Raw genomic sequence first — 142888 nt, forward strand, 5'->3', positions numbered from 1 at the left:
GTGAGGAAGGTTGCAGTGGGGGGCAAGGAAGGCACTGCCACCCCTGAAGGCTTGCTGCTTAGGACATTTGACCCCCTTAACCCTCCTTAGGTTCGCCAGTGATCCTCACCCCCCAAAAAGAAGCACCTTGGTAATACCCATGTAGAGTACTTTGCAAACAAGACTTAAAAGTCATAGGTTTTCCCTCTTTTTATGTATAGGTGCTACCACTTTCAATTTCTCATGACAACTGCCCTCCAGGTTACAGAAGAAAAAAGAAGGAGGGGGAGTCATTTGGTGCTACGATTGTGCTCCATGTCCAGATGGCAAAATTTCAGACTGGAAGGGTAGGAAACCTAATTTGCAGTTTTGATACACTGTATTCTATTTTATGGAGAGTGCTCTACCACCAATTCATTTCCACCAGTTCTATTCAAACAGAAGAGAGATGATGATAACCCAGTCTAATGATGAGGATGATCTCTCTGCCCCTGCCAGCTTAGGTCTGGAAAAGACGGAGTTAAAGCCCAGTCCTATCCAATTTTCCAGTGCTGGTGCAGCAGTGCCAATGTGGTGTGCACTGCATCCTGTGGTGGGGAGGCAATCACAGAGGCCTCCTCAAGGTATGGGAACATTTGTTCCCAGAAGGTCTAAAAACGCAACTTCCAGTTTTCAGCTAAAACACCAGATGCGTCCAGTGGGGGGTGGAGCAGCATGAGGGCCGTCACTTTGTGGTCCTGGCCCCAGGGAACGCAGGGGCCAGAACTGCAATTGGGACAGAGTGATTCTTTTAGAAGTCATTGAGACTGTTAGACAAAGTTACACCACCTAAAACTGTAAAGAGAGTCATTCAGGATTCTTGGTTTCAAAAAAAGTGTCTGTATACAGCTCGCCTACATCTTAGATCAGGGTTACATTCCAGAGTCAGCACCTAAAGATATGCATTTAGTTAGTAGGATGGTGAGTGGAATCATGTGCACTATTTAAATTGCTGTTTTTCTCTGCTTTTGTTTTTGTTTAGGATGGCCCACATTAGTCATTAGGGTTTCTCTCTTCCATGCCAAATTCCTTCCAGATTCTCCTCCCCTCCCCCATCTTTCATGGATACAGCTTAAATCTATGTTAGGTGGAGGAATACTTAAGGAAGGGATGTAATAACATTTTCTTACCAAAAATGAAAGCCTAAGCCCTGCCCCCTCAAGATGTGCATTGGCCTTGGACACTGATCTGAACACAGGTACAGATGTGGATTCCTGTGTTCCTGAATGCATCAGCATAAAAACAAGAGGCCATCAGGCATCAGACCCACTGAGAAGAGGCAAGGAAAATGCCTCAGTGCAGATGTTGTATGGGTTCAATAAGGGTGAAGTTTAGGTTAAGGAAATCTTTCTGCAACTGAGCTCTTCTCTTAAAAGTGAGAAGATTGGGAGGTTTCCGAGAGGAAAGGAGATTTAAACCCCTTACCCCCTGGAAGCCTCCTGCTCTGCAAAGAGTCTCCTTGGACACTGGGTGGATCCTGCAGCAATGGTATGCACCAGATCCTATCCCCTCCTTCAGCAGCCTCCATGACCCCTTCCTGGATTTGCACCAGCTACAGAGCACAGGTCCAAAGAGACTCATCGCACCACGACCCACCTTGTGCTCTGCAGTCAATCGCAGCCCAACGCTCCCTGCTGCAGGCCCGAGAATGCCTGCCAAAGAATACATGGATGCCAACCGGAAGTTGTTCTGGTCACTTCCTTAAGGCATTCTGGGGCCCACAGAAGCCAATGGAGTGGGTTAGTTGGACCTATTTATCTGTGGGGGATTTGTTCCCTGACCCCTCATGGATACCAAAACCTGTGAATAAGCCAATAGGACCTCTCGACAATACTGGGGATGTTTTATGGTCATGTTTGGAACTGATCTGGGGCCCAAAGAGGCTTTTTCATGATCACTGATCTTTATCCACCATTGGCTGCAGCACATGCTCCGTCAACATGGCTGCATCATTGTCAGTGGTAGGGGATAGGTTTGGACTGTTAGTCATGACTAACTTTTTTTTATATATAGGCCATCCTTTGTGAGAGGATGACAGGAAATGAAGCATCACATACAGATTAATTATTGGTGTTCTTGACTGCAGCTCTGAATACAAGCTTTAACATGAGAAAACACCCAAATGCAGAGGAAACTGTGGTTGTTGTTTTTCTACTGCATTTGATCAATGCTGCCTTAATTCTCCTGTCTCTGTCCATTATTCCCTGTTGCTATGGTTTGACTGGAAGGTGTAAGACAGGGCACTTGTGTCCAAGGAATTGAAGGGGGCGTCTCACTACCTGAAGAACATTCTCACCTAATAATCAACTACTTGGTAATGTTTTTTTTTTTAAGTTAGATTTTGAACCTGATGCCATCTGTAAATTGTACTTCCTGGATCTGGGGCAATTGTATCTAATTGCAGGGCCTGGGCTTGGTGTATACTTGGTGTATACTTGGGGGGATCTCCCCTTGAGAGTGTGCCATAAAGGGCTAGAAGGTAAACACAGGTTATGGCCAAAGACACTCAGTAAGTCATGGTCTGCTGACGCAATGATGTAAAGTTTATTTGACATATTCCATCCCAGATCATTGCCTCTTCTGGTCCTGTAGGGACACAACTATTATTGGAATTAGGTAGGGGAATAGTTACTTTGTGCTTCAAGGAAGTAAACCCAAAGACTGAATTATATGATCTAAACAAATTGGACAAACCAAGGAAATTGACACTTCCAGACACTATCAGAGGGGCAAATTGTGTTTGGGGGAAGGGTTCCTGGAGCTTGAGACAGTCAATCTCTGGAGGTAACGTTTGGCTGTTCCTGGTAGCAGCTGTTTCCAAGCATTTGGCTTGCAAGAACACACTGCTTTAGTAAATGTTTACTGCTGTTTTAAAAGGGAAATGCTGCCTGTCCCGAGATCATGTTAAGGTCTCCATCTGAGGGGGAAAAAAATTGTTTCTAGTACTTCAGACAAATGCAAAAAAACAAACAAACAAACAAACAAACATTCCCCTTACCCCAGGTAACATTGCAGCAGCCCCAAGGGGGCTACTCTGATCTGTGCCACCTACTCCGATCTGCACAAAACTGCACCGGGTCAGCCAGGAGTGGGGTCAGAATGTGGACTAAGTGCCGGAACCTGGCCCCACCCCCGTTCTTCCCCAGCCTACCCATGGGCCGGCCCACCACCTGCCTTCCCCCCACCCTAGAATGCCTCCATCCCACCCTCCCCAAGCCCCTACTCTCTGAGCCACCAACAAAATTAATTTTATTTATTGTTCAGCTGCCCATCCTCTAGGGAGCTCAGGGTGGGGTATATATCAAGTTCTTTCTCTTTTTTGTTATCACAACAAACCTCTGAGGTTGGGTGAGGCCGAGAGATAGTGACTGGCCCAAAGTCACCCAAGAATTTTCATGGCTGAGTGGGGATTTGAACCTGGATCTTCCAGGTCTAAGTCCAACTACCAAACTACTACAGCATCTTGTTTCTCAAAAGAGTGACTCAGGTGACTGGCTTAGGACAACCTGTATTTCCTGCGGACTGGGAATTATATAACATAGCTTTGATGATGTCATCAGTGGATTGGAAGAGTGAAACCCACCTGGTCACTTCGTTCCACCCCCCTGGCCAAGATTGACAAGCTTAGCAGTCCAATTGCTAACTGCATGCCAATCCTGGAAGGAGGCTAGGCATTCCAGACAGGGATGCAACAACCAAAAACCCTTCATGAGGTGAGCATAAGACAGCCAAAGAACAAGGCAGTGGAGGAATCAGGACTGAATTGTTTCAGAAGTTTTATTGATATCTAAGCATGGGGCTTTTTCTGTTTCTGGTAGTGCTTTTTAAACATAAGTACAGTTGTTACTCAGTATCAATGGGAGGGTCTGTTCCTGAACCCCATGCAGATACCAGAACCCACGGATAACTGAATCCATGGGTCAGGGCCATCAGAGGACCTTTGGATGAGACTGGAATCTATAGCTAATATTCATACTCTTAGGAGTGCTCAGGAAAGTATTTAGAAGGAGGAAAGATTAAAAGAGAGGAGAGAAGGACGTCTTAGAGGAGAAAGTGGCTGATGAAAGAGGAGGAAAGTGTGAGAGAAGGGACATAGGGAGATTAGTAGCTTAGTACTAACTAAGGGTGCAACCCAAATGAAGCCTTGGGCCGACACAAGTCCCTTAGGGTCTGCGCCTCCTTGAGAGGAAGCTGGGCCGGTGCTCTGAGAAGCACCGGCCTACGGAGGCTGATGCAAGCTTCGCACCGGCTTCCTCTCTTGAACGTGCGTCAGCCTGGCTGGGCCGATGCAAGAGGAAAAGGTAGGCGGTGGGAGGCATTCCTGGGTGGGGGGGGGAAGGGTGAAGGGTGGGAAGCCCCAGGGGCAAGAGGGTGGGTGGGCGGGCAAGAGCGAGAGGTGAGGCTGGAATCCCCACCGGATCCCAATGCCGGATCCCAACCCCCGTTCCCAGGGAGAATGGAGCAGCTTCAAGCCACACCACTCTCCTCGGACTTGTACAACCTCAGGAGGTGGTGCAGGCCCGAGGAGACCCATAGCGGTCAGTGGCCCTGACCCGGGGTAAGGGGAAAAGTTTCCCATTGCCTCTTGCTGAGCTGCTTCTGACCCCTGTCCTGTGCTGGATACTACGCAAGCCTCTTGGCTTGCATGTTCTAGCGCAGGATAGGATTGTGCCCTAAATTCCTGTGTGGTTATGCAGTGCCACTGGTGTGAGTTCTGCTGCATCCAGCAGAGGGATTTTGGTTGCAGAAGGTCTCCTCATGGTGAGCAGACACTTGTCCCCTTGCCCTGGGATAAGTCTTTGCAGCCATAATGGGTCATCCCTGGTACAAGTCTGAGTGGGTCTGTCTTGGCAAATCAGGCCCCAGAAGGGCGATAAAATATGTTGTGCCACTGATCCCACCCCTTCCCAGGCCCAACCCGCCTAACCCCCTGCCCATTGCAGCCCTCCCTCATTGTGTTACACCCCATCAAAGCCCTCCCCCACCCTTCCCCCATCTGCACAGCACTTCCCTGCTGTGGTGGACATTGATCCCTGTATCAGTGCCACCAGGAAGACTCTGGCCTTCCTGCTGGTGCATACATGTGAAGGAGCTGGTCCTTCACATAATCCAAAAGCGCTTTATGACACTTTTGTGGCAGTCTGACATGCCTCCTGAATAGGATTGAAGCCTTAGATCTGCAATAAAGTGTCCACGGAAATAAAAATCAATAGCATTTTTAAAAAAATTACTTCTGGCATGGAAGAGTCAGGAAGAGTCAGAAGAGACTTCGACCTCACTGACGCTATCAAAGGTGTGTGTTTCATTGATTCCATGAGCAAAGGCCTCAGCATAAAATAAGATGCTGTGCATGCTGTATAGCAAATGTTACAGGATGGGAAAGTCCTAGCAAGTTCTTATGCTGATGCTGCCCCTGCATTGCAAAGACTGGCTCTGGAGAGGAATGGACTGTAAGTGCTCTGTTTATTAGAATAATGGAACAAAATGCAACAATAATGGAAAAATAATGGATGAATTTATGTCTTTTCCAAATGAGATGAACCAAACGGTTTCAAAAAGTGGGGAAAAAAGGCACTCTAGATTTTAGAGTTCGCAATAGTGTCTTTGATCTATTTAGAAGTCCACGGGAATGTGTGTAAAAGCAGAACAGAGAGGCAAACATATATAATTTTATTTTCTTATTATTAACTGTTCCTTGTTGTTGAGTTCAGGCTTCAGGATAATGATGTAGCATTTAGGAGAAAAGATGCAACCTAGTAACCCAGCACTGGAGGCCAAGATGGAGAAAATCTCCACAGCCACCATGTACTTGCCTTGGGTGCTTAGATATGTTGGAACAAAGGACAGCCAGACACTGCAAAAGACCAACATGCTGAAGGTGATAAATTTGGCTTCATTGAAACTGTCCGGCAACTTCCGTGCTAGGAAAGCCACAATGAAGCTGACCACGGCCAGGAAGCCCATATAACCCAAGATACAGTAAAACATGGCAACTGAGCCCTCATCACACTGCACTATGATCTCCCCATTTAGTGAGTGCATGTCCGTATCTGGGAATGGAGGGGAAGTGCTTAACCAAAGCAAAGAAATGCCTGCTTGAATAGAGGAGCATGAAAGGACCATGGAATTTGCCAGTCTTTTCCCCACCCATTTCCTCATCCCAGATCCTGGTTTGGTAGCCATGAAAGCCAAAACCACAGTGATGGTCTTTGCCAAGACACTGGAAAGGGCCACAGAGAAGGCAATGCCAAAGGCAGTTTGTCGGAGAAGGCAGGCCACCCTTCCAGGTCTTCCAATGAAGAGCAAGGAGCAGAGAAAGCACAGGAGCAGGGAGACAAGGAGGATATAAGTGAGGCTGCGGTTGTTGGCTCTGACGATGGGAGTGTCCCGATGCTTCATGAAGATTCCAATAACGAAAGCTGTGATGAGGGATAAGGAAATAGCCAACACAGCCAAAAGGGTTCCTAATGGTTCATTGTAAGTAAGGTAGCTTAGACCTTTGAGAATGCATTGATTTTGATACCTGGTGGGAAAGTGATCTTCTGGACATTTGACGCAGGCCTCCATGTCTGAAAAACAAAAGCGCAGTTCAATTATTTCAAGACTTTGACCAAGGTTTAGAAAGAAGTCCATTATGTCAAATATTTAACACTTCAGTCCCATCCCCCACAACATGCATAACATGCAGCACAAAAATAAATAAATAAATAAATAAATAAATAAATAAATAAATAAAAACTTTTTTTGCTTTCCTGCCTGTAACCTACTGGCCTTCCATGGTGTCTCCTCAGACCTACCCCAGCTCTTTGACTAGTGCACATCTGAGGATAACCTGGGGGGTGCTGTAGGACCATGACATGGAGCAAACTAAATCGTTAAGAGAAAGTTTAATAAGTTTCAATGTAGATATGAAGGCAAAATAACAGGGAAATGACTGTAATGACAGGGAAAACATGCTTAAAATACTGCTACTACTGCTACTGCTACTGCTACTACTACTACTACTACTACTACTACTACTACTAGTAGTAGTAGTAGTAGTAGTAGTAGTAGTAGTAATGACGAATCCTAGGAAAAGACAACACAAAATCTAGAAATTTCCACACCTGCAGTTCTTTCATATCAGTCTCACATGGAGGGGCCGTAGCCTATCCCCTTTTTTTGACCCAGTCCCTCTCATTTTAATTCCTTGGATTGACATCAATTACATTGCTGACATGTGTCCTAGGGAACCCATAGGCCATCAGGAGACATACAGAGTGCTAAGTATCTCTCCCAGGTCTCCTGATTGTCTGCTCCCCCCCCAACTATTGAATGCAGGGCACACGTCCTTTGTGTGCCTGCATCATCACCAATGGGGGAGGATAGATGGGACTCTTAGATCATTATTCCATCAAGCTCAGCATTGTCTCCTCTGACTACTTGTGGCTCTCCAGAACTTCAGACAGGGTTCTGTCCTGGATGTGCCTAAAGATGTCAGGATACTGGGACTGTCTTCATATACAAAGCATGAGCTCTGTCATTTATTTTAGACCTGCCTCCCTAGGCTTACCCATCAGAAAGCTTTAAAGTGTGGAGTTCAGGCCATCATGGATCTTATCTGCACAATTACTCAACCTATTGTACATAATTTCTCCTACCCTTTTGTTCAGAGATCATCCCTTCTGGACATGGATCACAATCATAGCAGCAAAATTTCTCTCCCTCTCTCTTTTTCCTGCTGTAGCCAGGAGAGCATTTGTCATTGCACACAGAAAGGGGCATCACCTGTTCATAAGCAGAAAGGAAGATTAATAATATTATTGGGAAAGGTTATTCAAAGAAAGTGATTTAAGAATGACTGGTATGTAGACCGTGAGTTACTCACATGGACTGATAACATCATAGACCTAACAGGCATTATAAAAGGGGTTTAAATTTACACATGGAGGGAAGAGATGGAAATATAATGATCTGTTAATGTGTTATGTTTTTATCTGTTTGATAAATCATGTTTTAACCGTTGTAAGCCGCCCTGGGTCCCTCTGGGGAGAAGGGAGGGGTATACATAAAGTTGTTGTTGTTGTTGTTGTTGTTGTTGTTGTTGTTGTTGTTGTTGTTGTTATTAAAGTGGTATCAAATAGACCCACTCATCCAATGAGCTCCTTAAGTTCATTTTCATAGGAACTTTATATGCCCATTAAAATACATTTCAATCTGCCCATGCACAATGTGGAGTTCTTTAGTTAGCCAACAAAGGGGCTCTGGAGATCCAAGGGGGGGCTCTTTGTTTTTTTGAAATCAGTTCATGAACAAGCTCTACAAGCCGACACAGTGTTTTGCCAAATTTCAGTTCCAAACTTCATCTATCAATCTTATACTCTCTTTGAGCTAATTAGCTCCCCTTCTTTCCCCATCAATGGCCCTAGTTCTGCACTGCAGCACTGCTGGACCCCACCACTAGAGTGGCATGCCTGTTCAACCTGCAGAGGTCCTCCTTACTCCCCTCTCCCGCCAGTAGCCTCTCTGGTCACCACAGCAGCACCTAGGTTCTCAGCACCTCTTGGGCATGGCAGCCACACATCAGTTGCCAGCAGTCTCTGTTCCAGCAATCCTTAGTAATCTCTGTTTGGTCCATTCATCAGTCAGTCCATCTATCAGCCAGCCAGTCCATCCACCCATCCATCTTCTTTCCTCCAAGCTCCTTCCTTCTACACCCAAACTCTTTCCTTCCTCCAGGTGCTGCTTTTATCCCTGAGGGCCTTGTTGCCTTCAAGTGGCGGCAATTGTGCAGCACACTTACTGCAGTCTAAACCCCATGCTTCCCAGATCTGTCAGAACAAGGGGCCGCTGTTGACAACACACCCTGTCTCCTCCTGTGTGTTCCATTACAAACAGTTTCTCTGCATTAGCAAAATTCATAGAAGAAAGAATGCAATTTGAAGGAATTTAAATAATAATAATAAAAAGTTTCTTGAGCTTGATGTTGGGAATGTATACAGAAAAAGTCAATATTAGTTTCTTGCTTTCGTATAAGAAGCAATTGAACAATTACTCATTTAGGGTATATAATTTACAGTATGCTACCCAGCACAATTTGACCAGGAAAGGTCATGCCACACACAAAGGTGGCTAAAATCAAATTTTGCTCACTCCTTCTATTAATCACATCATCTGCAGCTCTCTTTCACCTGGTTAAAGCTTCTGTGCCACACAATCTGATCATCATAAATGGTTAAGACAGTGTCTCTAGGAGGCAGAATGTCCAGTCTTCCAACTTTAACCCTGACAAAAGATCCATTTGGGAATGTGACCCAGTTTGTAACATCAAAACCTGCCACAAATTCTCCTGCTGCATCAAAAAGCACTGTGTCCCCAGCGCTGGTGTTGAAGGTGATGCTCCTCAGAAATGGATGAAGCTAGAATGATAGAGAAAAGGAGGGAAATGGATAAAGGGAATTCACATCATTCCACTGAGTTCAAGTTTACACTAATCTGGATAATGCTTCTGCCAAATTGTAACTAGGGTGATCTTCTTTTGCTTGGTGACTCCTCTATTTTGCTCATATGAAACAAGTCACAGGAAAGTAAAAAATTATTTCAAAAAATATTCATTTCTTAGAAATGCACTGGCATTGAAGAATTTAAGAATGAATTTAAAAAGAAAAGTAACCATGAATTGTGTGGAATTTTTAAATGTATATTTAGAAAGCAGAGTTCTAGCCATCTCTAGATGATATGCTAAAATTGTTTCAAACTGTAATATTGGACAATTACCTGCCATGGATGCACTTTCCCCAAATCCAGTTTCCCTCCTAATAGCTCTCTGGATCTAGATGAGAACAGAGCATGCAAAGCATGTGCCACAGCATAGGCAGCACTGTAGACATTGTAGCTGTGGCCTGTCATGTCCATTTCAAAGAAGGTGCTCAGAAGGCTCTCCAGCTTCTCCTCCCCAGTGCAGGATGTCTTGCTCTCCGCATTCCGACTTGAAGTTTCCAATGAACAGTCAAAGGCTTGTTCCCAGAAATTCTGGATAAAGCCATCTCCTTCTGCCCAGGAGGGCTTTACGGTCTGAACAAAGTTTTGGAATCCAGGTGGCTGATTGGAGTGAACCGTGAATGATATGGCCCCATGGAAGCCCTGTATATCCCATATCCTTTGAAGGTAAACTGAACTGAAATCCCATTGTGATGTAACAATCCAGACTTTTCCCACAGGTGGCAATGTAAAGACGGATGCATAAAACAGCAACATTCTCAAAACTTGGAGGGATGGCTTTTCTCCATATACCAAACATACATTGACTTTTCTATCCATAAGAACTGGATATTTTTCCATCAATTCTAAAACCATGCCTACCAAGTGATCTATAAAAGTCCTTTTTGGTGTTCTGAGAACGAAGGCATCACAGATGCCATTTTGGGAAAGCATTGGGACCATAATCTGCAAAAACCTGTCTCCATTGTCATCATCTACAGCCAGAAGACCAACCCACGTCCATTGGAAATGTTGAAATAACTGGATAACCCCCTGGAATTGATGGGCTTCATTTGGCACCATCTGATATAAAGATGGGAGAAACATCTTGTCATCATGAGCTGGGGAAAAGGATCCATAAGTGAGCTGAAAGAAAACATACAGGGTGTTCTTGAAAAGGAAGTACTTCTGTATTTGAAATATCTGTCTTCGCATGCAAACAACCTACCTGTGGAAGCTTGTAGATGGACGTTATGGTGGCTGCATTGGCGGTGGTTTCGGTCACCAGTCCCGCAATGACAGCAATTAACTTGTTCTGGGTGTTGCACTTGAAATTGGGGACAAACGTAAGCTGGGTGGAAGGCAGGCTCAGGGTGGCCTTGTAAGTCGTCCTTGCAACGTAGTAGCAGTTGAGGATGCGGAACCCCAAAGTGATGTTTGGTAAGATGTTGGGATCCTCATTGATCTCTTTGATAGCAAATGCCAAGGCCAGGACATCCTGGTAGTTCTTTGGTACCGAACTGCAACAGAAAGTTTCCAGGTCTTTCGCCAAACTGCTGAAGGGGCATTTGGATCCTCCACTATCCTACTGCTACATGCGTTCTAGTTGTAGTTTATCTTCAATGCTTGCAAAACACCAAGTGTGGGAGTAGCAGAAGACATTGTGTCTGAATTTTCTTTCCAAGAGCAAGTTATACAAAAGTTCTAGTGTATGTGTTCTAGCGTATTCTCCTGACAAATAGCCGTTACTCCCCACTCTTGTGGGTGACAGTGGACAATGTTGCCAATCATCCTATTGGCATGTTGCCATCACATGTTGCCAATCATCCTATTGCTTAATCATCTAGTCTCAATTACTGTATTATAATCTGAATACGGTAAGAAAGAAGTTAAGAAAACAAATATCTTACACAGGTTCTCCAATCAACGTCTGTGTGGGCTGTACCATGAAGGAAGGATAGTCATGCAGAACGAAAACCTGGGAAATGATCTCACCAATGATCACATCTCCTGGCTGATAGAAATTGTGAGGGATGGGAAGGGGATCGTTGCATATGGTACAGTTGACCGCGTGAGCCTTTTGTATGATGTAAGACAGCAGTGCAAGTGGCAATATCAGTACTTGCACCATCCTGTTGACCTGATGTGCTTTGGTGGGCTTCTTGACGTCCGGCACATGAAGAAAGGCTCTGGCCCTTCTACCAGCATGCCAGCAGCTTCTGCTGCTGCAAAGCACATTATGGTTTCTTTGCAGCAGTCTTCTCCACTGGAACAAGCATTCTGAAAGCACCACTAATTGATTGGACTGAGCCATAATTATTATACCCTGCCCTGGTCAAAACCAGGGTGCTCTGCAACAAATATAAGATCCTGGAGACTGAACAACTGGATACCTGTGGGGTGAATACTTAAACAGGTGCGCTCCGGTGGTGATAATTAACAAGATGTGGAGGAGAGTTTGTCTTTAAAAAGTGATTAGGGCCCTATGCTAACCAACTTTCCAGCATCACTGCAGGCACAAGGCAGCCCTGAGCTAACGGAGCATTCCCTTAACTTGGTCACATTCCCTTACCTTGAGGATTCTTCCATGATTACACCCATTCTTCCATGATTACACCCCCTCTAGGATGCAGCACACCCCCCATTGCTGCATTAGCACAGGGAATTTGGATAGAACTGGACCCTTCTACATATCTTTGAAGACTTCTCCGTAAAGCACTTTCTTTAACACACAAAAGTGTTGCCTGAGAAGCTTTTCTATATACCATTATCTCTTATCATTTTTGTCTGTTATCTACCACCAGCTACAGTGTGTGCTCCGTCAACACGGCTGCAGCATCATCAATGGTGGGGGCTAGAACTGGGCTGCTACTGGTGGCGAACTTCTGTGCATACAGCCTACTGCCTACTGTAGCCTGTTCCTATGGTTTGACTGGGATGTTTAAGACAGAGCAGTTGTGTCCAGGGAATTGAAGAGGTGGTCTCTCTACCTGAAGCACATTCTCAATTTCTTATAATCAACTTCTTAGCAATGCTTTTTTCAAGTTTGTTTGTGAGCCTTGCGCCAGCTCTAATTGTACTTCCTCAATAGGGAAGACTTGTGTCTAATTGCAGGGCCTTGGCTTGGTTTATGCTCTCAGGGATCTCCCCCTGAGATTGTGCAATTAAGGGCCAGAAGACTGATCAGGTAAACACAGGTTATGGCCAAAAACACTCAATCAGCCAGGCCACAGTCTTGGTCTGCTGACACAATGCGGATTAGAAAGTTTATTTGATGTAAGATATAAACTTGGCTGAAGGGACAAGTTCTAGCCTGGGCTTCACTCTGACACTGAGTCTTCTACTTGCAGGAATAGTGATTTTGTTGGTTCATTTTGCAGTGAGACACATTTGGCCATGCAAGGCTCCTTCTGCAGCCTGAAATGGTAAAGCCCAGGCACTGGTTTATCTGCTCAGTGAGAACGAGGCTTCAAAGGCAGGAGGCCTAGCTGGAGAAAGAAACTGAAGCCTAGTTTCCCCACTTGGAACTGCAGAGGGAACAGCAGACTTAGGGCTCAGTTCTATACCTTTGCAGCGCTAGTGCTGAGCTCCAGTAGTGGTGCTGGGTGCCGCAAATGTGTCATAAGGCACATCTGCAGCACCCAGAGAGGAAGGGCCACTGTCACGAAGGGTCGAGCGGTGCTCCAGCAGCACTGGCTGGCTGTAACTAGGGGGGAGATGGGGAGTGGGGGGAATGGTTGCTTCTGGGGGCCGCATCTGGCCCAAAGGCCTTATATTTGACACTCCGGTACTAGACACTCTGGTGGCAGGAACTGTAGTAATCAGGAAGTGCAGTTTCCTTTGGAGTTCTCTGACTTTGCCGAGCATCACTTGAACCATCTTTCAGAGAGGGAATAGACCAGGCACCGAAGGAATCACAGCGCCTGAGGCAGCTGAGGAGTCATTTAAGAATCTTTATTGATATCACAGCACGGGCCTTTCTTTGGTTACTGGAAGTGGTTTTTAAAACACAAGTAACTTATTCATGTGGGGGTAAAACAAACACGTTCAGGGACCAGTTGCACTCCCCAGAGCAGCATGCTGAAGGAGTGCCAGCAGGAAGGCTAGAGCCTCCCTGCACACATCAGAGGTAGCCAAGATGTTGTGGAGGTGGGAGGGATGGGGGAGGCAGAGAAGGGCTGGAAGGGGGCTAAACTGGGGTGGAACAGGGGGTCGCGAGGCTGCAGGAGGGAGTGGATCCAGCATTGATTTAAATCCCCTTCCCCCTCCAAATCCTCCCAGTCCTCCTCCACCATTCGATACAGCATGCCCATTTTTGGTGTGGCTGCCTCAGCGGCGGGTGGGGGGGGGTGTAAGGAAGCCTAGGATTGGACTGTAACTTATACAAGCACTCCACAATACACCTTTACAGTCTAATGAATTTACCATGCGTGATGGCTGATCGCTACCATCGTAGTTCCATGCCCAGCCATATTACTAATCTGACTTCATTCTTGATGGGAGGTTAAGAACAGAAGAAGAGCCCTGCTGGATCAAGTCCAGGGCCCATCTAGACTAGCTTCCTATATCTCACAGCGGCTCACCAGATGCTTCAGAGTGCACGCAAGGCAACAGACACAACCCGTGTCCTGGTGCCCTCCCCTGCATCTGGCATTCTATTTAAATCACACACCCCAAGGAAGACACCAGACTGCACTTGGGTTTAACTTGGTCTACTTTATTAAACATGTGACCACTGGTCACATGATTTCCCCTACCCATTTCCCTATGCTGACCTTTTCCCTATCCAGTTTCTGATCTTGGATCCTGGCTTAGTGGCCATTAAAGCTGGAATCATACTGATTTTTTTTTTCCCCCAAGTCACAAGAAATAGCCAGGATCTGAAAAGATTGTGGCAAAAGCCATTTGGTTGTATAGAGCAGATGAGCGATTCAGGAAGCCAATGAATAGTAAGGTGCAAAAAAAGCAGAGCAAGGGGAAGATGGATTAAGAGTCTGATTGTTGACTTTGACAATGAGAGTGTCCTGGTTATTCACAATGATTGCTGGCATCAAAGATGTTGCTAGCAAAGGGGATAGCTCAAAAACTTTATTAAACAGGAATTCTAAACCTTGAGGAAGCCATGTCTACTTGGAAGTAAGTTCCACTCTGTTCAGTGATGCTTATTTACAGATATGCATAGCCTACACAGTATAGGATTGCAACCTTTAAAAATGCAACCAAATTAAATGAAACTAACCAACCCATATAGGAACATGCATAGAGGCTTTCATGGAGAGAAAGAGAAGGAAACTGATGTGGGGGAATGGATGGAATGTCAGGGAAAATGAAAGCTCTGTCAGAAGTGAATAAGGTTATTTGTAAAAAGCAGAATGAGATAAATGGGTGAAAAAGTAACATACCATGCCATATGAGTCTCAATTGGGCAATCAAGGCACAGGATTGACTGCTCCTTGCAGGATGGGAACCTCCCTACTCAGGGGTGATGCTGACCCTTTAACCCCAGGGCTGGTCCAAGTGCAGCTGAGGGTGGGGATGGGAGAGAGACATCCTAGGAAAGTGAGGGCCCAGGGCTTCATAAGGCACTCAGGGCCGGTGATGAGAGGTCTCTGGACAGGCTACCAGAAGGTTGTTGTATGGTTTCTCCATTGGGACCAGGGCAAGCCCAGGGAAGCAGCCAGGAAAGAAATGAATGAGGGAGAAGAAGGGTGAAGCAACCCCCTCTCCACTGCTGAACTCTGAGGTCTGGGGGGTGGGTCCTGGTTGGTGGGCCAGCAACCTCCCCTCTGTTTCTACTCCTCTTTCCCTGGGCCCAAGAAGTACACAGACACCAAGCAGAGCACATCCCTCTTGCTGTATCCCTGCTGAGGGCAGAGCATGGAGAAACTTACAAAGCTGAACAATGACTCACTGAAGCATCATGATGCACAACAGTGCTTGATGGGAAGTACACTGTGTGGATTTATTAGATTGAAATCTGTGGGGTGTGTGTGTGTAGATATTAGTTTTAAAACATGCGCATATTCAATTTCTGCCAACACATTTACTAACATACCGCTATGGAAAGGACAACAGTTTATCACAGGGGTGTCAAGCATAAGGCCCATGGGCTGCATCTGGCCACAGACACCTGCCACAAACTCTTTATACAGCCCTTGGGCTCTCCCAGCACTACCATCTGAGGTGCCACTGCTGAAAGGGCAGCCCCTGTGATAATTGGGCTTTCCCACATATTGAATTTATCAAGATTTGCATGTTTTCTCCACTGACATTTGCAGCTACTGAGTTCCTAAGTGAGAAAAAAAGTGCTAATTTTGCTCAATGGCATAAGTTCCTGCTTCATGACATCACTTCCAGCCCTCAGCAGGCATCGTAAATGTGATTCAGTTGGCTGTATGAAACAAGTGTGACAACACTGGTATGTCCTTTACTGGAGTGCCTGGCTCAGGTGTGCAGGCTGTATGAATTACCTGCAGAAGAGGGACAATGTAACTTTTCTGACATTTATGACACCATGAAATCATGGGGTTCAAATCCCTATGAGGAATAAATTTGGTGGGGAGGTGCTCCATGGCTGCAAAATATAAAGATTGGTTGCCAGTTGCCAAAAGGGGGGCCAGTTGAAGCTGCAAAACTCCTCAAAGTTCAGTCCCAGGCAGGCTTTGGGTCTGAACTTTGAGGAGTTTTGCAGCCTTAACTGGCCCCCCTTTTGGCAACTGGCAACCAACCTTTTTATTTTGCAGCCATGGAGCACCTCCCCACCTAATAAAAGAAAAGAAAAAAAAAAATATTCCTCATAGGGATTTGAACCCCTAGCCTCTGGTTCCACAGACCAGCACTTTAGCAATTGAGCCATAAGAGCTCTTAGGCTCAAAGTGTTTGGAACTAATGCTTGAGGCGCTGATGGCCACCAGCTGGGCTCAAGACCTTATATATTAGTTCTGAACACTTTATAGACTTTCCTATAGCCTAATGGAGAGAGTGCTGGGCTGTGGAGCACAAGGTTGGAGGTTTGAATCCCTCCCTAGCCAGCAGTGTGCGGTGGGGGCGGTACAGGGAGGAAAAAAAGGTGGGGGCGGGGAGGAGGGGAAAAAAAAGGTGCCGGAACACTGTTCCGGTGTGTTCCCTTACAAAAAAAGCCCTGGGGAGGAGTTAGGTAGTATTGGGCTGTTGTTTATGATGTGATTTTGTTGCTGTTTTTGCTAGGTGTAAGAGAGTAATCACAGGTTTTCTGGAGGAAAATTCCACGGAACAGTTAAAAAAAAAATCAACTCATGCTGTGGCCCTAGTTCAAATCAGAATTGCTTTAGATACGTTGCTTTAGTTATGAAGGATAAAAAAACAAAGAAACATGGGAGACACAGACATAAATCTCCCACCAATTCATCTCCTTTGTCTCTAAAACAAAACTTAGTAATAGGATAGGATTAAAACTTATAGGAATTAAAAGCATACACTTTTGTAAATGGGTATATTTTATTGGATTGAAAAGCCAAAGGAAAGTGTGGATGCAAGGAGCATTTGTGAGTGTACATCTACTATTTTAAAATAAAAGGTGTGCATAACCCCCCCAGACACGGGACAAGGATTTTGAACTACAAATAGACCTCAAATTTATTTCAATTCAGATAATGTGCAACAGGTTCTGTTTGCCCTGCAAACCACCCCCTTCTTGTTTGGTCTCATTTCCTGGAGACAGCCAGCTACCTCCAATTGGTGGTTCATCAGCGTCAATCTATTCTGTCTGCATCAATTCCTGGAAATGGGGATCAAGGACATTCTGGATTGCAATGTCCGGCCTTGACTGATCCGCTTATATCAGGATGCACACCATGAAGGGATCCATAGGAGACTGATTGCTGTTGAAAAGTTCAAGTTCAATTTCTCTTGAACTTGAGGGGAGAGAGAGAGAGAGAGAGAGAGAGAGAGAGAGAGAGAGAGAGAGAGAGAGAGAGAGAGATTCATCTACTCTTACAGCCCAATCCTATCCTGGATTAAGTGTGCCATTTTACATAAGGTTCCCATCACACTCAATGGGCCAGGTAAAGCAGCAACAGTAGAGGATGGGCAAGGAGCAGGGGAGGGGTAAAACTAGGTCGGGAGGGGGGTGGATCTGATGACAATAGTGCATGCCAGATCTTATCTCCTCTTTTTTCAACCTCCCTGCCCTTGGATGTGTGGCAGCTCACATGTGCCAGACCAGTCGGGTGAGTGAAAGGCTTATGGAGGCGTAGGGGGAAATAATTTCCCTTTCTCCCTCTGAAGCCTTTCAGTCCCTCCCTGCTGGATACAATGTATGCATTTTTCTCATGGCTGCATTGGAGAGGGGGGAGGATAGGATTTAGCTCTTAGGTTCCTACTTCTTTGTCCTTATTAGCTGTTTCTTGTTATTCAGTTCAGGCCTCAGCAGAATTATATAACATTTGGGGGCAAAAATACAACCAAGTACTCCAGCGCCAGATGCCAAGATGGAGAAAATCTCAACGGCCACCATAATTTTTCCTTTAGTGCTCAGGTAAGTTGGAACAAAGGATACCCAGACACTGCAAAACACCAACATGCTGAAAGTGATAAACTTGGCTTCATTAAAAGTGCTGGGCAAGTGCCTAGCAAAGAAAGCCACAATAAAGCTCACTAGTGCCATTAATCCTAAATATCCCAAAACACAATAAAACATGACAACTGATCCTTTATTACACTCTATCACCGTTTCTTCAGCCAGGGAGATCATGTCCATATCTGGAAATGGAGGAGCAGTACAGAGCCAGGCAAGACAAATAATCACTTGAATAAGGGAACCGGAAAGAACAACAGAGCTTGCAAATCTTTTCCCAAACAATTTCTTCATCCTGGATCCTGGCTTGGTGGCCATAAAAGCCAGTACCACTGTGATTGTTTTTGCCAGGACAGAAGAAACAGCCACTGAGAAGGTGATGGCAAAAGCCATTTGCCTGAGAGGGCAGATCACTGTCCCAGGCCAGCCAATGAAGAGCAATGGGGAGAGGAAGCAGAGCAGGAGGGAAATGAGGAGAATATAAGTCAGATCCTGATTGTTGGCTTTGACCATGGGAGTTTTCCGATGCTTAATGAAGATCCCAAGCACCACAGCTGTTATCAGGGCAGAGGAACAACCCAAGCAAGCTAAACAGATTCCCAACATTTGATCATACGAAAGGAAGTTTAAGCTCCTTGGAAGACATTGATCTCTGTCCTTGTTTGGATATTGATCTTCTGGGCAGTTGACACAGACATCCATATCTGAAAAACAGTACAGGTGCCATTTATGTGTGGTGTCTCATTATGTATCGAATGTATCGAACAACTCAGCTTTCAGTTGTTCCTGTCTCACAGATGATCCTGTGTCTAATAAAATGAATAAGCAAAAGCACAGTATTTCTATAGGCCTTTATCTGTGGCAGAAATGTAATTATAAACATAAGAACATAAGAGGAGCCCCGCTAGATCAGATCAAAGGCCCATCAGCTTCCTGTATCGCACAGTGGCCCGCCAAACGCAATGACCCACCAAATGCACATACACGCACCCACATATATTCTGTAACTGCAAAAACAAAAAGTCTGCTACTATGCATTCAGACGAGTAAAAACAAGAGGCTCAGAAGCATCTTTGGAGATTTGAGTTCTAACTATTCAGAAGACAAACGCTGTCAGTGTTTTGCTACAGCACTTTCTAGTTCTTGCTTGTCAGAATGAGGATCTCTGAAGACACTCCAGAGCTCCACGTTTTTACTAATGGAAACCAGATCTGACAGATTTCACATTTTTACTGCAACTAACACACACACAGGCATCTCCAGACATGACCACTTCTTTAAATATGCAGACAGCCCAATCTAATTAAACCTGCTCCACTGTTGCAGCTGCACCACTGTTCCCTTACCCCAGGGTACGCCTCCTCCTTCCTGATAGGTGCAATAATCAGACATGCACCATCAATTTGGCTGGTGCAACCCTGAGTGGACTTGAGGTTGATCAAGGCTGGGAAGGGGGATAGGATATTGGCAGATCCCCTACTGCTGATAACCTCTCCTTCCGACCCTTGACACACAGTAGCCACCCATTCTTCCTGACCCTGCCCAGTTTCTCCCACCCACAGTCCATCCCCACTCCAACGTATGGGGATTGGTGCATCCTGGAAAGCCATTGTGGCATGACTGTTCCTGCTTGCTATTTCTGGCAGTGGTCTGGCTGCATGTGACAGTACATCACATTTGGTGATGTCAGAAAGGCCATGGTGCAATCAGAGTATGAGTTCCAATGCTGCAGTGGCCTGTTAAGATTGGGCCCTAAATTGATATTGGCACTTCCAATTTACGTTGTTTTTCCCCTTTATTGGTGGATAATAAATATATCTGTTGCCTTGCTTTATTATTGTACCCAATTTACATTATTTCAACAGTAATGGAACAAGTCCAAATCTAAGTTATTTGAGGCATGATCAAGTGCTTGAATAAGTCCCCTACCTACAGAAGCTTTTCCCATCTCTAGTTAGGTTTCTTATCATCCTCCGCCTTACCTTATGCACAGTATCCCTTACTTGTGTAAGTCACTAGATTAGTGGTTCTCAAACTTTTAGCACCAGAAACCACTTTTTAGAATGAAAATCTGTCAAGACCCACCGGGAGTGATGTCTTGACCAGAAGTGACATCATCAAGCAGGAAAATTTTTAACAATCCTAGGCTGCAATCCTGCACACTCTTAGTAAGCCCCATTTGCTATCATTGTTAAAAGCATATACATAGTAGCCTGTTAAAAGTACAGATGTGTAACATTTCCCCAAATGTAGTCACACAGCATGGTAGCATCAAGTCTAATAGATTAAAAATAAAATATTGAAATGAATGGGGACTCACCTGAAATTGGCTCACGACCCACCTGGTGGGTCCCAACCCACAGCTTGAGAAACACTGCACTAGATAAATCTTGCCTATGTTATGTTCACAACATGATAAGACAGGTAGACATAATCTTCCCTACCTTCCTGGTCTGCAATTTTTCCATTTGGACATGGAGAACAATCATGACAACAAAATGGCTCCCCTTCCTTCATTTTTCTGTTGTATCCTCTATGACATTTCTCATTACACACAGATGACGGTGGTACCTGTTCATAAAAATGAGTGATAGGCAGGGACTGTTTAGTCCATAATTAGTAATTAATCTTTTAACTAACTTGTCTAAATGAGAGCTCAAACTAAATTCCTTTCCCTCTGAATTCTGGGAGGAACATCAGTTGTGGACATTGTGTCAAACTTTCCCAATTGGTTCCATAACTAAGAAACTAGCATCAGATCTCACCTGGGTAAACCAACTGTGCCATGTGATGGCATCTTTATTAATAGTCAGTTTTTTGCCTGGTAAAGCCTTGGGATTTATCCTTCCAACTTTCTTTCTTAGGAAGGTTTGGTTGGGAAAAGTCATCCAGTTTATAATATCAAGTCCAGCTGCTAAGTCACCATTTTCATCAAAAGATACCTCCTCTCCAGCACTGTTGTTAAACAAGGTTCTCCTCAGGAAATGATGAAGCTACAATTATGAAGGAAGATTTTGAACATGATGGAAAGGGACAACTGATTGTCTCTGGTTCTAACAAAATTTGTCAGTGTTTCCCTTGGAACAAAGCAATACTTTAGGTCAGGGGTGTCCAAACCCTGGCCCGGGGACCTAGTCTGGCCCTCAGGAGAATTTTATCTGGTCCCTGAGATTTCCCAGCTTCTCAGGGCTAAAAATAACTCAAAAGACACACTTCCAGTACTGAATGGAATAATTTCTTTCCATTACATTGCATTACATTACATTACATTTGATACCTCTAGTGGCTGAATGAGATATATACCGTTGCTGAGAGACCTAGAATATAAATTTTCTGGCCCTTGACACCATGTCAGATACACAATGCGGCCCTAGTGCAGAAAATTTTGGAGACCCCTACTTTAGGACATGAGGACACTTTCTAAACATCATTGCCATGCATCACTCCATTTTGGAGAGTTAAAGGAGCAGAGACTGCCATCTCATCAGGCTACAGAGGTAATATTTGACATGCAACTCAGGTATCAGGAGGTCTCGGGCCAACCCTGGTTTGTGCACAGGAAATGTCATTTGGGAAAAAGGGTATTCCCTGATTCTTTCCAGGTCCAGGCTGAGGTTTAAAGCCAAACACCTTGAAACAACCTCATATAACCACACTTGACTTCATGCCAATAAATAAATAAATAAATAAATAAATAAATAAATAAATAAATAAAACTATACTTGACCAACGGAGTGCCTTCAGTATAGATTTTCCATATATCCTGTGGCTGGTTTTCACCAGTGGCTGAGTCCTCACATTTTGTATTATTTGCAATTTATAAAGCCCCATCTACAGCATGTTATTACTAATCAAGTGCACAAGTAACTGGTGCATGAATGGTGCATGAAGTCATTACCTGCCAAGGCTGCACGTGCAGAAGCTCCAACCTGTCTTCATTCGCTGTTCTCCTTCTGCGTTTCTGTGTGGTTGAGAGCACAGCATGTAATGCATGGGCCACAGTAAAGACAGCATTGAAGATACTGTAGCTTTGGCTAGTCATGCTCATCTCAAATAAAGGTCCTGAAAGTCTCTCCAGCTTTTCTTCCCCAGTACAATTTATCTCATTCTTCTCATATAGGTTGGAATCTGGAACTATACAGTTGAATGCCTGCTCCCAGAAGACCTTGATAAAGTCATCTTCTTTTGGCCACTGAGAACCTAGGCTCTTGAGGAAACTTTGGAACCCTGGTACCAAGGGGTCAGTATGAACTGCAAACGAGAAGGCACCATGGAAGATCTGTATATCGAAAGCCCTGTGGAATGTCTGTGATGAGAAAGTCCACTGCGCTGTCATGATCCACACCTTACCAATGATGGGTGTGTCTATCACGGCTTTTAAACTAGCCATGAAGAATAGCATTTTCAAACCTGACATGGTGTGAGTGTCTGCGCGTACAATAGTCACATTGACTTTAGAGTTGGTGAGAAACTCAGGTATGTCCCTAGATGATTCCAACAGTTCAGAAAAGTCAGAGAAAAAATCCCCGGTCATTATTTTCGCAGTATAGGCAGGACAAATACTATGTTGTGAAAGTACTGCTACTAAAGTCTGCATGAACTTCTCCCCATTCTCATCATCCAACGTGACGATTGCAACCCACGTCCATTGGAAATGCAGAAGCAGTTGGACAATACCATTGTATTGAATGGCTTCATTTGGAACCATACGGAACAGGAAAGGAAATTCTTTTTTGTAATTTATCTTTGGAGCAAATGCACAATAGGCAATCTAAGCAGAAGAAGAGACATTTAAGTTTAATGGTACTTACTCCCAGGTAAGCATGGGAGTAAGCATTGAGATTCAATCATGTGGTGCACTCCGATGCATGTTTAATCAGAAGGAAGTCTTACTGTTCAATGGGGCTTACTTCCAGTACTTGTAAGCCTAATGGCCCAGTCCTATCCCCCACGATGCAGCTGTGCTGATGGGAGCATGCACTGCATCCAATTGTGGGGATTGATCAGGAGGCCTGACGTATTTTCTTCTGACCTTGGCATAGGCCTCCTGGTCTCCTACTGGTCTCCTCAGACCTATACCAACTATATAGGTGGTGTGAGTCTAGGGAGAAAAAGGGGTGGTCTACCTACTTCCAGGATCCACCACTTCCTGCCCCCAAGCTCCCCTTCCCCCCATGACATTCTCATAGCCAAACTTACCAGAGTCAGCGGAGCCAGGCTCCACGGTGGCTGGTGTGCAAATCTGCCATCACTCTGTCTGCACCATCTCTGGGCCTTTTATGACAGTGGAATGCTTGGTCCATAGGATTGGCCTAATCTAATCAGTTAGAGTCTCTAATTCATTATTCCATGACAGCAGCAAGGGTGTTGCTTCTGTTCAGCTCTCCGTTCAGTGTCTATTTGAAGGCAGACCCTGATTAGCTGCCTTGTAATGTGGAAAGAGCAAACTTTCTACAAACAGAAAAAGAGCTCTGTTTGATCAGACCAAGGCCTGCCTAATCCAGCATTCTGTTTCTCTTTGTCATCAGTCAGGTGTGTCCAGGCACCTACCAATTATATATGAAAGAATACTCTTTTTTCCTTGTTGATCCCCATAATTCTATTTTTTTTTCTCTTCTCTCCATCTCTAATCACTTGGAAATATTAGGAGAGGATCAATGATTTCACACTGTGAAACCGTCTCACCCTTTACATCTAGCATACCTGTGGAATCTTGTATGTCCTTAAAATGGTTGCTATGTTGAGAGAGGTCTCTGAGTCAAGTCCTCCAATGACAGCTATCAGCTTATTCTGGATGTGGCAGCTGAAGTTGGGGAGAGTTCTTTCTTGCGCAAAGAGAAGGCTGAGAGTATTCTGATATGTGATCTTTGCATTGAAATAGTTGTCATAGATATGGAACCCCAGGCTTACATTTTCTAGGAAGTTAGGATTCTCTTTGATTTCCTTCACCGCAAATTCCAAGGCCAGGACATGCTGGTAGTTCTTCAACACTGAGCTAAAACAATGATTAGACGGTCTCTTTTTATTTTCAATGATGCATTAGATATACACCAGTTTAGGAACTAGGCATTCATTCATAATAAGCATTTGTTGAAAGCACATCACATATGTTACCTTTTTATAATCCCTCCAGTAATCCTGAAGGATAGGCAAGTGTCATTATCCCCACATTATGAATGGGGAGTGGAGGTTGAGAAGGCCTTTAATTGTTCAGACTTTGAACTACTGTATTACAGCTCAGTGAATCCTACTATGTACAGCCTAAGAGTTGCTTATATTTTCAGATTTTGGGAAGTATAGTCCATTGACAGAATTCTCCAGTAGATACTTGTGGACTATGATGGAACAGAAATATGCATTTGATCCATATTCATATGCTAAATTAATACTATGGCTTAATCCAGAATTGTAGATTTGGGAAGGAATCTTTTTTTTCTGGAAGACATGGTGAGTTTTAAAGGGTGAGTTTTACTTTGAACCAATTAATCACCCAAAATCAAGAGTTGCTTATTTTTGTTTTATTCATGAGGCTGAAGGCCAAATATGAATTGACATTATGGACTGAATGACAATATTTATAATTAAGACATTTGTAAGAGTTTAGGTTTGGTCCAGCAGCATTATCTGCTTCTGAATTTCCTCCACTCTTAGAAATATCTGTACTCACTAATAAAAGGGGGGGGGAAGCTCTGGGATGAAGCACTTTCAACACCTTAAAGAGGTATGAACTAGTTTGTATCTACGTGCTAATAACTTGATGTCTAGCAGATAAATGTGTGCCCCGTCAATGAGAAGTATTGCATTTTTATCTGAGCTCTTAGATCTCAGTTATCCCATTCAAACATGCAAGCAACACAGTGTTACTGCAACATCAAAAGAAAATGAAAAACCAGCTTCAGGAAGAGGAAAAGCTTTTCAACACAGATTTAGGCTGCGGAATGGTGACGGTGGTGGTGGAGAAGGTGGCATGGCAGAGGACGATTACATGAAGCCATCCTTTCTCAATGGTCCATCTAGCCCATAACTGTATACATTGGCTGGAAGTGGTTCTCCAAGGATTCAGGTGCCGGTTTTTTCAGCCCTACCTGAGAGACACCAGGGATTGAGCCTGGTTTTAATAGATCTGTATCACATCTGTTTGTGTAGAAAGTAGGCTCCCTGTTGTGAACTGTAGCCCAACCCCTGTGAGCTGGCAAGTTCCAAGATCAAAATGTATCTCGCCTACATGCATACTAGGTGACCTCAGGCAGAACATCAATCTCTAAGCCTCATTTTGCCAGTACTGAGTTATCTGACAGATCTAAGGATTCCAGAAAGGAGATACTGAATAGCACTTTCAAATGTGGAGATGCACTATACACATGGCTAAATATTATTATCCATGGCTAACTGAGAGCAGGAGAAAGTTCTGTCAGTTTGAGATAGTGTGTTTGTGTGAGATAGTGTGTGTGTGTGCTGGATAGAATACAAGAAAGGAAGATCTTAAGAACTATAGAGGATAAAACTTGTGGGGCTGTATATGTAACTAACTAGTCAAAAGTTCCATTCATTTTAATGAGATTTATTCATGATTAACTTCCTTTGATACAACCCATGTTTTTATTGGAAAGCTGAATTCAAATCCAGAAAGGATAGCATAGGAAAGCAGGATGAGGAATGCAGGGTGAAGGAGGAAGAAGAAGAAGACATGGACATTCATTACATGCCATATAAATTGTTAGACTACGCATTCAAGGAGGGCAAAGATATGGTTACCCGAGAAGGAACTGTATATAAAGCATCTTATAAGTCCAAAGGCATCCTGATTCAACGTGCTCCAGATATAAATACAAGCAGATTGATTTCTGAAATTGAATTAGTCAGAAATAGAATTCATGACATCGCATTTGTCAGGATAGTTTTTGTGAAACCTCTGGAGTAAGAGGACGTTAATCGCTATATGTTGGAAAAAAGTTTGCAGCATGCACTATATGGATCACTTTCGCCTCACATTTCCCCACTTGTGAGTCATTGTTTCGAACCCAGCGTCTGAGTATATGGACCTTGGTCTGATTCAGAAGACAATTCTTATGTTCTTGGATGGTGCTATGGGGGGAAGAAAAATGTCCTTACATAGTTTCATCGATAAACTTCATTTCAGGGTGTTCTTTAAAGGATGCTGGGTAAAAAATGGTGAAAAACTGAGAGATAATCCCGCCAATGATCAGATCTCCTGGCAAATAAGACTCATATGGGATCTGGAAGGAATCTTTAGTGTTGCATATACCAGCATGATCCTTGCATTTTGTTTGAAGCAGAAACAGTAACATAAATAACACAGTCCTACTGGTCCTTCTCATGATAACAGATTCCTGTTGTTATTCTTTTTTTGGTTCCCCCTACTTAGCTCATTAAAATTCAGTGTCACAAAATGCCTTGCCGTCACTTCTTTCAATTTTTTGGAAAACAGATCTGATACTGTCCTGTTAAAATTAAATAGAAAGTCCCAACATATCAGACTGATGCAACCTTCATGTTTCAAGGCCATCAGGAACTGGGGCATTTTATGTAAGCTTTAAGAGATGTGACTTAATTATGCTGGTGGCCACTGACAATCCACATGGGTTTGGGCAAGGATGAATCACAATTATCTGAGATAATGACAGAGTTCACAATCACTTACCAAAAGTATTGTGTCCTTTGAGGCATCATACACAGGTGATTCGCTGTGGAAAACATATTTATTGCATTGGATTAGAACACTTCCCTGTAGCCAGGGAATAATTTTGATGAAATGATGGAGATCAATGGTTAGATCTTTGGTTTGTTAATTTTGATATCAGCTGGAGGGACATTGTAGGCAACTTACCTGAGCACCAAAGGAAAATGCATGGTGGCTGTGGAGATCTTCTCCATCTTCGCCTCCTGCACTGGTTTACTGGGTTGCATTACTTCCCCTAAATATTGCTTCATTCTTCTGAGACCTGAGCTGAAGAATAGGGATCAGCTCACATGGAAAAAAGAATGCAAAGGTTTCTCTTTGCATTTTCTCTCTTTTGATTGCTATGATACGCATATTTCCTTCAGAGCATTGCTGGAGCACTGTGGGTTTGTTCTTCTTTGGATTTGTTTTGGATCTGGTCATGTGGCTATGTTCATATTCTGTGAAATAAAACTCTGACTCTCAGCATTGCTGACTCTCATTCCCTAACCACAATTCAGAATATTGATCTTTGCTCAACGTATCCAGAGGAGGGAAAGCATACAGGAATTGTGGCACATGTACTAAGAAAATTAGAATAATGACATCATTTCTTAATAATGGACGACATATGGAACATTCCATGCGACTTTTTCATTTTATTTTTATTTTCTACACTATTCATATATAGAATAGTATATACATATTATACTATTCAATCTGCCTCACCTAATTCTGTAAAACTATTTATCGCACCCAGTATTGCTACTGTTAAGACTGAGGACCAATTTGAACTGAATGATCCTCATGTTCTATTTTCAGGGCTTTGGCATTTGGGAAGGGGATAAGTGCCCTGATAAGTGACATTTCCAGGAACTAGAGGATGTTGTTGGCACTGGAGACATACACTGCTTTTGCAATATATGTTTAAGGATGTGTAAGCAAAGCATTATACCTAATGTAGTCAACCCATTCATTAAGCCTGCATGACATCAAAATAATCATGCATCACATGTGAACTCCAGCCAGTGGCATCGCAGGGGAGTGCAGGCCGCACCAGGTGACGCGCACAGGGGGGTGATGCGCACTGGGGGGTGATGTGCTAAAATCACCGTGGTTAGGAGTAACCCCATCATATTATATACCGTTGGATGTGGAATTTCAAGTGGAAAGCAGTGCAAAAAACCAGAGTGAAATATCTCCTTTCCTTCAAAAGTTATGGCCAAAAAAAATGGAAACAAAAAAAACGCATGGTGCCTTATGGAAAGTGAAACTGAGCCTTATCACGCATTTATTCGCGAGTAGGCGTACTTGCCATAGTCAGTCAGAAAGGGCAACTGAGAGGAATCCAACAACACCATAATGTTCCTGATCCAATGAATGCAGCCCCCAAAAACACCTGAGAAGGAAGTCCATCCCTCCAAGCAGAAGAATGTATTGAGCCCTATGGAAAGTGAAACTAAGCCTCACGGTCGTGTATACTTGTGAGTAAGCAAACATGCCTTGGCTGGTTGTCAGGCCAGGCAAAGGGGAATGTGCAGCCACCAGAATGGTCCTGATCTGATGGAACAGGAGCTAAACAAGTGCTCCAGAAGGCAGCCTCCCCCCCCCCCCTAAAAAGGATCAAAACAGAGGCTTCAGCTGATAAGGTGAAACTTGCAAAGCCAGATGGATCCTGACAGTGATCTGGTTAAATTGAACTGGGCACTGGGTAGGGCTGAAGACTTACTGATTTTGGAGGGGGTGTTATTGCAGGCAGGCTACAGAGGAAATTCACTTGGTAGAACAGGGCTGGCTTCTGCTTATTTAATTATTTGTTTTACTTTAATTATTTATACTGATTTATTTTAATTTGCCTGATGATGTCACTTCCACCATGACATCACTTCTAGTTGGTCTTGGACAGATTGTCATTTTAAAAAGTGGGTCCCAGTGCTAAAAGTTTGAGAACTGCTGCAGTAAGTTGACACCCTTGGGGGTTGTGTGACACCACTAGTGACCAAAATCACTAAAATCAGTTTGGAGGAATAATACCAGCATATTATATATCAGGGGTGCTCAAAGTTTTTGGCAGGAGGGCCACAACATCTCTTTGATACTGTGTTGGGAAAAAAAAGAATTAATTTACATTTCAAATTTGAATAAATTTACATAAATGAATTTACATAAATGAATTCATTTACATAAATGAATATATTAGAGATGGGAAATGAATGAATGAATTCAATCCAGTTTATGATTCCATTCACCCTAATAAGGGGGGGTGTTCTTCCACACTTTCACACACATACAACTGCCTGCTCGCTTGCCCCCTCACCCTCCCTCCTTCCCTCCCTCCATTGCTTGGGTGGTATGTGCTCCTGCCTGGTCGGCTGGCCGGCCAGCCAACCAACCAGCCCTCCCTCCCTCGGAGACATATGCTTCGAGCTGGGCTGGGCTCCCCCCCCTCGCATGTGATCTCTCTCTCTCTCTCTCTCTCTCTCTCTCTCTCTCTCTCTCTCTCCTGCACTCCCCTGCTCAGGTTGCAGGAGGGGAGGAGAGCGGAACCCAGCCCAGCCCAGCCCATGGGCAAGGCAGGAAGAGACCAGCCAGCATGAGCGCAGGGCCTTTTATAGTGGGAAGTAATGTGAGACCTGCAAGCCTCATGTTACCTTCCCACTATAAAAGGCCCTGCGCACACGCTGGGCTTGTCTTTCCTTCGCTGCCATTGAGCTCAATGGCAGAGAGGGAAAGCAAGGTGCGGAGCTCCCATGGCAGGCCAGCGCAGGCTGGGGTGAAGGCCATGTGCCCATAGAAGATGGGGGAACCCCCTGGGGGCTGGATGGGGACACACAGCAGGCCGCAAGTGGCCCGCAGGCCGGGGTTTGGGCACCCTTGTTATCTATCAATCAATGCGTAATTTCATGCAGAATGTGTTCTATCTTTGTTCTATCAAAAGGTACAGTCAAAAAACCAATGAGGGGCGGAGTGATGGTATATTACCACGCCCACCACCTGGGGTGTTGCCCTGCCCACTGCATGGGGGGTGATGCGCTGGCATCCTGTATTGGGTGACGCAAACTCTAGTGACGCCACTGATTGGGGGTGTAGAGAGCAAGACATCTTGCAGTGGGAAGGAGAAGTTACATGATCTTCCTACTCCTTTCTTTGAAATGAGCATGACTGGCCACAGCTACAATGTCTATAATGCTGTCTATGCTGTGGCATATACTTTGCATGCTAGTTACGTATCTACATCCGGATTTAGAAATCTAAGTGGAAGACTTGAGTTTCAGAACATTTGCCAATGGCAGGTAATTCTCTCTCTCTCTCTCTCACACACACACACACAGACACACACACACAAACGAAGCAGGATGACATATCACTCAGGCATGGAGGGAATTCTTTTTTTTTTTTTTTAACTCTGCATTGTACAATTTGATGGAAATTGCAGTGATTTCGGGTCTACCTTAAAGACCAATAGCGTTCTGATCTCCAGTGCTGGAGCTGGGTGTCATAAATGTGCTGTAAAGCATGTTTATGACATGCTCGGAGAAACAAGTGAGAACGCTGGGCAGCGTCAGTCAGCACTGGACCATGCACCAGAGAAACTCCGCCCGGGAGAAGGTAAGAGCTCCAGGCGGCAGTGCAGGCTTGTGGGGTGGGAGGGGCTGTTCAAGGGAATGGGGAAGGCAGGGTTGTGGGAAGAACTAACCTGGGGGTGTGTGTGGTACCATCTGAGCTATCCTCTGTGTCAGGCTGAAAAACCCAACACAGATGTTCTCTTATCTGCACCATCAAATTATCCAGCGCAAACTTGAGAAGCCCCAAATTTTAGCTACTACGTGACATGCATACACACACACACACACTTAAAGGGACTGTCTATTAATGTGACAGGTTAATGAACATCAAAGATCTTTGAAACTGATAATATGTAACCTAATAATTGATTAAATATTGGACTCTCAGTTTCAACATCTTCATTTCACCTTCTTTTCTTCCTTTCTTCCAGTCAAGCACCATCCCTTTCTAAGAACTGTCACCTTCAACAACAGTGCTAGAGAGACTGTGCGCTTTGACCAAAATGGAGAACTAGTAGCTGGTTTTGACATCACAAACTGGGTCACTTTCCCAAATGGTTCTTTTCTCAGAGTAAAAGTTGGAAGGCTGGATCCTTGGGCTTCACCAGGCCAAGAGTTAACCATATGTGATGGCCAAATTGTATGGCAAAGAAGCTTTAACCTGGTGTGAGTTAGCTGCAAATGGTACAACCTAGAAAGTAAGGGAGCAAAAATTCATTTTGACCATTTCTAAGTTCTAGCCTGAGGTGGCCCAGGTGGTGGGTGGGACTATACCCTTCACTTTGGGCAGTGGGTGGGGGAAAGCAGGCTTCCAGCTTCGCTGCCTTGAAGTCAAGCAAATAATCAACCAGCCTCGCACGGGCCCCTTAATGCACGGGTCCCGATTTGGGGAAATCGGGGAAATCGCCCAAAGGCCAACCCCTCTAAGGGAAAAACATATAAGAGGAGAATACACAGAGTTTTTTCTTTTTTTCTTTTTCTCCTTCTCATTCATTTTTTCCTCCTCAACTGCTACTTCCTGTTTAGGGAAGGTCTCAGTACAATTATATAGCATTTGGGGAAAAAGATACAACCCAATAACCCAATAAGGCACTGGCCTTCCCACTGGTGTCTTCCGTCTTGTAGCCACCACAACATAGCTTACAGCTCCTTTGCGATGGCCGTTGCCGTGGCTGATAGCAGCACTGCCGAGCACTTGGATCAGGCAGCCATTCTCCTCTTTGGCAATCATCTCCCTTTGGCAATCTTCAGCTGCTCCATCACTTCTTATGAAGTGATCAATGGAAAGGATGTTCAAAGCAGAGAGATGCTTCTTCCTGTCAAGAGACTCTACATAAAGAAGCAGCTGAGCTGGAACAAGTCTCAGTCTCTCTCTTTCTCTCTGAGTGCTGGCACCGATGGTGTTTACACAGTAGCCCTCTTCAGATATTCACTTTCCCATGCAAAGAGTTGGTGCCACTCTTTGTGAACAACCCACAGAGCAGTCGTTCTCCACACAGATTTGATTGATAGTACTCCTATGTTTGTGGACAGGTAGTTCCTCCTTTGATGTGCAATGACAACTGCTATTCTGGATCTGGCAGGAAAAAGAAGGAAGAGAAGCCATTTTGCTGCTATGAATGTGTCCCCTGTCCAGAAGGGATGATCTCTGACCAGAAGGGTAGGAGAAAGAGAAAACAAGAGCTTGTTCAATGGGAGGAAATTATGGTGCTTGACCTTCACTTTTGCCTATATTATTATATTTCTCTACCCAGTGTGTAATTAGTCTGTGGAACTGCTTGCCACAGGAAGCTGTGATGGCATCTTGCCTAGATGCCTTTAAGAGGGAATTAGACAAATTTCTGGAGGAAAATTCCATCACGAGTTACAAGTCATGATACATTTGTGCAAGCTCCTGATTTTAGAAGTAGGCTACCTCAGAATGACAGATGCAGAGGAGGGCAACAGAACACAGGTTGTGTCTTGTTGTCTTGTGCGTCCCCTGAAGCATTTGATGCCACAGGAAGCTGGACTAGATGGGCCTTTGGCCTGTTCCAGTTGGGCTCTTCTAATGTTCTATAATATTCCCGGCATATAAAATCACTTAGCAAGAAAGAACATTTCTAAACTGGGCATTTGAAGCTTAAGAAACAGGCACCAGTGCACTACCCTTGAGAGAGCTCCCCATAAACAAGGGTAGGAGTTGTTTTAACATGGTTTTAACATAAACATTACCCAGTTCAAGCCAAGTGGGAGCACACAGAAAGGGGCCTCTAGAGATGGGAACTAGGGTCAGGTGACTTGAGCCTGAGTCACAATAAAGTGCGTTTTTTGCTGACTTGTGTACATTCACGTCACTTGCATGAAAGACTCAGGGAAAATGAGTCAAGGAGCCCTTGGCTCGAAACTCATCTTCATGCATGCAGACTCAAGTCTATCTGGGTATACTTGCTTACTGTGGAGCCATCATTCAGACCGAGCAAGCAGTAGGGAAGTTCCAGCTAGGAGGCAGGAAAGGGTTAATGCTTTCATTTTGCATGGAGTGAGAGGGGGGAGGAGGGAGTGGGCTCTCTTGCCCATCTCTGAAAGAGCCAATGATCATTGGACGAAGGATCGGCGGTCTGATATTTCCTTTGGATGAGGGAGGGCAGAAAGAAACAAGAGTTTCTTTTGGCTGTTTTCTTGTATTGTTTTAATGTGTCTTAGGGTGCAATCCCAATGTGCCCTTGGCCTGGCACAAGTCCATTTCGCCAGCCTGCAGGTGTCGCAAAAGCGCCGTAAGGTGCTTTCACACCACCACAAGAGTTGGGAGGCCAGCACACAGACATGCATCAACCTCTGGAGGCTGAATCAGGTCCTGCTTTCCCAGTGTGAGTCATGCCGGCGCAAGGGTTCGGGGAGGACAGGGGAGGGGTGGAACGGGGGTGTTCTGGGGTTGGGGGAAGGCAGTGGACAGGCCCATGAAGGCCCGGGAGGAGGAGCCAACTCTTTAGAGGTGCAGTTCTGAGTGGCGCCATTGGGGCTGCTGCTGCGTTATCAGGGCTAAGGGGAATAAATTCCCCTTGCCCCGGGCTGAGCTGCAGGCAGGCCCAGCCTTGCACTGAAGATGGACTAGACCATCTAGTCTGCCTGTTCCAGTGCAGGTTAGGAGTGGGCTTGTGAAAGAACTCCTTCCCAAAGCCTGGAAAGTAACCTACCTGTCAGTATCGACAATACTGTGTTGGATCAGTTGTTGGCAATAATATCACCAGAAGGCAGTTTTCTGTTTCTCGCTTTGATCAGATTATGCTCCTCTAAATAAGGTCTGATAATTAAAAAAAAATGGCTCTTGAGCAACACCGTAAAACAGGGAGGAATACAGTGGAAATCCTGCACCTTTTCATTGTTAGCAATAAGCATTTTGCTCAAGTTCCGTGGAGCTAATGCACAATGTTTCTCTGCTACTGAACTTTGCAAAGGGTTACACAGTCACTTCTTGGCTTATTATGGTCTTTTCATTTTAAACATACAATACATAACCTGAGTCTGCTCACTAAGAAGTGGCAGCTCAGAAGTTCAGGCCACAGGCTGATTCTTCATGCCTTCCTTCAGAGGTGAAAATAACAGGATTGCACAAATAAAACCCAAACTCTGAGCTCTATTCCCATTCATGGTGCTACAGCAAAGGACAAGACCTTGAGGGTGTGATTATTTGGTCCATCATTGTCAACATGACAGTGCTTTTCTCCCTGCTACCCAAAGGATTTCCAGGAGCTACCAATTAGATCAAGAATAACAGCACCTGAAAGATGCTATATAGACCTCCTATATTGTTCAGAACAGTATCGAAGGATAGGCAGGGCTCTGTTACCCTTTTGTATGAATACTACGTCTTTTTAATTAGGTATATTTCCTTTCCTGCACAATTGGGGGGAAAAATCCACTATGTACCTCTGCACATAATAATTTCATTTCCAATTTGTCTTAGCTCAATGAAAACAAGAGGGGAGAGAGAGAGAGAGAGAGAGAGAGAGAGAGAGAGAGATTGTATTTATACATCACATATTTTAAAATTCCCATTCTTGGGGGGACAACCAGGCTAAAACACAGATATTTTGAGCTACACAGTATCTCCGTTGACTTATTAAAGACACGAACTGCAGGATGCTGACCAGATGATGTTCTAGATGGAATTCTAGAACGCCACATTTGTGCTGGATCTGATTGCATCAAGATGGTGATGACAGTGCTACTGCTGCTACTTGTACTACAGTTTCATACAGTTTGCAAGTCTCATTCAATCAACTGCACCATCCATGATGATCCCCTTCCTATAACACACAAATCCTATCAGCCAGGCAACCTTCTTGTCGGTGCTCCAGTCGCTCAGATCTTTGTGTTTCACAACAGCCCCTCTTTCATGGAACACCCTTCACAGATGCCGATGGGTGAACCTCTGTAAGTAATTTTTGACTTGATTCTACAATATAACTAGATCACATAAAAAGAAGTAATATTTAAGCAACAGAGTGCTTAAGAAACAAACCTTTTCAGTTTCCATAAAATAGGCTGGCACCCAAAAATAACTCATTGGATTGACCCCCTTGCTTTTCAGCACTAGTCCTTTTCTTTCAATGTTCCATTGCTTCATCTCTGTCTTCTCAAATTCCCCTCATCCCTTCTGTTTCTAAAAAACTAACTCCCCACCATATACATATTATACTTTGTTCATCTTATCTCTCTTCTGACATGTGTTTTTTCTCCATTTGACTCAATTTTTTTTAAAATCTCCCAAGCAATCATATCTTGTAGGGTGTCACAGCCAATTCTCCTTTCAAAAAGGTAGCCAAGTTACAGTCCTAATTAGGATTGGGACCACTTTAACCTCAGCAGAACATGGTTCCGGTGTCATAAAATGGCCTCTGGAGGAGTGTGCGGAGCATTACCAGTGGTCATTTTAGAAGCACCCCCACAAATGGCATCAGATGCTCATCACTCACAGTAAGTGAGTGGGATGAGAAGAACAGAGCAGGGATCAGGACCCTAGGGTGGCATGGTGGGGACAGGAGGAAGGCAGTTATTGGGAGCAATGGCTCCATAGATATGTGCCACTGATCCCTGGCAGCCCACAGGATGCAGCAGAGACTTGCTGGCACAACAGCACCCTATGGAAGAACTTTAGTTTGGACTGGGTCCTTAGTCACTTTCAGCAAAAGCGGAATCCCTTAAACCATGTCCTAATGCCCAGTGTTGTTCCAAATTCTACCATTCCATCGCATATCTCATGAGCATAGTTATTCATAGTGGTCTGTTCATCCTGGCCTTTCAGTTGGCTCCATACTTCTTGTCTGAATCCACCTAGTGGTGCTGAGAATCTCACAGATAAGCCTACATGGTAGCAAAAAGCAACAATATGGACTGAAAGAGATTCTGAACTGTGCACTTCCTGCCTTCTCCAAGCTTGATATCTCAGAAAAGCAGCGTTTCCTACAAAGAATGTAACCCCATGACTGCTGAATTGATTGTGAATTAAATAACTTTCTAAAACCATCAATATAGTGTTTCTTCTCTTATTTTTTTGGATGACTAATAATGAAATCATAAAACACTTATATAAGTAAAAGTTAAACATATATACATGACTGTAACCAGTAGAATTAAGTAATTTGATTTAAAATATTTAAAAACCATCTACAAATATATATCACTAACAGTACAGTATAGACACATAATTCTTTCAAAGGCTTCAAAGTGTAGAAAGGTAGTATTGACTAAATCCAATGGAAATGAATCCAATGGAAGTTGAGTCATAAAAAACGTTTGCAGTGGTGCATATTCAGGATTGACATTCAGTGCAGTCCTACAGAAGCCTACCAAGAAGAAAGCTCCAATGCGTCTAATGGAACTTACTCCTGGGTGCTATGCTGTACTAGTCCAGTTAACCAACTTCCTCTTTTCACTTGTTACAAATAGAATTGCTGACAGCTTATCTCAAACAACAATTCTAATAAACTAGAGTTTTACACTCTGATTGACTCTCGAAATTACACAAAACTATATTCTTGAAACTTAACATTGCATTAGCCCCCCTTTCTTAACCGTTAGGATCAACATTACATCACTTGCATTTCAGTTCAATGCCAAAGTACTACCAGCACATCTTGGCCTTGGCATTTGCTATAAGAAATATCAATGAGGATCCCCATATCCTACCCAACATCACATTGGGTTTCAACATCCTCAACTGCTACCACACTGCAAAGATGACCTACAAAGCCACTTTGAGTCTGCCTTCAGCACAGCACAGATTTATCCCCAACTACAGATGTGGCTTTCAGAACAATTTAACTGCTGTCATTGGAGGACTCTTGTTTGAAACCTCTGCCAATGCGGCCACCATCCTAGCCATCTACAAGATCCCACAGGTAGGCCAAATGCACAGACGTGTAGACATTTTGCAATGATGCTACCTAATTTAGGATGCAATCCTAACCCCTTATGTCAGTGCTTTCCAGCATGTCCCATTGGCACCGCTATGCCAGTGCTGAAAAGCACTGACATAAGGGGTTAGGATTGGGCCCTTAATTTGTTTATAATGCATCTGAAATGATAATTCATTTTCTTGCAGCTCACTTTTGGAACATTTTCCCCAGCAGAGAGTGACAACATGCTGTTCCCTTCCCTGTACCAGATGGTCCCAAAGGAAGTCTATCAGTACGTGGGGGTTGTCCGCCTACTTCACCATTTCCAGTGGACGTGGATTGGGCTCATTGCTGTGGATGATGACAAGGGGGACCGGTTTCTGCATACAGTGGTGCCTCTGCTTGCTCAGAATGGCATTTGTTATGCCTTCATACTGAGAACAACAAAGGTTAGTTATGCGGAAGAGGAAGTAGACTCACTTTTAAAACTAGTTCAAGGTTATCCTGTTCTCATGGATAATAAAGTGAATGCCTGTTTTGTACATGGAGAACAACCTTCCATGCTTGTTTTATCTATATTGTTGTTTTCTGCACCTTTTCTTTCATTGCCACCTGTCTGGAAAGTATGGATAGTTACATCTCAATGGGATTTTGAATCCATAAATGTTCAAAGGCTTTGGGATGTGCAGGGATTCCATGGGGCCTTATCCTTCACAGTTCACACAAAGGAACCACCAGGATTCCAGTCATTTGTTGAGACTATAAACCCTTGGGCAAAAGAAGATGGCTTCATCCAAAATTTCTGGGAGCAAGCATTTGACTGTTCCTTGAGCATTGACATTGGGAGTGCAGAGAGCATGACGTCTTGCAGTGGGGAAGAGAAGTTGCATAACCTTCCTACTCCCTTCTTTGAAATGAGCATGACTGGCCACAGCTACAATGTCTATAATGCTGTCTATGCTGTTGCACATGCTTTGCATGCCATTTACGTATCCAGATCCACACTTAGGAGATCAAGTGGAAGGCAAGAGTTTCAGAATATGCACCCATGGCAGGTAATTCTCTCTCTCTCTCTCTCTCTCTCTCTCTCTCTCTCTCTCTCTCTCTCTCTCTCTCTCTCTCTCTCGCAAGCGCAAACACACACACACAAACACACACACAGAGCAGGATGGCATATCACCCAGGAATGGAGGGAACTCTTCCCTTAACTCTGCGTTATAAAATTTGATGGAAATTGCAGTGATTTGGGGCCCAATCCTAAAGGCAGATAGCACTGGCTCTGAGCTCCAGCTCCAGAGTTGGGTGTCGTAAGTGTGCTGTAAAGCATGTACACGGCACACTTGGAGGAACAAGTTCCGGCGCTGATTGGCCAGCTCCAATCAGCACTAGAAGCCGCACCAGATGGTTGTCACCGGGAGGATGGTAAGAGCTCCAGGCAGCAATGCAGGTTTGTGGGGCAGGGGGAAAGAGTTCCAGGGAATGACGACAGCGTGGTGGTGGGAGGAACCAGTCTGGGGTGTGGGACCAGCTGAGTTCTCCTCTTTGTAGAGCTGAAAAGTCCAGCGCGGAGGTTCTCTTGTCTGCTCCAGCAAAATAGCTGACACAGACTTGAGAAGCTCCATCGTGGAGGCTGTCGCTTTCTTCATGGGAAGGGGCAAAAGTCCCTTGATCCAAGGAGACCTCTGACATTTCCTGCTGGGGCACAGTGATCACCATTTTGGCACAGCTGTTCCTCCAGGCACTGGGAAGGATAGGATTGGGCTGACCCTATTTTAAAGATAAATATTTAGTAGAACTTGCTACCAAATAATTGATTAAATATTTCCTCCTCAGTTACAACACCTTCATTTCACCTTTTTTTATTCTCTTGCAAACAAGATCCATCCCTTTTTGAGGAGTGTCTTCTTCAACAACAGTGCTGGAGAGACTGTGCGCTTTGACCAAAATGGAGAATTAGTAGCTGGTTTTGATGTCACAAACTGGGTCACTTTCTCAAATGGTTCTTTCCTTAGAGTAAAAGTTGGAAGGCTGGATCCTCGGGCTTCACCAGGCCAAGAGTTAACCATCAATGATGACCAAATTGTATGGCAAAGAACTTTTAACCAGGTGCGCACTTGGCTGCAGATGGTGCAATCTTGAAACTAAGGGAGCAAACATGAATTTTGATCATTTCCAAGTTCTACCCTGAGATATCCCAGCCCTGAAGCCAACTGTACCCCTCGCTTTGGGCAGTGGATTAGGGAAAGCAGCTAGCTGGTGTGAGGGTGCACCACAATCTATACCTGCCCACAACTTACAGTCGTTGCTCTATCCTGTGGAGCAAGTTGGGCAGCTGGAGGTGTCTTTGAGGAAAGAGAACCTCTCCTTCGCTGGCTCCAGGTTGGCCTCCAACAGGTGTGGAGACCCAACACTTACTGGCACTGACCTCCCCAGTATCACCTTCCATCTCCCAGTCACAATGTAACCTACAGCACCGTTTTGATGGCCATTGCTGGGGCTGAGACTGGCACTGCCTGGCACTTGGATCAGGCCACCATTCTCGTCTTTGGCAATCATCTCCCTGTTTCAGCTGCTCCACCACTTCTTATGAGGTGATCAATGGATAGTATGATGAGAGCAGTGTGATGCTTCTTCTACATAAAGGAGTAACTGACCTGGAACAAGTCTCAAGCCCAATCCTGAAATGCCCGTTCCACCAGGACAGCTGTGGTGCCAAAATGGCTGCCGTGGCAATTTATTTGCAACAGAGCATCCACCGCCAGCTCCTCAGGGGATGGGAAGTAGCCCCACAATGGGGCTAATTGATTCTGTGGCAGCCATTGGGCTGCTGTGGAATCCAGAACCTCCATGTCGGTTCGCTAGTATGACACAGAGCTAAGAACCAGTTGAGCTGAGCTCCGCCGGTCCCACCTCCCTCCTGTCCCTCTTCCTCCACTGGACGCCTCCACCCCACCCTCTCCCTGCTGTCTCCCTGTCCCCACCTGCCCTGGAAAGCTCTCTCCTCGCCTCTCCCATGCACCCACATAATTCTTTGCCGCCCAGCAGGTCAGGTGACCACAGAGTGGCGGAGCATCAGCATTCCACCGGCGCTAGCCCCGTGCCAACTGGCGCTGGGTTAGCTTTGGTGCTAGTTGGTCACAAATGTGCTTTACAGCACTTGCAGCAGTACGTGCTGGCGGTAAGCTGGTGCACACTGTTTCAGATTGGGCCCTCTTTTTCTCTCTGAGTGCTGGCACAGGTGGTGTCTACACGTTAGCCCTCTTCAGACATTCACTCTCCCTTGCAAGAGATGGTGTCACTCTTCATGAACAACCCACAGAGCAGTCGTTCTCCACACAGATTTGATAGATACTACTCCTCTTCTGCGTTTGTTGACAGGTGGTTCCTCTTTCAGTGTGCAATGACAACTGCTATTCTGGCTCCAGCAGGAAAAAGAAGGAAGGGAGGCCATTTTGCTGCTATGACTGTGTCCCCTGTCCAGAAGGGATGATCTCTGACCAGGAGGGTAGGAGATACAGAGAACAACATCTTGTCCAATGGGAGGAAATTATGGAGCTTGACCTTCACTTCTGCTCTCTACACCCAGAAATAAATTTTCATTTTTTCATGGAATGGAGATAGATGCTGTCACTTTCCCATGGCTGTTGCCCAAACCTGCATTGATCTACAACAAATCTAAAGCAAATTGCAAAAATTTCTTATAATAGGGAAGGGGAGGGTTCCCAAACATTACCCTGAGCTCTTTGGACTAAGTGAATAATAGAAATGTTGAAAAAAATATGATGAATGAGGCATCGGTTCAGAACCCCTGAAGTAGATCAAACTCATCGCAGGGAGAAGGAATCTCAACCCCTGGCCTCTGCCACAGCTCCAGTCTCCATTGTTCCCCCCCCCCACCAGCACCTTGCCAGCTGTTTCAGAAGGGGAAATACTAATGTTTGTGCCATTTGGAACATATTTTCCTCTTCAATTTTTAGGTGGGAGAGGAAAGAGCCAGAGTGGGTCTGCAGTAAGGACAAAGGGTGATGGACCCTTAATCAATCTTGATGTGACCCACAGCCACTGAGATTCTTGAAAGCAGAACTCCAGGTGCTGGAACCTTGTTACTTTGAAGGTCCAGGCAGCTGTTTGACATGATGCACAGAATTCACAATATTATTTAATTAATTTGCAACATTAATAATGATCCCTTTTGTTGCTTCTTTTCCCACTCTTACACACTCGAGTCCTTTTGAGTCACCAAAACGCTTCGGGTGACTCGGAAAATGCCTCCATTAGGACATTTTGAGTTGAGTCCCTGAGGCAGAGACTCGTGACTTAGTTCAAGACAAACCATGTTTTATTGCCCATGGTTGGGAGCCTCTAAAGAACAACTCAGTCAGGTAACTCTGAGTGTTGGTGCTTTAGTAATGACTGTTTCAAAGAATAGGATTCCTTTCTCCAGATACAGGTCAACATATTAAAATATTTAAAGAGCTTTTCATTTTTTTCAGATATGGATTCCTGTGTTCAATGTCCAGAAGATCAATATCCCAACAAACAGCACAGTCAGTGCATTCCCAAGGCCATCAGCTACCTCACAGCCAAAGAAGCTTTAGGTCTCATATTCATATTATTGGCTATTTCTTTCTCTTTGATCACAGCTTTGGTGCTTGGAACCTTCGTGAAGCACCAGGACACTCCCATAGTCAAGGCCAACAACCGCAGCCTCACCTACACCCTCCTCATCTCCCTCCTCCTTTGCTTCCTCTGCTCCTTGCTCTTCATTGGAAGTCCTGGAAGGGTGACCTGCCTTCTCCGACAAACTGCTTTTGGCATCGTCTTCTCTGTGGCCCTTTCCAGTGTCTTGGCCAAAACCCTCACTGTGGTTCTGGCTTTCATGGCTACCAAACCAGGATCCAGGATGAGGAAGTGGCTGGGGACAAGACTGGCAAGTTCTATCATCCTTTCCTGCTCCTTGATTCAAGTTGGCATTTGTACAGTGTGGCTAAATACATCCCCTCCATTCCCAGAGATGGACACGCACTCACTGAAGCAAGAAATCATCTTGAAATGTAATGAGGGCTCAGCCTCCCTGTTTTACTGTGTCTTGGGCTACATGGGCTTCTTGGCCGTTGTCAGCTTTGCTGTGGCCTTCCAAGCCAGGAAGTTGCCAGACACTTTCAATGAGGCCAAGTTTATCACTTTCAGCATGTTGGTCTTCTGCAGTGTTTGGCTGTCCTTTGTTCCAACCTACCTGAGCTCTAAAGGAAAATACATGGTGGCCGTGGAGATCTTCTCTATCTTGTCTTCCAGTGCTGGGTTATTAGGTTGTATCTTTTTCCCCAAATGCTATATAATTGTACTGAGACCTTCCCTAAACAGGAAGGAGCAGTTGATGAGGAAAAGATGAATGAGAAGGAGAAAAAAACAACTTTGTGTATTCTCCTCTTATATGTTTTCCCTTAGAGGGGTTGGCCTTTGGGCGATTTCCCCAAATTGGGACCCACACATTAAGGGGCCCCGTGTGAAGCTGGTTGATCATTTGCTTGACTTCAAGGCAGCGAGGCTGGAAGCCAGCTGCCTGGAGTGAGCAATCCCTGGAGGGAATCCAAAGACAGCCGAGATGGCATGCCTGGCCCCACAGCCTGCCCCTCCAGCCTCACTCAGGCAGGCAGGCAGGCAGAGCTTTTGCAGCACAAGGCTTGCAAGCTGCACTCCAGTTGGAAAAAACCTTGAGGCTGCAGCAGCCCTTCCTCCTTCGTTCGGGATGGTGGAGCTTGGCACAATTTACTGTCTGATCCTGTTCTGGGGGGGGGGTCACAGCTGCCCCCACCACTTCCAGCTTCACTCCCTCCTCATCAGAGCCCAGTCAGGCAGCTCCACACTCTTGTCACTGGGAGGGAGGGAGTACAGTGGAGAGGACGGGAGGAGAGCTGATGAGTTTCACCCCAGAGGGCAGTGACACCTCTTGGTCACCTTCTCACTTCTACAGTTCTGCTATGAGAAGGGGAGGAAGGGAGGATTTCCCCAAAACCCAACCACATCCTTCCTGCTGCCCGGTAGTGCATCATATGGAACGCAACTCTCCCCTCCCTCTTGCACTGTTTTGCCCTCCAGCCCTTCTCCCCACTGTTTCCTGCAGATTCTCTCTCTCCTGCTTTGCTTGCCTGCCCCATACTTTTCTCTCACTCACTGAGGGGGCTGGGACCTCAAGCCTATGCCTGTCTACTCAGAAGCAGGCCCCATTATAGCCAGTGGGGCTTACTCCTGGGAAATGTAACCTGAGAGTATTGTAGCCTGAGAGCCCAAGCTTATCTACTCAGAAGTAAGCCTCACTATAGTCAGTGACGCTTACTCCCAGGAAAGTGTGGATAGGATGGTTTCCTGGGGCTGCCTGGCCTGTTGCCATGACAACTTGTTCACTCCAGGTCCAATTATCCCCCTCTCTCCTTTCACTGGAAGGGGAAAAGAATTCAGCTGGTTTCTTCTGGGGGGGGGGTGGATGAGGGTTTCCTACCTCTTCCTGGAAACTAGAGAGTGGTGCGTGAAGATGGTGTTGCTTCTCCCTGTGACTTGGAAGTGAGGGGACTTCAGCACTTCTCCTCACGCTGCAGTGTGCAGAACTGCATTTCCTTCAAGGTAGCATGCAATCCATTTCCCATTCAAGGCAATGGCAGGACTCTTTCTTTCTGCTGTCAATGGAGCTGGGTTGCAGGATGATGAAGGTGGATCAGGTTGAGGAGGAGCTTTGCCCACACTCCAGGATTATTCATTACTCCCCAACTACTGTCACCACATCATGGAAGGGAACCACAGTGAGCAGCCATTGCATTGTTGTGGGGGGGGGGGTAAGAAAAGGAGGCTGCTTGCTCCATATAACATGGGGTCACTGGGAGATCCCTTTGCAGACCCACTGCAAAAAGCCCAGCCACAGAAATGAGCCTGATTCCTTGTGGCCACTATGTGTCAATTAGGATGCACACCTAGATCAATCTTGGCTTACATTCAACTCAACTACGCAATCACCCAGTGACTGAGAGCCCAATGCTATGTATGTTACTCAGAAGTACGTCCCATTATAGTCAATAGTGCTTTCTCCAGGAAAATGTGAATAGGATGGCAGCCTCGGTCTTGGGCCGAAAGTGCAAAACCAAAATGCAAGCTGCACCTCTAGGCATGGGCAGAGTATCTTTTTGCCTCACCACTGGTACCTCTGACCCTCCCTCCCTCTACATTAGAATGCTTCCACTACAGAGATTAGATATTTCTCTGAGAAATCACAGTGCCTTGTGAACAAGCATCCACCACCTTCTTCCTTGCCTGCCAGCGGGAGCTGGGTGAACTTTCTAAGCCCTTTGCAAGAGCCCTTTCTAAGCCAGAGCAGGATCCACCTCAGCACAAGTTTTGCAACCTTCTCTTCTGAAGTAAAGGAACCCTATAGAGACTCTTAGTGGGAGGGCAGCCAGGGGCTTCTTGCTGTTGCCTGGCAAAACGTCCCTCCTTCTCCAAAAAGTGGGGTTCATGGGGAGAGAAGAAAACAGCATTTATTAATGGTTTTAAAAATAATTAAACTGTTTATAATATTTGTGATTGTTATCTGGAAACCTGGAGGGGGGCCCCCACAGAAACCTTTTCAATTGGGCCCCACAGCTCCTAAGGCCAGCCCTGATCCTTTCTGTGTTGGTACAATTATGTATTCAGTAGCTAACAGCCCTACAGCATCACCTTTTCCTTTGCTGAATTTTGTTTCATTGATGTTGTAAACTCCTTTAGGAATGCTGTGAAAAGCAGGATAGAAATGTGGAAATAACTCAGTAAAAACAAAATTCATGACAGTGGGTAGCCTCGTGGCATTTCACTTGGTCTGCTGGTAAGAGGCCTTGAGAAGGTACCAGCCTTTGTTCATCAGAACAATCACCACCACCCTCCACTGTAGGAAGCAGGTTGGGACAAAATTGACCTTGCTTTCGCTTCTTGGAAAATTCCACTATAATGCATTGCTTTTTAGTTTTTGTTGCTGTTGTTGTTCCCTCTTCCTATTCTTATTCCGACAATAGAAGTTCTTTGCGGTGGCACCTTTTACTTTGTCTTCTTCCATTGAGCTGTTTCAGGGTCCGATCCTGGTTACCGTTTCCCCGAAGGGAAAGCAGTAAAGGCGACTGCAAAATGTCTGCCATGAAGAACAAAGGTAGAAGCAGCAAAGGCCACAAATGGACAAAAAAAAACACTAATTAAAAGAGAAGGGGGGAAGTGCGTAGGAGAAAGGACACCAAGGTGGGGGGAGGGAGTGTGAACACCCACAGCAGGCAGCTAAAGACGGGAGCAAGAAAGCTCCTTAAAGAACCCAGCACCCACAGACATCCCCCGAAGAGCTCCAGAGGTAAAGAAAAGAAAAACATGACTAACTAACCCAAGAGCAAACACTTGAAAGGAAAGCCCTGAAGCCTGGGAGACGTGAAGGACTCTGGTCTACAGGCAGAGTGGATCACCGAAGCAGATCACCGATGCAGCTGAAAAGGCATGAACTGAAGCTGGGGAGAACTTGCTGGCCGCAGCAACAGCCATGCCTCGGCCCAATTGATCCAGCCCCCACATCCCTGGGTAACTGAAACTGTAAATACAGGATATGGCATACCCCCTGTACTGCCCTTAGAGTCCAAATGTGGCCTATGAAAACCTCAGTTCAAATCTTGCCCAAGCTGCATAAAAGGTCTCAAAGTCTCACACCCAGTGAAGGCTGTGCCTTTTTTCATTCTGAGCAAGAAACACAATTACTCGTCACTCGTCATCAAAACTCGTCACTTCAGCTCAGAGCAGTTGGTCTCCATACTATATGCAGCCCTCTGGCACCCCCAATCTGGCCATGGGGAGTCCCCAGTCTCCAATGAGCCTCTGGTCCTCTAGAGCAGGGGTCTCCAGCCCAGGGGCCAGATGCGGCCCACGGCAAGCCTCTATCCGGCCCACAGCCAGCCTCTTGTCCCCTGAAAGCCTCTAACCCACTTGGCTGAACATGACTAGAACTATGTGCTGGTTGCATCTGGAGGGTGTTCGAAGGGCCAGAGAGGTTGAATGAATGAGCCCATTCATTCATTTAATCACTCATTTAAGTTTCATCTCTAATTTATTTATATCAATTTATGTTAAAAAAAAAATTTTCCGGCCCCCAGCACCATGTCAGATATTTTATGCGGCCCTCTGGCCAAAAAGTTTGGAGATCCCTGCTCTAGAGTCTTGCTCAGCCTGTGCTAGCTTGATGTGACTGTTCTCAGTGGGAGGGCCAACTGTTCGACCTCTCATGTTGGTTGAGGGCTCCCTCCACTGCTTTCTTTTTCATGTCTGTGAAGCAGCAGCGACAGCAAAGGAAAGGCCTGCCTTGCTTTGTGCACGGTGCAAAGGGCTTGAGATCTTCATTCATTCATCCCTAATGTATTAATTTACGTAAATGTATTCAAATTTTAAATGCAAATTAATTCTTTAATCCTGGCCCTAAACAGTGTCAGAGAGATGATGTGGCCCTCCTGCCAAATAGTTTGGATACCCCGGTCTAGGATATGTGCCACTAACAGAGATGCACCTGCTTTGCAAACATAAGCGAAAATGTTTTTCCTTTGAAACCTTTTTACCGCCCCTGCTCCCGTTTTATTCTTGGAAGCAACCCAGCAAGAGTCAAAGGGGAGCAATTGTATAAAGGGTCTTCTGCAACAAGACACTGCAGAATTGACACCCATGGACCCCACAGAGAAGAGTTTGTGAGACAGTGTTTATCTCACAGCAAAACCTGCAGCAAAACAATACTGTGTTGGATCAGTTGTTGGCACTAATATCAAAAGAAGGCAGTTTTCTGTTTCTCACCTTGATCAGCTTATGCTCCTCTAAATAAGGTCTGATCATAAAAAAAAATGTATCTTGAGCAACACCATAAAACAGGGAGGCATACAGTGGAACTCCTGCACCTTTTCATTATTAGCAATAGACATTTTGCTCAAGTTCCGTGGAGCTAATGCACAATGTTTCTCTGCTACTGAACTTTGCAAAGGGTTACACAGTCACTTCTTGGTTTATTATGATCTTTTCATTTTAAACATACAATACATGACCTGAGTCTGCTCACTAAGAAGTGGCAGCTCAGAAGTTCAGGCCAGATGCCGATTCTTCATGCACTCCTTCAGAGGTGAAAATAACAGGATTGCACAAATAAAACCCAAACTCTGAGCTCTATTCCCATTCATGGTGCTACAGCAAAGGACAAGACCTTGAGGGTGTGATTATTTTGTCCATCATTGTCAACATGACAGTGCTTTTCTCCCTGCTACCCAAAGGATTTCCAGGAGCTACCAATTAGATCAAGAATAACAGCATCTGAAAGATGCTATAAAGGCCTCCTATATTGTTCAGAACAGTATCTAAGGATAGGCAGGGCTCTGTCATCCTTTTGTATGAATACTACATCTTTTTAATTAGGTATATTTCCTTTCCTGCACAACTGGGGAAAAAAATCCACTATGTACCTCTGCACATAATAATTTCATTTCCAGTTTTCTTAGCTCAGTGAAAACAAGGGGGGGGGGGGAAGAGAAAGAGAGAGAGAGAGAGAGAGAGAGAGAGAGAGAGAGAGAGAGAGAGAGATTGTATTTATACATCACATATTTTAAAATTCCCATTCTTGGGGGGACAACCAGGCTAAAAAACAGATATTTTGAGCTACACAGTAGCTCTGTCGACGTTTTAAAGGCACAAACTGCAGGATGCTGTCCAGATGATGCTCTAGATGGAATCATGGAGCACCACATTTGGGCTGGATCTGATTGCATTAAGATGGTGATAGTGCTGCTGCTTGCACTACAGTTTCAAACAGTTTGCAAGTCTCATTCAATCAACTGCACCACCCATGACGATCCCCTTCCTATAACGCACAAATCCTATCAGCCAGGTAACCTTCTCGTCGGTGCTCTAGCAACTCAGATCTTTGTGTGTCACAACAGCCCCTCTTTCATGGAACACCCTTCACAGATGCCAATGGGTGAACCTGTGTAAGTAATTTTTGACTTGATTCTGCAATATAATTAGATCACATAAAAAGAAGTAATATTTAAGCAACAGAGTGCTTAAGAAACAAACCTTTTCAGTTTCCATAATGTAGGCTGGCACCCAAAAATAACTCACTGGATTGACCCCCTTGCTTTTCAGCACTAGTCCTTTTCTTTCAACGTTTCATTGCTTCAGCTCTGTCTTTTCAAATTCCCCTCATCCCTTCTGTTTCTAAAAAACTAACTTCCCACCATATACCTATTACACTGTGTCCATCTTATCTTCTGTGTTCATCTTCTGCCATGTATTTTTTCTCCATTTGATCCATTTTTAAAAAAAATTCTCCCAAGTAACCATACCTTGTAGGGGGTCACAGCTAATCCTCCTTTCAAAAAGGTAGCCAAGTAACAGTCCTAATTTGAATTGGGACCACTTTAACGTCAGCAAAACATGGTTCTGGTGTCACAAAATGACCTCTGGAGGAGTATGCGGAGCACTTCCAGTGGTCATTTTAGAAGCACCCCCACAAATGGCATCAGATGCTCATCACCAACAGTAAGTCAGTGGGATGGGAAGAACAGAGCAGGGATCAGGACCCTAGGGTGGCATGGTGGGGACAGGAGGAAGGCAGTTATTGGGAGCAATGGCTCCATAGATATCTGCCACTCTGTTTTGGCCTCAGCCCACCTCCTTGCCTCTACTCAGACTTGTGCCCGCAAAGAGCTGGTGAGGTTCAAGTAGACCAAATAAATGACCTGTTTACTTACCTCTCCACCTCACATGATCTCTGACAGCCCACAGGATGCAGCAGAGACTTGCTGGCACCACAGCACCCTATGGAAAAACTTTAGTTTGGACTGGGTCCTTAGTCTCTTTCAGCAAAAACTGAATCCCTTAAACCACGTCCCAATGCCCAGTGTTGTTCCAAAGTCTACCATTTCATCGCATATCTCATGAGTATAGATATTCATAATGGTCTGTTCATCCTGGCCTTTCAGTTGGCTCCATACTTCTTGTCTGAATCCACCTAGTGGTGCTGAGAATCTCACAGATAAGCCTACATGGTAGTAAAAAGCAACAACAAAGACGGAAAGAGATTTTGAACTGTGTACTTCCTGCCTTCTCCAAGCTTGATATATCAGAAAAGCAGTGTTTCCTACAAAGAATGTAACCCACGACTGCTGAATTGATTGTGAATTAAATAACTGGCTAAAACCATCGAAATGTAGTGTTCTTTTATTTTTTTGGATGAGTGATAATGAAATCATAAAACTAATGGAATCATAAAATAATGAAATCTTATATCACTAACAGTACAGTATAGACACATAATTCTTTCAAAGGCTTCAAAGTGTAGAAAGGTAGTATTGACTAAATCCAATGGAAATGAATCCAATGGAAGTTGAGTCATAAAAAACGTTTGCAGTGGTGCATATTCAGGATTGACATTCAGTGCAGTCCTACAGAAGCCTACCAAGAAGAAAGCTCCAATGTGTCTAATGGAACTTACTCCTGGGTGCTATGCTGTACTAGTCCAATTAACAAACTTCCTCTTTTCACTTGTTACAAATAGAATTGCTGACAGCTTATCTCAAACAACAATTCCAAACTAGAGTTTTACACTCTGATTGACTCTCGAAATTATACAAAACTATATTCTTGAAACTTAACATTGCTTTAACCCCCCCCCCCTTTTTTAACTGTTGGGATCCACATTACATCACTTGCATTTCAGTTCAATGCCAAAGTACTACCAGCACATCTTGGCCTTGGCATTTGCTATAAGAAATATCAATGAGGGCCCCCATATCCTACCCAACATCACTTTGGGTTTCAACATCCTCAACTGCTACGGCACTGCAAGGATGACCTACAAAGCCACCTTGAGTCTGTCTTCACCACAGCACAGATTTATCCCCAACTACAGATGTGGCTCTCAGAACAATTTAACTGCTGTCATTGGAGGGCTCTTGTTTGAAACCTCTGCCAATGCGGCCACCATCCTAGCCATCTACAAGATCCCACAGGTAGGTCAAATGCACAGACGTGTAGAAATTTTGCAGTGATGATTCCTAATTTAATTTGTTTGTAATGCATCTGAAAAGACAATTCATTTTCTTGCAGCTCACTTTTGGAACATTTTCCCCAGCACAGAGTGACAAAATGCTGTACCCTTCCCTGTACCAGATGGTCCCAAATGAAGTCTATCAGTATGTGGGGGTTGTCCGCCTACTTCACCATTTCCAGTGGACTTGGATTGGGCTCATTGCTGTGGATGATGACAATGGGGACCGGTTTCTGCGTACAGTGGTGCCTCTGCTTTCTCAGAATGGCATTTGTTATGCCTTCATTCTGAGAACAACACAACTGACTTATGCGGCAGAGACAGCAGACTCACTTTTAAAACAAGTTCAAAGTTATCCAGTTCTCATGGATAATGCAGTGAATGCCTGTTTTGTACATGGAGAACATCCTTCCATGAGTGCTTTATCTGCCTTATTGTTTTCTGCACCTCTTTTTTCATTGCCACCTGTCTGGAAAGTATGGATAGTTACATCCCAATGGAATTTTCAATCTATAAATATTCAAAGGCTTTGGGATGTGCAAGACTTCCATGGGGCCTTATCCTTCACAGTTCACACAAAGGAGCCACCAGGATTCCAGACGTTTGTTGAGACATTAGACCCCTCCTGGGCAAAAGGAGATGGCTTCATCCAAAATTTCTGGGAGCAAGCATTTGACTGTTCCTTGAACACTGACATTGGGAGTGCAGAGAGCATGACGTCTTGCAGTGGGGAAGAGAAGTTGCATAACCTTCCTACTCCCTTCTTTGAAATGAGCATGACTGGCCACAGCTACAATGTCTATAATGCTGTCTATGCTGTTGCACATGCTTTGCATGCCATTTACGTATCCAGATCCACAGTTAGGAGATCAAGTGGAAGGCAAGAGTTTCAGAATATGCACCCATGGCAGGTAATTCTCTCTCTCTCTCTCTCTCTCTCTCTCTCTCTCTCTCTCTCTCACACACACACACACACACACACACACACACACACACACACACACACACACACACACAGCAGGATGATATACCACCCAGCAAAATAGCTGACACAGACTTGAGAAGTCCCATCGTGGAGTATGGGGCTTTCTTCATGGGAAGGGGCAAAAGTCCACTTGATCCAAGGAGACATCTGATGGTTCCCGCTGGGACACAGCGATCACCATTTTGGCACAGCTGTCCCTCCAGGCACAGGGAACGATAGGATTGGACTGACTCTATTTCAAAGACAGGTATTTGACTGACCCTATTTCAAAGACAGCCCTACAGGTAGACCACAGCTGCGATACAAGGACATCTGCAAGAGGGATCTGAAGGCCTTAGGGATGGACCTCAACAAGTGGGAAACCCTGGCCTCTGAGCGGCCCGCTTGGAGGCAGGCTGTGCAGCATGGCCTTTCCCAGTTTGAAGAGACACTTGGCCAACAGTCTGAGGCTAAGAGGCAAAGAAGGAAGGCCCATAGCCAGGGAGACAGACCAGGGACAGACTGCACTTGCTCCCAGTGTGGAAGGGATTGTCACTCCCGGATTGGCCTTTTCAGCCACACTAGACGCTGTGCCAGAACCACCTTTCAGAGCACGATACCATAGTCTTTCGAGACTGAAGGTTGCCAATACGCATTTCAAAGATATTTTATTTGGTAGTAGTTGCTACCAAATAATTGATTAAATATTTCTTCCTCAGTTACAATTCACCTTCTTTTATTCTTCTCTTGCAAACAAGATCCATCCCTTTCTGAGGAGCGTCACCTTCAACAACAGTGCTGGAGAGACTGTGCGCTTTGACCAAAATGGAGAATTAGTAGCTGGTTTTGATGTCACAAACTGGGTCACTTTCTCAAATGGTTCTTTCCTCAGAGTAAAAGTTGGAAGGCTGGATCCTCGGGCTTCACCAGGCCAAGAGTTAACCATCAATGATGACCAAATTGTATTGCAAAGAACTTTTAACCAGGTGCGCATTTAGCTGCAGATGGTACTATCTAGAAAGGAAGTGAGCAAACACTAATTTTGATCACTTCCAAGTTCTACCCTGAGGTGGCCCAGCCCTGAGGCCAGCTGCACCCATCACTTTGGGCAGTGGATTGGGGAAAGCAGCAAGCTGGTGTGAGGGTGCACCACAATCTATACCTGCCCACAACTTACAGTCGTTGTATCCTGTGGAGCAAGTGAGGCAGCTGGAGGTGTCCTTGAGGAAAGAGAACCTCTCCTTCGCTGGCTCCAGACTGGACTCCAACAGGTGTGGAGACCCAACACTTACTGGCACTGGCCTCCCCAGTATCACCTTCCATCTCCCAGTCACAATGTAATCTACAGCACCTTTTTGATGGCCATTGCTGGGGCCGAGACTGGCACTGCCTGGCACTTGGATCAGGCCACCATTCTCGTCTTTGGCAATCATCTGCCTGTTTCAGCTGCTCCACCACTTCTTATGAGGTGATCAATGGATAGTATGATGAGAGCAGTGTGATGCTTCTTCTACATAAAGGAGTAACTGAGCAGGTACAAGTCTCACAGCCCCATCCTGAGCTACCCTTTCCACCGGGATTGCCGTGGTGCCAAAATGGGTGCCATGGCAACCTATGTGCAAAAGGGCAGCTGCCGCCGGCTCCTCAGGGGATGGGAAGACACCCCACAGTAAGGCTATTCAATTCTGTGGCAGCCATTGGGCTGCTGTCAAATCCAGAACCTCTGTGCTTGTTCGGCAGCCTGACACGGAGCTCAGGATCCAGTTGAGTTGAGTTCCACCGGTTCCATCTCCCTCCCCTAGCACACCTCCACCCCTCCCTCTCCCTGCTGTCTCCCTGTCCCCCCCTGCCCTGGAAAGCCCTCTCCTCGCCTCCCCCATTCACCCACCTAATTCTCCGCCACCCAGCAGGTCAGGTGACTAGCTTCAGTGCTCCATTGGCACTAGTTGGTCACAAATGTGCTTTACAGCACGTTTGCAGCAGTACATGCTGGCGGCAAGCTGGTGCGCACTGTTTAGGATTGGGCCCTCAGTCTGACTTTCTCTCTCTGAGTGCTGGCACCAGTGGTGTCTACACGTTAGCCCTCTTCAGACATTCACTCTCCCGTGCAAAGAGTTGGTGTCACTCTTTGTGAACAACCCACAGAGCAGTCATTCTCCACACACATTTGATTGATACAACTCCTCTTCTGTGTTTGTGCACAGGTGGTTCCTCTTTCAGTGTGTAATGACAACTGCTATTCTGGCTCCAGCAGGAAAAAGAAGGAAGGGAAGCCATTTTGCTGCTATGAATGTGTCCCCTGCCCAGAAGGGATGATCTCTGACCAGGAGGGTAGGAGAAACAGACTACAAAATCTCTTCCAGTAGGAGGAAATTAGAGAGCTCCACCTTCACTTCTGCCCTTTACATCCAGAAATAAAATATCATTTTTTCATGGAATGCAGAGATGCTGTCACTTTCCCATGGCTGCTGCCCAAGCCTGCATCAATCTACAACAAATCTAAAGCAAATTGCATAAATTTCTTATAGGCCAATGACCTCTCTCTCTCTCTCTCTCTCTCTCTCTCTCTCTCTCTCTCCCTCTCTCTCTCCCCCCCCCTAACAAACAGGGCTCTTGAGGGAATAATAAGGAAGCGGAAGGGTTCATGAACATGACCCTGAGCTCTTTGGACTGAGTGAATAATAGAAATGTTGAAAAAAAAATATGATGAATGAGGCATCAGTTCAGAACCCCTGAAGTAGATCAAACTCATGGCAGGAAGCAGGAATCTTAAACCCTGGCCTCTGCCACAACTTCTGTCTCCATCGTTCCCCCCCTCCCCAGCAGCTGTTTCAGAAGGGGAATGCTAACGTTTGTGCCATTTGGAACATATTTTCCTCATCAATTTTTAGGTGGGAGAGGAGAGAGCCAGAGTGGGTCTGCAGTAAGGACAAAGGGTGATGGACCCATAATCTATCTTGATGTGACCCCAGCCACTGAGATTCTTGAAAGCAAAGGTCCAGGTGCCAGAACCTTGTTAATTTGAAGGTCCAGGCAGCTGTTTGACACGATGTGCGGAATTTACAACATTATTTAAGTAATTCGCAACATTAATAATGATTCCTTTTGTTGTTTCCCTTCCTGCTCTCACACACTTTTTGAGTAACCAAAATGCTTTGGGTGACTCAGAAAATGCCCCCATTAGGACTTGTTTTTGAGTCAAGACACCGGGGCAGAGACTCAAGTCAAACCATATTTTAATTGCCCATGTTTGGGAGCCTCTAAAGAAGAACTCAGTCAGGTAACTGTGGGTGCTGGTGCTTTAGTAATGACTGTTACAAAGAACAGGAATCCTTTCTCCAGATACAGGTCAACATATTAAAATATTTAAAGAGCTTTTCATTTTTTCCAGATGCGGATGCCTGTGTCCAATGTCCAGAAGATCAATACCCCAACAAACAGCACAGCCAATGCATTCCCAAGACCATCAGCTACCTCACAGCCAAAGAAGCTTTAGGTCTCATATTCATATTATTGGCTATTTCTTTCTCTTTGATCACAGCTTCGGTGCTTGGAACCTTCATGAAGCACCAGGACACTCCCATAGTCAAGGCCAACAACCGCAGCCTCACCTACACCCTCCTCATCTCCCTCCTCCTTTGCTTCCTCTGCTCCTTGCTCTTCATTGGGAGGCCTGGAAGGGTGACCTGCCTTCTCCGACAAACCGCTTTTGGCATCGTCTTCTCTGTGGCCCTTTCCAGTGTCTTGGCCAAAACCATCACTGTGGTTCTGGCTTTCATGGCTACCAAACCAGGATCCAGGATGAGGAAGTGGCTGGGGACGAGACTAGCAAGTTCTATCATCCTTTCCTGCTCCTTGATTCAAATTGGTATTTGTACAGTGTGGCTAAATATGTCCCCTCCATTCCCAGAGATGGATATGCACTCGCTGAACCAAGAAATCATCCTGAAATGTAATGAGGGCTCAGCCTCCCTGTTTTACTGTGTCTTGGGCTACATGGGCTTCCTGGCTATTGTCAGCTTTGCTGTGGCCTTCCAAGCCAGGAAGTTGCCGGACACTTTCAATGAGGCCAAGTTTATCACTTTCAGCATGTTGGTCTTCTGCAGTGTTTGGCTGTCCTTTGTTCCAACCTACCTGAGCACTAAAGGAAAATACATGGTGGCCGTGGAGATCTTCTCTATCTTGTCTTCCAGTGCTGGGTTATTGGGTTGTATCTTTTTCCCCAAATGCTATATAATAGTTTTGAGGCCTTCCCTAAACAGCAAGGAGCAGTTGAGGAGGAAAAAATGAGAGAGAAAAAAATCTCAGTATTCTCCTCTTACATGTTTCCCCTTAGACCAGCAGTTCTCAAAGGTTGAGGGAGCTTTACTCCCTCAGTAAGTTCTTGCTGGAGAGGGGCTAGGGAGGCAACACGATCCCTGGATCGTGTCGCTAAGGGGGGCAAGGAGGGTTGCTTTGCACTCACGTTATGTAGGCAAGGCTGCAGCAGGTTGCAGGAGGTGCAGGGAATCCTGTGCAGCCCTGGACAGCGCTCCCCGAGGCTTGGAACATTCACTAAAAGTGGGCGCAAAGCACGTCCTGCAAAACGGAAGTGCTTTGTGCCCGCTTTTAGTGAATGTTCCAAGCCTCGGGGAGCTCTGTGCAGGGCTGTACAGGGCTCCGCGCACCTCCTGCAGCTTCACAAGCACCCCCCTCACTCCCCCTTAGCAATGCGATCTTGGGGATCGCATCGCTGCCTCCTTCCCCTTCCCCCGCCCCTTAAAGGGATGGGGGAAACGTTAAACGAACTGGTGGGTCGTGACTCACCGGATTGAGAACCACTGCCTTAGACACATCATTGCATTGTTGTCACAATTATGTATTCAGTATGGTACCATCCCTACAACATCCCCTTTTCCTTTGCTAAATTTTGTTTCATTGATGTTGTAAACTCCTTTCGGAACACTGTGAAAAGCAGGATAGAAATGTGGAAATAGCTCAGTAAAAATAAAATGCATGAACAGTGGGTAGCCTCGTGGCATTTCAGTTGGTCTGCTGGTAAGAGGCCTTGAGAAGGTTCCAACCTGTTTCAGGGTCCGATCCTGGCTACCGTTTCCCCGAAGGGAAAGCAATAAAGGCGACTGCAAAATGTCTGCCACGAAGAACAAAGGCAGAAGCAGCAAAGGCCACAAATAGGCAAAAAAACACAGCCACTAATTAAAAGAGAAGGGGGGATGTGCCTAGAAGAAAGGACATCAAGGCAGGGGGAGGGAGTGAGAACACCCACAGCAGGCAGCTAAAGATGGGAGCAAGAAAGCTCCTTAAAGAACCCAGCACCCACAGACATTCCCCTAAGAGCTCCAGTGATAAAGTAAAGAAAATGGTGACTAACTATCTCAGGAGCAAACACTTGAAAGGAAAGCCCTGAAGCCTAGGAGACGTGAAGGACTCTGGTCTGCAGGAAGAGCAGATCACCAAAGCAGATCACTGAAGCAGCTGAAAAGGCATGAACTGAAGCTGGGGAGACCTTGCTGGCCGCAGCAACAGCAATGCCTCACCCCAATTGATCCAGCCCCCACATCCCTGGGTAACTGAAACTGTAAATACAGGATATGGCATACCCCCTGTACTGCCCTTAGTGTCCAAATGTGACCTATGAAAACCTCAGTTCAAATCTTGCCCAAGCTGCATAAAAGGTCTCAAAGCCTCACACCCAATGAAGGCTGTGCCTTTTTTCATTCTGAGCAAGAAACACAATTACTCGTCACTCGTCATCAAAAACCCATCACTTCAGCTCAGAGCAGTTGGTCTCCATACTATATGCAGCCCTCTGGCACCCCCAATCTGGCCATGGGGAGTCCCCAGTCTCCAATGAGCCTCTGGTCCTCTAGGGCAGGGGTCTCCAAACTCCAGCCCAGGGGCCAGATGCGGTCCACGGCAAGCCTCTATCCAGCTCACAGCCAGGCTCTTGTCCCCTGAAAGCCTCTAGCCCACTTGGCTGAATATGACTAGAACTATGTGCTGGCTGCATCTGGAGGGTGTTCTAAGGGCCAGAGAAGTTGAATGAATGAGCCCATTGAAGTAAACAATCAGGAAAATACTGGACCTTACCCTTTGCTGATATGGCAGAACTGGCAAGCACACTTGTCCCCTCGCTCAGAGCACAATTTGAGCAGGCCCTGTTCACGAGCTGACAGCATGACGTTCGGTAAACAAAATTGTTTCAGCACAATGGAAATCCCCTAAGGAGCTTGCAATGTTTACACAACTGACCTTTGTACTGGGCTAAAGTGGAGGTTAATAAATGAAGGAATGCAGGCTGGGAAAAGTGGCTTGCTCCTTCCTGAACCCTGAAATGTGATTCTGTGTCTTCATTTGCTTCATCTGGCACCCAAACAGGGACATCCCGAGAACCAGCTTACCACGCCCGGCAAGGATTACAGATGCTTCCTCGCATCCTCAGATCCCGGTAAGTATGGGGGCATGTCTGTCAGCAGCTCAAGTCCATCATCGCAATGATTTGCAATTCCTTCTTCACAAAGCTCAGCACCCTGTTCCCTCCCAGAAGGTTACAGCATTAGTTCATACCATTGGGGAGCTGTGCCATGGTATCCCGAGGGAGGCACTTTGAGGATAAAAGACTGGGACCAAATTGGACACACGTTACATGAAGAACCATGAGCCCCCATTCAGGTCCTTCATACATGGCATCTCTGTCTTGGTGCCATTAGATGCTGCACTCCGCAGCCAGTGTTATAGGAACAAAAGGAAAAAAATAAGCAATCCTCCTCCCAAAGAACATCTCCCCCATCCAGCTTATGTTCCTCCCCCCTCCACACCAACTCCTCTAGAAAAAAAAGAGCAGCCAGAAACTACCCCTCACAGGCAGGCTTCAGTCATGGAAAACATGGCCAGAGAGGCCATGAAATCAGGGGATTTAACAGCAGATGAATATTCGGAGCTTTCAATGATCTGCCTGGTAGTGGCAGGCCAGAATACACAGGGACAAGCCATCCAAGTATGGCAAAGTCTCCCTTATTCACACCTGAAAGAACAATTAGCAGGGGAAGGACAGTTTAGCACCACAGAGATGCAAATACAACTAGGAGGTCAGTATCTGAATGAGACAGCTAATTGTGCCCTACGGGCTTTGCATAAGATTCTGGCAACCAGGAAGCCTGGGAAATCTTTTGCAACAGTCTGGCAGGGAGCTGCAGAACCCTATGTGGATTTTGTAAACTGCCTCCAGAAGGCAATTACTAAAGCCAGAAAACAGTGCTTTAAATATAGAAAAAACGGTCATTTTCAAAGAGAGTAGAGGCCAAAGAAGAAAACACAGGTCATGGTTCAGGATGTGGACTCACCTCCCTGCATTACAATCTCTGAGCATGAACTGGAGGTTGTCCATGATTTTGTGTACCTTGGCTCAACGATCTCCGACACTCATTCTCTCGATACCGAGCTAAACAAGCGCATCGGTAAAGCAGCTACCACGTTTTCCAGACTCACAAAGAGAGTCTGGTCCAACAAGAAGCTGACGGAACATACCAAGATCCAGGTCTACAGAGCTTGCGTCCTGAGTACACTTCTGTACTGCAGCGAGTCATGGACTCTTCGCTCACAACAGGAGAGGAAACTGAGCGCTTTCCACATGCGCTGCCTCCGACGCATCCTCGGCATCACCTGGCAGGACAAAGTTCCAAACAACACAGTCCTGGAACGTGCTGGAATCCCTAGCATGTATTCACTGCTGAAACAGAGATGCCTGCGTTGGCTTGGTCATGTCGTGAGAATGGATGATGGCCGGATCCCAAAGGATCTCCTCTATGGAGAACTCGTGCAAGGAAAGCGCCCTACAGGTAGACCACAGCTGCGATACAAGGACATCCGCAAGAGGGATCTGAAGGCCTTAGGGATGGACCTCAACAAGTGGGAAACCCTGGCCTCTGAGCGGCCCGCTTGGAGGCAGGCTGTGCAGCATGGCCTTTCCCAGTTTGAAGAGACACTTTGCCAACAGTCTGAGGCAAAGAGGCAAAGAAGGACAGCCCATAGCCAGGGAGACAGACCAGGGACAGACTGCACTTGCTCCCGGTGTGGAAGGGATTGTCACTCCCGGATTGGCCTTTTCAGCCACACTAGACGCTGTGCCAGAACCACCTTTCAGAGCGCGATACCATAGTCTTTCGAGACTGAAGGTTGCCAGTACAAGAGGCCAAAGACATTGTTCCCTCCACCAGCCCATGGAACTCCCTGCCACTGTAGCCAGCAGCAGAAGTTTGAATTAACATTTTTGTTTCTTTGATGCTAAAAGTCAATAGATCATACTAGCAAATGGAGCACCTATTTTACTAGCCCCCAAACCTCTGCCCAAAGAGCTGAATTAGCTGCTGTTATTATGGCTTTCAAGTTCATGAGTTATCAGCCATTTAATTCAATAGTGGACACCCAGTATGTATACAATATTTTAGAACATCTACCCCTAGCTTGCATTACATTCCAACTTGATCACAATTTATTAAGCCTGTTTCTTACCTTGCAGAAATTGCTTCAAAACCAGACCCAACCTTATTTTGCTGGCCACATTCGTAGTCATACCCCCCCTTCCAGGGTTCTTACCTGAAGGAAATGACAGAGCTGATCAGGCTCTTAGGGGCCTCTCTATCTCATTTTCAATTCCTTTATCACAAACACAAACAGTTGTCCATGCTTGTCCTCATGGCTTTTGAGCCCCCGCTTTGTTCCCGCATGCCATAAACCCCCGCGGGACTCAGGCTAACCAATTATGGAAGATGGATGTTACTCATGTTCCTGAATTCAAACCATATTCATATTTACATGTGTGTACTGATACCTATTCTGGCTATGTTTGGGCTTCTGCCTTTAAAAAGGAAACCATCAAACATGTGATTGCCCACCTTTTACATGCAATTGCGGTAATGGGGAAACCAGCTACACTAAAAACAGACAACGCTCCAGTTTATACTTCAAAGGAACTTCTGTCCTTTTGCACAACCTGGAATATTATTCTTAAACACAGCATCCCCTATAACTCTACAGGACAAGCTATTGTAGAGTGCGCCAACTGATTTATTAAAGCCCTTTTATTTAAACAATTAAAAACGGGGGATATGAGACATTGTTTACTTGGGCCGATACATATTTTGGAAACACTCTATACTTTATTATATACTTTAAATTTTTTAACATTAAATGCAGAAGGGTTTACTCCTCATGAAAGACGTGAAGGAGTCAAGAACCATTACCCCGACCCATGGTTTATTATAGACAACTGCCAGACCCTAAATGGAAAGGCCCAGCCCCATTGATAACTTGGGGGCAAGGTTATGCTGCTGTGCTTACTCCCACAGGAACGCTTTGGGTGCCAGCATGGTGTGTGTGGCCAGCTAAGGATGTCGTGGCACCAGGGCCTGGAGAATCTGATGCCCAACTTCCAGATGACGCTGGGACTACAGGAGCAACCCAGGAACAGACGGCCAGCCAAAAGACCCTGACAGGAGGCTCATCCCATAATCTGGAGAGATCTGAAGTTGCTGACAGCTAAGGCCCAAAGGCAGCTGATGACATCCGGTGAACCAGAAACCTCTGAAAAACTGCTTCTAGCCATGATGGCCAAGGTTACAAAAAACTCAGTGGTGTTACTAATGTGTTTTATACTATTGTTATTGATCTCGCTGGGGGCTGGTCAACAAGTGCCCCCATTAAAGGAGCATATAAAATATAATTTATGGGAGCGCCTTGCTCAGACTGTTAACACTTCAAATTTCTGTTTGCCCACTGAGTTTGCTGCAGGAGATCTATTGGGGACATGCCTGATTCCTGTGTGCTGCCAACCAGGTGATTTAAATAATGATACCTGGCTATTACAAAATCTTACTAATGCCAATTTAACAAGCCAGGGGTATGAAGGATACCTCCAGTGGGGGAAATCAATTAAAGAACTGCCTCTGGGTGCATTGTCCCTACATACAGCGAATGTGGCTGCTTTCAATGCTACCTGTGCTCGGTTTGTTAATTGTTCTGAACACTGCTATCAACCCCCAGGCCCACAACTCAACTGCTCCAATTTTCAGAATGTCTCCTTTGTGTACAAACATACCATGTTGCCCAAGGGATGGTTTTTTACAGGTGGAAGCAGAACCTTTAACTTCATTCCAGCCAACCTAACCAATGGCGCAAAGTGCTGCCTTAGTCGTTTTGTAATAATGTTACCTCCTAAGACAATTGCTCGAGCCAAACGCGCTCTAACACTCAACAATGATAGTGATTCAAATGTAAAATTGTTAAGTAAAGCTGAATATATTTCATTGGCAACCTCCCTAATGGGACTCCCAGGACTAGTGGTGGGCAACGCTAAACAATTAAGCAAATTAGTTTGTGATGCTCTAAAGGCCATTAATGCCACATCTCAAGCAATAGCTTTATTAAATTCAGAACAACATCGAGCTGCCATTGACTTCTTGTTATTTAAACATCATCATGGATGTTCAACATTTAAAAATATGTGTTGCTTTGACTGATAATAGCCACAGTATAGAGGGATGACTTGAGGAGCTAAAAAAAATCTTACTGAACAAGTACAGCAAGATGTAGGCTTAGCGGGTTTTGGGATTGGCTTATGGGATGGCTACCGAACTTTGCATGGTTTAGACAGAACTTTGGATATGGGATCTCTGGAATAGCTCTTCTAATCATAAGCTGTTGCTTTGTTCAATGCATTCCCTCATTGTGTCAGACAATGCACTTACTGACCCTACATCACCGGCCGGGGACTCTTTTACTTAACCGACAAGGTTTAGACTTGCTACACAAGCGCCTGCAAAGGTATTGCCCTCCCCCTGAAAAATAAAATTTAAAAAAGGGGGAGATGAAGGAAACAATCAGGGAAATACCGGACCTTACCCTTTGCTGATGTGGCAGGACTGGCAAGCACACTTTGAGCTGGCCCTGTTCATGAGCTGACAGCGTGACGTTCGGTAAACAAACCTGATTCAGCACAATGGATAATCCCCTAAGTAGCTTGCAATGTTTACACAACTGACCTTTGTACTGGGCTAAAGTGGAGGTTAATAAATGAAGGAATGCAGGCACGGAAAAGCGGCTTGCTCCTTCCTGAACCCTGAAATGTGACTCCGTGTCTTCATTTGCTTCACCCCTTCATTCATTTAATCACTCATTTAAGATTCTCTAATTTATTTATATCAATTTATGTTTAAATTTTTTTTTCCGGCACCCAACACCGTGCCAGATATTTGATGCGGTCCTCTGGCCAAAAAGTTTGGAGATCCCTGCTCTAGAGTCTTGCTGGAGCCTGTCCTAGCTTGATGTGACTGTTCTTAGTGGGAGGGCCTACTGTTTGACCTCCAATGTGAGTTGAGGGCTCCCTCCACTGCTTTCTTTTTCAGGCCTGTGAAGCAGCAGCGACAGCAAAGGAAAGGCCTGCCTTGCTTTGTGCACGGTGCAAAGGGCTTGAGATCTTCATTCATTCATCTCTAATGTATTAATTTATGTAAAATTTATTCAAATTTTAAATGTCAATTAATTCTTTAATCCTGACCCTAAAGAGTGTCAGAGAGATGATGTGGCCCTCTTGCCAAATAGTTGGGACATTCCGGTCTAGGATATGTGCAACTAACAGAGATGCACCTGCTTTTAAAACATAAGCAAAAATGTTTTTTTTTTGAAACCTTTCTACCACCTCTGCTCCCGTTTTATTCTTAGAAGCAACCTAGCAAGGATCAAAGGGGAGCAATTGTATAAAGGTTCTTCTGCAACAGGACACTGCATAATTTACACCCATGGACCCCACAGAAAAGAGTTTGTGAGACAGTGTTTATCTCACAGCAAAACTGGAGTCATTTGCCACCCAAGGAAGACTGTGACAAAAGCGATGCTGCCCAGACAACACTCTAAGTAGAAACATAGAACTCTACCTTTGGAGGGGCAGCCTGGGCATTAAAATAGAGGCGACAGGGGCTGCTGGTTTCTTGCTGGACCTGTGCAGGGATACAAGGGTTCTTTAAGTTTGACAGCATTTTTCATTAGGATCTGTCTAGTTGAACATAAGAACACCCAGTCACAAGAGTTTCTATTGGCTGTTTTCTTGTATTGTTTTAATGGGTCTTAGGGCGCAAACCAAATGTGCCCTTGGCCTGGCGCAAGTACATTTTGCAAGCCTGCAGGTGTCGCAAAAGCACCTTAAGGTGCTTTCACACCACCACAAGAGTTGGGAGGCCAACACACAGACATGCGCCAACCTCTGGAGGCTGAATCAGGTCCTGCTTTCCCAGTGTGAGTCAGGCCGGTGCAAGGGTTTGGGGAGGATGGGTGACGGGTGGAAAGGGGGTGTTCTGGGGTTGGGGGAAGGCACTGGGCAGGCCTGTGATGGCCCGGGAGGAGGAGCCAACTCTTTAGGGGTGCAGATCTGAGTGGCGCCATTGGGGCTACTGCTGCGTTATCAGGGGTAAGGGAAATAAATTCCCCTTGCTCCAGGCTGAGCCACAGGCAGACCCAGCATTGCACTGAATATGGACTAGACCAGCTAGTCTGCCTGTTCCAGTGCAGGTTAGGAGTGGGCTTGTGAAAGAACTCCTCCCAAAAGCCTGGAAAGTAACCTACCTGTCAGTATTGACAATACTGTGTTGGATCAGTTGTTGGCACTAATATCAACAGAAGGCAGATTTCTGTTTACCGGCGCACCCCCCCCCCCAAATAAATGCACCAGACTGCGGCTTGGGTTTAAAACTCTCCCCACTTTATTGATAATTAAATTACAGCAGGGTGACTGGGGTAGTTAACTAAACACCCAGTCCAAAGCTGTGCAGGGTCATTAATAGGGCAAAATGAACCTAGCTGTCTACCGCCCCCAAGGTCAAAGGGCGAAACTGTCTGACTCGAGGCTGTCACCAGACCTGCGGCCTAGGACAACCTGTCAACGTCGCCCAAATGGTAAAAACAGCAGGACTGGTGGCCCGCAGGTCAAGCTTGCCAGGTGTGAAAGTCCAGTCAATGGGGCTTGCCAACCAGCCTCTTTGAGCTGGGAAAGCATCATGTGAGTGGTACTGGCTAACCCCTTGACCTTGCTGTTTTAGACGGACACCGGGGTGTGTCTACCTACCCTAACACCACACACTCCACGCTAAAGCAACCAAATTCAGTGCAACCATGGGAAAACCTTAGCCACAACAGTCCTGGGTAGGCAAAAAAACTGACAGCCAAAGCCAATCAGGATGTCAGCAAAAAATTCCTACCCACCCCAACGACAGCCAGCTAATCTCAGACTGGCAAACGGCCGGGAGGGCAGGGTCACCACTTGCTCCCGGACTGAGCTGGGTTGGGCAGCCACTACACAGCAGGCGGGCCAATGGGAACAAGCCACCCCAGCCTGTCTGCATTAGGGTGGGGGCAGGGTAACCACCATTAGCGCTGACAGCGCTAACAGTCATTTCTCACTTTGACCAGCTTATGCTCCTCTAAATTAAAAAAAAAAAATGGCTCTTGAGCAACACCGTAAAACAGGGAGGAATACAGTGGAAATCCTGCACCTTTTCATTGTTAGCAATAAGCATTTTGCTCAAGTTCCGTGGAGCTAATGCAGGATGTTTCTCTGCTACTGAACTTTGCAAAGGGTTACACAGTCACTTCTTGGCTTATTATGGCCTTTTCATTTTAAACATACAATACATGACCTGAGTCTGCTCACTAAGAAGTGGCAGCTCAGAAGTTCAAGCCAGATGCCGATTCTTCATGCACTCCTTCAGAGGTGAAAATAACAGGATTACACAAATAAAACCCAAACTCTGAGCTCTATTCCCATTCATGGTGCCACAGCAAAGGACAAGACCTTGAGGGTGTGATTATTTTGTCCATCATTGTCAACATGACAGTGCTTTTCTCCCTGCTGCCCAAAGGATTTCCAGGAGCTACCAATTAGATCAAGAATAACAGCACCTGAAAGATGCTATATAGGCCTCCTATATTGTTCAGAACAGTATCTAAGGATAGGCAGGGCTCTGTTACCCTTTTGCATGAATAGTACATCTTTTTAATTAGGTATATTTCCTTTCCTGCACAACTGGGGAAAAAAATCCACTATGTACCTCTGCACATAATAATTTCATTTCCAATTTGTCTTAGCTCAGTGAAAACAAGGGGGGGAGAGAGAGAGAGAAGAGAGAGAGAGAGAGAGAGAGAGAGAGAGAGAGAGAGAGAGAGAGAGAGAGAGAGATTATATTTATACATCATATATTTTAAAATTCCCATTCTTGGGGGGACAACCTGGCTAAAACAGATATTTTTAGTTACACAGTATCTCCGTTGACTTTTTAAAGACACAAACTGCAGGATGCTGACCACATGATGCTCTAGATTGAATCCTGGAACGCCACATTTGGGCTGGATCTGATTGCATCAAGATGGTGATGACAGTGCTACTGCTGCTACTTGTACTACAGTTTCATACAGTTTGCAAGTCTCATTCAATCAACTGCACCACCCATGACGATCCCCTTCCTATAACACACAAATCCTATCAGCCAGGTAACCTTCTTGTCGGTGCTCCAGTCGCTCAGATCTTTGTGTTTCACAACAGCCCCTCTTTCATGGAACACCCTTCACAGATGCCGATGGGTGAACCTCTGTAAGTAATTTTTGACTTGATTCTGCAATATAACTAGATCACATAAAAAGAAGTAATATTTAAGCAACAGAGTGCTTAAGAAACAAACCTTTTCAATTTCCATAAAATAGGCTGGCACCCAAAAATAACTCATTGGATTGACCCCCTTGCTTTTCAGCACTAGTCCTTTTCTTTCAATGTTCCATTGCTTCATCTCTGTCTTCTCAAATTCCCCTCATCCCTTCTGTTTCTAAAAAACTAACTCCCCACCATATACATATTATACTTTGTTCATCTTATCTCTCTTCTGACATGTGTTTTTTCTCCATTTGACTCAATTTTTTTTTTAAATCTCCCAAGCAATCATATCTTGTAGGGTGTCACAGCCAATCTTCCTTTCAAAAAGGTAGCCAAGTTACAGTCCTAATTAGGATTGGGACCACTTTAACCTCAGCAGAACATGGTTCCGGTGTCATAAAATGGCCTCCGGAGGAGTGTGCGGAGCATTACCAGTGGTCATTTTAGAAGCACCCCCACAAATGGCATCAGATGCTCATCACTCACAGTAAGTGAGTGGGATGAGAAGAACAGAGCAGGGATCAGGACCCTAGGGTGGCATGGTGGGGACAGGAGGAAGGCAGTTATTGGGAGCAATGGATCCATAGGTATGTGCCACTGATCCCTGGCAGCCCACAGGATGCAGCAGAAGCTTGCTGGCACCACAGCACCCTATGGAAAAACTTTAGTTCGGACTGGGTCCTTAGTCACTTTCAGCAAAAGCAGAATCCCTTAAACCATGTCCTAATGCCCAGTGTTGTTCCAAATTCTACCATTCCATCGCATATCTCATGAGCATAGTTATTCATAGTGGTCTGTTCATCCTGGCCTTTCAGTTGGCTCCATACTTCTTGTCTGAATCCACCTAGTGGTGCTGAGAATCTCACAGATAAGCCTACATGGTAGCAAAAAGCAACAATAAGGACTGAAAGAGATTCTGAACTGTGCACTTCCTGCCTTCTCCAAGCTTGATATCTCAGAAAAGCAGCGTTTCCTACAAAGAATGTAACCCATGACTGCTGAATTGATTGTGAATTAAATAACTTTCTTAAACCATCAATGTAGTGTTTCTTCTCTTATTTTTTTGGATGACTAATAATGAAATCATAAAACACTTATATAAGTAAAAGTTAAACATATATACGTGACTGTAACCAGTAGAATTAAGTAATTTGATTTAAAATATTTAAAAACCATCTACAAATATATATCACTAACAGTACAGTATAGACACATAATTCTTTCCAAGGCTTCAAAGTGTAGAAAGGTAGTATTGACTAAATCCAACTGAAATGAATCCAGTGGAAGTTGAGTCATAAAAAACGTTTGCAGTGGTGCATATTCAGGATTGACATTCAGTGCAGTCCTACAGAAGCCTACCAAGAAGAAAGCTCCAATGAGTCTAATAGAACTTACTCCTGGGTGCTATGCTGTACTAGTCCAATTAACCAACTTCCTCTTTTCACTTGTTACAAATAGAATTGCTGACAGCTTATCTCAAACAACAATTCTAATAAACTAGAGTTTTACACTCTGATTGACTCTCGAAATTACACAAAACTATATTCTTGAATCTTAATATTGCATTAGCCCCCCTTTCTTAACCGTTAGGATCAACATTACATCACTTGCATTTCAGTTCAATGCCAAAGTACTACCAGCACATCTTGGCCTTGGCGTTTGCTATAAGAAATATCAATGAGGATCCCCATATCCTACCCAACATCACTTTGGGTTTCAACATCCTCAACTGCTACCACACTGCAAAGATGACCTACAAAGCCACCTTGAGTCTGCCTTCAGCACAGCACAGATTTATCCCCAACTACAGATGTGGCTTTCAGAACAATTTAACTGCTGTCATTGGAGGACTCTTGTTTGAAACCTCTGCCAATGCGGCCACCATCCTAGCCATCTACAAGATCCCACAGGTAGGCCAAATGCACAGACGTGTAGACATTTTGCAATGATGCTACCTAATTTAGGATGCAATCCTAACCCCTTATGTCAGTGCTTTCCAGCACTAACATAAGGGCAATGCAGCTCTGAGGTTAGGGAAGAAACGTTCCCTTACTTTGAGGAGGCCTCCATAAGTTACCCCCAACTGCAGGATGCAGTACATGTCCCATTGGCACCGCTATGCCAGTGCTGAAAAGCACTGACATAATGGGTTAGGATTGGGCCCTTAATTTGTTTATAATGCATCTGAAATGATAATTCATTTTCTTGCAGCTCACTTTTGGAACATTTTCCCCAGCAGAGAGTGACAACATGCTGTTCCCTTCCCTGTACCAGATGGTCCCAAAGGAAGTCTATCAGTACGTGGGGGTTGTCCGCCTACTTCACCATTTCCAGTGGACGTGGATTGGGCTCATTGCTGTGGATGATGACAAGGGGGACCGGTTTCTGCATACAGTGGTGCCTCTGCTTGCTCAGAATGGCATTTGTTATGCCTTCATACTGAGAACAACAAAGGTTAGTTATGCGGAAGAGGAAGTAGACTCACTTTTAAAACTAGTTCAAGGTTATCCTGTTCTCATGGATAATAAAGTGAATGCCTGTTTTGTACATGGAGAACAACCTTCCATGCTTGTTTTATCTATATTGTTGTTTTATGCACCTTTTCATTCATTGCCACCTGTCTGGAAAGTATGGATAGTTACATCTCAATGGGATTTTGAATCCATAAATGTTCAAAGGCTTTGGGATGTGCAGGGATTCCATGGGGCCTTATCCTTCACAGTTCACACAAAGGAACCACCAGGATTCCAGTCATTTGTTGAGACTATAAACCCTTGGGCAAAAGAAGATGGCTTCATCCAAAATTTCTGGGAGCAAGCATTTGACTGTTCCTTGAGCATTGACATTGGGAGTGCAGAGAGCAAGACATCCTGCAGTGGGGAAGAGAAGTTGCATAACCTTCCTACTCCCTTCTTTGAAATGAGCATGACTGGCCACAGCTACAATGTCTATAATGCTGTCTATGCTGTTGCACATGCTTTGCATGCCATTTACGTATCCAGATCCACACTTAGGAGATCAAGTGGAAGGCAAGAGTTTCAGAATATGCACCCATGGCAGGTAATTCTCTCTCTCTCTCTCTCTCTCTCTCTCTCTCTCTCTCTCTCTCTCTCTCTCTCTCTCGCTCTCTCGCTCTCTCGCGAGCGCAAACACACACACACAAACACACACACAGAGCAGGATGGCATATCACCCAGGAATGGAGGGAACTCTTCCCTTAACTCTGCGTTATAAAATTTGATGGAAATTGCAGTGATTTGGGGCCCAATCCTAAAGGCAGTTAGCACTGGCTCTGAGCTCCAGCTCCAGAGTTGGGTGTCGTAAGTGTGCTGTAAAGCATGTTCACGGCACACTTGGAGGAACAAGTTCCGGCGCTGGGCCACCTCCAATCAGCACTGGTAGCCTCACCAGATGGTTGTCACCCGGAGGATGGTAAGAGCTCCGGGCAGCAATGCAGGCTTGTGGGGCAGGGGGGAAGAGTTCCAGGGAATGAGGACAGTGTGGTGGTGGGAGGAACCAGTCTGGGGTGTGGGACTAGCTGAGTTCTCCTCTTTGTAGAGCTGAAAAGTCCAGTGCGGAGGTTCTCTTGTCTACTCCAGCAAAATAGCTGACACAGACTTGAGAAGCTCCATCGTGGAGGCTGTCGCTTTCTTCATGGGAAGGGGCAAAAGTCCCTTGATCCAAGGAGAGCTCTGACATTTCCCACTGGGACACAGTGATCACCATTTTGGCACAGCTGTTCCTCCAGGCACAGGGAAGGATAGGATTGGGCTGACCCTATTTCAAAGATAAATATTTAGTAGAACTTGCTACCAAATAATTGATTAAATATTTCCTCCTCAGTTGCAACACCTTCATTTCACCTTCTTTTATTCTTGTCTTGCAAACAAGGTCCATCCCTTTTTGAGGAGTGTCTTCTTCAACAACAGTGCTGGAGAGACTGTGTGCTTTGACCAAAATGGAGAATTAGTAGCTGGTTTTGATGTCACAAACTGGGTCACTTTCTCAAATGGTTCTTTCCTTAGAGTAAAAGTTGGAAGGCTGGATCCTCGGGCTTCACCAGGCCAAGAGTTAACCATCAATGATGACCAAATTGTATGGCAAAGAACTTTTAACCAGGTGCGCACTTGGCTGCAGATGGTGCAATCTTGAAACTAAGGGAGCAAACATGAATTTTGATCATTTCCAAGTTCTACCCTGAGATATCCCAGCCCTGAAGCCAACTGTACCCCTCGCTTTGGGCAGTGGATTAGGGAAAGCAGCAAGCTGGTGTGAGGGTGCACCACAATCTATACCTGCCCACAACTTACAGTCGTTGCTCTATCCTGTGGAGCAAGTTGGGCAGCTGGAGGTGTCTTTGAGGAAAGAGAACCTCTCCTTTGCTGGCTCCAGGTTGGCCTCCAAGAGGTGTGGAGACCCAACACTTACTGGCACTGACCTCCCCAGTATCGCCTTCCATCTCCCAGTCACAATGTAACCTACAGCACCGTTTTGATGGCCATTGCTGGGGCTGAGACTGGCACTGCCTGGCACTTGGATCAGGCCACCATTCTCGTCTTTGGCAATCATCTCCCTGTTTCAGCTGCTCCACCACTTCTTATGAGGTGATCAATGGATAGTATGATGAGAGCAGTGTGATGCTTCTTCTACATAAAGGAGTAGCTGACCTGGAACAAGTCCCACAGCCCAATCCTGAACTGTCCGTTCCACCAGGACAGCTGTGGTGCCAAAATGGCTGCCGTGGCAATCTATGTGCAACAGAGCATCCACCGCCAGCTCCTCAGGGGATGGGAAGTAGCCCCACAATGGGGCTAATTGATTCTGTGGCAGCCATTGGGCTGCTGTGGAATCCAGAACCTCCATGTCGGTTCGCCAGTATGACACAGAGCTAAGAACCAGTTGAGCTGAGCTCCGCCGGTCCCACCTCCCTCCTGTCCCTCTCCCTCCACTGGCACGCCTCCACCCCACCCTCTCCCTGCTGTCTCCCTGTCCCCACCTGCCCTGGAAAGCTCTCTCCTCGCCTCTCCTATGCACCCACATAATTCTTTGCCGCCCAGCAGGTCAGGTGACCACGGAGTGGCGGAGCATCAGCATTCCACCGGCACTAGCCCCGTGGCAACTGGTGCTGGGTTAACTTCGGTGCTCCGTTGGTGCTAGTTGGTCACAAATGTGCTTTACAGCACTTGCAGCAGGACGTGCTGGTGGTAAGCTGGTGCACACTGTTTCGGATTGGGCCCTCAGTCCCTCTTTTTCTCTCTGAGTGCTGGCACAGGTGGTGTCTACACGTTAGCCCTCTTCAGACATTCACTCTCCCTTGCAAGAGATGGTGTCACTCTTCATGAACAACCCACAGAGCAGTTGTTCTCCACACAGATTTGATAGATACTACTCCTCTTCTGCGTTTGTTGACAGGTGGTTCCTCTTTCAGTGTGCAATGACAACTGCTATTCTGGCTCCAGCAGGAAAAAGAAGGAAGGGAGGCCATTTTGCTGCTATGACTGTGTCCCCTGTCCAGATGGGATGATCTCTGACCAGGAGGGTAGGAGAAACAGAGAACAACATCTTGTCCAATGGGAGGAAATTATGGCGCTTGACCTTCACTTCTGCTCTCTACACCCAGAAATAAATTTTCATTTTTTCATGGAATGGAGATAGATGCTGTCACTTTCCCATGGCTTTTGCCCAAACCTGCATTGAACTAAAACAAATCTAAAGCAAATTGCATAAATTTCTTATAGGTCAATAGCTTTTCTCTCTCTGATAATAAGGAAGGGGAGGGTTCCCGAACATGACCCTGAGTTCTTTGGACTAAGTGAATAATAGAAATGTTGAAAAAAATATGATGAATGAGGCATCAGTTCAGAACCCCTGAAATAGATCAAACTCATCGCAGGGAGAAGGAATCTCAACCCCTGGCCTCTGCCACAGCTCCAGTCTCCATTGTTCCCCCCCCCCCCAGCACCTTGTCAGCTGTTTCAGAAGGGGAAATGCTAATGTTTGTGCCATTTGGAACATATTTTCCTCTTCAATTTTTAGGTTGGAGAGGAAAGAGCCAGTGTGGGTCTGCAGTAAGGACAAAGGGTGATGGACCCTTAATCAATCTTGATGTGACCCACAGCCACTGAGATTCTTGAAAGCAGAACTCCAGGTGCTGGAACCTTGTTACTTTGAAGGTTCAGGCAGCTGTTTGACATGGTGCACAGAATTCACAATATTATTTAATTAATTTGCAACATTAATAATGATCCCTTTTGTTGCTTCCCTTCCCACTCTCACACACTCGAGTCCTTTTGAGTCACCAAAACGCTTCGGGTGACTCGGAAAATGCCCCCATTAGTACTTTTTGAGTTGAGTTACTGAGGCAGAGACTCGTGACTTAGTTCAAGACAAACCATGTTTTATTGCCCATGGTTGGGAGCCTCTAAAGAACAACTCAGTCAGGTAACTCTGAGTGTTGGTGCTTTAGTAATGACTGTTACAAAGAACAGAATTCCTTTCTCCAGATACAGGTCAACAAATTAAAGTTTTTAAAGAGCTTTTCATTTTTTTCAGATATGGATTCCTGTGTTCAATGTCCAGAAGATCAATATTCCAACAAACAGCACAGTCAGTGCATTCCCAAGGCCATCAGCTACCTCACAGCCAAAGAAGGTTTAGGTCTCATATTCATATTTTTGGCTATTTCTTTCTCTTTGATCACAGCTTTGGTGCTTGGAACCTTCATGAAGCACCAGGACACTCCCATAGTCAAGGCCAACAACCGTAGCCTCACCTACGTCCTCCTCATCTCCCTTCTCCTTTGCTTTCTCTGTTCCTTGCTCTTCATTGGAAGGCCTGGAAGGGTGACCTGCCTTCTCCGACAAACTGCTTTTGGCATCGTCTTCTCTGTGGCCCTTTCCAGTGTCTTGGCCAAAACCCTCACTGTGGTTCTGGCTTTCATGGCTACCAAACCAGGATCCAGGATGAGGAAGTGGCTGGGGACAAGACTGGCAAGTTCTATCATCCTTTCCTGCTCCTTGATTCAAGTTGGTATTTGTACAGTGTGGCTAAATATGTCCCCTCCATTCCCAGAGATGGACATGCGTTCGTTGAACCAAGAAATCATCTTGAAATGTAATGAGGGATCAGCCGCCATGTTTTACTGTGTCTTGGGCTACATGGGCTTCCTGGCTATTGTCAGCTTTGCTGTGGCCTTCCAAGCCAGGAAGTTGCCAGACACTTTCAATGAGGCCAGATTTATCACTTTCAGCATGTTGGTCTTCTGCAGTGTTTGGCTGTCCTTTGTTCCAACCTACCTGAGCACTAAAGGAAAATACATGGTTGCCGTGGAGATCTTCTCTATCTTATCTTCCAGTGCTGGGTTATTGGGTTGTATCTTTTTCCCCAAATGCTATATAATTGTACTGAGACCTTCCCTAAACAGGAAGGAGCAGTTGATGAGGAAAAAATGAATGAGAAGGAGAAAAAGAAGAAAGAAAAAACCTTTGTGTATTCTCCTCTTATATGTTTTCCCTTAGAGGGGTCGGCCTTTCGGCGATTTCCCTGATTTCCCCAAATTGGGACCCGTGCATTAAGGGGCCCGTGTGAGGCTTGTTGATCATTTGCTTGACTTCAAGGCAGCGAGGCTGGAAGCCAGCTGCCTGGAGTGAGCAAGCCCTGGAGGGAATCCAAAGACAGCCGAGATGGCATGCCTGGCCCCACAGCCTGCCCCTCCAGCCTCACTCAGGCAGGCAGGCAGGCGGAGCTCTTGCAGCACAAGGCTTACAAGCTGCACTCAGCAGTTGGGAAAAAAAACTTGAGCCTGAGAGCCCAAACTTGTCTACTCAGAAGTAAGCCTCATTATAGTCAGTGGGGCTTACTCCCAGGAAAGTGTGGATAGGATTGTAGTCTGAGAGGCCAAGCCTATGCTGGTCTACTCCAAAGTAAGCCCCATTATAGTCAATGTGGCTTATTCCCGGAAAAGTATGGATAGGATGGTTTCCTGGGGCTGCCTGGCCTGTTGCCATGACAACTTGTTCACTCCAGGTCCACTTCTCCTCCTCTCTCCTTTCACTGGAAGGGGAAAAGAATGCAGCTGGTTTCTTCTGAGGAGGGGGGAAGAGGGTTTCCTACCTCTTCCTGGAAATTAGAGAGTGGTGCATGAAGATGGTGTTGCTTCACCCTGTGACTTGGAAGTGAGGGGACTTCAGCACTTCTCCTTACCCTGCAGTGTGCAGAACTGCATTTCCTTCAAGGTAGCATGCAATCCATTTCCCATTCAAGGCAATGGCAGAACTCTTTCTGTCTGCTGTCAATGGAGCTCGGTCGCAGGATGATGAAGGTGGATCAGGTTGAGGAGGAGCTTTGCCCACACCCCAGGATTATTCATTACTCCCCAACTACTGTCACCACATCACGGAAGGGAACCACAGTGAGCAGCCATTGCATTGTTGTGGGGGGGGGGGGGTTAGAAAAGGAAGCTGCTTGCTCCACATAACATGGGGTCACTGGGAGATCCCTTTGCAGACCCACTGCAAAAAGCCCAGCCACAGAAATGAGTCTGATTCCTTGTGGCCACTATGTGTAAATTAGAATACACACCTAGATCAATCTTGGCTTACATTCAACTCAACTACGCAATCACCCAGTGACTGAGAGCCCAATGCTATGTATTTTAGTCAGAAGTAAGTCCCATTATAGTCAATAGTGCTTACTCCAGGAAAATGTGAATAGGATGGCAGCCTCGGTCTTGCAAACCAAAATGCAAGCTGCACCTCTAGGCATGGGCAGAGTAACTTTTTGCCTCACCACTGGTACCTCTGACCCTCCTGCCCCCTACATTAGAGTGTTTCCACTACAGAGATTAGATATTTCTCTGAGAAATCACAGTGCCTTGTGAACAAGTATCCACCACCTTCTTCCTTGCCTGCCAGCGGGAGCTGGGTGAACTTTCTAAGCCCTTTGCAAGTAACCAGAGCAGGATCCACCTCAGCACAAGTTTTGCAACCTTCTCTTCTGAAGTAAAGGAACCCTATAGAGACTTTTAGTGGGAGGGCAGCCAGGGGCTTCTTGCTGTTGCCTGGCAAAAGGGCCCTCCTTCTCCAAAAAGTGGGGTTCATGGGGAGAGAAGAAAACATCCATTATTAATGGTTTTAAAATTAATAAAGTTATTTATAATATTTGTGATTATTAGTTATTTGGAGATCTGGAGGGGGGCCCCACAAAAGCATTTTCAATTGGGCCCCGCAGCTCCTAAGGCCGGCCTTGGTCCTTACTGTGGTGGTACAATTATGTATTCAGTAGCTAACAGCCCTACAGCATCACCTTTTCCTTTGCTAAATTTTGTTTCAGTGGTGTTGGAAGCTACTTTAGGAATGCTGTCAAAAGTAGATAGAACTGTGGAAATAACTCAGTGGAAAAAAAAAATCATGACTCTGACTCATGGCATTTCAACTGAGCTGATGGTAAGAGGCCTTGAAAAGGTACCAACCTTTCTCCAACAGAGCAATCACCATCACAACCGCACTCTGGCAAGTGGCTTGGGACAAACTGGACCTGGCTTCACTTCTGGGGAAGTTTCACTATTGCATTACACTATATTGCATTTTCCTGTATTCCTCTCCCTCTTATTACATTAATATTCAAACAATAAAAGTTCTTTGTGGTTGCATCTTTGTTTTTGTTTCCTTCCAGTGAGCTGTTTCAGTGACCTGTGCCATGCACCACTACATTCAGTCTGGCACCTGTTTGGTCTACATATTACACATGTCCTCCGAAGTATGCCCAGTCTGTGTGCAGGAACCTCAATAACATAGTGAGGAAAAACAAAAAGACCCCAAAACTTGTATTCCCCTGTATTAGCAAAGAGGAAACAAAACAGAACCACAGAAGAGTCCTAATGTATTGGTTCCACTTTGAAGGCAAGGCCATGTAACCCAGACATCTAAATTCCAGGAAAATATTTAGGTGGGGACGATTTTGGAAGCAATCCTAGGATCTGTGAAGCCCACAATTTCCACCCATCCCCACATCACTCAATCATAGCTTCAGACTCCCAGAAGTGGGGTAGCTAAGGGGGGGTACATTTTCCAGGGTGCCACGCCTTAAAGGGATAATTTGGTTCTCAGCAAAAACCAGAAATGCCTTTTAGAGGCCTCTTAGGACACTCCTAGTGGTCTCTAAGATGTTGCATGGGGGTATTAATTTTTTTTGGGGGGGGGGTTTATGGGGTTATGAGGGTGTTAAAAAAATTGTGCCCCTGGGTACCTTAGCTATGCCACTGGCACCCAGGACCAAGCAAGTCCGTGCCAAAGGGTCTTGTGGAGGGTCTCCAAGAAACTTTTTGATTTAGTAGTAGTAGTAGTAGTAGTAGTAGTAGTAGTAGTAGTAGTAACTTTACTGTCATTGTGCTACAGCACAACAAAATTTATGCACCTTTGAGATACAAGCATAAATATATACTACAATTCCAACAATCACACTCTACACACTCACCCACACATTCTATACAACATGCATCATCATATAAAAACAGTATAAGAGACCATAATGCCCAGGAGCATGATAACAACTATATCATCTTATTCAATGTAATTATGGCTGTGGGATAAAAACTGTTCAGGAATTGTGTGTTGCGTGCGTAGTTCTGTATCGTCTACCTGAAGGCAACAGTTCAAAGAACTTATGAGCCAGATGGAAGGGGTCTCTCAGAATACTATGTGACTTCTGCAGACAGCGAGATGTATAGATGTCCTCCAGAGTTGGTAGATGAAGGTTGGTAATGTGCTGCGCAATCTTAATAATTCTCTACAGAGCTTTTTTGTCCCCTGCAGAGCAATTTCCGTACCACACCAAGATATCATAGGTTAGGACACTCTCAATGGTGCAACGATAGTAAGATACAAGCAGCTGCTTGTGCCTCTGACCTCTTGGCCTCTGACCACTGACCTGTTAAGATGGCACACAGCAGGGCTCTGCTGTGCCTATGCCATCTTGAGCCATCTTGAGCACATGGCATGCAGGGCGAGGCATTTGGCTACAGAACAGCTACAAAATATAAACATCTGTAAGCATGTTATAGTGAGTTTTGTCCAGCAAGTTTGTTTGTTTGTTTGTTTGTTTGTTTGTTTGTTTGTTTGTTTCTTTCTTTCTTTCTTTCTTTCTTTCTTTCTTTCTTTCTTTCTTTCTTTCTTTCTTTCTTTCTTTCTTTCTTTCTTTCTTCAGATGAGTTTTAGAGCCCAATCTATACTTACTGCACGATGTTGTCCAGCCCAGAAGTGGAGCTAGAGAGTAGGTGGTGTGGTAAGTACAGCACACTCCACAATACCCCATGTAAGTGCTCCTTCCCCTCATCCTCAGAGCCATTCAGGGCAACAACGGTAGTGCCAATGCAATCGCAATGTAGAACAAATATTCCCTTATCTTGAGGAAGCCTCTGACTGCCCCCCACTCCATGATGCAGCACATGTTTTGTTGGCACAGGTGTATCAGTGCTGGAAAGTTGGATAGGATTTGGCCCTAAAAGAGCCTTGATTCTGAATTGGTGCCTGGACTCAGTGAAGGAGTGCTTGAAGCTCAAAGGCTGAAATGAAATCTAGACCAGAGAGAGGTTCTTCTGGTTAGGAGGTGAGCTGATATGGCAATGCTGGTTCAGCCTATTCTGGATTCCTTCACGTCCTAGTTACCTCTGTATATATTTGCTCTTTGTTCACACACCCACCCACGAACAAGAGAAAATCAGATTTGGAATGAAACTGGGTCACATTTGCAGAAGCAATACCAATACTATAGAAACCCTGAAGCAGGTCCTCTCTCTCAACATGCTTTCCTCCCCATCCATTAAGAGCCCTGTGGAGCTGTGGCAAGGCTGAGAGCCTCCCAGATCCTCCTGGAGGCCAGTGCAACCCCTCCAGGTATGTAAAGACACTCCTGGGTCCCATGGTGCCACGATTGCTACGGCACTGTCGGGGCACCCATTCCTGGACCACTCATTCCCCTTAAGAGGGAATGGCCCATTTCTGGTTCCCCTGGTGGATCATGTTCCACCAGTTTGGGAACCACTGACCTATTCTGATGGATGAGTGGTAAGGCCTTGCTAATTAATCCAGATACACAATTCTGAAAAGGAATGAACAGTTCAACAGCTGGCAAGCACCACATGGGGTGCCCTAAATTCTGTGCCTTTCCTGGCAGAGAGATTTTTAGATTTTGCAATATGCAGATAGGTAACAAGGGAGGAGTCAGCCGATACCATCTAACTCCCCTTTCACCCTTCATTTTAATTTGCAATAACTTCTACTTTAACAAACTTTGGCTGGACCTTTCTTGAATCTTGGACAGAAAGATCTTTCCCAAGTGTCAGCCCATAACCATTGTCCTTTCATTTAATCAACAAACAAGAATGGGAAGACAAGAAAACAACAAGAATGGGGAAGAATACTTGCTTTGAGATGTCAGAAATTTGTTTTGCTAGATGGCCAATACATTAGGGAAATGATTATCTCCCCTATAATTGTACTAATTATTGCTCTCCTCTTCTGTTTTATGGATGCTACTAAAAAGATCAGCTGTCCTGGAAGTTATTATAAAACCTCCACTTATTGTTCATAGTCAGATCTAGGCAACAACAGGCCATTAGGCCACAATAGGGCTCTTTTAGTTGTTTGTATGCTGCTTTCCCTTTGTATTTTAGGTTTTATTTCCATAGGCCAATTTTCTATATTTCAACAAAGAAACAAACTAGCAAAATTAGTTCATAAAATATTTGATTCAGTGGATTAACTATATAGTGTTTATTCATACAGTGAAGTTTTTGTGCAACCTCTATCTCTGAAGTAAACCTCACTCGGGGAAATGGGCCTGTAAGCATGGATGATATTGTGGTCTTAGAGTGAGAATTTGAAACTCAAAGTAGAAGCAACAACTCTGCCATAAATTCTTTGCATTTCCTTGGTCAATGTCATACCTCCTCCCTTATCATTATATTTCCCCCCTTTTTCGAAAAAGTCACTTATTTTTGCATCAGAGCTTGGTGAAAAGAAAAGGCTATTTTGCTTAGAAGGGAGAAATCATGTTGTAGAGATTTTTAACATGTGCTGTCAACAGAGTAATGCATGATTCAAGGAGACCTGTAGATAAAGCATAGTGATCGGGAGCTTATGCTAAAGTCTATATGGAAATCTGCATCTGGAAGGATGGCTTGATGATCAGGATGATGGTATTTCTGATGCTGTTCCTTGGGCTGCTGCCTCACACTGTATGCAGGACACATGCTCTGATTTGCACTGCACATGATCCCCTCCCTATTTCTCATCAGTTTTACCAGCCAGGTGCCCTGGTTGTCGGAGGAGTTGCTTCTCAGATCTTCTATTTCCATGATGACACTCTGTATTTCAATGAGCAACCCACACGGGCTTTGATTGAGGAACCTATGTAAGATTCTTCTCCTCTTTCCAAGAAGGCAGAACAGCTATTTTACTATTCCAGTTATTTTACTCATTTCTCAGCTTTGCTTTGCTCTTCTTTCTTCCTAAAAACCCTCTGTCCACTTGTTTAATTATTTTAAATTCTCTTTCAGAAATACTGTAATGTTTTAATTCCCCTGTGATAATGCTCATGTATGTGTTGCTTTCAGATCTGAGGTATTTTTTTTTTCCAGTCTTCTGTGACTTCTTTGTTTTGATTTATGATATAGTCTCTGAACAAAACCACTTTAGAAATATACTCTTCTCCACTTTCATATGTTACACTCTTTAATTCAGCAGTCTCCAAACTGCAGGACCGTTGTATAAGGGGAAAGCTTCCCCCCTCTTGTCCAGAGCTTACTGTTCCATTTGGTGCTGTCATACCTTTCCTACCAATCTTGTCAGGAAGTTGCTCCGGCCAGTCGCTTCCACCCAGAAATCCAGGCACAGAGCTTGCTGGGGCGATGGAATGCAGAAGTGACTGGCCAGATCAACTTTCTGAGAAGATCAGAAGAAACAATATGATGGTGCCGTGCAGAATAGTAAGCTCTGAACACAACAGGGACAGTGTTTTGCAGGCATCAGATCTGGCCCACAGGCCAGGGTTTGGCACCTGTTGCTTTAATTAATGGAAATGATCTATCCACACATATCATACATTTTTATTTCATTTTTTCCCCCTGTTTCATTCAACATCTTGGTTCAGAGATTCATAGTGAGAAAAAAAATCAGCAGCATTATAATATCAAAAGAGAGAAATGGAAAAGACTCACTGCAAATTTCTCAAGAGCTGTATACACTCGACATTCATATGTATGGACATGTGACACACCCATATACAAAGCAGATCACTGGTTCACCAAGCTCAGCAGCACTGATTGGCAACAGTTCTCCAGGAATTTCTTCTCATTTTTCTTTTGTCGTCCCCCCCAAGTTGTGATGCCATCAGTTGAACTGAGGACCGCCTGCATGCCAAGAATGTGATCTACCACTGAGTTACAACCCCATTCTCCTTGCTCACAGATTTCCAGTTTGGGACAGTGTTTCTGTAGAACATGGAGCTAACAAGACTTTGATGTTAATGGCCTGCAAACTGTGGTGTTTAACTGTATTACTGTTACTCACTTATGCTGCTCTCATTGCAGTTCCATCTTGAAAAACTACCAGCACATCTTAGCCTTGGCATTTGCTGTTAAAGAGGTGAATGAGAATCCTAAGATCTTACCAAACATCACTTTGGGGTTCCATATCCTCAATAACTACTACACTGCACAGATGACCTTCAAGGCCACCCTCAGCCTGCTTTCCATGCAAGACAGATTTATTCCCAACTACAGATGTGGTACACAGAACAGACTGATAGCTACCATTGGGGGGCTTCTTTCGGAATACTCTTTTAACATAGCTACTGTTGTAGAAATCAACAAGCTTCCACTGGTAAGCTATATTTCTGGTGGAATTTTTAGAAGTGTGATCAATTAATGCCTTCAAAATCAACATGAAAAAGAGATATGCATTCCCTTTCAGTTCACATATGGAGCATTTTGTCCAGCACAGGGTGACAAAACCCTCTTCCCTTCCATGTATCAGATGGTTCCAAATGAGGACTACCAGTATATGGGGGTTGTCCAGTTACTTCTGCATTTCCAGTGGACTTGGGTTGGGCTCTTTGTTTTGGATGATAACAATGGGGATAGGTTTCTGCAAACAGTGCTGCCAATGCTTTCTCAGAATGGAATCTGTGATGCCTTCATACTGAGAACACCTAAACAGTCTTACTTGGCTGAGATGATGGAATTGCTTATAATGAAGCAGGAAAAATATGCTGTTCTTGTGGAGAAAAATGCCAATGTCTTCTTTGTTTATGGAGAATTTCCATCCATGCAGGTCTTGAAAACACTTCTGTTTGCATTTCATGTACTTTCCTTACCTCCCCTGGGTAAAGTATGGATCATTACATCTCACTGGGATTTTGACTCAATAAATGTAGAAGGGCATTTTGGTACACAAACATTTCATGGTGCCTTATCGTTCACAGTTCATTCAAATGAGCCTTTGGGATTCCAAGCATTTCTTCAGACCATAAAGCCTTCCTGGGTTAAGGAAGATGGTTTTATCCAGAACTTCTGGGAGCAGGCATTTGACTGTCTAATTCCACTGTCTGATGAAGATGAAAGGAGTAAGCAAACCTGCACAGGGGAGGAGAAGCTGAACAGTCTGCCTCAAACGATTTTTGAAATGAGCATGACTGGCCACAGTTACAACATCTACAATGCTCTCCATGCTGTGGCACATGCTTTACATGCTGTGTATGGATCCAGTCCCAAACACAGAGTATTGCTGGAACCTCAGGATGTTCAGCCATGGCAGGTAACTTATTCCCAATGACTGAGGTCAATTTTCTCAAAAAGGTTAACATGTAACTTAGAGATCCAGAGTAAAGTGAAATAATAGGTGAAAATAGTTCCACTGAGATCTTCAGTTGTTCATCTTAGTGGCAAAGCTTTTGCTCCACATCAGTGGCATAGCTAATGAAAGTGTAGCCCCCTAGTGCTGAGGGCAAAATGATGCCCTGAAAGTGACATCATAACCAGTGGCATAACTAAGGCATCTGCTACATGAAGTCAAAGAAGATTTTGTAGCCCCCCTCCCTGTATGACAAAATCAAGTTAAATTTACTAAGTAAATAAATAAATAAAATGTTTTCTGGTTAATTGGCCATAACATTTGATACAATACAGATATTCCAACATGTTGTTTTTTTCCAGTGAACTCAGCATTAAATTACCTTTCCAAAGGTGTATAACATAGTGATATTATTCGTACATACCAAGGTTTTCACAATTTTGGCTACTAGTGACAAACTCAGCTTGTTTACCCCCTAAAACCTGTTGCCTGGTGTGATTGCCACCCCCTGTGCCCCCTTAGCTACGTGCCACCGCTTTGCATCATTGTTCAGATACTTTTTTTAAAATCAGTTCTGTTTCATTCTCTTTCATTCTCCCCTTTTGGCTGAAGTCAGAAAGATGAATATTATACAGTTCTAAGAAAATATACAGCTTTGTTTATATTAGAGAAACTCTGAAAAATAAGGTAGGTTTAATGGTGACAAGCATTTCTCAAGATTACTTTGACTATTCCAATTCCTTGTTTTATTTTTGCTTTGAACATAGCTCCATTCCTCCCTAATGAAGATAACATTCAATACCAGTGCTGGAGACACAGTGTGTTTTGATGAGAATGGGCAACTCATCGAAGGTTTTGGTCTTACAAACTGGGTCACTTTTCCAAATAGGTCTTTTGTTAGAGTTAAAGTTGGAAGACTAGAACCTTTTGGGAAAGCTTTAACTATCAATGACAGCAGAATTGTATGGCACAAAAGTTTTAACCAGGTAAGGTGAAAGTGCAAAACTTTTGGTCCACAAAAGGCAATCTGCATGTTTTAGAGGTGCACTGGAACATTCTACTCATATCCCAACTTTACTCCCAGAAAATCAAAACACGGTTTCAAGGGTTATTTCATTCTTTATTCATACCTGAATAGACTAGAACAGTGGTTCCCAAACTTCTTAGCATTGGAACTCACCTAAAAAAAATTCACTTTACCAGCCTCTGTGATTATCATGGTGATTGGGCAGCAGTGCTTCCCCCAAGTAGCAGGTTGTTTAACCCTTGATGAACATAGCCTTCTTGTCAGTTTTGTGACCCACCCAAAATTGGGTCGGTGGCCCACTGGTGGGACATGGACTCACAATTTGGGAACTGCTGGATTAGAAAGAGATCTGGACACCCACTGTGTTTTGTTGCTGACCAAAGATTTGAATCAAGGAGCCAACCCTATACTCCACCTCTGCCCCCCCCCGGTTGGTGCAGCTGTGCTAAAAAGTGGCACACTGTATCTGGGGGGGGGAGGCTTTGGAGAGGAAAGGAAATCTAAATATCCCTACCCCTTCTGCTTCACAATGTGTCTCCTCAGACCTTCAACAGCTCTGAGGCTAGTGAGAGATTGAGGAGAGAAAGGGTGTTGGGAGGCTGCATAAGGAAGGGATAGGATCCAGTGTGCATCATTGTCACCTGATCCACCTGCTCTCACAGCCTCCCCATCCCTTGTTCCTCCCCCCTCCCCAACTCATTTTGCTCCTACCTGACCCCACCACTGCCTTACTTTCTATGGTGGATGTGGATGTGGCAGGGTCCTTTGGTGGAGGTACAGCACTATCACCACCTGCTGCTGCACTCAGAAAATGGCCATCAGTGGAGCTCTGAACACTCCATTGTCAGCCATTTTACAACAGTGGAACTCTGTTCTGCTGTTGTAAATGCTTCAATGTGACAGCCCAACCTACAATAGGATGGGGCTGTCCATTCCCTACTCTACATATCATCTACTTTACCACACATCCATGCATAGTACTAAGGTTCCCATCAATCCTTAGGACAAGGCAATTTGCTAAAGATTAAGGAAGTGGTGTTTGAAAGCAGTTATTTTACTCAGAAGCAATCCCATTGTGTTCAGTCAGACTTAGGCTGTAATCCTATCTTACCCACCAGAAACAAACACTTCTAAGGATAAAATAGGCTGTGATCAACCGTGCCATTTTTCCCAAGTGTACACATTCTCATCCACTGTATCAGAATAAAGGTCGGTATCCTTACAGTCATATATTACATGGCCCAATATTTTATTTCTGTTTCTTTCATTTAATTTAAGGCATCTAATTCTATATCAAAAATGCACTATAAAACTCTGAGACGTATTCCTTCCCTCTTTATCAACTGCTTGCTACTGTTGAAATAATTAATCAAAAGAACACTTGCTGACTTGAAAGTTGATCTCCCTTTATGGTTAAGAACAGGTGCTGCCCCTTTCTGTGTGCAATGACAACTGCTATCCTGGTTATAGCAGGAAAAAGAGGGAGGGAGAGAAATTTTGCTGCTATGATTGTGTTCCATGTCCAGAAGGGATGATCTCTGATCAGAAAGGTATGGAACGTACTATCCAGAGACAATGCACATATTCTGTTTTGTTTGGAAAGTTTCCAGTAAACTATCACTGCAACTCTGCCATATTTTTTTCTTGCATATCACAGCTGCTCGTTCTTTAGCTGGACTTGGTGTTAATTACTAGTCTGGCACCCACCCATAATGTATTTATGAATAATGTGTGCTGAACCAAGCAGGGTAGCTTTTTGTATGTGACCAATAGTGATTTTGTCAATGTTTTAAATGCAGTTCAAGCATTTTGGAGACTGCACCTAGTGTACCAATCACAACTGGGATGACCACTGTTGGTTTGCACCATAATCCTTGGATTTCAATTTTTAGATCCTGATATTTACTGATTTATTATTATTGTTATTATTGTCATTGCTGCCGCTGCTGCTGCAGAAAGAGGTCTTTTAACAAGGAAAAAAGCACCAAAATCCAATTTCCCACTTTCGTGTTGTTAAATAATTGTAATTTCAATCCACAAGATTCCATTATTCACTCCATCTAGTGGCTAAATGCGGTATAATGTCTATACCAATGCATTCTGGGGTGACAATGGAGACGCAAGAAACATGGAGGTGGGTCTTTAAAGCTATTTTTCCACTGATTTGGTATCCACTGATTTTTTTAATCCACTAAGGATTCCAGAACAGAACCCCAGTGGAGAACCTTTATTTACTCTGAAGTAGCAGCTGCCATGCCATATTCTATTGAAATTCTGACATGGCTCAACGCTGATTTGCGCTGGCTATTTAGCAGGCAAAGTCTAAGTAGACCCATTGGGAAGGCTGGGGCTTTCTTCCGGGCCAGGGGACAAATGCCTCCTTACCTTGAAGAGATCTCCAGCCTTCTCGCTTCCAGCATAGGATGCAGCTGAAAAGTTAGATATAATCAGTTCTGCTTCAATAATTACGTTGCTGAAATTAAAGTCTTATTTCTGAAAGATGTTCAGAAACTAGAAGAGTTTTAAGTTCTTTCTTGTTTCTCTTGTTTTTCTTTAGACATGGATTCCTGCATCAGCTGTCCAGATGTTCAGTATCCCAGCAGGGCCCAAAACGAATGTCTTCCTAAGCGTATCATCTTCCTCTCTTTTGAGGAACCTTTAGGGACTATTTTGACTTTGTTGGCAATTTCTTTCTCCCTGATCACAGTTTTAGTCCTTGGAGTCTTTAGGAAACACCAGGACACTCCTATTGTCAAAGCCAACAACCGCAGCCTCACCTACATCCTCCTCATCTCTCTCCTTCTTTGCTTCATCTGCCCCTTGCTCTTCATTGGACAGCCTGGAAAAGTAACCTGCCTTCTCCGACAAGTGGCTTTTGGAATCATCTTCTCTGTGGCCCTGTCCTCTGTGTTGGCCAAAACTATCACTGTAGTTCTGGCTTTCATGGCCACCAAACCAGGGTCCAGGATGAGGAAATGGGTGGGGAAAAGACTGGCATATTCAATTGTCTTTTCTTGTTCCTTTATACAAGCAGGGATTTGTGTTCTTTGGTTGAGTACTTTCCCTCCATTCCCAGATATGGACATGCACTCGGTCCATGAGAAAATCATATTGGGATGCAATGAGGGCTCAGGGACCATGTTTTACTGTGTCTTGAGCTATATGTGCTTTCTGGCCATTGTCAGCTTCACTGTGGCTTTCATAGCCAGAAAGTTGCCAGACATCTTCAATGAAGCCAAATTCATTACTTTCAGCATGTTGGTCTTTTGTAGTGTTTGGTTGTCCTTTGTTCCAACCTACCTGAGCACCAAAGGAAAACACATGGTAATTGTTGAGATTTTTTCTATTTTGGCTTCCAGTGCTGGGCTACTGGGTTGTATTTTCTGCCCTAAATGTTACATCATTATTCTGAGACCTAAACTAAATAACAGGGCTCAGTTCATATTGAAAAAGAACAAAAAATGTTAATTTCACCTTTTCACTGTTTTGATATATACGTACTTCCTTCAAAAAGTTGATGAACTGGAGAGAAAACTACTCTGTCACAAAGCACATGGAGTTTCTTGAAGGAACTAGTCATGGTTAAAGCCATCCCATGCACAGTAAACTTTTGATATGACTTTTGTTATGAGCTTTATTTGAACACATTGAATTATAGCCATTGCTACACATGCAGGAAACAATGAGACTCCTAATCTTTACATTGCAGGTCATGAGCTGGGCCAATCTTGCCCCTTTCACCCCCCTTGCTGATCTGGGATGATCCCACTGACAGCTGATTAGTGCATGGGATCCAAAGGGCAGAGCCTGAAACTGGATCAGTGAGGATTTCGAGCGTATATGGCTCTTTATTTTGAACCCCACTTGCTCCCCCTTTTTCACAGTCTGAGATTACCTGGCTGTCCATGGAGCTGGGTACAAATTTTGTGCTGCCAGCTTATTTGGCCTTAGCAGGGTCAGTTTTCACTTAAACAATATGGTCATGGGGTTGAGCTAGTTTAGTTGCCCTCTGGTCACTAGGGGAAAGAAATGGTGTGAGCAAGGAAAGCAAGAGTAGGTCATTTGGTATGCACCCTGAGAATGACAAAGACAATGGGGGATTCAGTACCACTTCTCAGAGGGTTACCAGCTCAGGTTTACAGTCCAGCTGCCTTGACACTTATGGGGTTGGCATTGAGAAGCCCAGACTGGTAGGCTCCAGCCTGCAGCTTGGAGCCAGGGTGGGAACACTTGACCCAGGGAATGGATGATCACTGACTGCCTCCCCTTAATCAGTTATCAACACTTAAGGGGGAAGGAGTTTAAAGTTGTCCCACTGCACATTTTCTTTCTTTCTTTCTTTCTTTCTTTCTTTCTTTCTTTCTTTCTTTCTTTCTTTCTTTCTTTCTTTCTTTCTTTCTTTCTTTCTTTCTTTCTTCTAACTGCTTTCAATAAAGTGGCCCAAGCATTAATGTGATTATTGGGCGGTGCACCAGCAGAGGGACAGAAGTCAAATAAGAGGTCTAGCAGACATAGGAGGAAGCAAACCCATTGCTACTCATTGCTTCCATGTTTGCTGACTATAGACACTGACAGTGAAATCCTAACTGCACATTTGCGTAAGGCATGTAAAGCACTTTTGCATCTTCTCACAAGCAAGCTGCATCAGCGCATGGAGGAGTGCTGGGACGCAAAGGCTGAATCAAAGGCTACCTGTTCCACGCGCAGGGCCAGCTAGGCAGGCGGAGATCAGGGGTCTCAATGCGTGGATGAGACAGTGGTGTAGGGAGGAGGGGTTTAGATTCGTTAGGCACTGGGGAACTTTTTGGGACAAGCGGGGCCTGAACAAGAGGAACGGGCTCCACTTGAACCAGAATGGAACCAGACTGCTGGCGCATAACATTAAAAAGGTGGTAGAGCAGCTTTTAAACTGATCCCTGGGGGAAGGCCGACAGGAGCCAAGGGGCATCCGGTTCGGGACTCCTCATCCCTATGGGATGAGGATGGGGAGGTTAGAGAACAAGACAAAGGCAGAGTAGGAGAAGAAATTGGGAAAGGTAGCGTGATGGGATGTGATAGACGGTTTGGCACAATGAGAGGATGCGGGGACAAAGGAGCGAATAAGCAGCACATCCTGGGGCATTCCGTGTACAAATGCTTTTATGCGAATGCCCGAAGTCTACGAGCAAAGGTGGGAGAACTGGAATGTCTGGTGACAAGGGAAAATATTGACATAGTGGGCATAACTGAAACCTGGTGGAATGGGGAGAATCAGTGGGATACCGCAATCCCGGGCTATAAACTCTACAGGAGGGACAGGCAGGGGCGTGTTGGAGGTGGGGTGGCCGTTTATGTTAAGGAAGGGATAGAATCCAGCAAAGTAGAGATTGAAGGTGGGTCCGACTCCACCGTAGAATCTCTGTGGGTTAAATTACCAGGCTTGTGCAGCAATGTAATACTGGGGGCGTGCTATCGTCCTCCAGACCAGAAATTGGATGGGGACCTTGAAATGAGGAAACAGATCAGGGAGGTGACAAGGAGGGACAGGGTTGTAATCATGGGGGACTTCAATTATCCTCATATTGACTGGGTCAATTTGTGTTCTGGTCACGATAAGGAAACCGGATTTCTTGACGTGCTAAATGACTGTGGCTTAGATCAGCTAGTCACGGAGCCCACCAGAGGACAGGTGACTCTGGATTTAATATTGTGCGGTACGCAGGACCTGGTTAGAGATGTAAACGTTACTGAGCCATTAGGGAACAGTGATCATGCTGCGATCCGTTTTGACGTGCACGTTGGGGGAAGAATACCAGGCAAATCTCTAACAAAAACCCTTGACTTCCGACGGGCAGACTTCCCTCAAATGAGGAGGCTGGTTAGAAGGAGGTTGAAAGGGAGGGTAAAAAGAGTCCAATCTCTCCAGAGTGCAAGGAGGCTGCTTAAAACAACAGTAATAGAGGCCCAGCAGAGGTGTATACCGCAAAGAAAGAAGGGTTCCACTAAATCCAGGAGGGTGCCCGCATGGCTAACCAGCCAAGTTAGAGAGGCTGTGAAGGGCAAGGAAGCTTCCTTCCTTAAATGGAAGTCTTGCCCTAATGAAGAGAATAAAAAGGAACATAAACTGTGGCAAAAGAAATGTAAGAAGGTGATACTGGAGGCCAAGCGAGACTATGAGGAACGCATGGCCAGCAACATTAAGGGGAATATTAAAAGCTTCTTCAAATATGTTAGAAGCAGGAAACCCGCCAGAGAAGCAGTTGGCCCACTGGATGGTGAGGGAGGGAAAGGGGAGATAATAGGAGACTTAGAGATGGCAGAGAAATTAAATGAGTTCTTTGCATCTGTCTTCACGGCAGAAGACCTCGGGCAGATACCGCTGCCCAAATGGCCCCACCTGACCGAGGAGTTAAGTCAGATAGAGGTTAAAAGAGAAGATGTTTCAGACCTCATTGATAAATTAAAGATCAATAAGTCACCAGGCCTTGATGGCATCCACCCAAGAGTTATTAAGGAATTGAAGAATGAAGTTGCAGACCTCTTGATTAAGGTATGCAACTTGTCCCTCAAAACGGCCATGGTGCCAGAAGATTGGAGGATAGCAAATGTCACGCCTATTTTTAAAAAGGGAAAGAGGGGGGACCCAGGAAACTATAGGCTGGTCAGCCTAACATCCATACGGGGTAAGATGGTGGAATGCCTCATCAAAGATAGGATTTCAAAACACATAGACGAACAGGCCTTGCTGAGGGAGAGTCAGCATGGCTTCTGTAAGGGTAAGTCTTGCCTCACAAACCTTATAGAATTCTTTGAAAAGGTCAACAGGCATGTGGATGCGGGAGAACCCGTGGACATTATATATCTGGACTTTCAGAAGGTGTTTGACACGGTCCCTCACCAAAGACTACTGAAAAAACTCCACAGTCAGGGAATTAGAGGACAGGTCCTCTCATGGATTGAGAACTGGTTGGAGGCCAGAAAGCAGAGAGTGGGTGTCAATGGGCAATTTTCACAATGGAGAGAGGTGAAAAGCGGTGTGCCCCAAGGATCTGTCCTGGGACTGGTGCTTTTCAACCTCTTCATAAATGACCTGGAGACAGGGTTGAGCAGTGAAGTGGCTAAGTTTGCAGACGACACCAAACTTTTCCGAGTGGTGAAGACCAGAAGTGATTGTGAGGAGCTCCAGAAGGATCTCTCCAGACTGGCAGAATGGGCAGCAAAATGGCAGATGCGCTTCAATGTCAGTAAGTGTAAAGTCATTGGGGCAAAAAATCAAAACTTTAGATATAGGCTGATGGGTTCTGAGCTGTCTGTGACAGATCAGGAGAGAGATCTTGGGGTGGTGGTGGACAGGTCGATGAAAGTGTTGACCCAATGTGCGGCGGCAGTGAAGAAGGCCAATTCTATGCTTGGGATCATTAGGAAGGGTATTGAGAACAAAACGGCTAGTATTATAATGCCGTTGTACAAATCTATGGTAAGGCCACACCTGGAGTATTGTGTCCAGTTCTGGTCGCCGCATCTCAAAAAAGACATAGTGGAAATGGAAAAGGTGCAAAAGAGAGTGACTAAGATGATTACGGGGCTGGGGCACCTTCCTTATGAGGAAAGGCTACGGCGTTTGGGCCTCTTCAGCCTAGAAAAGAGACGCCTGTGGGGGGACATGATTGAGACATACAAAATTATGCAGGGGATGGACAGAGTGGATAGGGAGATGCTCTTTACACTCTCACATAATACCAGAACCAGGGGACATCCACTAAAATTGAGTGTTGGGCGGGTTAGGACAGACAAAAGAAAATATTTCTTTACTCAGCGTGTGGTCAGTCTGTGGAACTCCTTGCCACAGGATGTGGTGCTGGCGTCTAGCCTAGACGCCTTTAAAAGGGGATTGGACAAGTTTCTGGAGGAAAAATCCATTATGGGGTACAAGCCATGATGTGTATGCACAACCTCCTAATTTTAGAAATGGGTTATGTCAGAATGCCAGATGCAAGGGAGGGCACCAGGATGAGGTCTCTTGTTATCTGGTGTGCTCCCTGGGGCATTTGGTGGGCCGCTGTGAGATACAGGAAGCTGGACTAGATGGGCCTATGGCCTGATCCAGTGGGGCTGTTCTTATGTTCTTAATCCAGCCTCCCTGGTTGCTTGCGGGGTGAATCTTGTGTCAGCCCAGCTCTGGGGTGGACATTTCAGGGCAGGGGGAGGGCTGATCGTGGGCGGCCCTGGGGGGCGGGTGAGTGGGGAATGGGAGGTGGGACTGGGACCCAGCAGTTATGCCAGATCCCAACCCCCATTCCTGGGGAGCTCGGAGTCGCTCTCCTCAGACTTGTGCCACTCAGGAGGTGGCGCAAGTCCAAGGAGACCCATTGGGGCCAGGGTAGCTTACCTTACCTCAGGCCGAGCCACTTTGGACACCTATCCTGCACTGGATTCAAGCCTCTTGGCTTGCCTGTTCCAGTGTAAGAAAGGATTGCACCGTTTGGGGCTTAACTATATGTTTCATGGAGCAGGCTTTATTTCTGATTGAGCCCTAATACAACCCATGATCCTAGAGGCTATCCTCAGTCTTTCCTATCATTTTATTTTAACCCTTACACTACAACACTAGAGAAGCATGAATTTGAGGATTCAGGCAAACAATTTATAATGTATTGTTGAAATTCACTTGGGAGACAAATATATTTTGAAGTGATGCAGGTTTAATTGTTCTTGCTTTGGGAATTTCCTTCACTTTGTCTATATACTGTAAATGTATATATTATAAAGGCACTGTAATTCTCAAACAAACAGTATATACAGCAGGGATTCTCAAACTATGTGTCACGACAACTTAGGACATCATGGCACACTCACATGGTTGCTGTGGGATGAACCCAGTGGTCTACCTGTTCCCTTGGGCACATCCAACTTGGATCTCACAAAAACACATGAGATTTGGGTGCCACCATCTTGGTTCTCGTGAGATTTCATAAGATCCAAGATGGTGGAGTCTGGCTGAAGAGGCTGTTGGGGCGTCATGACCCAGATAAGTTTGGTAACCACTCCTCTATAGTACTGTCCCTGAAGAATTCATGGACAGCGCCTGGCCACCCACAACAAGTCACGACATTCAAAACAGAATGTGAGCCTAATCTAGCTCAAATCCATCTCCACTCCTAGGGAAAGTAATTCCAGTTCAAAATAAAAGTGATTTTATGTTGTCATTCTTTGTATCGATTCCTTATTCTATTTATCTGTTCCTTATTATTCAGTTCAGGTCTCAGAATAATGATATAACATTTAGGGGAAAAAATGCAGCCCAGTAATCCAGCACCGGAGGCTAAGATAGAAAAGACCTCCACAGCCACCATGTATTTTCCTTTGGTACTCAGGTAGGTTGGGATAAAAGACAACCAAACACTACAAAAAACCAACATGCTGAAAGTGATGAACTTGGCTTCATTGAAACTGTTAGGTAGTTTCCTAGCTAGGAAAGCCACAATGAAGCTGACCATGGCCAGAAAGCCCATATAGCTTAAGACACAGTAAAACATGTTTACTGAGCCCTCATTACATTCCAACACAATTTTGCCTGGTAGGGAGTGCATGTCCTCATCTGGAAAAGGAGGGGAAGTACTCAACCAAAGAATGCAAATCCCTGCTTGAATAAGAGAGCAGGAGAAGACAATAGATTTTGCTAGTCTCTTCCCCACCCATTTTTTCATCTCGGACCCTGGTTTGGTAGCCATGAATGCCAGAACCACAGTGATCGTTTTTGCCAAGACACTAGAAAGAGCCACAGAGAAGATGATGCCAAAAGCAGTTTGTCGGAGGAGACAGGTCACCTTTCTAGGCCACCCAATGAAGAGCAAGGAGCAGAGGAAGCAAAAAAGGAGGGAGATGAGGAGGATATAGGTGAGGTTCTGGTTGTTGGCTTTGACAATGGGAGTGTCCTGGTGCTTCCTAAAGACTCCAATTACGGAAGCTGTGATCAGGGAAAAAGAAACTGCCAACATAGCTAAAATGTTCCCTAACTTTTCCTCATAAGAAAGGAAGCTTGTAAGCTTGGGAAGACATTCACTCTGTGCTTTGTTTGGGTACTGATTGTCTGGACATGGGACACAAACATCCGTGTCTGAAAAAAAAAGAAAGAAAATAGGAAGGAGTTGGTTTTTAAAAAATCTTTCTGGAATAAGGCTGAATTTTTACCCCCCACATTTTTTTGGGTTAAGCCCCAAGCCCCGCAATTGGGATTCTCAAGTCTGCACCAAATATTTTGCTGGTGTGGACTTGAGAGACTCCATGTTGGTTCGGAATGCCCGCTAGTCCTGCCCCCTCCCCTTGTCCCACCCTTCCCCACCCTGGAACGCCTCCCCCCCCCCGCCCATACAGCCATCAAGAACCATACTGCCACCAAGAGCTCTTCCCTTGTTCCAGGTGGTGTGCAGCTGGTCCTGGGCTCAGGGTCTACTGGAGCTGGGCCAGCACCAGTGCTGACATGGCAGAAAGTGCTGTGGGCATGCCTTACAGCATGTTTGCAGCACCCAGCACCAGCGCTACACTTGTACGACCGGTGCTGACATGCTCAGGATTGGGCTCTTAGTTCTGAATAGGCATGCATAGGAATGTCCTATTTGCCTTCCGTGTTAATGAATGTGATTAGTGAACAGGAAATGGTTAGATGAAACTTTTCCATGATCTTAAATACATAAAATTTGTTAATAAGAACTAAGATAATCTTGGCTAGCAACTATTTCCTGTGGAAGAAAGAAGAGGAGGTGGTTGGGAAGTGACACCATGGCGGGGGGGGGGAATAAGTGGTTAATTGAACCTGTAAGAAAATTGAACATACCTACAGTGAGAGTCATGAGAAAAATGCAAAGTGGCTAAAATATATATTTTCCCACTTAATCTTTCTTAAGATAAGCATATCTCAAAACAGGTGCATGCCAGATTTTTTTAAAAGTTCAATTCATTTCTTCTTCCACACCTGCTGATTTTTTCCAGTGTTGGTGCTTTGTTGTGGGGAACAGGCAATGGCCTCCTTTTGTCATTTCCTGACATGGAAAATGTGTGGTATCTCTTTTATGGTCAGTTTCCTACAGTGGCGGACCTCCCTAGCCCCGCACCCTGGGGAAGAGGTCTGAGATGGTGCCCCTCCATGGGATGCCGTCGCCCCACGTGCAAATCCGCCCCCTCACTTACCTGGAACACACTGTGCCTCGTGCGACTCCTGAAGGTTCCCCGGCGCTTTAAACTGTGCTTCCGGGAAAACAGAAGCACAGTTTCCAACCCTGTTGGGAGCCTTGGAGAGGCTTCTATGGGGTCCTAAAGCTCTGCAAGTCTCTGCGCCTGGGGCATTTACCCCATTGAGTCAATGGGAGGTCGGCCACTGGTTTCCTACCTTTCTGGCTAGACATCATTCCTTCAGGACATGGAGCACAATCATAGCAGCAAAATTTCTCTCCCTCCTTCTTTTTCCTGCTGGAGCCAGGAAAGCAGTAGTCATTGCACAAGGAGATAGGTGGCACCTGTCCAGAAACATATAGGGGGATTAGCTTCCAAAGCAGCAAATATTTTATTTCTTACTTGTTTTACAAGTTACATATTGTTTCTTTGGAAAGATGACATCAGAGAGTTTTTTTTCATGTGCCCTGACGCAAACACACACACACACTCTTTCATATTGCTAATAGTACAGTATAGTGCTGCAAGTTCATCCTCAAAGCCTGTCTGGCTTGGGAGAGGTGATGAAATTCGACTTCCACAATCATCTTCTGGAGATTTGGGTGGAGAAGCTGGAACTGTCCACAGATCTACAGCTTTGAGATGGGTGGAAATGCTCAAAGACAAATAGCTAGCAGGCACCTTCTCCAAAGTTGTACCCTGCATGAAAGAGGACCAGAGTATTTCGAGATAGCATCTTCTGTCCAGTTTACTCAACTTGCATTGATTTCGATAAATGTGGTTCAGTTCAAATCCAAACTTGGTCGTATTGGGTCATATGCAGGCAGTGCTTGAATTCTCCTCCAACTTATACATATTGTCATCTCTTTTGTGGACCAGAGGATTAGTATTTTCACCTCACCTGGTTAAAACTTTTGTGCCAGACAATTCTACCATCATTAATGGTTAGTGTTTTCCCTGACAAAGCCCATGGATCCAGCCTTCCAACTTTCACTCTAACAATAGTCTTATTTGGGAATGTGACCAAGTTTGTCACATCAAAACCCCCAATTAATTGTCTGTTTTGATCAAACTGTATAGTGTCTCCAGCACTGGTGTTGAATGGGATATTTTTTAGAATTGGATGAAGCTAGGCAGAAAGAGAAAATGAGACAAGATGATGTATACTTCACAATGACACTGTCCTAACTACTAAATTACATGTTGAACATCCCTTATCAGGAATTTTGAAATATTGAATATTCTGAAATACATAACCTTTCTGAGCTCCAACACGGCTTTTTTTTTTTTTTTTTTACTTTTTTTTGCCTAAAGAAACCTTGTTTCATTCACAAAATATTAAAAATATTGTATTAAATTACTTTCAGGCTATGTTATAAAGAGTATATGAAACATAAATGAATTTGGTGTTTAGACTTGAACCCCAACCCCAAGTTCTTTTGTTATCTATATGCAAGTATTTCAAAATATGGAAAAATTTGATATCCAAAACACTTCTGGTCCCAAGCACTTTGGATAAGGGATGCCTAACCTGCATTTTTTTTTTACTCTAAATGTGGCACTTAATTTTGTTAGCACTTCATCCTGCTTAAAGTAAAAGAGGAAAATGACACAGTATACAGGAAGAGGGGAAAAAAACAAGTAATATCTTTGGATAATGGTGCGGCTGAATTCGGCAAGATGAGTGACTACGGATTTCAGTGATACCATTTCATTCATTCATTCATTCATTCATTCATTCATTCATTCATTTATGTCCCTCTTTTTCTCCTAAGTGAGCATTCAAAGCGGCTTACAATAGGTCAATACAGAAATTATAAAAATATAAGCATTATGTAAAAACAGTGTACAGTCTACAAATCACAGTAACAGCAAACAAGAAACAATACAAACAGTACAGCCCATAAAACTGATCCACATAAAACCTTAAATATCCATATTAAAAATCCGAAACTCAGAAGACGAGTGTAAAAAGAAATGACTTTAGGCCCTGCCAGAAAACCTCCAAGGAGGGAGAGGTTCTTAAACTGAGAGGGAGAGAATTCCATAGAGTAGGTGCCACAACAGAGAAGGCTATACTCCTTGCCGCCACCCCTTCTGCCTCCATACATGTTGGTGGAACCCATAAGAAGGCCTCTCAGATGCCCAGAGAGGATGAGCCAGATTATATGGAAGAACGTGGTTTCTCAGATATCCTGGCCCCAAGCCATACAGGGCTTTAAAGGTCAAAACCATCACCTTGAATTGTGCCTGGAAACAAATGGGCAGCCATTTGATGCCAATTTTGAGGCCATTTTACCATTGAACCTTAGTTTGTCCATTAACCTACTTGGGAAAATTGAGCAGGATCTTCATGAGTAAAATTACCTGCCATGGCTGAACATTCTGAAGCTCCCGTAATACTCTGTGCCTTGGTCTGGATTTGTACACAGAATGTAAAGCATGTGCCACAGCATAGAGAGCAGTATATATACTGTAGCTGTGGCCAGTCATGAGCATTTCAAATATTGGTTGAGGCAGGCTCTCCAGTTTCTCCTCCCCTGTGCAAGTTTGACTGCTACCTTCATCTCCATCAGACACTGGAATTACACAGTAAAATGCACCCTCCCAGAAATCCTGGATAAAACCATCTCCTTTTGCCCAGAAAGGCTTTATGGTTTGAAGAAATGTTTGGAACCCCAATGGCTCATTTGAATGAACAGTGAAAGATAAAACACCATGAAATGTTTGTATATCCAAATCCCGTTCCATATTAATTGCAGTGAAATCCCAATGGGATGTGACAATCCATACTTTACCCAGAGGAGGCAAAGAAACAGCATGAAATGCAAAAAGAAGAGCTTGCAAAATATAGATGGATGGAAATTCTCCATAAACAAAAAAGACATTGGTATTTTTCTCTGCAAGAACTGCATATTTTTCCTGCTGCGTTAGAAGCAAGTCTAGAATGTCAGCCACATATGTCTGTTTGGGTATTTTAAATATGAAGGCATCGCAAATACCATTGTTTAAAAACTCTGGCAACACTCTTTGCAAAAACCTGTCCCCACTGTCATCGTTCAGAGTAAGGAGTCCAACCCACATCCATCGGAAATGCAGAAGTAACTCGACAATCCCTTTGTACTGAGTGTCTTCGTTTGGAACCATCTGATACATAGAGGAGAATAACATTTTGGCACCTTGTGCTGGAGAACAAGTTCCATAAGCAAACTGAAAGAAAAAAATAGTTATTTTTCAGAGGAAATTTTAGCTTTCAGAAGTCTCATGTGTGAAAATGGTATGTCACCATGAACACAGCTTACCTGTGGGATCTTGTAGATTTCTAGAAGAGTGGCCATGTTAAAAGAGGATTCTGAAAGAAGCCCCCCAACGACAGCTATCAAAGTGTGTGGGGTACCACATTTATAGTTGGGCACAAACCTATCCTGTATGGAGAGTAGACTGATGGTGGCCTTGTAGGTCATCTGTGCAGTATAGTAGTTGTTGATGATTTGAAACCCCAAAGTGACATTTGATAAAATCCTGGGGTTATCATTGACCTCTTTCACAGCAAATGCCAATGCCAGGATATGCTGGTAATTCTTCACAATTGAACTGCAGTGAGAATCACATGATTAACCATCACAAAATTAAACCACCACACTCTGCATTCCATTGAAGTGGTTGTTAGACCAAGTGGTACAGAAATGCTGGTCAAAATGAATCATTGTCTCTGGTTGTAATTCTGAGACAGATCACCTACTTGGCATGCAAAACAGACATCTCCAGTTAAAATGATGTCAGGCCTAGTTAGAGCTCAGGAGAAAACACACACACACCACACACACACACACACACGCACACACACACACACAGAGAGAGAGAGAGAGAGAGAGAGAGAGAGAGAGAGAGAGAGAAGATGGTCTGGAGAACATTCACCATTCATTGCAGCCAATACTGAGCTTGATAGACCAGTGTTTCTCAATCAGTGGTACTTGAGGTGCTGCCTGGTGGTAGTCACAGAACCCTTGGAGGTTCAGTAAGCAGAGCTACAAAGCATGCCTTCCCATGCACAAAAAATGCCCTCCTGTCCACCTTGAGCTTCTTACTGGTGTTTGTCAGATTGTATCTGGCCTCCCAATCTGGCCTCCCAATCCAGAAGTAACTGCAATGACATCATTGCCAGTTACTTCCAGTGGTACTGTGAATAGGTGGACCATGTGAAGTGGCACAGCGGAGCACAGACTTCGAGAAACACTGTAGACCAATCATATGATTCCGTATAGGACAGATTCATGTGTTCATATGAATATAATTTTGTGCACTGTTTCTTTAAATGAATTAGAGGAAGTCTTTTCATTTCCTATCCCTTTATTGTTAAGCTGTGCTTCTCTTTTTCCTCACTTGGCGCGTCTATACCAAGAATGTTGAATGAAACAAGAATGATGAAATAAATGCGTACATTAAGAGCGGACAGATCTTTTTATTAACTAACATTTGGAATGCATGAATGTCTTTATACTGCAAATGGAATCACCCAGAAGTCATATAAAATAAAAGAAACTCCCAAGTTTCAAAGCAAAATGGGGAAAACACATGGATGTCATTGCAGAGTCGTTAAAGGATGGCAATATTTGTAAAATGTAATTCAAATTAAGGAAAGTAACAGCCCAGTTCTATCCTTGTGGCACATAGATGTACTGTCAGTACCACCAGCATTCTGTGAAATATCCCATTCTATTCTTCCACCACTCCACTTTCACTGATGCAAGGGCCAGAAAGATGTGGATTGACTGCCAGCAGGAATCTGCCAACAGGGGAGCAGCATTGGGGGGAGATTAGGCACAAATTGGGAGTATGGATGGTGCATCATGGCAGCACCAGCATCTACCAAAGCCCTATCTTGACTTGTCTTGATCATGCCCCCAGCAGGCTTCTCAGAACTATGCCAGCTACAGAGCTGGTGTAGTTCTGAGGAGTTCGATTACCAGGATGGTAAGTAAAATTTTTCATTTCTTTCCCCAGCCTGGGCCCCAATTGATGTGCCAGCCCTGAAGCATGCACATCAGCCCCGGATAGGATTGGGCCATTAGACAAGATGACATAAATATGAAGGAACAGACAGCTAAAACTGAGGAAGATGGTGAAATAGTAAAAGCACAACTAGATTATCAGAAATTAACAGGGATATGAGCCCCCCCAAAATGGTTGAAACATAACCTGTGGCCTTTCCCCAACAATAAATAATACAATTAGATGTTACAGAAAGGAAAAAGAAAACATAGATGTCTTACACAGGTTCTTCAATCAGTGATTGGGCGGGCTGCTCATTGAACAAAGGAGCATCATCATGGAAGTAGAAGACCTGAGAAACAATTCCTCCGATGACAAGGTCACCAGGCTGATAAAACTGATGAGAAACAGGGAGGGGATCAAATGCAGTGCAAATCAGAGCGTGTGTCTTGCACACAGTGGGAGGCAGCAGCCCAAGAAAAAGCACCAGTAGCACTGCCATCCTGGTAACTGAGCGGGTATAGGTTTCCATAGTTCTGTCTATAGCACCATCTCACCGGCATCCTTTATCCTACAGCCCTCCTTGAAGTGTAGATGAGACACTGATTCTAAGCTTAACTTAGAATCATGAGAATCTTTGCCCATGTCCCTTGCTCAAGTTCTTAACGCTTTGTTACCTCTTGCATTTCGTCTTCCTGTGATGTAAGCATTCTCTACCCCAATCTTCCCCTTCCAGGCAAAATAGGTTCTTTTGTATAGCAAGCTTAGAGACAAAAATTATAAACATGAAAAAGAAACAGTATCGTATATGATGGTACATACGTCATCATAACAACCACAATTCTAGACTGCAAAGAATTTATCCAACACAGTTGACATTGGAATAAGGAGTACCCATTATCACTGCTTTGTGATGCAAATGTTCACTCTGAGATAGCAATCGCACCCATGTTTACATGCCCATTTCACTGAGTGGGACTTATCGCTGAGACTCAGGTTGCACAAAACTTAAACTGCAGGGTTAATCAAGATAAATACAGACTACACCAAATGCTACATGTATTCAATCTGCATTTCTGGTTGTCTTCATTTTTAAGGAAACATAGGAAAAAATTAACTGGTCCAATAGCAAAAACTAACCCACGAAAGATGGACCTAGTCCTATTGGTGTCTAGTGCCTGGGAACAACAAGTTGGGTTTGTATAACAGTTTTCACCCTTGGTTATTGTGGATCCTTTTTTGGGAAGTATCTAGAAAAGGAAGCAGGAGACAAATAATTAGGTGAATTATAGGGGAGATAATAACATCCCTCATAATTGGCCTTTTTGCAAAAGACTTCACAAAAACAAAAGTTTTTTTGTTTTCTCAACTCCCAGAGCAACTGTTCTTCTCCTTCCCTGCCTTTGTTGAATAACTAGAAGTAAAGTGATCATGGGGTGATACTTAAAAGATGTCTCTATCCAGACTTAAAGAAAGACATGGTCAAGAGTCAGTGACAACAAAAGTGCTCACACATTGCAACAGAGGTGTCGCGAGGGGGGTGCAGGGGGTGTGGGCTGCACCGGGTGATGCACATGGGGGGGTGACACCACTAGTAGCCAAAATTGTTTAAAACTTGGTATTTTCGAATAATGCCATCAAGTTATATATCATTCAATGTGTAATTCCATGTGGAATGCAATGAAACAAGCAGTGTTGAAATATCTCTATTCTATCAAAAGGTATAGCCAAAAAAACAGCAAGGGCAGGGCAATGGTGCATCACCATGCCCACCATCTGGGGCATTGCCCCATCCGCTGCATAAGAGGTGGTCCATCATGGGGGTGACATGCTGGGCTCCCGCACTGGGTGACACAAGCCCTAGTGACGCCACTGCATTGTAATCAGTGTAGCGGGGGAGATAGGATTGGACCTTCTGGCCCCATATCTGTGTATTGCGTGTGTTGCATATCTTGAGAGAGACCCCACTGATGTACAGATGTGACTAGTTCTTGGAGAACCCAAAACATGCTGACTCACAGCTGCAATATCAGCAGGTCTCCTAACCAGGAGAACCTTTTTCTTGACTAGATTGCATTTCATTCTGTTAGCCTCATCCAACCTTTTACTGAATCCTGGAATGCATTCAGAATCAAGGCACTTTCAGCCGCCAACCCAAGTCAGAAGTTGGATGTTTAAAATCCAGACAATTGGTCATATCATCTCTCTTCATGACACAGGGATTGAGGAATCCTGTCCAGCCCACTCCTCCATCCCAATTCACCAATGATGACAATTTTTGCAGGCTGCTGTTGCCTGCATGTGGCCTCCAGTGGTTTGCAATGGTGGCAGGAGCCCGCAGAATGAGGCTGCCACACCAGCAACCCCAGTCCTTACAGCAGGGTTGTGCTGAACTCCCCCAGACTCAAGTTGGGTTCCAAGTCGTCGTCCCCCAAATTGAATTGCAAATGAGTCATCTGCCTTTGCAACTAGTCCGGTGCCATTTTTAGAATCACCATGTCTTGAGTTAGAGTCTTTTCAAAAAGCAAGCAGAGCTGCGAGGCAGCTGCAGTGGGAAAAAAATGGAGGTGCTGGTAGGGGCAGGGTGCATTGGATTTCTCATTCTCACTGCCCTGATGTTCCCATCCTGTCTGCCATCAGCTATGTGCTGAAGTTCATCAATTTTGAACCATTAGTGAAAATGGATTAGTGCCATCCGAGTGCTGGAGCTGGCCCAGCATGAGTCCGCGCTAGGCCAGTGCAGGTTGGAGGTTTGCAGTCTGCTGCCTGGTAGTCGCCCAAACTACCAGGTAGCAAAGAAGTGAGGAGGGGTGTGGGGGAGAGGGAAGGAGGAGGTGATCCAGGGAGGGGGAGGCAGGGGGAGGGTGGGGAGAGGGCAGGAGAAGGCTTGGCAGGGGAGGGAGTGCGGCAGGAGGAAGGCGGGACTGGTGGAGCTTGGCTCCACTGGATCCTGAGCCCACGTCAGGCCATGTGACCCGATATGGGACTCTCTGATTCTGCGCTGGCTTCAGAGTTGCCACAGAATTGAGTAACCCCATTGCAGGACTATTTCCCTTATCCGGGGGAAAGGGACAAAAGTCCCCTTCCCCAAGGAGCTGCCACGGGCTGCCCGGTTCCGCTCAGGATGCAGTGGTAGCTATTTTGGGGCTGAGGCAGCCTCACGCTCTGGGAAGCTCAGAATTGGGCTGCCCATCTCTAGTACTGTTCTGCAGTTAAGTACTTATGGAGTGTCTAGTCACTTGTGTATAGTAGGTTTGCCAGGTTTGGGGGGCAAACTATACCCTCTGAAATATAATATGCTCATTTAAAACTGATAATTGAGCCTGAGTTAAATGCCATCAGTGTTAGGAGGTAATAAATGGAGACCATAGCCTAAGAAAGGGCCCTTTTCATTCCGAGCACTAATCATGGATTATTAACTTGGCAAGCCTTGACCTGGAATCAGTTAAGAACATAAGAACAGCCCCACTGGATCAGGCCATAGGCCCATCTAGTCCAGCTTCCTGTATCTCACAGTGGCCCACCAAATGCCCCAGGGAGCACCCCAGATAACAAGAGACCTCATCCTGGTGCCCTCCCTTGCATCTGGCATTCTGACATAACCCATTTCTAAATTCAGGAGGTTGCACATACACATCACGACTTGTAACCCGCAATGGATTTTTCCTAGAGAAACTTGTCCAATCCCCTTTTAAAGGCGCCCAGGCCAGATGCCATCACCACATCCTGTGGCAAGGAGTTCCACAGACCAACCACACGCTGAGTAAAGAAATATTTTCTTTTGTCTGTCCTAACTCTCCCAACACTCAATTTTAGTGGATGTCCCCTGGTTCTGGTGTTATGTGAGAGTGTAAAGAGCATCTCTCTATCCACTCTGTCCATCCCCTGCATAATTTTGTACGTCTCAGTCATGTCCCCCCTCAGGCGTCTTTTTTCTAGGCTGAAGAGGCCCAAACGCCGTAGCCTTTCCTCATAAGGAAGGTGCCCCAGCCCAGTAATCATCTTGGTCTCTCTCTTTTTCACCTTTTCCATTTCCACTATGTCTTTTTTGAGATGCGGCAACCAGAACTGGACACAATACTCCAGGTGTGGCCTTACCATCAATTTGCACAACGGCATTATAATATTAGCCATTTTGTTCTCAATTTTGTTCTTAGTTCATTTGACTCTTAAATCAAGATTATTATTGAATTTCCCTATATCTTCAAATAACCTTATTATATCCTGTGATCCCTGGAGGAAAGTAATTTGCTTTGTCTCTGGGCAGATGGAGCCCATCCTTGCAACCCAAGTGTCATTTGCATCATGCTATTTCTCAAAGGAGCAAATAAAAGTTATAATAGATTTTCAGAAAAAAAAGTTATTTTCTTAGCTATTTTGTCATTACTGATGTCATTGCAAATAACGACATAAGGGAAATGATTATCTCCACCACTACCATCATCAAAATTACTGCTTTTTGTCTTGCTACCACATGGATTTTGAGAGTCACTAATGAGATAACAATCACAGTTTCAGGAAGCTGGTATAAATGCCCCATGTATTGTTCAGAGCTGAATCTACCAGTAGACTATTTCCATTTTTTAGGTTATGCTTTTTTCAAACATAACCTAAATTCTGCCTCATTTTCAACAATCAAGTGTGTCTGAACTTCATAGCTTCTCTTTTTTTCCCCCAGTTCTTGGTTCCTCCATGGTGTAGACTTCCTCATGAGGTAGCTGCCTGAGCCATTCACTAAATGAGGCTATACTATATCTCCAAAACTAGATGTGATAGGGCAAAATGGATGTCATTTTTTGAATCAGCACCCCAAATATACCCAGGAATTGGTGTAACGTTTAAGGAAGCAAAATGTGTGTTGGCCTGTGTAATTTAAATATGTATTCTTAATTAAAAAACTCGGAATAACAAGAAGGAACCATTACTAAAACAAAACAGGAACTCTGCCATGGAGATGTCTTTATAGCCCATCATCATCTTGGTGTACCAACCACATCGGCTGTTATTTATGTCAGGATGTGGGGAAAAAAAATGATGCCATAGTTGGAGACATGAGATTCTGGAGAGGACATTTTCTTATAAGGATGGTAGTGGCAGGAATGCTGCTTCTCATACAGTTGCCTGTGACTGTATCCATGACCCATTCCATTAATTGCAGCATCTATGATGATCCCTTTCCTATACCTCATGGATTTTATCAGTCAGGCAAACTCATCATCGGTGCGATGACCTCACAGGTCATCTTTTTTCATGATACTTTCTCTTTAATGCAGCCACCCTTGCAGATGCTGATTGATGAACCTCTGTAAGCAATTCTTTCATTTTCTTTTTTATAACTTCTTTATAATCTATTAACCAAGCAACAGAGTGCTTAGGTAACAAGATTCACAGCCCAATCCTATGAATGTCTACTCAGAAGTAAGTCCCATTACAGTTAATGGGGCTTACTCTCAGGAAAGTGTGGATAGGATTGGGCTGTTACTCTGTATGAGAAAAAGTAGCTTTCCAGGGACACTGGAAATTGTCAAATGCACTGTTTGCTCAGCCTGCTATGTGAAAATGCTGAGTATGGTTCACTAAGAAATTCTTCTCTATAAGATACATAAAAATGAATCAAATGTACGGGACTTTTATGGAACTACTTCTTTTGTCTTTTAAAGTATGACTCCAGTTTAAACCTCTCCATTTATTATCACCTTTGCATCATCTTGGTCTTCTTCCATTCACCCAGTGGCATACTAAGGGGGTGCAGGGGGTAGCAGTTGCACTGAGCATCAAGCTTTAGGGGGGCAACAAGCTGAGCTTGAAACAAGTGACCAAAATTGTGAAATTCTTGGTAAGTATGGATAATACCATCATGTTATATATCATTGGAAAGGTAATTTAGTGCTGAATGCAGTGCAATGAACTGTACTGGAATATCTGTATTCTATCAAAAGTTATGGCCAGTTAACCAGAAAATGAAAACACAACTGCCTTGTGGAACAAAAAGTGGATTTGCTTAACTCAAAACCGACCTATGAGACTGATTGTCCTGACTGCCAATTAAATGTTATGATGATACAGCATGGAACCAATAACTTTTTATTTATTTACTTAATTAATTAAATCTGATTTTGTCATGGAGGGGGAGCTACAAAATCTTCTTTGACCCCAGGTAGCAGATAGATGCCTTAGCAATGCCATTGACTGGGGGGAGGCAGCAGAGCAAGTGGGTGGTGAGTTGCTGTGGGGAGAAGGTTGGTTCCTCCCAATTTTCTCCTTTAAAAAAAACCCAGATGTGACATCACTTCCAGTTTTGACATAACTTCCGGGGCAACATTTTGAGTTTGGCACTGGGCTACACAATCATTAGCTATGCCACTGCATTCACCTCCACCTTTTCATTGAGAAATTTGTTTCATTTACTATTACAATATTTTACACTTGCTGCAATATTTTACTCTGGCTACAGTTCTGACTCTTGAGGTTTCTCTTGCTTCGTTCAAGGTCCAATCCTATTCAACTCTCCAGCACCAATGCTGCTGCAGTGCAGCCCTGGGGTAAGGGAACAATAATTCCCTTACTTTGAGGAAGCTTCTTTGACTATCTCCCACCACAGGGGCTGCAATAGTCCTGGGTGGGGGGGGGGGCAATCAGAAGACAAATAGGAGGTAAGTAAAAATATTGGGGGTGCTCCATGGATATACACCATCTATTTTGGTGTTGTATGTCTGAGGAGGGAAAAGGGGAAGCAGGTTTTTCAAAAGAGTTGATAAGATCCAGTGTGCGCCATTTCCACTGGATCCACTCCTTCTCATCCATGATCAGCCCCCACACTGGCTTACCTGCTGTGGCACAAGTTGCTTGTTATTATGGCAGTGGGCTCCTATTGCCATCGTTAAGATGCTTTTCCACTACTTTCATGCACACTTAGTATTAGTTGGTTGAAATAGTATTTTCACACTTGCTTGACTCGTGTCAGTGATTGTATACTTCCTATTCGATTGAGCTTCTTGGTATGCATCCCGGTGGACTGTGTTTAGGACTGTGTTCAAAGAAAATGCCTTTGAATTAAGCATCACTGAAATCTCTGAGAAGTTTATCATCATTCACTTAAGTCCCACTCATTTCCATGGTACTTCGTTACTTTGGATTCATTTTCTTGGTAAGCAAGCAAAACATTTCCAAAAAAAGAACCGTGAGACTCTGTATGTTTCCAGAGTTTGATTTAAATCTCATTAAGCTTAAATGAACCAAAGGACTCATTTTCTCTGGATACTGGCAAATAAGTTCAGTCAGTTCAGGAAGCAGATTGTAAGATACAACAATTTTGAGAAACTAGCATTTCATTAGAAGGAACGTATTAGAAAACACATTTTTCCCATTCTCCACAAAGTGCTGCTCACACACTATCTCCTGCAATAATGGCAGTCCTTGCTGCTATAGTGATTTAAGCTACAAATCCATTTTGAAATCATCCACAGATGTCATGATGAAGTGTACACGATGAAGGGTCCTTGTCCTGTTTATCCAAATGTAATTCTCATTGCAGTTCAGTGCCAAAGAATTACCAGCATATTTTGGCCTTGGTATTTGCTGTAAAAGGGATCAATGAGAGTCCACAAATCTTATGGAACAGGACTTTGGGGTTCCACATCCTTGACAGCTACAGTTTTGCAAAGATAATCTATAAGGCCACCCTAAGCCTTCTTTCCACATGGCATAAATTTGTTCCCAACTACGAGTATGATGGTGGAAACAGTGTAATTGCTGTCATTGGAGGGTCTGTCTCTGAAACCTCTGCCATTATGGCAACTGTCTATTCCCTCTACAAGATTCCACAGGTATATCTTTCTGGTGGGTGTTTAGAAGTTCTTTAGTGTACCATTTTACCTTACTGAAAGTAATCCATCCATCCCAAATTGTGCTGTGCCTTGTCTTTCAGATCACATATGGAGTATTTTCCCTACCCCAGAGTGACCAAAGTATAGTCTCTTCATTGTTCCAGATGGTCCCAAATGAATCAGAACAATACATGGGGGTTGTCTGGTTACTTCAACATTTTGGATGGACGTGGATTGGGCTCTTAGCTGAGGATGATGACAATGGAGATCGGTTTTTGCAGACTGTGCTTCCAATGCTATCCAAGAATGGCATTTGTTATGCTTTCATCCTAAGAACTCTAAAACAGACTTATATGGATGAGTATGCTGACTTGGTTTTAAAGCAACTGGAAAATTATCCAATTCTCATGGACAAAAAAGCCAATGTGTATTTTGTATATGGAGTATTTTCCTCACTTCAGCATTTGAGGTTGCTGATGTTTTTTGCATCTGTCTATTCATTACCACCTCTGGACAAAGTGTGGATTGTTACATCTCAGTGGGATTTTGAATCAGTACCCTTTCAAAGAACTTGGGATATACAAGGCTTCCATGGGGCCATATCCTTCACAGTCCATTCAAATCAGCCACCTGGATTCCATGACTTTGTCCAGAACATAAAGCCATCCTGGGCAAAAGGAGATGGCTTTATCCAGAATTTCTGGGAGCAAGCATTTGGTTGTTCATTGAAAAGTCCCAGCGGGGATGTCAACAGCAAGACATCTTGTACCAGGGAGGAGAAGCTGGAGAGCCTTCCTAGCACTTTTTTTGAAATGGACATGACTGGCTACAGTTACAATGTCTACAATGCTGTTTATGCTGTGGCACATGCTTTACAAGCTGTGTATGTGTCTAGATCTAAAGCCAGAACTTCAGTAAGAGGAGGGAAAGTAGAAGTGGAGAATGTGGAGCCATGGCAGGTAATTACGGCCCAGTTGAAATGATATTTTAAGCTCCCCCCCAATGCAATTCAGAGCCAAATCCTCTCCTCTCCCCCCCCTCCCACTGGTACATTCATACCAAAAATTGGTGTGTGGTATCCAATGGGGGGGGGGGAGAGACTCAGATTGGAAGGCTTCAGAAAGTGGATTTCTCTTCTTGCATCCATGTAAGCTTCCTCCCTGCAATGGATCTCCTTGGATCTGTGCCAGCAAATTGCTGGTAAGTTTGAGGGAAGGAAGGGAATGGGGAGGTTGCTGAAAATAGGGATATGATCCAGCACACACCATTGCCGTCGGACCCATCCCTATTGCTGCCTCCTTCCCCATCATGCCTCTTCCCTATCCCTAGCACTGCCTGCCTTACTTTGATGGGCAACTGGTGATCCACTGCTTGGCAGGAATTGCTGCTGCCACCTGCTAAATTGTTGCTAATGGAGTGTTTCACTGTTGCAAAGGGCTCCGTGAGCTGGCTAATGTCATGAATGAGAATGAGCTGCTCCCCCTATAATGCTGTTGTACAAATCGATGGTAAGGCCACATTTGGAGTATTGTGTCCAGTTCTGGTCACCGCATCTCAAAAAAGACATAGTGGAAATGGAAAAGGTGCAAAAGAGAGCGACTAAGATGATTACGGGGCTGGGGCACCTTCCTTATGAGGAAAGGCTACGGCGTTTGGGCCTCTTCGGCCTAGAAAAGAGACACCTGAGGGGGGACATGATTGAGACGTACAAAATTATGCGGGGGATGGACAGAGTGGATAGAGAGATGCTCTTTACACTCTCACATAATACCAGAACCAGGGGACATCCACTGAAATTGAGTGTTGGGAGAGTTAGGACAGACAAAAGAAAATATTTCTTTACTCAGCTTGTGGTTGGTCTGTGGAACTCCTTGCCACAGGATGTGGTGATGGCGTCTGGCCTGGACACCTTTAAAAGCGGATTGGACAAGTTTCTGCAAGAAAAATCCATTATGGGTTACAAGCCATGATGTGTATGTGCAACCTCCTGATTTTAGACATGGGCTATGTCAGAATGCCAATGCAAGGGAGGGCACCAGGATGCAGGACTCTTGTTATCAGATGTGCTCAGGCATTTGGTGGGCCACTGTGAGATACAGGAAGCTGGACTAGATGGGCCTATGGCCTGATCCAGAGGGGCTGTACTTATGTTCTTAAGTTCTCTTAGTGTCCCTTTCCCCTTCTCTAAATTGTGGGGGGATGATTCATCTGAATGACCAATTAAACAAAATGTATTTAGACATAAATAAGACTTAAGAATGGCTCCCTCTCTTGAGACTTTTCAGCGAGGCCTGAAGACCCTTCTGTTTAAATAAGCCTTCTGAGTTCTCCACCTTTTTAACATCTTTTCAACATCTTTTAATATTTTTTACAGGTCTGATTCTTTTATGATTTGCTGCTCTATGCTCTTTTTACTTGTTTACTTTTTATCTGACTGCTGTTTTTATGATATGTGTTAATATGCTTTTATCTGTTTTAAATTATGTTTTTAATCTGTTTTAACCTGTTGTAAGCCGCCATGAGTCCCTTCGGAGAGAAAGTCTGGATAAAAATAAAGTTATTATTTTTTTATTATTATTAAATTATTTGTCTACTTAATTCTTGCTAAATTGTATCTTTATATATTTAGTCTAGATTCTTAGGATAAAACACTCTCTGTATCAAATACACTCTGTGACAAGAATAATATACTTATAAACCAGGAGTTTGTAAAGTACATTGCAAAAATTTTAAGTCAATTCTTTGTCTTTTTTCTCCCTCATTTTCATTTTCAACTAAGCTCCATTACTTTCTAAAGAGCATCACATTCAACAACAGTGCTGGAGACACAGTGCGTTTTAATGAAAACAGAGAATTAATGGTTGGTTTTGATGTTACCAACTGGGTAACTTTCCCAAATGGTTCTTTTGTTAGAGTTAAAGTTGGAAGCTTGGACCCACAAGCTCCTCTAGGCAAAGCGTTAACCATTAATGATGACCTTATTGTTTGGCATGGAAGCTTCAACCAGGTGAGAAAAAATTGTGCATTGTGGAATGCATTGAATGATTGGGATAAGTTCAAGATAAGCGACTTCTGAGTTGTGCCTGGCTGCTTTCAGTACCAAATTGTGCTGGGCAACATCACATTTTAAACCGTATTTCCTTTTCTTATTTGCAAGGAACAGGAGAAAACTTATTGTTTTGTCTTTTGGGAAAGAGATAGCAGTAAACATTTGATCTCATGACCCATCTTAACAAAATGAAATAAAACCTACCTACGTAACAGACTTGCTTCTTTAGCACTAATTTTTACTTCTATGAGAGGATTAGTGAATTTATACTGCTATACTACTGTGTCGCCCAATTCTATTCAGCACTGGTGCAGCAGGTTCACAAGGGCCCATGCTGTATCCAGCACAAGTTAGGAGCAGGATAGAGGTCTCCCTGGGGTAAGGGAACATTTGTACGCATACCCCATGTAGACACTCGCTGGTGTGAGTCTGAGAAGACCCATGTTGGGGGAAAAGGCTCTGGAGGGGGAATAGGATACAGCTTAAGCTAGACCTGCTGATCCTGCCACCCTCCCAGGCTTGATCTGCTCCTCTATACCCTCCCTTGTTACAGCCCCACCCCCATTTTGCCCTGCCCCTGCACTGCTTGGATCAGCTCCTACCTGCTCTACCAAGTGCTGCTCAAGAGTTGGCGCAGGCCTTCCCACCACTGCAGCCTACTCACAGGTTGTTGTAAACATTCTTTACAGCATGTTTGTGACACTCTAGACTGGTGAAGCAGCTGCTGCACTATCGAAAGGTAAGCAGAGGATTGCATTGTCATCCATTTATTTCTGAGAACAAAAAGCTTTGCATCTCCTCCAGGAGACCTCTCCATTAATGTGTTTGGGGGGCATGAAGAACAGGAAAACATTTCGATGCTCACCATCATGATCGTCACCATCACCCATCCGCAATAGGCACCATCGGTAGTTTGTTACATTTGCAAATTTTTCATTGGAAATAATCTACAAGGAAAGGACTGGCATCTTTTTTTCCCTTAAAGGGGAAAATTGTGAGTTATGTGTTGCCATCATTCCATGATGTCATCATTCCATGACGCCATCATTCCATGACAAGAAGTAATAGACTATTTCTTGCCCAGCAGTAATTCTCAGTATGGATTTTATTGATACTAATGTGCTCCCTTCATATTACAAACAGGTGGTGCCCGTTTCTGTGTGCAATGAGAACTGCTCTCCTGGCTACAGCAAAAAAAAGAGGAAGGGAGAGAAATTTTGCTGCTATGATTGTGCTCCATGTCCTGAAGGGATGATCTCAGGCCAAAAGGGTAGGCCAAATGTAGTAGATTGGTCAACTGGCTGTATAATAATATCAATTTCTGTTTTGTTTTTTCAGTCTTTTATGTCCTTTCAGTATGCTTCTCATAGCATGGTGAATTAAGTACAGGCATGCGCCGCTTAACAACCATTCACTTAAAGATGGACCGCACATAAGATAGCAGTCACAGCACAGTAAAGATGCTCTTAATGAGGCAATTGCATCTCCCATAGCCTACAGCAGAGTGTCTGTTTACACAACAGAGAGGCTCTTAATGCAAAGAAGAGGCAATCTATCTCCAGTAGCCTGTGCAGCCAGCTAATATCATGCAGGGAGTGTCTGTTTACACAACAGATTGGACTGAATATTCACTTGGGCTGACCTAATCCCATAACAACAGGGATTGGAGAACTTATCCCCATTGTTAAGTGGTGCACACCTGTACAGGTTTTATCCACAGGTTCGGAATCCATGGATTTGACTCACCATGGCTTTCAAACTCATGGTGAAGGGCTCACCATGTCCACCTCCTGGATATGACTGGAAGTGCCTTCCGGTCATATCCAGAGCTGGAGGCCTGGAGAAGTCACACGTGGCCTCTCTGGTCTTCAGAATGCCTCCTGGAGGTGTTGGAGAGGCACTTCTGTTTTTTTTTTTCTGAAGAAGTGCCTCTCCAGCACCTCTAAGGGGCTTTCTGAGGCCCAGAGGGGCTGTGTAGTGCCTCTCTGAGCCTCAGAAAGCCTCTGGACACAACCAGAAGGTGCTTCTGGTAGCATTTGGAGTTCAGGTCAGCTCCAACCTGCTGATTCATTTTGCGGATGCCAATTGTATTCTCATCACCCACTAATTAGCAATTCATCTTCATCTTTAGGAGATACCTAAGCGTCTATTTCTCCTGAACTCATTACTGATCCCAGAGGAGCAGATTGGGCTGAAAGGTTTTCCTTCAACACACATCAAATGCTATAAAATATTTTGATTATCATACAGACCTCGCTGCAGTGTTTTATTCTAAACAGTGTTGCCCTTCAAAATTGTTCATGCCCAAGACAGCACCATTAAGTGCAGGCTACAAGAACCTGTAATTCCATAAACAACTGTCTGGAGGAGTGGGGTTTTTTGAGGGGTGGGTGGGGAGTGGGTATCTGTGGTCAAAATGACAATGTGGTTAAGTTCCGTGCACTGTATTGGGAAGTTCCACTATTGGAACTAGCACCACTGGTTGAAAAGCATTGTCCTAATGGAAGTAGAAGGTGAGTGAGTAAAAGTGGTTTCAAAATTGGTTGGTTCCTAAACGTTGGTTTAAGAAATGAAATATTTAACCAGTGTTTCCTTTTTCAGACATGGACAACTGTGTCAAGTGTAGAGAAGATCAGTATCCCAACAAGGACCAAAATCATTGCATTCCCAAAAATATCAACTATCTCTCCTACAAAGAACTGTTAGGTATAATCTTAGTGGTGTGGGCAATTTCTTTTTCTTTGATTACAGTTTTAGTCCTTGGAGTCTTTAGGAAACACCAGGACACTCCCATTGTCAAAGCCAACAACCGAAAGCTCACCTACATCCTCCTCATCTCCCTCCTTCTTTGCTTTCTCTGTTCCTTGATCTTCATTGGAAGGCCTGGGAAAGTGATCTGCCTTCTCCGACAAACTGCTTTTGGCATCATCTTCTCCGTGGCCCTTTCCTCTGTGTTAGCCAAAACCATTACCGTGGTTCTTGCATTCATGACTACCAAACCAGGATCCGGCAAGAGGAAATGGTTGTGGAAAGGACTGGCAAATTGTGTTGTCCTTCTTTGCTCCTTTATTCAAGTAGGAATTTGTGCATTGTGGTTGAGTACTTTCCCTCCATTCCCAGATACAGACATGTACTCAGTAAACGAAGAAACTGTAGTGGAGTGTAATGAAGGCTCACTTGCCTTTTTTTACTGTGTCTTAGGCTACATGGGTTTCCTGGCCATTGGCAGCTTCATTGTGGCTTTCCTGGCCCGGAAGTTACCAGACAGTTTCAATGAAGCCAAGTTCATCACCTTCAGCATGTTGGTCTTTTGCAGCGTTTGGATCTCCTTTGTTCCAACCTACCTGAGCACAAAAGGGAAGTACATGGTGGCTGTGGAGATCTTCTCCATCTTAGCTTCCAGTGCTGGGTTACTGTGTTGCATTTTCTTTCCTAAGTGCTACATCATTGTGTTGAGGCCTGAGCTGAATGAAAAAGAGCATTTAATACGGAGAGGAAAAATGAAAGAATAGAAGTTTGTTTCAGTATTCCCTTCAAGTACCATCTTTTCTTGGGATTGTAATGGAGTGGGAATACAATTGCCTCCTAGAACAGGCAGATGACAAGCTGCACCTGCAGAAATTCTCTCTCCTACACAATTGTCAAAGGTCCAGGATCCCTCAAGTTGAAAGTTTGCCCACCCCTGTCCCAGAAAGTCACAGTTTCTGAAGGTTGAAAGGGTCACATGGCTTTGGAAATGGCTTAAATTGGTCATGAGACATTATCCTTATTCCATTCCTTGTTTCTTTAAATAAAGCTCTTTAAGACAGGATGATGTAGTTGTTCAGGAGTTAGACATGGACGATCCAGGTTCAAACTCAAGCTCAGCCCTCAGTGCCCTTGGGCTTGTCACTATGTCCCAGCCTTACCTACCTCTTAGCCTTACGTTATCTCTTACCTACCTCTTAGTCTTATGTCCCAGCCTTACCTACCTCCCTCCATTGGGTGATAATGGGCAGGCATTTGTCCTTCCAGCATTTAAGTATAAGTCTTTTTGCAACTGTCAGGGCACAGAGAGCCAATCTTTGTTGTCCTTCAGAAAGTTTCCATAAGGTTAGAATGTAATTCAAAAGAATATACATATGTCTAAAGAACATTGATTTCTCCAAAACCTGATAGATACTACTAATGACTTCTATCCAAAAAACTTGTATAATATTGCAAGACCAAAACATGTGTTGAAAAGATGCATTATGCTCATCACATTGCCAACCATTTGATCCCTTGGTAAATCCCTTATTAAACAAATGTTTAGGAGTCTAGTAAACTCTAAAAAGAATTTTCTTTTAAATCAGGTGCAACTTAAGATCCATAGATATTTTACTTATAGTCGCTCAGGTCAGCATATTTTACTTATATTTTACTTATATTCGTCAGGTCAGCAGGGGAGAATAGCCCTTGCTCTCCCGATAGCAAAGTGGCACGGGAGCGTAACAGGACAGCACAAGAAGCAAGCGATCCCAAACAGAGCCAAAGAAGCAGACACAGGCTTGTTTGTTGCAGAAGCAGGTATTGGTAAAGGAGCAGGCAGAAGAGTAGTCAGTCATACGGTCCAGAAGTCAGGGATACAGCCGGTCACAGTCATGAGAAGGCAGTCCAAATCAGTACACAAACCAGCAGCACGTCACGCAGAAACTCCACCACAACAACCCACACCTTGGTGTCTGTGCTTGCCCCATATATACCGGGGCCAGCCAATCAGAGTAGGGAGACCTCATAGTCACAAGACAGTTTTGTGACCCACTCTGATTGGCTGTCCAGTGGAGCATTCCACCACTCCACCATAGCCTACGTGACTCTGCACACATCTCTCCCAGGTCACATGGCTCCCACATGCAACAGGTGCAGCTGATTGCTAATCAGCATACAGTGCTGCTGTTCCTTTAAGTTCATTTTATACCAGGCCTGGACATCAATGCCCCTCCTGCCACATCCTGGCTTATAACAATTCAGTGCCTGGGGTGCCAAAGACCTGACAAGGTGCAACTTAAGATCCATAGATATTTTACTTATATTCGCTATGGCAATCTTCCATTGATCATCTAAAATGGGGTTTTCCAACTCTTCATTCCATATATCCTGAAGACTATTAAAGTTGTATTTGTTCAATGACATTAAATGCTTATATAACACTCTGGTAGGTTTCATTTTCTTATTGGATTCAGCTAATGTTGCTAAGATTGAAGGTACCAGAGATGCCGATATTGCAGCTGGGCCAAACGTACTAACACATGCTGCAATTGCAAAAAATAATTATCCAGCAGTTAATGAGGATAAAATGAATATTTGTTTATCTTTGTGTTCCACTCTTATGCACATTCCCTTCGTAATTGGACTGTAATTAATTGGGGATACAATAGCAAACACTACAAACTTCAATTTCTGCAGTGCTTTTGTTGACACCACCATCACTTGCTTAGTATAGATAAGAACATAAGAACAGCCCCACTGGATCAGGCCATAGACCAATCTAGTCCAGCTTTCTGTATCTCACAGTGGCCCACCAGATGCCCCAGGGAGCACATAAGACAGCAAGAGACCTGCATCCTGGTGCCCTCCCTTGCATTGGCATTCTGACATAGCATGGCATTCTGTCTAAAATCAGGAGGTTGCACATACACATCATGGCTTGTAACCCATAATGGATTTTTCCTCCAGAAACTTGTCCAATCCCCTTTTAAAGGCATCCAGGCCAGATGCCGTCACCACATCCTGCGGCAAGGAGTTCCACAGACCGACCACACGCTGAGTAAAGAACCCCACATGTCTTGGTTACTCTTTTCACAGTTTGCCTTGCCACTGGTTTTGCCATTGTTGACCTGCTGGTGCTGCATGAAGCACCCACTATTCCTGCCATCATGCAATAAATGCTGTGCCAAGTTATCACTCAGGCCTGGTAACCAACCACTCCCTTTCCTTTCTATGCATCTTTCCTATCTCCCATGCTTACCTTTCTCAAGAGCATACTCAGAAACCGCTGCTGCAATGCCCACTGAAAATGCACCCTTCCTGTCACTGCACCAGAATGTGCTGAGCTACTAGTCTTTTGTGGAAAATCTTACAATGAGCCCCTTGTTCTGGAAAAGCAGATGTGTCCCCCTTGCCATGCTCTGCTATCATATCCTAACCCCCCTCCCAGGCCTGGAACCCTGACACGGGACTCCTCAAATCTGTGCCCACTCAATAGCGGGTGCAGAGTCGAGGAGACCCATTGGGGCTGCCTGGTTGCTACATGGGATAAGGGAAAATACCCTGAGGAGACCTGGCAATGTTTTCCTGCCCCATTGGATGCAGAGATCGCCATTTCAGTGTCACTGCATTCCTGGGTGCTAGGGAAGCTTGGGATAGGGCTGTAAATAAGTTATGTCCATGTAAAACTGGCTCTGGGGCAGAACCGAGCACAACCATAAAAGAGGTTGAAGATCAATGCAATGGCAGACCTTGGTTGGCATCCTTCAGTCTCGGAAGACTATGGTATCACGCTCTGAATAGTGGTTCTGGAACGGAGTGTTCTCTCCCGTACGCGAAGCCTAGGTAAAGTAGGTATGGAGGATAGGCTGTTACCCATGCAGCAAATCCCCCCTCTCCACATCACTGAAATGGTCCAATGGAAAGGCAGAGGCCAATGCGGTTGGTTCCAGCGGTGTCACAGGAGTTGCCAGAACGTGACTGTGTTCAGCCATGAACTGCCACAGGGACTCCGGCTCCGGATTTTGCCTCGAGGTTGACTCCTGAAGCCTTTTCCATAACTGGATGTAGCCACAAGGCAGTGGAGGTTTGGGATCAGAGTTTTCCTTCTCTCAGATGAGCTGCCTTCCCAGGCTAACGAGTCCCATCTACCCGGTGGCTGTTTAGTCACCTCTTACAACAAGTACAGCCAAACTGAGGGCCTATTCTTATCCCCAGCCCCCAGGGCTGACCAGGATATATATAATGGCAGACCAGGATATATATATTGTGCCTAATAATTTATTGAAAAGTCACTTGGGAACAGTGCAGTGGTCTCTCTATATTTATATGTCAGTGAACTTTCAAAACAGCTACACAGCCATTTCTTCTCCTCTCTTGTTCTGATTTTCTCATTTTAAGCAAGTCATAAATATTTCATGCTATCTGTCTAAGCAGATGCGGTCCAGAAGTTTGTTTGGGTTGCAAACTTCTTTCCTCATGCTGTTCTTCAAAGGGAACAATCATCATCATCATCGTCGTCATCATACTATAATTTTGGAAGAAAAACAAAATCCTCGCTATTTTCTCATGAGTGATGCAAAGATGAATACATTGGGGATGTGATCATCTCTGCATTATCATCATGACTATTTTTGTTCCTGCCACCCAAAGGATTTCTAGGAGCTAACATGAGGTCAGTAATAGACATGACCTTGTCATTTTTGGCACGTGCTACATAAACCTCCCAGGTTGTTTACTCCACTTTGCTCTCTATTTTTAGGTTTCCCAGGATGATGAAATTGCACTTTGTAATAGACATAAGTAACACATGCACAAAGATGCAGGCACACAAGCATCTCAGCTATGTGCTGCCATCTCTGCTGTGATACTATTATGTCTCTAGGTGTTCATCTTGATAAAGATTTTGGAGTATTCCTCATATAGTCTACTATTTTACCTCTTGCAAAATCTGACACTCTCTCTCTCTCTCTCTCTCTCTCTCTCTCTCTCTCTGCCCCCCCCCCCCCACACACACAGAAAAAACTGGCAGTTTTCCCTTTTATTCTGACCAAGGCAAATTTAGAGCTGCAGATCTACCTGTGCGTGCAGGCTGGACTAAGTTCAACAAATCCATTTAAGGCCACAGCAATACAGAAAACTAGACAGTGCTGTAAATCAAAAGATAAGAACTCTCCATGTGGATGCCAAATTTCATCATCAGAATGGTGCAGGTACTGGTGTGGCTGCTTGCACTACTGCCTTATGCTGTATGCAAATCTCAGTCCATGAATTGCACCATATTCAATGATCCTCTTCTCATCCCTCATATGTTTTATCATCCAGGAGATGTTGTCATTGGGCAGATGGTTTCTCAGGTTTACGAACTGCATGATGGTCCCTCTTTCATGGTTCAACCAACACAAACGTTGATTGGAGAACCTGTGTAAGATAGTTTTTTTTTTTTAACTTCTTTCTTTGCATATTAAGATTGCAATGACTGAGAAAGATGCCTTATTGTTCACTATTGTCTGAAAACAATATTGTTTGGAACAATTCATAACTGCCAGGGAAATTTTTCTTTTTTTAAGTTGGTCTGGAAGCCAGAACACTAATGCAATATTCTATATATTAGCAACAATTTAAGTTCTTCAAGAATTTAAACAAAAGTCATGTCAAAGTGTCATAAGGATAGACCCAAATGCACTCTTAGCTGTTTGGTAACTTTCTCTCTCAGTTCAGTGCCATAGAACTACCAACATGTCCTGGCCTTGGCATTTGCCGTACAAGAGATAAATGAGAACCTGAACATCTTACCCAATATCACTTTGGGGTTCCACACCCTCAACTGCAACTATGATGCCAGGACAACGTATAAAGCTGCCCTGAGTCTGCTTTCTACACAGCATAGCTTTGTCCCCAACTTCAAGTGCAACAATCAGAAAAATTTAATGGCTGTTGTTGGAGGATCTGTTTCTCAAACCACTGCCAATGTAGCCACCATATCTTCCATCTACAGGATTCCACAGGTAAGTAGTAAAGACATTTCTGAAACATAGCACATCATTTGGGGGGAGGGGGGTTCTTTTATTTTCCATCTGAAAAATATCTATGTTTTCTTCCAGCTCACTTATGGATCTTTTTCCCCAATTCAGGGTGACAAAACACTGTTCTCTTTCTTGTATCAGATGGTCCCAAATGAAGGCCATCAATTCCAGGGAATTATCCAGTTATTTCAACATTTCCAATGGACATGGGTTGGGCTCTTGGCTGTGGATGATGACAATGGAGACAGGTTTTTGCAGACAATGATCCCAAGGCTTTCTGAAAAGGGCATCTGTTATGCCTTCATTCTGAGAACACCAAAACGTGCTTCTATGGATAATTTGATAGATACGTTTGTCACCCTTCTGGATAAATATGGAGTCCTCATGGATGAAAAAGTCAATGCATGTTTTGTATATGGAGAAAAACCATCCCTCCAGGTTTTGAGACTATTCCTATTTGTTGCAACATTCTATTCATTGCCACCTCTGGGTAAAGTGTGGATTGTTACATCACAATGGGATTTTTGGGCAATGTCCCTGCAAAGATTGTGGGATATACAAAGCTTCCATGGGGCCATATCCATCACAGTCCACTCAAATCAGCCACCTGGTTTCCAAAATTTTCTTCAGACCGTAAAACCCTCCTGGGCAAAAGGAGATGGCTTTATTCGGAATTTCTGGGAGCAAACGTTTGATTGTTCATTGGAAGCTTCAAGTCCCAACGCTGAGAGCAAGACATCCTGCACTGGGGAGGAGAAGCTGGAGAGCCTTCTGAGCACCTTCTTTGAAATGGACATTACAGGCCACAGCAACAATGTCTACAATGCTGTCTATGCTGTGGCACATGCATTGCATGCGCTGGACATATCCAGATCCAAATCCAGGGAATTTAATGGAGGGAGGCTAGATCTGATGAACGTACATGCATGGCAGGTAAACACAGAATAAAGAAATAATTTTAGCATATCATTGAGATGTGGACAGAGCTTTGCCCTATATTTCCACCTATACCATTGTTACACCTTTTGGTAAATATATTTAGCTCTTTAGTGCCAATATGTTATTAAATGAGGTTTTAAAATAAAATATTAAATATTTTCAAAATGATTGAATGTTACTTCATATTTTGCCCTTCATCAAAGTTAAAAAGAAGATAGCGCATCATGCAATGTACATTCACGGAGTTAAAATCTGAGCCAAGTATTATCCAGATCTAAGTAAATAAGAACCCAGTGCAAAGATTTCAATGCCTATTTTATTCCTTTGCTTCTTTGTCTCATTCTAGCTCCATCACTTTCTGAAGAGCATCTCATTCAACACCAGTGCTGGAGACAAGGTGCATTTTGATGACAATAGAGAATTACTTTCAGGTTTTGATGTTACAAACTGGGTCACGTTTCCAAATGGATCTTTCGCTAGAGTTAAAGTTGGAAGACTGGATATTCGGTCTCCTATTGATACAGTCTTATCCATTAATGATGGTCAAATTGTGTGGCACAAAAACTTTAACCAGGTGAGACACAGCTACAGATGATGTAATCACACATGCAGGACAGGGTAGGGCAAGAACAGGGTCAGGCAATCCATTAAGCCAGTGGTTGCTGGTTACACCAGAAGTAGATTGAGAGGGGACTGAGCAGGTGGAGGGTTTCGGTTGGCAACCTTCAGTCTCGAAAGACTATGGTATAAGCCTACAGCACCCGGTATTCCCAGGCGGTCTCCCATCCAAGAAGTAACCAGAGCTGACTCTGCTTAGCTTCCGAGATCAGACATGATTGAGCATGTGCAGGGTAAAAGTTGCTGGTATCAGGGTGCCTTTTTCCACCAACATCCCATGTCCACAGGCCACTTTTCTGCAGACCTGCCATAATCAATACACTTTTTTGTTTAATGCAACTCTCCCTTTCTGTTTCTGGGCAGGTGCAGCCCCTTTCTATGTGCAATGAGAACTGTTATCCTGGCTACAGCAGGAAAAAGAGGCACACAACTCTGGAAAGTTGGATAGGATTGGGCCCAGCATCTCCTCAATCCCTTGGCCACGGCTCCTCTTGCTTACATCCTGCAGTTGAATCATAGCAACGTTGGAGCTGGTTCAATGTTTGCGCACAGGTGGGAGCATCAAGGTGGTGCTGCCCAAAAGTTGAGGAAAATGAAAAACATGTTTTCCCCTGACTCAAGGCTGTTTCTCCTGCTAGATCTTGTTTTCTGTTCTGCAGACAAAAAACACCACAAACTATTTCCTATGTGACACGTCGGTGTCCTTTGATCCTATCACACTATACGTTGTGTCCAAAGATCGTTAGTCATGACTAAGTCCTATTGAAGCTAATGCTATAAAGTAGTTATGTAAGATTTGTCTCATTGATTTTGTTGTCATGGCAAACTTCTTTTGTGTAAAGCATTATGTGATCATTATGAACCTGGAAGAGGAAGCCCTGGAGAGGCATTTGCAATGTAGATAAGCATGCTGGACAGGGTACATTCTGCATTAGCATTGCAAACCACTGGAAACAGATTTAAGTCTCAACTCTGTTTCGAGGCTCAAACAGCGAGAGTGTGAAGGAAAGTTAAGAGTTTTCCCTCTGGGCCTCCAGCTGGGTGAAGACTCAAGGCCCCTACAGCATTTAGATCAAGAGTCCTTATATTATTGAAAACACCTGTTTTGTCGCAAGCTACCCAATACTTCTGACTGAGGCGGCAATCCCACTCACAACCACATAGGCAAGCCCCAGTGACCATAATGCATGCATAGGATTGGGTTTTTGGTCAGCAAGGTAGAGTACAAGCAAGTGCCCTGAAGAATGGGGTTCAGAACCTATATACTTCATTCACACCCAATTAATTACGTATGTAACAAAACAGAGAGATCTGACTTGATACCAAATAAGGTAAAGTTTGACATTTGGTCCAATCAGTACACAGAACAATAAACTGATTCCCTGAGTAAGGAGGACTAGATATGAATATTCAGTAGGTAATGAATACATATTCAAAAACATAGAATCCCTTAACGTGATCTTAGCATCCCCTTTTCCCTCATTGCTTGAAAATTCACTCCTATATTCCCACATTCCTAAGGGGTGGGTTTTTTCCCCGAGTTACAGACACGCGTGGCTCTGACCCTCTTATCTCCTTTCCTCAGCATCTCCTGTAAGAATATGGGATAGTGAGGTTTCTCATTTTCCTGGAGAATATTCCATAAAAGTTCCAACTAAACTTAAGTTTATTTGGAAGTACAGTTTACAGCACAGAACGTAACATAATAAAACAGCTAAATAATCTGATTAAAAATGAGTATGACAGGATCACCAACAGAGATGGACCCTGCATTTCTTTAACAAGAGCCACAAAGTCCTCCCAAAATCTTTTCCATGCCATGAGCTCAGGAGGCGGCCACCAGTTGCTAAGCCTTGATGCTGTGTCAGTTATAAGGAGATAATAATGCGGGCTACTTTCTAGGCTGGGTGTCAGACATATGACCTGCGGGCTGGATGCAGCCCCCAGAATAAATTTCTCTGGCCCCCATTATAATTGGTCTCTCTCCCAGCATGATAATTGGAGATATGCATGTTTCTACTTCTGTCATTTGCAGCTAAAGAGTTTCAGTGTGAGAACAAAGAGCTTATTCCTGCTTAATTTAGTGATGTCACTTCCTGCATAATGAAATCACTTCCAGCCCTCAGCATGCACCATGAATGCTATTTGGCCCTGTTTGATACAAGTTTGATACCCCTGTTCTTGCACTAACTTGCCTATTACATCCTTCCACTTTGGCATGGAATCCATGAGATTATTTAGCTTTCCTCAGGACAGCTTTATCAGGTACGTTATGATCAGGGTCAAAGGAGATGTGATGTGAGCCACTAATGGCACAATTACAGCCCAGTCCTATCCCCCACTTTACAACACTGTCCTACTGTTGTAAATTGGCTGCTGATGGTTCTTGCTGCTTGTGACAGTGGCCAGGCTGTGCCAAATGGCTTGTAATTTATTGGGAAAGATATAAAGGGCTTTACACCACTGCAATAGTTGTTCTGGCAATCCTAACAGGATTGAGCTGTAAGATGTCACCACACCTGCCTATTAAGGCCCAGGTTCCATTCCTAGGGGAAAAGTGTTACCTCACAGCTACTCATTGTCCACAATAACTAAATGGATGGTCAGGTTCTTTGTTCATCACCAGCACAGTAGCCAACATTTCTGTTAGCCTCTGCTCCGTGAAGTAAGACCTTCATGTCAAACTAGCTATTGCGCAGTTCCATAAACGAGAAAGGAGATAGCATAGACAAAGCAATGAGACTCTGGCTGCTTCCACTCTGAGCAATAAACATATTTGTGTTTAAAAATTCATTGGGGACAGTGCAGTTGTCTCTCTATTGATGTTAGTGATCTTTCAAACAGTTACACAGTCACTTCTTCAGTATGACCTTTTAATCTTAAACTTGAAGTAAACATCTTGAATCTTCTCTCTGAGCAGAGCCAGCTCAGAGGTTCAGGCCACAGACTGCTTTCTGCATACTAGCTTTCAATGGAGAAAATAACAGTTATGTGAAAAGGATTTGTGAAAAAGAAATCCCTAGTTATTTTCTCATTAGTGATGTCACAGTGAGATGTGATTATCTCTCTTATCATCATCAGCTTCATTCTTTTCTTGCTCCCCAGAGGATTTCCAGGGCTACCAGCAAGCTCAACAACAACCCAGGTGCTATATAAACCTCCCATGTTGTTTAGAATGAATCTAGGGAGGACCAGTGGATCTGTAGTCTTTCGCATGACTGTTTCACCTTTATCAACTTGTATATGCTTCCTTCTTCTGCCATCTGCCAAGATCTTGCAAACTGAAGTACCCTGGACTGTGAGACGGAGCACTGATGCCAAGAAGCCTTTCTGAGGGCAGTCTTCATTTCACTGTCCAGAGATCTGCCACTCAAGGAAGTCTGTGACAGAACTGATCCTAACCTGATAATGCTATCAATGGAAACAAGGAGCTTTGCATTTGGAAGGGTGGTTGTGCAACGAAGATGGTGGTGATGCTGCTTGCATTACTGTTTTGTACTGTATACAAAACCTATTCCATTAACTGTACCATATACAACAATCCTCTCCCTATACCTCACCAGTTCTATCAGCCAGGCAATCTTCTCATTGGTGCTCTTATCTCTCAGGTTGCCATCTTTCAAAACAGTCCATCTTATAATGAACCACCAACACAGATGTTGGACGGTGAACCTGGGTGAGGGAAAATTTTTTTGTTCGTTTCTGTAATGTATTTAGATGATAATAATAGCGAACGTGTCTTAAGCCACAGATGTTTCCATTGGACAACTTTCCAGCTATTACTGTAGAATTCCACTCACAAATTTCTAGTTCCAAGATTATTTCTGTGCCTGACCATTTGCTCCTGTCCATCATCTTCATTTATCCTATTAGTTATTCATAGTACAGCAATCCTCACTTGCTGTCCAAGTCCGAGATCGTTGTCTGGAGGCAGTTGGGAGCTGGATATGGTCAAACATGCTGAAATTAAATTCTCATAAGAGGTTCTTCTGGTCTGGAAGTCCATGACTTGAGTAGTGAACAATTGTCCTGCTCTGAATGGGTTTGCACTTTCTCTGACGGAGCAGGTCTGCAGCTTGGGGTGCTCCTGGATCCACACTACTCCTAGATTACCAGGCAGTGTCTGTAGCAAAGCAAGTATTTGATCAGCTTTTGCGGATTTGCAACCATACCTGGGTCATTCAGACCTGGCCACGGTGACCTGTGCCCTAGTAACATCCAGATTAGATTTCTGATTGTGCTTTAATCCTGTAAACTGCCTTAAGGGCGCAATCCTAACCAATTTTCCAGCATGGACATAGCTGTGCCAGTGTGGCGTGCACTGCATCCTGCAGTGGGGAGGCAGTCAAGGAGGCCTCCTCAAGCTAAGGGCATGTTTGTTTCCTTGCTTTGGAGCTGCATTACTGCTAGGCGAGTGCTGCAAACTTGGTTAGGATTGCGCCCTTAATAAAATACACTAAGGAGATCCATTGTGGAGTGGGAGGCTTATGCTGGTGTTAAAGGGATATAACTTTCCCTATTGAGGCCTCACATCTTGCCCACTCCCCCTACCCCACCCCCCGACCAGGGTACAGTGCACCTGTTTTTAATGCAGATGCACCATGTGGGAAAGTACAGTATTGGGCTGAAAGATGGGGAATGGAATGGAAACCATGTGCTATGAGGAAAGTGCAAAAGAGAGCAACCAAAATGATTACTAGGCTGGGGCACCTTTCTTATGAGGAAAGGCTACAGCATTTGGGCCTCTTCAGTCTAGAAAAGAAGCACCTGGGGGGGGACATGATTGAGATATAAAAAATCATGCAGGGGATGGACAGAGTGCATAGAGAGATGCTCTATTCTCACTCACATAACACCAGGACCAGGGGACATCCACGAAAGTTGAGTGTTGGGAAGGTTAGGGCAGACAGAAGAAAATATTTATTTACCCAGTGTGTAATTAGTTTGTGGAACTCCTTGCCACAGGAAGTAGTGATGGCATCTTGCCTGGATGCCTTTAAGAAGGGATTGGACAAATTTATGGAGGAAAAGTTCATTACGGGTTACAAGTCATAATAGGCATGTGCTAGCTCTTGATTTTAAAGGCAGGCTGCCTCTGATTGTCAGATGCAGGGGAGGGCACCGGGATGCTGGTTGTGTCTGTTGTCTTGTGTGCTCCCTGGGGCATTTGGAGGGTCACTGAGATACAGGAAGCTGGACTAGATGGGCCTTTGGTCTGATCCAGCGGGGCTCTTCTTATGTTCTTAAGTAAAAGAGATTGGTATGTTTAGCCTGAGGAGAAGAAGACTAAGAAGATGTAGGTTAGCCATTTTCAAGTACCTGAAGACTGTCATGCAGGTGGAGGAGAGGAATTACTTTCTGTGGCTCTTGACAGCAGTCTAGAACCAGTGAGCTGAAACTATAGGAAAGTAAGTTTAGGCTAGAAATGAGGAAGAATGCCCTAACTATGACAGCTGTACAAAACTGGGAGCATCTGCTTCATTGCATTTTTCAAGTAGAGGCTGGGAGGCCATTCCTTAGGGATCCCATAGTCACTGCACTAAGCAGGAAATTGGGTTAAACCAGATGGTCTCCAACATCCTTTCCAACTATCTGTTTCTAACCATACATTTAAGAAATCTCTTTTTCACTTGCTCCAGAAGAGATTGTTGATGCAATTTGTCCCACAAAATTTTCAAACTCCTCCCTATAATATGTAGTTGTGATGATGAACTCTTTCAAGAGCCCTTTCTCCTGTTTTCATTTTCATTACAGTTCAGTACCAAAGTACTACCAACACATCTTGGCCTTGGCATTTGCTGTAAAAAGTATCAATGAGGATCCCAAAATCCTGACAAACATCACTTTGGGTTTCAACATACTCAACAGTCTTTTAATTGCACGAACAACCTATAAGGCCACCTTGAACCTGCCTTCTTCACAACATTGGTTTGTCCCCAATTTCAAGTGTGATTCCCAGAATAAGTTAGTTGCTGTCATTGGAGGACTCATGTTTGAAACCTCTGCCAATGCGGCCACCATCCTAGCCACCTACAAGATCCCACATGTAGGTCAGATACAGGAAGGGGGAAAATTTGGCAACAATGCAAAAGGATTTGTGTCTTTTGTAATTCATTTGAAAAGAGCCATCCATTTTCTTTCAGCTCATCTATGGATTATTTTCCCCAGCACAGAGTAGCAGATTTTTGTACCCTACCCAATACCAGATGGTCCCAAAGGAAGAATATCAGTACAATGGGGTTATTCACTTGCTTCTCCATTTCCATTGGACATGGATTGGTCTCTTTGCTGCAGATGATGACAATGGGGACCAGTTTTTGCATACAGTGGTGCCTCTGCTTTCCCAGAGAGGCATCTGTTATGCCTTCATACTAAGAACACTAAAACCGACTTTTATAGGTCAGTTAATAGATGTTTTTTTTAGAATGCAGGATGAATTTTCAGTTCTTATGGCTACAAAAGCCAATGCATGTTTTGTATATGGAGAACCTCATTCTCTTGTTTCTTTGGGTGCCTTTCTGTTTTTAGCACACTTCCACTCATTGCCAGCTATGGGTAAAGTCTGGATTGTGACATCCCAATGGGATTTTGAATCATCCTCCATTCAAAGGTCTTGGGATATACAGGCATTCCATGGTGCCATATCTTTCACAGTTCATGCAAATCAGCTGCCTGGATTCCAACAATTTGTTGAGACCGTAAAGCCCTCTTGGGCAAAAGGAGATGACTTTATCCAGAATTTCTGGGAGCAAGCATTTGACTGCTCATTCGTGAATGAAATCCAGGATGCAGGGAGTAAACGATGGTGCACTGGGGAAGAGAAGTTAGAGAGTCTTCCTAGTACATTTTTTGAAATGAACATGACTGGCCACAGCTACAATGTCTACAATGCTGTCTATGCTGTGGCACATGCTTTGCATGCTATGTACGTATCAAGATCCAAAGAACTAGGAAGGAGGATGGAATTTCAGAACATGCAGCTGTGGCAGGTAGTTGCATCTCAATGATACCACTCTATTTACAATCCAAGCAACCACCATCACAACAACAACAAAAAACATCACAGGATAATAGATCATCTAAAGATACTTGGAACTCTATCCATAACTTTGCATAGAAAATTTCCATCAAAATTGTAGTGATCTATGGTGAAATCCTATGCATATCTCCTGAGAAGTAAGTCAAACTGTGTTCAGTGGGACTTCTCTCACGTAAGCAGTGTATAGGTTTGCTATCTAATGGTCCAATCGTATTAGGCGGTTAGGCCACCTGGAAACATCTTCAGGAAGCATCACATGCTTTCTGGGTTTTGCAAGTGAATTATTTTAAGTAGTACCATTTCATGATTAAAATAATTAAATAAAGGCTACAGTGTTTTTGTCCACAATGCGCTCCCATGTTCCACCAGGACTATGAAGGAACAAAATGACAGCGAGACAAATATGTTTTTCAGATTATTAATCCATTAATTTAAAGAAAGTGCATTTGGATAAATTTGCATGCAAGTTTAATAATACCTTGTGAATTAAGTGTTATTTACCCTTGTTCATGATATACAAAATGTCATTGGAAGCAAATGAAATGTCATTCTCTGCTATATAAGAGAAAAGGAAAAATGTCTCAATTAAGATTCTGTTACATATATGCAATTCTGAAAGTCAATTGACAGTCCCATCTTATGCCATGTTGCTGCTGTCTTGATGGCAGGATGCAGTTTACGCTGTCAAAAATGGCAGTTTAGAACCATTGGACTCTGGAACCAACTTGCACCAGTTGCTGTCCCCTCTGGAGCCAGCCAACTTGCCCCCTTTGTCTCTTCTGACTTGCACCAGCTAAGTCCAAGGAGATCCACTGATGGTCAAAGAGAATACGGAAAGGTAAGCAAGGAAATTCTCTGCCACTGCATGCTATGGTGAGGAAAAGCAGAGGTCTGGGCCTTAAGTCTAAGGAAATGATTGAATGCCACAACCACAGTTTCAGCATTTTCGTTTCCTTGTTTCATGTTTCTCTTTCAAACTAGCTCCATCCCTTCTTAAAGAGCGTCTTGTTCAACAATAGTGCTGGAGAGACTGTGCGCTTTGACAAAAATGGAGAATTAATAGCTGGCTTTGATGTGACCAACTGGATAACTTTTTCAAATGGTTCGTTTCTTAGAGTCAAAGTTGGAAAGCTGGATCTTCAGTCTCCTCCAGGCCAAGAGTTAGCTATTAATGAAGGCCAAATTGTGTGGCATCAAAGCTTTAACCAGGTTAGGCTTAGCCCCCTTCATTACATACCCCCATTCACCACCTGCCCAGCTGCTCACGTGACTACCCTATTCTTTTCTCATGCACTGTTTGAGTTGATGGTTGTTTGACCTTCCTCTGTCCCAGGTTTGCTGCCATTTCTTGCAATGTGGCCCACAGGAAGAATGCTGGGAGAGGTTCTACTTGCAGAGTTCTCCGTGTGAATTCTGTTTACAAAAAGCAACCATGCAGCCAGTGGTGTAGCTAGTGGGGGGCTGGGGGTGGTCCGCCACAGGTTCCACCTTCGGAGGGGGGGGTGATAGCACTAGTGACCAAAATCACTAAAATTGCAGTTGTTAGGAATAATAATATCATGTTATATACCATTTGATGTGTAATTTTCAGCAGAATGCAATGAAACAAACCAGAGTGAAATTTCTCCATTCCATCTAAAGTTATGGCCAAAAAAACCAGAAAACAAAAATGCAACTGTCTCATGTAACAAAAAGTACAATTTCCTTAATTCAAAAGGGATCAATGACACTGATTGTTCAAAGAGTCAATGAGATGTTATTATGACTCAACATTGAACCAATAAGGTGTTAGCAAGGTGACACCCTGGAGAGTGACACCAGGGGTGAATCCAGTATTTGCCTTGGGGGGGGGGGCATGAACACCACCTTAATTCCAGAGCCCATTTCAACCAAATGGGTAGACCTGGGCTCCTGATGGAACTTTGGCCTCTGTGGCCAAAGTTTGCTGGGCTGGTGGACCTCTGCTCCTGTCTGAGCTTGGAGACCAGATCTATCAGCCAGGTAGACCTGGGCTCACATTCATACCACCCCCTGGAACTCTATTCTAGGCTGGTAGAGCTGGGCTCCCATCTGGATTTGGAACCCAGATCTGCCCGCTGGGTAGACCTGGGCTCCCATTTGAACTTACCTCTGGAGCCATCTCTTCTAGGTAGATACAACTGGGCTCCCATCTAGACTTAGAGTCCAGATCTATCTGCTGGGTAGACCTGGGCTGCCATTCTGACTGGAGTTCGATTTCGCTCCCATCTTGGCAAGTGCCCTTAGTATGGGTCCTCGGTGTCAAATGGCCTAGCTATGCCTCTGCATGTAACTGGAGCTGGAGAATGAAGAAGGCTCAGATTTGGGGAAGTAGAGGGAGAAATGGCATTGAGTTCAGGAATTGTACGAACTTGGTCCAGCCCTGCTTCCATGCACCATTACAGTGTTGTCTACTGCTGCTAGAACTATGCATGTTCTTTTTTATATTTATGACCAGGTGGTGCCCCTTTCCATGTGCAATGACAACTGCTTGCCTGGCTTCTGTAAGGAAAAAAAGAGGGAGAGGCATTTTGCTGCTATAATTGTGTTCCTTGTCCAGAAGGGATTATCTCTGACCAGAAAGGTAGGAGAAAGAATGAAGAAGATCTTGGCTTGGCCATTCTCTCTATTCTATTCATAAATAAGTAAATGACTTTTTCAGGGTAGGGAAAGAAACACTGTCACTTCCCTGTTGCTACAGCCCCAATGGGTGTTGGATGCTCAGCTTTTGCCCCTCTACCTACCACTATTTAATGCAATGTGTATATTTTCCTTAAGGGGCATTGTGACCCACAACATCCAACAATATCAGCTTTCTGTCCCTTAAATAAAACTTGGACAAATCTATAGGACTTTATGAGTATTGAACATGCTATGCTTTGAAATCCTTATAAATCACAAGTCTTATCTAAAGTCTAAATCCTTATAACACAAACCTGTAGGTGGGAATACCTGGAAAAGGACTTCTGTAAACTATTCAGGTTGTTGGGTGTGAACTCGTGTTTCACCAACAGCTGCTTCCAGTAATAGAACCCTTCTCTTCCATATATTAGTCAACATCCTGGAACATTTCAGCGGCTCTTCTTTTTTTCCAGATATGGACACCTGTGTAAGATGTCCGGAAGATCAGTATCCTGACAAGCACAAAAGTCAGCGTATTCCCAAGGACATCAGCTTCCTCTCCCACAAAGAAAGCTTAGGGATTGTCTTAATTTTCTTGGCTATTTCATTCTCTCTAATCACAGCATTAGTGCTTGGACTGTTTATAAAGCATCAGGACACTCCCATAGTCAAGGCCAACAACCGCAGCCTCACCTACATCCTCCTCATCTCCCTGCTCCTCTGCTTCCTCTGCTCCTTGCTCTTCCTCGGAAGGCCCGGTAGGGTGACCTGCCTTCTCCAACAAACAACTTTTGGCATCGTCTTCTCTGTGGCTCTCTCCTCTGTGTTGGCAAAAACCATCACTGTGGTTCTGGCGTTCATGGCTACCAAACCAGGATCAAGACTGAGGAAATGGGTGGGGAAAAGATTGTCCAATTCCATTGTCCTGTCAAGCTCTTTTATTCAAGCAGGCATTTGCTTGCTTTGGTTGAGCACTTCCCCTCCATTCCCAGATACAGACATGCACTCCGTGAATGGGGAAATCGTAGTGGAATGTAACGAGGGTCAGCTCCCATGTTTTACTGCGTCTTGGGCTATATGAACTTCCTGGCCCTTGCCAGCTTCACAGTAGCTTTCTTAGCTAGAAAGTTGCTGGACACTTTCAATGAGGCCAAATTCATCACCTTCAGCATGCTGGTCTTTTGCAGCGTTTGGTTGTCCTTTGTCCCTTCGTACCTGAGTGCCAAAGGCAAATACATGGTGGCTGTGGAGATCTTCTCCATCTTAACCTCCAGTGCTGGGTTATTGGTTTGCATCTGTTTTCCTAAATGCTACATTATTGTGCTGAGGCCTGAGCTAAGCCACAGGGAGCAGTTAATGAGAAAGAACTGAAGATGTGCTTATCTCTGTGTTGCATTCTTATTCATATACCTTTCAAGATCATAATCCGTTGGGGACACAGTTGCCCATGCCACAAACTACCTTTCCTGCAATGCTTTTGTTGACAGCACCATTATTTTCTTGGTATAGAAAAGGTTTCAAATTTTCATGAATCTTTTCCCTTATTCTGCAAAATGAATCACTTTTACCACAAACTCAAATTGTCTCCTCAGACGTACATCCCTTTGTTCAGTGGAGTTCAGTTAGTTCTATATCCTCTCCAACTCTCCAGCACCAATACAGTCACCCTGCATTCCCAAAGTAAAGGAACAAAGCTTGAGGAAGACACTATGACTGCCCCCCCCCCAGGAATGCAGTGCAAGTCCCCCTTGGCACAGCTACTTTCCAGCATTGGAAAGTTGGATAGGATTGGGCTCTTACTTCCATATAAGCATAACCTTTCCTATACAAAGAAACCCCCTACCACCTTTTTCTTCCCAATCCATAAACATTCTAATGTCTTCATTTTGCAGAAAATATTAATTCCTCATTATGGGAAACCTCCAGGCTTTGGTTTCTTTCCTTTCTCCACATTTGAGGAATTTGCCATGGAATAATATTCACTCAACTAGTTGTTATTTCAATAGCAAGCAAAAACTGTTTTAGGTGTCCATACTTTTTAATGTACTGTGGTCTACTGAGTTCCATTCATTGCTACCAATTCTGCTTTTTTGGTGACTTGCTTTAATTTGTTTGTTTGTTGGTTTTCACATTTTTATACCACCCTTCCTGAAAGGAGTTCAGGGTAGCGTACATGGTTCCTTTCCTCACAACAACCTTGTGAGATAATAAGGCCCAAAGTCACCCAGGAAGCTTTGGGAGCAAAAAGGGATTTGAACCTAACTTTTCCAGGTCTAAGTCAAACCCCCAAACCAAGACACCATCTTGAATGTTTTTAAATGTGAATGTTTTTTTTCTTATTACTGTTTGCTTTAAGATTATCAGCTGCTCCACAAACCTTGACATGGAGGGCAGGGGAACACTGTACAAATAAGTAATTATGTATGTATTTATTTAAAGCTTGCTTTTTATTGTACAAGCCTCCTAGAGGACCTGGCATAAAACCAAACTATGAGTAAAAGCATGGGTCTGGGGATCTTATACTTCTCTGTTTCTCCAGAGCATGTTGCCTTCTAGGTTTTGTTAAATTCTTCAGTACAGTTTGTGCCTCGTTATCCGCAGGGGTTCTGAAACCTCCAGTGGATTAAAAAAAAATTCAGTGGATACCCGAATCAGTGGAAAAATAGCTTTAAAGACCCACTTCCAGGTTTCTTGCTCCTCTATTGTCTCCCCAGAATGCATTGGTATAGACACTATACCTCATTCAGCCACTAGATGGGGGTGAATAATGGAATCTATTGAAATCATTAACAGTCCATAGGTGGGAAATTGAATTTTGGTGTTTTTTTCCCTTGTTACAAGGCATTTAAAGGTGGACCTCAGTATCAGTGGTCAGTCAAATCAGTGGATACCAAATTCCCACCTATATTTCCTATTTCATATTTATAAAGTTTCGAGCCCTTGACGTTTGTGAAAATTACTTTGAGAATCTGTTTTAAAGGAAACCAAATCAGATGGCAAACTGTTTCCTCCACAAAGTCCATCTTTCAAATGCCATGCTACTTAAACCCATGTTGATGTGTGGATCCATTGTTTTGCTCATATGCCAATCAAATGTCAAACCATTATGCATGTTCTTTGTTTTACTAAAAGAGTAAAAGATCTTTGGAGAACTGGGCTGTCACATTCTTCCCTTTTTTTAAGGGATCAAAATTAAGTTACAGACCAAGTCTATACATGTCTATTTGGAAGTAAGTCCTATTCAACCCAATGGGACTTTGTTCCATGAAAGTGAATTGTATCCTTAGTGTTGGAAGAAAGCAACATGACAGCAAAGTATTTTCACACCTTTTTGCTGCTACCTTTAAAAAAACAAAAACCCTTCACTTTCTGTCATTCCATTTGGAAGAAAACCTGTTTAACAGTGACATATAGTTACATCTGTTATCAGTTATGGTCTGTAGAAATCACTTTCACTCTTATCCAGGTGACCAGATCCAGTGGAGGACACAGTGCCTATACCTTTAACTATTGCATAGAAAAGAGAATTTTGGCAGGTGTGGCTAACATGGAAGGGTTTAAAAAGCAGCATCTGCCAAAATTCCCTCTTCTATGCAATGGTTAAAGGTATGGACACAGTGTGTCCTCCGTTGGATCTGGTTACCTTGGTCTTATGTCATACTCACCTCTGGGTGATCAGTCAGGGGACGGAAGTGGGATTGCACTGACTAGTTCCATTCCTGATGTGTGTATGGCCTCTGGACCCCAGCTCCGCCTCCATACAGTGGGTGGAATATAAGCATGGATACTATGTGTGTACAGCTCTTCACACATGGGTTTTCTAACCCGCAGAATGGCAGTACATGGGTAGGGTTCATTCCTAACTTCCACTCAGTGAACTCAATCCTACCCAACTTTCTAGTGCCAAGGCAGCCATGCCAATGGGGCATGCACTGCATCCTGTGGGGTATGTGTGTGTGAGAGAGTCACCAAGGTCTCCTCAAGATAAGAAAATTTTGTAAGTTTTTTCCATTACCTTGGAAGTGCACTGCAGCTGCATCAGTGTTGGAAGGCTGAATAGGATTGGACCCAGTGTGTGAGAATAGAGTGTGGAAGTAGTAATCACATGTTGATGGGCAGTGGGTACTGGCCAGTACAAATATGCTCCCCTTCACACATTGCTGGAACTCGTGAAGGGGAGAATGAGAAGTGGGATGTTGGACATTTATTTTCCTCATACTCACACACATTTTGGACAAAATGAAATATTATGTCATTTGAGAGACTGATGATTCTCAAAGTCAGTATCTCTCACAGAGAGAGAGAGAGAGAGAGAGAGAGAGAGAGAGAGAGAGAGAGAGGAGTAAACCTTCCACTTACCTACTACTTTCTTCCCCACTCCAGCACTTTTCCGCTACCTAGTGTTCAGAGACATACAGTATTACCTTAATGCTGATTCATTACAGCTCTCTTAGTACTAGAACAGTGGGTTCTAGAACAGTTCTAGACCTGCGACCTGATTTGTGGTGGGTTGCCCAAGGGTGATGGAAAGATCAGATAACTAATTGCCTCAAGTCCTGAAGCTATTCAAAAACCAGATACTGTAGCTGTTAATTACCCCAACAAAGAACTCAGCTCCTGCAGTTTGCAAGCCTGTGTAAATATAGGGAGTTAAATGTTTCAGGTTCTTTTTTCTGGTTATTCTTATTCCTAAATAAATATTACAGTATTTTTTAGATCTCCTTTTTAAAAAGTCTGGTAAACCTAGGTGGGTCCTGATAGAGTGCCATTTAAAAAAGTGGGTCCTGGTGCTAAACAATTTGGCAACCACTGTCCTAGAATGATTGACTACTATTCCAGCCAATGGGAGAAGTGCATGCTGGGCTAATCAGCTCTTGTTTCCTGCCTCACAAATTAACAATGCGTTCTATAGCACTGTCTTGTACAGTGCTTAACTTTCTAGAATGGATTCTCTGCATCAGGAGAGGTGTTGCCGTACTTGATGTGGGGAAAAGCACCCAATTCATGAAATTGGATGACCAAAGGCAAAATCAGCTGCTTTTATGGAGTCATCAACACCTGGGAGTTTTATTTATGAATCAGGAACTTACGAATCCCACCACAGTCAAGGCTCATGAATTGAACTTTGGACACTGCAGGGAATTGCATGCAAGAGTCACTGGTTCTGCTGTTGTTTCCCACTTTTATGCATGTCCGTATCAGCCCTGAAGTGGATGCCGCCTGTGAGAGAACTAATGGAATGTGCAAACCGGACACATTATTTTTGCTGTTTTAACTGCCATTGGCATTTTTATAGCTTTGAACTACATAACAATGACTTTTCATGGAGAATTTTCTCTTTAATAAGCTGATTAATTCTGGGAATGAAAACTATCAAGTGCTTTCTCTCAGCAAGACAGGTTGTGGGTGCCATGAAAGAGAACTACTACAAGGGGCAGTCAGAGGCATACAGTATATATCTCTGAGATAGCATCTGGAAGAGAGAGAAACATTGCAGCTCAAATATGCAGAGCATTGCGATGATGCTCAGAACTGTTCCTGAGCATACATAGGGCACAGCTAGACATGCTGTGGGAGCAGGTAGACCTGGACTCCAAAGACTATTCTAGCTGTTGCCACTTGTGTCCCCCCCCCCCAGTTCTGTTTCACCTGCTTCCCCTTTGGGAAGGGACCCAAAATAAACTTTGTACACCCTGATAAAACTCCTCATGGAAATGTGTACCCCAGGCTTCAGAAATCCTTTTCAATAATCATCTTTCAGGCACAATGCAGACTTGACTATAGTTTGCTGTGGATCTTAACTCCATTGACTATTCCCAGAGCTTTGTGGGATTAATAGCCCCACGGGCAAAGACAGGAAGAGTCAATCACATCTTCCAAGTAAAGCAAGTCCTCTCCTGCTTGCTCTCTTCTCTGCATCAGGGGTAAGTTAGTTCTTATGACAACTTCTTGTGTGCCTGGGCAGATATGTTGAATGGAACAGAACATGCCAGATGAGACCATCTTTTCTCTTTTGAGTGATTCATTGTACTGGAGAAGTTAGTGTTCTGTGATGGAAAGGTAGGAACAATCTAATAAGACAACAAGCAATGTAAAAAATAATCACTTTTTATTAAGATTTAATACATGAGTTTCCATTTTAAACCAGAGTACGTTTGTCTATCCAACAGCACTGTTGCTAACTTTGATAGAAGGCCAACTTGAGATTGTGTGATGTGGCTCTGGAGGAAGACACTGTTGAAAGTGTCTGTTCAAATATGCGTTGAACCAATTCCTGATCAAATGGGAATGACTGGATTTCTATAATCCCTCCATGCCTTTCTTCAATCGAATCCGAGGAGTCAATGTAACTATATGGATGCTGGTCACATAGACCTGCTGTAAATTTTTCCTCTCTCATCTGCTGTGCATGGACAAAGCTTTGCAAGAAAGAAGTTAGGGTGGAAGCAGCCAGAGATTGCTCAGACTGCCATCCTTGATGTCTTCCAGCTGGAGCAATGGTAGTCACCCTATAAGAATATTGTATTGCAGGCAAGGGGAAGTTGGGCACGAAAGGCCCAATCAGTAGGGCTTGCAGGCCTGGCTGTGTTTGCCTCTGACCAAGAGAAGTACCTATGTCTAAATAAACACAAACTCCTTCCCACAATTGGGAAGGCAAGGACTCCATGGAAACAGGAGTGTACCTCTGTCTCCACAATATTACTATAGGAAGATAGAGGAAGAATGGAAATAGGACATGATAGTAGTTTTCACAATGCTCTAATTCTTGCACTGCTTATTCTCTTTTCTACCTTACTTTTTTGTTTGGAAAGAATTGAAAATCTTGAAGTTGTGTTAAAAGTTTCTCTGCACATAAAGGTGTTCTCATTTTCTTTTCCTCCCCATTTCACTCTCCTATCACTGCCTCTGTAATCTCAGATATGAATTTTTTAAATCTTTCTTCTGACTTCTTCCTCAGTTTCCCCAATACCCTTTCTTTCCTTCCTTCCAATTTGGCTCTCATCCTCCCATACACAGTTTCTGACCACCCCCCTCAGTTTTTTTTTTTCCTTTCCTTTCCATTTCTCTCTTATTCATTCTCACTTTCATGATCACACTTCTCTGCTGCTTGGCTTTTTTATTGCCTTTCTCCACTCTCTCCAACCTCCTCCCTAAATTCACCACTGTCATTGTCTTTTATTTCTCCTCCTCGCTTCACATTGAGATGAGCTTAACTTGGCCACACGGAGCTATCTTCTTTCAGCATTTTCTTTCTTACAGTATCAGGCTCAAACTGGTACATCTTGGCTCTATTTTCTTTCTTCTTTTCTGTCTCTCATTCTACAGGCCTACAAAATTGAGGGCCAGAAAAGTTTTTCCCAAAATGTATGGTGGTTTGATATGAATTTGGGGTGCCAATTCCAAAAATGGCATCTGTTTTGCCCTATCACCACTAGTTTTGGAGATACAGTATAGCCTCATTAGTGAATGGTTCAAGCAGCTTCCTCATGAGGTGAGGAAAGAGTCAAAGTGGCCACGCTGAGCTCTTTTTTCTTCCTTCTCTTTACATTATCAGTCTCTATTTGGACACTAATTATCTATCCTTTATTCCCTTTCCCCCCCTTTCCCACCAGTTAACTCCCTTTTATTCCTTGACTTCAATCTTTCATTGCCAGGTTTGATTGGGCCACTACTTACCTGTGTCTCAATCCCCTTTTCCCCTTTCCACTGAGCTTTCCTTATTCCAACTTCCCTCCCCCTGTTATCAGATTCAAATTTGCCACACTTAGCTCTCTTTTATTCCTCCTTTTCTTTCTTACCTTATCAGGCTCAATTATTAGGCCAACACTTACCTGGGTCTTTTTTTTTTTTTCCTGCTGAGCTCTCCCTCATTCCATGTTTTATGAGTTTCCATTTCTCCACACTTATGTCTCTTTTATTCCATCTCCTTACACTATGAGGCTCTATTTGGTCACCACTTAACTCTCCCCTTTCTTCTGTCCCACTGAGAGATTCTGTTCTCCTTCTCTTTTTTCTTACTTTACCTGATTAAAATTGGCCATCTCTTGCCTCTTCTGTACTCCTCCTTTCCTTTCTTAAATTACCAGGCTGAATTTGGCCACAATTCACTCTCTTTTATTCCTTCAGACATAATCAGGCTCAGTTGGGCCAACACTTACCTGCGTCTTATTCCTTTTTTTACCACCAAGCTCTCTCCTAATCCTCCTCTTTGTTTTTGGTTATCAGGCTCAATGAGGCCACACTTACTGCTATTGCATTCTTTCTTACATTTTCAGATTGTATTTGTTCACTACTTACCTGTCTCCTCCTCCTCTTCTTCCCACTGAACTCAGCTTGAGTTCAGTTTTTCTGAGTTGGTACCAGATGAAAAAGTCCCATAGTTCCTGACTGCTCCTTTAGTCCTTACCTCCGCAAAAGACATGGGCAGGGAGAACTAATGTGTTGGAAAGGTCTCCTGTTCCTCGCAGTGGCAAGAACCCGTCAAGGGAAGGACCTGGTTGCACTGGAATCGGGGCTGCTGTCCCAGGGAGCTGGAATTGCCTCTGGGCTCTGGCACAGCCCCCTGTCCTGCTGTGCGCCGGGATTTGTTCCTTCCCCTTGGCCAGGACAGATGGCTTAACCTTCCTGGGCCCTGCTCACTGAACCTGCTCTTGGACAGTCCTGGAGCTCTATAACAGGTTTGTTCTCTCCATTTGACCGCCTGACCCTTTCTGATGCAATCAAAAACCTACCAAAACCCACCTGCCCGTTTCACATCATGCTCACTTTTATGTAAGCCCCAGGAAACCAATGGCAGGATAAATCATGTGTTATAATATGGTGAAATAATAATATAGTAATCATGTGAAGTGATTTCTCTTATTCCCGATATTGGCTGTGCCCCTTCCTGGGAATAACCTTAATGCATTCGGGTCCGGTTCCCACTCCCCTGAAGAAACACTTGGTTCTGGCCTTTAGTGCATACCCACTTCTTAATTTGAGCTTGGTCATTTTACTCCTGCTGGACTGGGACTTTTCACTCCCCATATGCTGACCAGTTCAATCGCGATGCTTGCTCTAGGACAGCTCTGGAGCTCATTCCTCAATCTTCCTTGTAAATCAGCCTCAGAGCCCTTTTTCAGAGTTGGTGCCAGATGACAAAGCCCCATAGTTTCTGACTGATCCAAAAGATCCATGGAATGTTCCATCAATGGGTAGATGGGTTTTGGTAGCTTGTTGATAGCCTCAGAAAGACCCATGTCTTTTGTGGGGCTGGGGAGCGATCAGAAACTATGTGGCTTTGCCATCTGGCACCAACTCTGAAAAATAGCAAGGAGGCTGATTTGAAAGGAGGATTGAGGATTGAGCTCCAGAACTGGCCTAGAGAAAGCATGGTGAACAGGTCAGCATATGGGAAGTGAACAGTCCCAGTACAGAGGGAGTATAATGGCCAAGCCCAAAATACGAAGTAGGTTTTTATTAAAGGCCAGAGCCAAGTGTTTGCTCCAGGGAGTGGGACCCGGACCCCAATGCAATCAGGTTATTCCACAGGAGGAGAAGCTGACAATATCGGGAACAAGAGAAATCATTTCACATGTTAACTATATTATTAACATATATATATGGGCAGGAGGTCTGGTCTAGAGGGTAGAGCCTCCATTTGCCTGAAGATTAACATCCACAAGGTCGCCAGTTCGAGGCCACCGGCACCATGTGACCTTGAAGCAGCTGGCAAGCTGCAGCTGAGCTGTTCCATCTGCTCGGAGCGTGGGAGGATGGAGGCCAGAATGTTAAACCAGATCAGAGTGTAACACCTCGAATGTAGTGGTTCTTGAAAGAAAGAACCTTCTTTCAATTTGTAAAAATCCCTGCATGGATTTAATAAGCCTGCCTATGTAAACCGCCTTGAATAAAGTCTTGAATAAAGACCAAGAAAGGCGGTATATAAATACTGTATATTATTATTATTATATTATATATTATATTAATATTTCACCATAATATAACACATGATTTATTCTGCCATTGGTTTCCTGGGGCATAAATAGAAGTAAGAAACATGCAAAATGGGTAGATGGATTTTGGTAGCTTGTTGATAGCCTCAGAAAGGGTCAGGTGGTCAAATGGAGAGGAGGCACCGGTTATAGAGCTCCAGGACTGTCCAAGAACAGGTTCAGTGACCAGGGCCCAGGAAGGTTAAGCCATCTGTCCTGGCCAAGGGGAAGGAAGGAATCCCGGCGCACAGCAGGAGAGGGGACTGCGCCAGAACCCAGACGCAAGTCCAGGTCCCTGGGACAGCAGCCCCTAGCCCAACGCGACCAGGTCCTTTCCTTGAGGGATTACAGTCACTGCGAGGAGCAGGAGAGCTTTCCAGCACATTAGTACTCCCGACCCCTGTCTTTTGCGGGGCTGGGAGAGCGGTCAGGAACTATGTGGATTTGCCATTTGGCATCAACTCTGAAAAAGGGCTTGGAGGCTGATTTGCAAGGAGGATTGAGGAATGAGCCCCAGTACTGGCCTAGAGCAAGCATGGCAAACAGGACAGCATATGGGAATTGAACAGTCCCGGTTCAGGGGGAGGAAAAAGGCCTAGCCCAGATTAGGAAGTGGGTTTGCACTAAAGGCCAGAGCCAAGTGTTGGTTCCAGCAAGTGGGACCCGGACCCCAATGCAATCAGTTTTTCCCCAGGAGGGGGTGCTGTTATTATCGGAACAAGTGAAATCTTGGGTTGAAACAACCTCTAGTTTTGGAGATACAGTATAGCCTCATTAGTGAATGGTTCAAGCAGCTTCCTCATGAGGTGAGGAAAGAGTCAAAGTGGCCACGCTGAGCTCTTTTTTCTTCCTTCTCTTTACATTATCAGTCTCTATTTGGACACTAATTATCTCTCCTTTATTCCCTTTCCCCCCCTTTCCCACCAGTTAACTCCCTTTTATTCCTTGACTTCAATCTTTCATTGCCAGGTTTGATTGGGCCACTACTTACCTGTGTCTCAATCCCCTTTTCCCCTTTCCACTGAGCTTTCCTTATTCCAACTTCCCTCCCCCTGTTATCAGATTCAAATTTGCCACACTTAGCTCTCTTTTATTCCTCCTTTTCTTTCTTACCTTATCAGGCTCAATTATTAGGCCAACACTTACCTGGGTCTTTTTTTTTTTTTTCCTGCTGAGCTCTCCCTCATTCCATGTTTTATGAGTTTCCATTTCTCCACACTTATGTCTCTTTTATTCCATCTCCTTACACTATGAGGCTCTATTTGGTCACCACTTAACTCTCCCCTTTCTTCTGTCCCACTGAGAGATTCTGTTCTCCTTCTCTTTTTTCTTACTTTACCTGATTAAAATTGGCCATCTCTTGCCTCTTCTGTACTCCTCCTTTCCTTTCTTAAATTACCAGGCTGAATTTGGCCACAATTCACTCTCTTTTATTCCTTCAGACATAATCAGGCTCAGTTGGGCCAACACTTACCTGCGTCTTATTCCTTTTTTTACCACCAAGCTCTCTCCTAATCCTCCTCTTTGTTTTTGGTTATCAGGCTCAATGAGGCCACACTTACTGCTATTGCATTCTTTCTTACATTTTCAGATTGTATTTGTTCACTACTTACCTGTCTCCTCCTCCTCTTCTTCCCACTGAACTCAGCTTGAGTTCAGTTTTTCTGAGTTGGTACCAGATGAAAAAGTCCCATAGTTCCTGACTGCTCCTTTAGTCCTTATCTCCGCAAAAGACATGGGCAGGGAGAACTAATGTGTTGGAAAGGTCTCCTGTTCCTCGCAGTGGCAAGAACCCGTCAAGGGAAGGACCTGGTTGCACTGGAATCGGGGCTGCTGTCCCAGGGAGCTGGAATTGCCTCTGGGCTCTGGCACAGCCCCCTGTCCTGCTGTGCGCTGGGATTTGTTCCTTCCCCTTGGCCAGGACAGATGGCTTAACCTTCCTGGGCCCTGCTCACTGAACCTGCTCTTGGACAGTCCTGGAGCTCTATAACAGGTTTGTTCTCTCCATTTGACCGCCTGACCCTTTCTGATGCAATCAAAAACCTACCAAAACCCACCTGCCCGTTTCACATCATGCTCACTTTTATGTAAGCCCCAGGAAACCAATGGCAGGATAAATCATGTGTTATAATATGGTGAAATAATAATATAGTAATCATGTGAAGTGATTTCTCTTATTCCCGATATTGGCAGTGCCCCTTCCTGGGAATAACCTTAATGCATTCGGGTCTGGTTCCCACTCCTGGAAGAAACACTTGGTTCTGGCCTTTAGTGCATACCCACTTCTTAATTTGAGCTTGGTCATTTTACTCCCGCTGGACTGGGACTTTTCACTCCCCATATGCTGACCAGTTCAATCGCGATGCTTGCTCTAGGACAGCTCTGGAGCTCATTCCTCAATCTTCCTTGTAAATCAGCCTCAGAGCCCTTTTTCAGAGTTGGTGCCAGATGACAAAGCCCCATAGTTTCTGACTGATCCAAAAGATCCATGGAATGTTCCATCAATGGGTAGATGGGTTTTGGTAGCTTGTTGATAGCCTCAGAAAGACCCATGTCTTTTGTGGGGCTGGGGAGCGATCAGAAACTATGTGGCTTTGCCATCTGGCACCAACTCTGAAAAATAGCAAGGAGGCTGATTTGAAAGGAGGATTGAGGATTGAGCTCCAGAACTGGCCTAGAGAAAGCATGGTGAACAGGTCAGCATATGGGAAGTGAACAGTCCCAGTACAGAGGGAGTATAATGGCCAAGCCCAAAATACGAAGTAGGTTTTTATTAAAGGCCAGAGCCAAGTGTTTGCTCCAGGGAGTGGGACCCGGACCCCAATGCAATCAGGTTATTCCACAGGAGGAGAAGCTGACAATATCGGGAACAAGAGAAATCATTTCACATGTTAACTATATTATTAACATATATATATGGGCAGGAGGTCTGGTCTAGAGGGTAGAGCCTCCATTTGCCTGAAGATTAACATCCACAAGGTCGCCAGTTCGAGGCCACCGGCACCGTGCGACCTTGAAGCAGCTGGCAAGCTACAGCTGAGCTGTTCCATCTGCTCGGAGCGTGGGAGGATGGAGGCCAGAATGTTAAACCAGATCAGAGTGTAACACCTCGAATGTAGTGGTTCTTGAAAGAAAGAACCTTCTTTCAATTTGTAAAAATCCCTGCATGGATTTAATAAGCCTGCCTATGTAAACCGCCTTGAATAAAGTCTTGAATAAAGACCAAGAAAGGCGGTATAAAAATACTGTATATTATTATTATTATATTATATATTATATTAATATTTCACCATAATATAACACATGATTTATTCTGCCATTGGTTTCCTGGGGCATAAATAGAAGTGAGAAACATGCAAAATGGGTAGATGGATTTTGGTAGCTTGTTGATAGCCTCAGAAAGGGTCAGGCGGTCAAATGGAGAGGAGGCACCGGTTATAGAGCTCCAGGACTGTCCAAGAACAGGTTCAGTGACCAGGGCCCAGGAAGGTTAAGCCATCTGTCCTGGCCAAGGGGAAGGAAGGAATCCCGGCGCACAGCAGGAGAGGGGACTGCGCCAGAACCCAGACGCAAGTCCAGGTCCCTGGGACAGCAGCCCCTAGCCCAACGCGACCAGGTCCTTTCCTTGAGGGATTACAGTCACTGCG

At 44.4% G+C, this 142888-nt stretch overlaps 7 protein-coding genes and 1 pseudogene across 7 annotated transcripts; 5 read left to right on the top strand and 3 right to left on the bottom strand.

The window, feature by feature from the left end:
* Positions 1 to 5631: 5631 nt before the first annotated feature.
* LOC136653214 (vomeronasal type-2 receptor 26-like) lies at positions 5632 to 12078 on the bottom strand (annotated as a pseudogene).
* A 5755-nt stretch (positions 12079 to 17833) lies between these two features.
* On the bottom strand, positions 17834 to 26926 carry LOC136653216 (vomeronasal type-2 receptor 26-like). Its single transcript, XM_066630122.1, has 6 exons — positions 26880 to 26926; positions 23735 to 24026; positions 21930 to 22802; positions 20797 to 21024; positions 20476 to 20602; positions 17834 to 18735 (listed from the first exon to the last, which is right to left on the bottom strand). Exons 1-6 carry the CDS (start codon positions 26924 to 26926, stop codon positions 17834 to 17836), a joined length of 2469 nt encoding a protein of 822 aa, XP_066486219.1.
* Positions 26927 to 30238: 3312 nt separating this feature from the next.
* Positions 30239 to 42049, top strand: LOC136653217 (vomeronasal type-2 receptor 26-like). The gene is made up of 9 exons (XM_066630123.1): positions 30239 to 30320; positions 30709 to 30848; positions 31811 to 31937; positions 36341 to 36660; positions 36864 to 37106; positions 37347 to 37646; positions 38536 to 38763; positions 40036 to 40162; positions 41151 to 42049. Exons 1-9 carry the CDS (start codon positions 30239 to 30241, stop codon positions 42047 to 42049), a joined length of 2466 nt encoding a protein of 821 aa, XP_066486220.1.
* Positions 42050 to 49532: 7483 nt separating this feature from the next.
* LOC136653218 (vomeronasal type-2 receptor 26-like) lies at positions 49533 to 54986 on the top strand. Its single transcript, XM_066630124.1, has 5 exons — positions 49533 to 49694; positions 49792 to 50643; positions 51455 to 51682; positions 52901 to 53027; positions 54088 to 54986. Exons 1-5 carry the CDS (start codon positions 49533 to 49535, stop codon positions 54984 to 54986), a joined length of 2268 nt encoding a protein of 755 aa, XP_066486221.1.
* A 12024-nt stretch (positions 54987 to 67010) lies between these two features.
* LOC136653219 (vomeronasal type-2 receptor 26-like) lies at positions 67011 to 72839 on the top strand. Its single transcript, XM_066630126.1, has 6 exons — positions 67011 to 67298; positions 67600 to 67842; positions 68083 to 68382; positions 70008 to 70099; positions 70812 to 70927; positions 71941 to 72839. The coding sequence occupies exons 1-6, from the start codon at positions 67011 to 67013 to the stop codon at positions 72837 to 72839; spliced, it is 1938 nt and encodes a 645-aa protein (XP_066486223.1).
* A 5699-nt stretch (positions 72840 to 78538) lies between these two features.
* LOC136653220 (vomeronasal type-2 receptor 26-like) lies at positions 78539 to 85731 on the top strand. The gene is made up of 7 exons (XM_066630127.1): positions 78539 to 78583; positions 78683 to 78798; positions 79976 to 80267; positions 80358 to 81200; positions 82004 to 82222; positions 83687 to 83813; positions 84821 to 85731. The coding sequence occupies exons 1-7, from the start codon at positions 78539 to 78541 to the stop codon at positions 85729 to 85731; spliced, it is 2553 nt and encodes an 850-aa protein (XP_066486224.1).
* A 5714-nt stretch (positions 85732 to 91445) lies between these two features.
* On the bottom strand, positions 91446 to 98966 carry LOC136653221 (vomeronasal type-2 receptor 26-like). Its single transcript, XM_066630128.1, has 7 exons — positions 98961 to 98966; positions 98685 to 98800; positions 96714 to 97005; positions 95779 to 96621; positions 93898 to 94110; positions 93629 to 93755; positions 91446 to 92359 (listed from the first exon to the last, which is right to left on the bottom strand). Exons 1-7 carry the CDS (start codon positions 98964 to 98966, stop codon positions 91446 to 91448), a joined length of 2511 nt encoding a protein of 836 aa, XP_066486225.1.
* A 4662-nt stretch (positions 98967 to 103628) lies between these two features.
* On the top strand, positions 103629 to 112790 carry LOC136653222 (vomeronasal type-2 receptor 26-like). The gene is made up of 6 exons (XM_066630129.1): positions 103629 to 103708; positions 105938 to 106229; positions 106331 to 107188; positions 109027 to 109236; positions 110422 to 110548; positions 111880 to 112790. The coding sequence occupies exons 1-6, from the start codon at positions 103629 to 103631 to the stop codon at positions 112788 to 112790; spliced, it is 2478 nt and encodes an 825-aa protein (XP_066486226.1).
* Positions 112791 to 142888: the final 30098 nt, after the last annotated feature.

Source organism: Tiliqua scincoides, chromosome 5, assembly GCF_035046505.1.
Source record: "Tiliqua scincoides isolate rTilSci1 chromosome 5, rTilSci1.hap2, whole genome shotgun sequence".
NCBI classification, from domain to species: domain Eukaryota; kingdom Metazoa; phylum Chordata; class Lepidosauria; order Squamata; family Scincidae; genus Tiliqua; species Tiliqua scincoides.

Bases quoted from the DNA above. Each gene is read 5' to 3' on its own strand.
- LOC136653217 (XM_066630123.1), top strand. From the start codon at position 30,239: ATGCTCGGAGAAACAAGTGAGAACGCTGGGCAGCGTCAGTCAGCACTG. The intron at 31,938-36,340 runs GTAGGAGAAAGA...CTTAACCGTTAG, and splicing joins GATGATCTCTGACCAGAAGG to GATCAACATTACATCACTTG. The intron at 38,764-40,035 runs GTGCGCACTTGG...GTTTGTTGACAG, and splicing joins GGCAAAGAACTTTTAACCAG to GTGGTTCCTCTTTCAGTGTG.
- LOC136653221 (XM_066630128.1), bottom strand. The intron at 94,111-95,778 runs GTAATTTTACTC...TCTTTCATGCAG, and splicing joins AGAATGTTCAGCCATGGCAG to GGTACAACTTTGGAGAAGGT. The intron at 92,360-93,628 runs GTAGGAAACCAG...TTTTTTTTTCAG, and splicing joins AATGATGTCTAGCCAGAAAG to ACACGGATGTTTGTGTCCCA.
- LOC136653220 (XM_066630127.1), top strand. From the start codon at position 78,539: ATGGAAATCTGCATCTGGAAGGATGGCTTGATGATCAGGATGATG. The intron at 82,223-83,686 runs GTAAGGTGAAAG...GGTTAAGAACAG, and splicing joins GGCACAAAAGTTTTAACCAG to GTGCTGCCCCTTTCTGTGTG. The intron at 83,814-84,820 runs GTATGGAACGTA...GTTTTTCTTTAG, and splicing joins GATGATCTCTGATCAGAAAG to ACATGGATTCCTGCATCAGC.
- LOC136653218 (XM_066630124.1), top strand. From the start codon at position 49,533: ATGACCTACAAAGCCACCTTGAGTCTGTCTTCACCACAGCACAGATTT. The intron at 49,695-49,791 runs GTAGGTCAAATG...ATTTTCTTGCAG, and splicing joins CCATCTACAAGATCCCACAG to CTCACTTTTGGAACATTTTC. The intron at 53,028-54,087 runs GTAGGAGAAACA...CATTTTTTCCAG, and splicing joins GATGATCTCTGACCAGGAGG to ATGCGGATGCCTGTGTCCAA.
- LOC136653222 (XM_066630129.1), top strand. From the start codon at position 103,629: ATGACCTCACAGGTCATCTTTTTTCATGATACTTTCTCTTTAATGCAG. The intron at 106,230-106,330 runs GTATATCTTTCT...CTTGTCTTTCAG, and splicing joins CCCTCTACAAGATTCCACAG to ATCACATATGGAGTATTTTC. The intron at 107,189-109,026 runs GTAATTACGGCC...TACTTTCTAAAG, and splicing joins AGAATGTGGAGCCATGGCAG to AGCATCACATTCAACAACAG.
- LOC136653216 (XM_066630122.1), bottom strand. From the start codon at position 26,926: ATGGAGAAGATCTCCACAGCCACCATGCATTTTCCTTTGGTGCTCAG. The intron at 24,027-26,879 runs GTAAGTTGCCTA...TCATTGTTTTAG, and splicing joins CATTTTCCTTTGGTGCTCAG to CTCAGTGTTGAAGAACTACC. The intron at 22,803-23,734 runs GTATGCTAGATG...TCTTCTGCTTAG, and splicing joins GGACATACAAGATTCCACAG to ATTGCCTATTGTGCATTTGC.
- LOC136653219 (XM_066630126.1), top strand. From the start codon at position 67,011: ATGCCAAAGTACTACCAGCACATCTTGGCCTTGGCGTTTGCTATAAGA. The intron at 68,383-70,007 runs GTATCCAGATCC...ATCAATGGATAG, and splicing joins ATGCTTTGCATGCCATTTAC to TATGATGAGAGCAGTGTGAT. The intron at 70,928-71,940 runs GTAGGAGAAACA...CATTTTTTTCAG, and splicing joins GATGATCTCTGACCAGGAGG to ATATGGATTCCTGTGTTCAA.